The sequence below is a fragment of the Dendropsophus ebraccatus genome, chromosome 14, assembly GCF_027789765.1.
Source record: "Dendropsophus ebraccatus isolate aDenEbr1 chromosome 14, aDenEbr1.pat, whole genome shotgun sequence".
Classification (NCBI taxonomy): domain Eukaryota; kingdom Metazoa; phylum Chordata; class Amphibia; order Anura; family Hylidae; genus Dendropsophus; species Dendropsophus ebraccatus.
Genome location: NC_091467.1, coordinates 19,345,299 through 19,489,477, shown reverse-complemented (window position 1 = coordinate 19,489,477; position 144,179 = coordinate 19,345,299). Strand labels below are relative to the sequence as shown.

General features: G+C 43.1%; 2 protein-coding genes and 1 long non-coding RNA gene across 3 annotated transcripts; 2 read left to right on the top strand and 1 right to left on the bottom strand.

Annotated features, from left to right (window-relative positions):
• Positions 1–25,823: 25,823 nt before the first annotated feature.
• On the top strand, positions 25,824–29,450 carry GDF5 (growth differentiation factor 5). Its single transcript, XM_069953209.1, has 2 exons — positions 25,824–26,454; positions 28,591–29,450. The coding sequence occupies exons 1-2, from the start codon at positions 25,824–25,826 to the stop codon at positions 29,448–29,450; spliced, it is 1,491 nt and encodes a 496-aa protein (XP_069809310.1).
• A 16,244-nt stretch (positions 29,451–45,694) lies between these two features.
• On the bottom strand, positions 45,695–68,795 carry LOC138772615 (uncharacterized). Its single transcript, XR_011359785.1, has 3 exons — positions 68,605–68,795; positions 60,174–60,280; positions 45,695–45,809 (listed from the first exon to the last, which is right to left on the bottom strand). It is a non-coding gene; the product is annotated as an uncharacterized lncRNA (long non-coding RNA).
• A 5,406-nt stretch (positions 68,796–74,201) lies between these two features.
• UQCC1 (ubiquinol-cytochrome c reductase complex assembly factor 1) lies at positions 74,202–143,769 on the top strand. The gene is made up of 10 exons (XM_069953137.1): positions 74,202–74,318; positions 82,366–82,467; positions 87,356–87,457; positions 92,723–92,830; positions 97,520–97,592; positions 99,798–99,855; positions 110,488–110,596; positions 134,425–134,502; positions 135,109–135,222; positions 143,501–143,769. Exons 1-10 carry the CDS (start codon positions 74,295–74,297, stop codon positions 143,633–143,635), a joined length of 903 nt encoding a protein of 300 aa, XP_069809238.1. The 5' UTR covers positions 74,202–74,294; the 3' UTR covers positions 143,636–143,769.
• The last annotated feature ends 410 nt before the right edge of the window (positions 143,770–144,179 follow it).

Below are 144,179 nucleotides of genomic sequence, written 5' to 3'. Positions count from 1 at the left end.
GGACAAAAAACAAGGCATAAACAGTATATCCAATGCAACATAATATCGGATAAAGTCCTTATTGTGCGGCTCAACTTCATAGATGCTTGATCATAATATGTGCGTGGAGATGAAAAGAAATAAAAGTTAATTCAAAAAGTTCTTTACTTTATTCCAATACCAGTGTTACAGGTAGAGAATACAGCGTGCTGTGTGATATTACAGGTAGAGAATACAGTGTGCTGTGTGGTGTTACAGGTAGAGAATACAGCGTGCTGTGTGGTGTTACAGGTAGAGAATACAGTGTGCTGTATGGTGTTACAGGTAGAGAATACAGCGTGCTGTGTGGTGTTACAGGTAGAGAATACAGTGTGCTGTGTGGTGTTACAGGTAGAGAATACAGCGTGCTGTGTGGTGTTACAGGTAGAGAATACAGCGTGCTGTGTGATATTACAGGTAGAGAATACAGTGTGGTGTTACAGGTAGAGAATACAGCGTGCTGTGTGGTGTTACAGGTGGAGAATACAGCCAGCTGTGTGGTGTTACAGGTAGAGAATACAGCGTGCTGTGTGGTGTTACAGGTAGAGAATACAGCATGCTGTGTGGTGTTACAGATAGAGAATACAGAGTGCTGTGTGGTGTTACAGGTAGAGAATACAGTGTGCTGTGTGGTGTTACAGGTAGAGAATACAGCGTGCTGTGTGGTGTCACAGGTAGAGAATACAGCGTGCTGTTACAGGTAGAGAATACAGTGTGCTGTGTGGTGTTACAGATAGAGAATACAGCGCTGTTTGGTGTTACAGGTAGAGAATACAGAGTGCTGTGTGGTGTTACAGGTAGAGAATACAATGTACTGTGTGGTGTTACAGCTAGAGAATACAGTGTGCTGTGTGGTGTTACAGGTAGAGAATACAGCGCTGTTTGGTGTTACAGGTAGAGAATACAATGTGCTGTGTGGTGTTACAGCTAGAGAATACAGCGTGCTGTGTGGTGTTACAGGTAGAGAATACAGTGTGCTGTGTGGTGTTACAGGTAGAGAATACAGTGTGCTGTGTGGTGTTACAGGTAGAGAATACAGTGTGCTGTGTGGTGTTACAGGTAGAGAATACAGTGTGCTGTGTGGTGTTACAGGTAGAGAATACAGTGTGGTGTTACAGGTAGAGAATACAGTGTGCTGTGTGGTGATACAGGTAGAGAATACAGTGTGCTGTGTGGTGTTACATGTGGAGAATACAGAGTGCTGTGTGGTGATACAGGTAGAGAATACAGTGTGCTGTGTGGTGTTACATGTAGAGAATACAGTGTGCTGTGTGGTGTTACAGGTAGAGAATACAGTGTGCTGTGTGGTGTTACAGGTAGAGAATACAGCGTGCTGTGTGGTGTTACAGGTAGAGAATACAGCGTGCTGTGTGATATTACAGGTAGAGAATACAGTGTGGTGTTACAGGTAGAGAATACAGCGTGCTGTGTGGTGTTACAGGTGGAGAATACAGCCAGCTGTGTGGTGTTACAGGTAGAGAATACAGCGTGCTGTGTGGTGTTACAGGTAGAGAATACAGTGTGCTGTATGGTGTTACAGGTAGAGAATACAGCGTGCTGTGTGGTGTTACAGGTAGAGAATACAGTGTGCTGTGTGGTGTTACAGGTAGAGAATACAGCGTGCTGTGTGGTGTTACAGGTAGAGAATACAGCGTGCTGTGTGATATTACAGGTAGAGAATACAGTGTGGTGTTACAGGTAGAGAATACAGCGTGCTGTGTGGTGTTACAGGTGGAGAATACAGCCAGCTGTGTGGTGTTACAGGTAGAGAATACAGCGTGCTGTGTGGTGTTACAGGTAGAGAATACAGCATGCTGTGTGGTGTTACAGATAGAGAATACAGAGTGCTGTGTGGTGTTACAGGTAGAGAATACAGTGTGCTGTGTGGTGTTACAGGTAGAGAATACAGCGTGCTGTGTGGTGTCACAGGTAGAGAATACAGCGTGCTGTTACAGGTAGAGAATACAGTGTGCTGTGTGGTGTTACAGATAGAGAATACAGCGCTGTTTGGTGTTACAGGTAGAGAATACAGAGTGCTGTGTGGTGTTACAGGTAGAGAATACAATGTACTGTGTGGTGTTACAGCTAGAGAATACAGTGTGCTGTGTGGTGTTACAGGTAGAGAATACAGCGCTGTTTGGTGTTACAGGTAGAGAATACAATGTGCTGTGTGGTGTTACAGCTAGAGAATACAGCGTGCTGTGTGGTGTTACAGGTAGAGAATACAGTGTGCTGTGTGGTGTTACAGGTAGAGAATACAGTGTGCTGTGTGGTGTTACAGGTAGAGAATACAGTGTGCTGTGTGGTGTTACAGGTAGAGAATACAGTGTGCTGTGTGGTGTTACAGGTAGAGAATACAGTGTGGTGTTACAGGTAGAGAATACAGTGTGCTGTGTGGTGATACAGGTAGAGAATACAGTGTGCTGTGTGGTGTTACATGTGGAGAATACAGAGTGCTGTGTGGTGATACAGGTAGAGAATACAGTGTGCTGTGTGGTGTTACATGTAGAGAATACAGTGTGCTGTGTGGTGTTACAGGTAGAGAATACTGTGCTGTGTGGTGTTACAGGTAGGGAATACAGCGCTGTCTGGTGTTACATGTGGAGAATACAGCGCGCTGTATGGTGTTACAGGTAGAGAATACAGCGGGTTGTGTGGTGTTACAGGTAGAGAATACAGCGTGCTGTGTGGTGTTACAGGTAGAGAATACAGCGTGCTGTGTGGTGTTACAGGTAGAGAATACAGTGTGCTGTGTGGTGTTACATGTGGAGAATACAGAGTGCTGTGTGGTGTTACAGGTAGAGAATACAGCGTGCTGTGTGGTGTTACAGGTAGAGAATACAGCGTGCTGTGTGGTGTTACAGGTAGAGAATACAGCACTGTGTGGTGTTACAGGTAGAGAATACAGCGTGCTGTGTGGTGTTACAGGTTGAGAATACAGCGCGCTGTGTGGTGTTACAGGCAGAGAATACAGTGTGCTGTGTGGTGTTACAGGTAGAGAATACAGCATGCTGTGTGGTGTTACAGGTAGAGAATACAGCGTGCTGTGTGGTGTTACAGGTAGAGAATACAGCGTGCTGTGTGGTGTTACAGGTAGAGAATACAGCGTGCTGTGTGGTGTTACAGGTAGAGAATACAGCGTGCTGTGTGGTGTTACAGGTAGAGAATACAGCGTGCTGTGGGGGTGGGACTACAATGAAATGATAAAGTACTGCAAATAATTCAGTAACACAATGAAATTGCAATGTGTGAACACAGCCTAGATGTTATGCAACAGTTTGGGGCGGGGAATGGGCAGGGTGGGGGACTGTGATGAACAGCTGAGGGAAAGCAATGCATTCTGGAACCGGTAGTACTGTGTACAACTGCTTAACCAGGAAGTACAGCCACACAATACAGAACAAAAAAAAACCCAAAGCAAATGGATTTTTGGTAGTTTCAAAACTTAGTTAGATAGGTAAGCAATGCTATATGCTTCTGCAGCAGGTTTTTTTTTTTACTTCTACCCGGAGTTCCCCTTTAAGCAGCCATAACATGGAGCTAAGAGGAAGACACACTAAGGGAGGGATTTATCATGCAAAAAAGTTGTATTTTTTGGTGAAAAATGGCCTGATGCAAATATATTTATTCCCAAAATAAATAAGGAAACCTACGCCAGCTATAAGCAGAGGTGTGGTGACCCCCAGCAGTGTTAGGGCGGAGGAACGGCCGGTCACTTGCTAGATGGTAGAGTGTGACGCCACTTCGGTGGTGATTGGCCGAGATACAGCTGGGCCTTAAGATGTTATGTCGTGATGCCAGTGCCGGTTGGGCACACAGGTATGGTGGCACACCTGCTTTTAGTTTAGAAGGCCGTTTGTACCCTATTCCCCTGTGGACAGTGAACTGCCGGGATGCTATGGGGTCCCTTGGGTTGTTATCACGGTAGGCCAGAGTGGTGTAGTGACCCTTACCAGAATCTCTTTATCATAAATAATCTCTGGTTTACTGGGAACGTTCTGGTGTATAGCAGAGTATACAGCTGTGCTTTGAGAGGATACATTTCTCTTCAGAAAACACTTGATAATACACTTGATAACACATTCAGCAGCACACTTGATAATACAGGATCCAGTTCTGTGTTAGCAGTATAGTGAAGAGTATAGTCTTCATGCTGACTGAGTAGGGTGTTGAGAGGTGCAAAGAATCAGAGGAGCAGAGAGAAGGATGTCGTGAGAGTCCAACCCAAGTAGTACTGTGCTCTGCCGGGATGTTGGAGGATGAGGTAGAAGAATACTTTAGAAGAAGAAGAGAATACTTGCGCCTGTGTTTTTACCTTTGGGTCTTCGCACCACCATATGCCCACCAATGTCGGGTGACCCGTCTTATGAGGGAGACAAAAGCCCCAGACCCTGCTATCTGGGATGATCGGAACGCTAAAGGTTCCCTGCTGACAACCGCACCAAAGATAGAGTTTCTAGGCTCTTAGCAACTTTGCTCTATCCGGATCAGTTTCTACCTCTTTGGCTTTAGTGGATACTGTCCTGCACTGTGACTCGTGACCTAGTCCACAGCATGGGTTGAGATTGTCTCTGACCTGTCCTCTCTTGTACGGGCTTAACACTGCAGTGTTGTGTAGGGTAGGCTGAGGAGAAACTGTTAGCTGTGTCTTGTCTTGCTTCCTACCCATACGGGGACCTGACTGAGACTGACCCTTTAGGGTGAGGGGACCTGGCAGAGGGCCAGGGCCGAAAGGGATCACTGTAGGGAGCTTTCTAGCTTCCCCTACAATGTCCAACGCAAAAGACCTTCTTACTTCCTGCACTCATTTGACTTCCTATCTCCAGTGTGTCTAACGTGCACTGTGAGTGGGTGAAGAGTGCATAAGAAGAAGTAAAGTGAGAGATGATAGGACAGAAGAAGAAGATACTCCTATAGGTTCACGGATTCATGTGACACACAAATAAACAATAACCCTTTCCATACTTCAGCTGTGTAGCATCTAAATACACACATCTGTTATAGAGACATCTAGTGGCGAAACTTGATTACTACTTCATCACCACTTACTTACAATAAGTACAGGCTTTTACGAGGGGTGTAACCAATAGCAACACCCATGGTAGGGCACCACAGAGGCAGTGCACTTCTATATAAATTTGCGAACCATCGGCGCTGGGGGACATCTTTAAGCCCAGGACACAAAAACGCCGGACTTAAACATTCCCCTAAGTGTGGACTTCTTAAGGCCGGGTTCACACAACATATTTTTCAATTACTAACGGCCGTTGTTGCAGATTGCAACACTGCCTGCTATTTATTGAAAAAATACATTGCATTGCTTTCTATGGAATCCTGGCCGGAGTGTATACACTCCAGCCGGGATTCCATACGACCACACATAAAAGTGACATGTCAGTTTTGTGCGGCCGCTGTTCATTGAATAGCCGTTGCACAAGACTGACAGAGCAGACAAGGAAAAGTGAGACTCCGACTGGACTTTACATTATCTGCCATGGCTAATTGGAATGCGGGTGCACCCGTATGTGCCATAAAAATGTGGCTGCATTTTCTGGAACCAACCTGTTATGGGTTGACCACTTTGATTTCATGTAGTTTTCTTAATGACCACTAGATGTCAGCACAATACGTATATTCCTGTAAATTTCAGCTCACCATTAGCTGAATCTGTAAACTGGTACTTTATGTCTATAGTCAAAATTACAGTGAGAAGGTGGCAGATATACTGGAGAAACCTGGGTAAACAGGTTCATACTGACAATAGGAAATTCTCATAGATCAATTCTTCTATTTCAATTTGGTTTTATACATGGCTAAAAGAATGACACAAATGCCTACCCTTTTACCTTTTCTTTGCAAGTGAACCATACATACAGTAATGTACATACTGAAAGCTACCTGAGGACCGGTACAATAACACCTGCATATAGGAACAAAAGTTATACTTCACACCTCTTCTTCAATAACTATACACCTAAAATATGCTACCTAAGCTATCCGCCATCATGTTATAGAGCAGAAGGAGCTGAGCAGAGTGATATATATCTTTATGGTAAAAGATTAAGTATAACGTGTAATTTATTGATTGAAATTTCTGATGTTTCCAGGCTAAAGAGTCCAGTAAATTGAGTGACCCCGCCCACTGGACTCTCTAACACAGGATCAGTGATTTTATTCAATAAATTAAAAGTTATATTAAAGTGTCACTGTCGTGAATTTTTTTTTTTGCAGAAATCAATAGTCCAGGCGATTTTAAGAAACTTTGTAATTGGGTTTATTATCCGAAAAATGCATTTTTATCATGAAAAAGCAGTTTGAAGCTCTCCCCCCTGTCTTCATTGTTCTCCTATGGAGAGAGCTAAAGAAAAGACCAAAACAGGACAACAAAGAGTTAATCTACAAATCCCTCACGGATATCTCCTGTGACAGTCACCAGTGACCTGTCTGAGCTCAGATTACAGCTGTCACCCAGCTCCGTGCCTGTAATCCTCTGTTATCTGCTTTCTGCTGCCGGCTAACTCCCTCCTTCCTCCTCCCCCCTCCCCTCTCCCTAGAACAGACAGGGGACGTCTCCTGCAACAAGTCACAATTTTCAGATTTTTCAGAGTGGATGAAAAAGAGGAAGGAGGGGGGGACCTGGGAAAAGGCTTTTTACATGCAGATAATGGCAGATTTGGCTAATAAACCCAATTACAAAGTTTCTTAAAATCGCCTGGACTATTGATTTCTGCAAAAAAAAAAAATACGACAGTGACTCTTTAAATCTTTTCCCACAAAGTTATATACCAATCTGCTCAGCTCTTCCTGTCCTATAACATTATGGTGATAGATTAGACAGCATTGTCTTGGTGAAAAGTTCCCTTCTTAAAGCAAAAGTACAGTTTGGTTTCAGACACAGGTTTGCACCGTGCGTTTTCACAGGAGATTGATTCCCAGTGTTGGTTTTTTTTTAGTACTGGTGATAATGGTGAGGTAGGTTATTTTAGATATCAGCAATGGAGTTTTGGATAAAAGAAGATTTGATGTTGTGGCTAGGAGCTACCAAGGGCCCTGTCTAAGCCAGAGATGGGGAACCTTTGACCCTCCAGCTGTTGCACAACTACAATTCCCATCATGCGTGGACAGCAAAAGTTTTAACATTAGCTGTCCAGGCATGATGGGAATTGTAGTTTTGCAACAGCTGGAGGGCCGAAGGATCACCATCCCCAGTCTAGGCAGCAAAGTACTCTGTCAGGGTGACTTGATGACTGGACTTTAGATAGAAGATACCTGTACTCACGGTTAACAGAATACCTTGTCGGAAGAGATTACGGAGCACCAAATCCCGGAACACGGCCCCGGGCAAGGACATCCAGATGGAGCTAATCCCTCAAGATTACCCGAGGGGATCGAGCAGTGGTCAGCGAGGTATTTCAGCTTAGATGCAACTTCACCAACAAGCTAGAGATAGTCCCTTTAAGTTGAAGCAACTTCCTGACAAATATTTATAGAAGATAGCCACCCAGAGGTGGATAGGTGGAGTCCCTTTTGCTGGTAGTTGCCCTTCTTAAAGGGAACCTGTCACCAGGGCCACAGGCACAGAGCCCGCCCGACACCCCGGTGCAGCCCCCGGATACTTACCCTTTTGGACGAGTCCCGTTCCTGGAGTCGGAGCCGGTCCCGGGACGAAGATATCAGCGGCCAAGGCCATGCGCAGGCTGCAGAGATGAGTCCAATGCGCATAGAGACTCATCTCAGCGACGCGCGCGCACGGCTTCAGGCGCTTATATCTTCGTCCCGGGACCGGCTCCAGGAACGAGACTCGTCGGAAAGGGTAAGTATCCGGGGGCTGCACCGGGGGTCGGGTGGGCTCTGTGCCCACGTCTCCGGTGAAAGGTTCCCTTTAAGGTTTAGCAAGCCATAGTTATCTGCTAGAAGATACTTGTGAAGAATTCTTGTGAAGACGCTTTAGCAGGTCTGGGCATCTGGCTACAAGGTCGGAAACAGGAGGAAACTGGAACAGCAGTATTTGTGGCAGGGGGTGACTAACTGAGACCGACTAGACTATCCCAGAACTGAACAACAGTCCCTACTTAAAGGGAACCCGTCATTCCGGCTGACTGGAGCAGTCATTTTCTATGGACGTTGAACTCATCTCTAGTGATTTGCATAACATGCGAGCGCACGGGGCTACACCTGGGGATCGGGTGGGCCGAGTGTACAGCAAGAACGCTGTACTCGGCTCTTTCCTTCGGCTCCATAGGAATTAATAGGTCATGTGTTGTACCCGCGACTCTATTCATTACACAGAAAATACGGAGATTGGCGGGGGATACAGAGGTCCGACCCCCCAATGGTATCTTACATGTCCCCTATCCTGTGGATAGGGAAAAAGTTGTTTTTTCCTGGAATACCTCTTTAACAGTTTGGCACTAGTTAACTACATTTTTTTCCTCCGGAGTGCCCCTTTAAGCAACCTATTAGTAACCTGCAGTGCTGATAAAGTTTGTTTCGCTATATGGCACCAAGTGACACGTCTAATACACAATATCCAGGATGGTCAGAAATTTGCAGCCACACCAAAGTACAGTATATGGTGCCTACAGCACTGCATACATGCCCTTTGTATATTACTGTATAAGCTTTGTGGCTGCTTCACCTACTACCTGTCTTTTTGTATATTTTCCACTAGATGTCACTATTCTTCTACTTTCAAAACATCAGATTGCAAATTGCAGGCTGTCAGAGTTTTAAAGCAGGAGTTTTCACAGAATAATCCTAGAATATCAGATGTGATCTCGAGAACGATTTGGACCTGCCCCTGATATCCTGCATAGTCCTTAAAATAAAATAAAAAATAAAAGATTAAAGTGCAAAAAAAACTTGCTATTGGTCCGCAATAAGTAGGACTACTACTTTAGGAGCAAAGAAGAGTTTTCTGGTGATGATAATGGATCTGTCTACTGTGTGAATGAAACAGCAGCACACATGCTCAACAGTCTCTCTGGTCACTCGCTATGGGACTGCTAAAGATCGCTAAGGCAAGTGAAGGGATGGCCAGGCATGTGCACGGCTGCTCCATTCACTTGGGTTCAGTTATAATCTAAGAATAACCTTTTTTAAAAGAGAAATGGTAACACCCAAATTTTCATGTGGAATGGTAGACACAGGCCGGATTAAGGTTGGTGGAGGCCCTGGGCAACAATTTTGTTGGGGCCCCCCCATTTCCTTCCCCCACAAATAAACCATACAGCAATCTATATAGGTGGCTGATTACTGTAGGGGACTTACAGTAAGACAGGATGGTGGAGGGGTGAGCATCGCGGAGTGTTCCCACTTAATTCAATGCGAGAACACAGCCCTTCAGTACTTTCTGTGCACTCTTGCCCACTGTGTCAGCCACCACAGCAGCATATGCAGCTGTGAATCGCAGGCAGAACTTGGATTTGCAAGTCTAGGTCCAATCTTCAGTTCCCAACCATAAAAACTACCTGAAGCAGGAAAAAGCACCGAGAAAGTACTTAAAGGCTGTGTATAATCTATAGCGGCATATATAGCTGCACACAGGCTACATGTCATACGCTGCATACAGGCTATATATACCATATGCTGCACACAGGCTATATATACACCATATGCTGCACACAGGCTACATGTCATATGCTGCACACAGGCTATATATACCATATGCTGCACACAAGTTATATATACACCATATGCTGCACACAGGCTACATGTCATATGCTGCACACAGGCTATATATCATAGGCTGCACACGGACTATATATCATAGGCTACACGCAGGCTATATACCATACACTGCACACAGGCTATATACCATACACTGCACACAGGCAGTGGCTTTGGCTTATCAAATCTGTAAGATAACTCTGTGTAAAGGCGAGTTAAGCGCAGTGATGTAGCAGAGCCGAAAATCAACACACAAATACAGTAGCAGAGCTGAATTTCAGTACAGATGTAGCAGAAGTGAATTTCCTTGAGGTAATATGATGTTTTTCACTGTAATGTCCCTGCAATGTCCCCTAACATCAAGTCCCTTCTGTGAAGTAGCTTTTACTTGTGCAGTCCCATGCAAAATATAGGGGGGCTGGCCTGTCCACTCTTTTGGTTCATCCTGCCTGAAGGATTTGGACCGGAGCCAGAGCACACTGGAGAACTAAACATGTCTTGTCTCCTTGTCTGGCGTCCTGTGACTGGCGGCTGGAGTGTCCGTGTGGTGCAGCTGACCTGAGGAAACTGGTGGGAGAGGAATGGGATTGGTGAATATGGCGGTGAGAATGGAAACGGCGCAATTCATGGTTGGTAGGAGCAGAGGTTGGGAGCGGGGCCACAGTGTTACACTTGCGATGCCCTGACCCGTGAGGGCCACTCCGCAGTGCAGGTGTTACTAGCAGGCAGGAACCAGGGCAGCTTCAGGGTATAGAGTTGTCACGGTATAGGGCCTGAGGATGGCACAGCTGTAGCCCGGTCTGCAGTACTATGCGGGATACTGGGCATGCGATTCTTCGCTGTACCTAGTCAGGGCACCAGATAAGGGACACCAATGCCAGGGTTCAGTAACAGCGGTGGTTACAAGTTTATTGTAACTGAGGTAACTGGTAGCAACAGTCTCTTCTGGATGCAACCGGGTATATAGCAGGTTTAAACAGACAGAGCAAAGGTGGTGCTGCATAGGCTGAGGTGAAGCGTGCCGGATGATGGGAGTAGTAGTGATAGAGGAATAGAGAGGCTGGGTGGATTAGAGTACTTGCGGTGAATATCTTGAGTTGATGAGGAGATAGAGAGCAGGAACGACACCCAGATGAGAGAATACTCCAGGCACTTGAGCAGGCGGACAGCCAGGAACTGCAACAGCAGAGCACCGAGTCCACTCTTCTGAAGGTGAAGAGGGACACACACACGACCTCCTTGCTTGGGAGCAGGGGCCGGAACTGCGCAGCAAGGGGAAGTCACATGGTACCCCTGGCCAAAGCTAGGCTGCCATTGGAGGAACCATGGTTACAGGGCATGGTCACGTGATCACCAGCCTTTGCATACCACTGCACATAATTATGCACACAAGATATACACATGAACCTGAGAGTAATAGGGACTACACAGTAAACAGTTGCAGTGCATATAGTTTCCAGGACAGGCATGGCTATAGTAATAAAAGTAAACTTAAAGTGAGAAACAGACAGCCTGTTCTGGGACACTGCACACTGGGGTACCTTGGGCCCACCAGGGAAAGTGACTCTAGGGTTGCACCCTACATAAACAGATTTCACCAGCAGCAGCAAACCATTCACATTAGCACAGCGGCTTTGCATATAGCCATGTATGTAACCAGTGATGCTAGCACACGGCCAGTCACATTAGCAAAGCGACTTTGCATATAGCCATGTATGTAACCAGTGATGCTAGAACACGGCCAGTCACTGGTACAATTGTTTCTGTAGCACCATATGTACACAGCACAGAGTGCCTGCCACATACATTTTTGGTTTCTGGTCCAGTTACGAAAACATTAAAGGGGTATTCTCACCTGCTTAGTGAAGGGGGGACTCCTATCAACCTGACAGGAATTTCTTTTTCTTGTTGTAAACTACTGGGTGTAGAGAATTCTCCTAGTACTTATCCTGTATTCACAAATAGAATTATTTTCTCATGCAGTTTTCCCACAATTTCCGCTGATACAGTAAAACTCTGCTATGAAAAAGCAGCGTGTGTATTATAGCAAAGAGCAACGTTTCCCTTTTCACTTCAGGGCTCCTTACCAAATAGTTTTCTACAAAAAAAAAAAACTTAATTCAGTGACTAACAGGTGACATCTTCTTTGATCTGAGGCGTCATTTTCCTTTTCCTCTCCATCTGGCCCGGACCATAATGATGATTTCTTGCAGCTACAATTCTACTCTTCAGAACCTGCCAGACAAACATCTCAGGCTCCGCAGCAACTTCCTTCCCTTTCTCCTACCTATAGGGTCCCAAACTGTAGTAATTCTGCTGCTTGGTGTCATGTAGTAAAGTGAGTAGGAATGTGGGTTACCCCCTGTATGTAGGATCCTCTGCTATGTCCTCCATATAGTAATATAGTATATACCCCTGCTCTGATATATGCCCCTATACTATATACCCCTGCTCTGATATATGCCCATATAGTATATACCACTGCTCTGATATATGCCCCTATAGTACATACCCCTGCTCTTATGTGCCAATACAAAACAAAACCTCATACTCACCTGATCTGGGCAGATGACAGGTCTTCTCTCTTCTGGCTCTTCTCTGTTCCTTCTGCCTGTCAGCCACTGTGACAGATCCTCCAGCAGGCTCCATGATGTCACATCCCTGCTGGAGAGATCAGGTTTCCTTGCTGAGGTCCCACACTGTCCTGTTCTCAGTGAGGGGGAGGGGCGAGGGGGGAGTGAGGACCTAGGCAGGAGACAGGCACCCAGAAGCTTGACAGGAAGAATCCATTCAAAGATGCTTACACAGGATTAACCCTACACCTCCCTCCCTCCATGGACAGCATGCAGTGTGGCCAGTGCTGTGTCCAGGTAGGGTTTCCACATGCTTTTTGCGCGTGGGACTAGCTCCCAGACACCACTTCCGTGTTTGGGCTGGTGGGGGCCCCCTAGTGGTGGAGGCCCCTCTGCAAGTGCCCCTGGTGCCCTCCCTTTAATCCGGTCCTGATGCAGACATATCAATTGTGCAGCAGGTTCAGCTGCACAGGGGCCCAGGCCAATACAGGGGCCCGCCAGGGTCAGACTCTAAAGTGTCAGCTCAGCATGGCAAATATCTGTATTGGGCCTCCCAGGTGGCATCAGCAGCCAGGAAGTGCGGGCCCCCTGCTCCTGGGGGGCCCACTTAGTCACTGGATGCTGTTCCCGGCCGGGGCTGGTTCTCCTCCTTCCCTCCTGCACGCTGCTCCTGACAGCCCCTCCACCTCCTGTACTCCACTGTCCGGCATACCTTGGGTGAGGAGGAGAGGACACAGACTATGTGATGACAGTACATGTCTACCACCTTTGCAGCCACATACAGTACATGTATGACACCTGTGTATCCACATACAGTACATCTATCCCATCTGTGTATCCCACTAGGGGTGTAACTGTTGTACACACCCTTTGGAAAAGTCTGTACTTTTTGTGGTCTTATTATGGTGAAAGTAGTATTAAGAGTTGACCACTAGATGTTGCTGTGCTACGTATTAATGTATGGAAGCTGCACAGCTGAAGGATTGCAAAGGGTTATTGTGTTTATGTGTTACCAGAATCTGTACACCAGTAGGATTTCTGCTTTCTACTTTCCTATCACCTCTCTTTTCTTGTATTGCACTCTTTTCACCCAATCATAGCGCACCCTACACGCTGTAGAGGAAGTTAGTCCCTTGGGTGGGGGAGGAGCAAGAGTCTTCTGTTCGGGACTATGTGGAGAAAGGACGCAAACTAGATAGCTCTCCACAGCGGTCCTATCTGGGCCCTGGCCTTCTGTCAGGTTCCCAAGAGGTCAGTCTTAGCCAGAAGCCCGCACGGGTAGGACGCAAGACAAAACACTGTTACCAACCTTCTCACAAGTACCTACACCAAACACTATGCAGTGTTAAACCTCTCAGGAGAGGACTAGCTAAAAGATAACCTCAACCCACGCCGTCGACAAGGAGAAGTTACAGTGCAGGATACTGTCCATATTAGAGCCACAGAGCCAGGAACTGATCTGGACAGAGCAAGGTCGCAGTAGTATATGAACTCTGTCTTGCAGCGTGGGTGTCAGCAGGGAACCCTCATCATTCCGCTCAACCCAGGTAACAAGGTCTGGGGCCTGTGTCACCCGTTAGTAAGGTTCGGCCAACGCTAGTGGGCATAAGGTGGTGTGAAGACTGAAGTCAAAGTTCAATACACAGGCACAGGTGTTCTTCTCATTCTTATTCTTCTAAGTATTCTACCTCATCCTCCAACCTCCCAGCAGAGCACAGTACTACATGGGTTGAGACTCTCACGGCATCCTCCTCTCTGCTAGTCTACTTCTAGTCTTATTCAGTACAACGCAACCAACACGACTATATCCTACACTGCACTTATACTACAGATCCAGTGGCGTAGCTACAATGAAGGCAGGGAAGGCGACTGCTATGGGGCCCCTGCAGGAAGGGGGCCTGAGGAAGCCTGTCCTGCCTTCATGGTAGGTACCCCGCTCCCCCAGGGGTCCAGAGAGGAAGAGGGACCCCCACTGCACTGTTCAGCCCCCTCACTGTAGTGCCGGGTGAGGGGGCTGAACAGAGGAGCAGGACCTGCCAGACGGCACAGGAGAGGGATGAAGGACCTTTGGGTCACATGACCCAAAGGTCCTCAATACTTCTATGTGGAGATCATCAGCCCGGACTACAGGAGGAGGAGGGGGAAGCCTGGGAACTGTAAGTGCTGTTTATGTGTGTCAGTGAGTGTATATATGTATCTGTGTGTATATTTATATGTCAGTATGTGTATGTGTATGTATCTGTGGCTATATGTGTGTGTGTATGTCAGCAATGTCTGTAGCACTGGTGTATATGTGTGTGCTTGTGTATGTCAGTAGTGTCTCAAGTGATTGACAGGTTTGCTCCCAAAGATGTTCTGCAGCAGCTTCTATTAATGCTGGGCTCTAATAAAAGAACCCGCCACTAATATCTGCTGCATTTTCATTTATTTCTGGTTGAGTATTTCTTATTACACTGAGATGATTTCCCTGTGTACAGTCTACTCATGGTGTATACATCAGCACTAGTGTATTCACATTACAGTGTATATATGTGTGTATGTCAGTGGCGTATCTGTATATATGTTAATGGTGCCTGTGTGTGTGTATATGTGCGTCAATGTCTGTGTTTGCCGGGGGGCGTACAGGATTCATGGGGCCCCATACAGTTTTTTGCTATGGGGCCCCATGAATCCTAGCTACGCCCCTGTACAGATCTGGTCGTTCTCTTATCAAGTGTTTATTGGAACTTTGTCAAGTGTGTTTCAGAGACTTTACCCAAAGAAACCTTATACTGTCACATCTGTATTACCTGCTGTACCTTTACAAGTAGTAAACCAACTCAACAAGAGTTTGTGATTATTCACCATCACGTTGGGACGTTCTCCCCTTTCTGTGGGTGGCGGGTCCTACTATCCGGGAGAGTCATTATACTGTTCTGGCCACCTCTGACTACATCATCCAAGACACTATCCCAAGGGACCCGGTAGCAACCCGGAAGGACACCGACCACAGGGGAACAACTCCCAGCATTCTCTGAGAGCTTCATAAGTGTAAGGCATTCTGAGAGTTGTAGTTATTGTTATTCCAGGAGCTGTGGTCACTGATACATCAGTCCAAGATGGGACCAGGTCAGCATGTCGCTTCTGACGGGTTCTTTATTTGGGTGCCTCCCATGATCAGTTCTATTGGGGGGCCACAGGTACCCCAGTCCCACACTGGGGGCTGCACAGACTGCAGTACAGTCCATTAGTGGGCCCTGGCATCTGTGCTGTGCTGAAGGGCCCTCCTGACAAACCAGGACACATGTGCTGGATACCCGGGCGTCCATATGTGTGTGCCTTTAAGGCAGATAGGTGGAGATACGAATAGGTTATGGGGGCCCAAACACATTTTTTGCACAGGGACCCTCTGCAGTCTGTGTCCGCCCCTGGCATAAGCCCTGATCCCGACACACTTACATATCGCCAGTGCTACTGCATGCAGGTATGTATGCTTCCCCTGATGTATTATTTTTCCATGAAGAAGAATTCACCCTTATTGTTGAAAAAAAAAAAAAGAACATTTATTGAATACTGTATAGTAGTTGTCATCACAAACCAGCATAACCAGACACCAGGGGGGACATGTATAAAAAGGCAAAGATGCCTTTTTTAGGCGCAGATGGGTCAGAAAAATATTTGCAAATGGTATTTTTGCAAACATTTTTTTCGCATCAGCCCCATCTGCGCCACCTTCGCCAGTGGGGCGGAGAGGTGGCGTTACGGGGGTGCGGCTGCAAGCAGAGGGGGTGCGGCCTCTGCGTGCGCCGCATTTATCATGTTTCCGGTGGAAAAATGGTACTGAAACCTATGCCAGCTCGCGTAGGTTTCACAACCTGGCATAGGCTTTACAATTTTACAATCTTCGTGCACTCGGGATTTATGTAGAGGCAAATCCCCTGAGCTGTGGGGACATTTGTAAGCCGGACTTCATAAATGTCCCCCCAGGTGTGTATAGCCGTACACTTTGTGAATGGTACAGTGACAAGCCCATACTACTAGAATAACATTAATATTCCAGTCATTGTGCCTCTGCATGAACAGAACGGGCCTAGTATCATCTTGATGAAGGACAATGTTCCAAATTATCAAGGTCACTGCGTTATTAGGGAACGGCTGCTGGAGACTGGGGAACCTCACAGCAACCTGCACTTTCTCCAGACCTGAATCCCATAGAATACCATGAATCCCATTTTTTCAGAGAATATGAACAATAACACAAGAACTTTAGTTAGTTAGTGACTGGGTGAAGCCATTTATTGACAAACTACTGTGTTTGCTCTTTTTAAATCATAATGACAACAACAAAAATCCAAATGACCCTTTTTAAAAGTTTACATACCCCAGTTCTTAATACCATGTATTGCTTCCTCTGACATCAATGACAGCTAGAAGTCTTATGTGGTAGTTGTGGATGAGGCTCTTTATTTTCTCAGATGGTAAAGCTACCCATTCTTCTTGGCAAAAATCCTCCTGTTCCTGTAGATTCCTGGTCTGTCTTGCATGAATTGTACGCTTGTGATTTTCCCAGAGTAGCTCAATGATATTGAGGTCAGGAGAATCAGATGGCCACTCCAGAACCTTCACTTTGTTCTGCTGACAAGTCCATCATGACAACCCAAAACATCCAAATGACCCTGATCAAAAGTTCACATACCCTGGTGATTTTAACCTGAAAACATGCACAGAAGTTGACACAAATTGACAAAAATTTCTGCCACAACTGCCAGAAAAATTGTTTTGGATGCAAAGAAAAACCCACAAATAACATCAGCTGAAATACAGGACTCTCTAAAAACTAGTGGTGTGGCTGTTTCAAGATGCACAATAAGGAAGCACTTTAAGAAAAATGGGCTGCATAGTTAAGTCGCCAAAAGAAAGTCATTACTGAGCAAATGCCACAAAGTATCTCACCTACAATACACCAAACCACATAAACAAGCCTCAAAACCAGGGATGGTCCGAACCTGCCGAGGTTCGGGTTCGTATGAACCCGAACTCTCGGCATCAGATTCCCGCTGTCTGCCTGCTCCGTGGAGCGGGCGGATACAGCGGGAGGAACGCCTGGAAAACTGGGATACAGCCTATGGCTATGGCTGTATCCCGGTTTTCCAGGCGGTCCTCCCACTGGATCCGCCCGCTGCACGGAGCGGGCAGACAGCGGGAATCATTAACGAGGGTTTGGGTTCGTACGAACCCGAACCGAACTCAGTTCGGACCATCCCTACTCAAAAGCTCTGGAACAAGGTCATTTGGAGCGATGAGACAAAAATCTAAGTTTTTGGCCACAACCATAAACGTTACATTTAAAGAGGTATCAACAAGGCCTATGATAAAAGGAACGCCATTCCTACTGTAAAGCATGAAGGTGGATCACTGATGTTTTGGGGATGTGTCAGCTTCAAAGACACAAGAAACGATCAAAGTTAAAGAAAAGATGAATTCAGCACATTATCAGCAAATACTGGAGGCAAATTTGCGGGGGCGGAGCATGAGGCGGAACTAGGAGTCGCCTCCTCTAACGGACCTCCGTCTTGCTGGTGTAACTCGTGGTCTGAATGCCTGATCACCATGTCTGGCATCACCCACCCAGATCTATGAGGCTGTCCTGGGGTTGAACCGCAGTGTGAGCTTCGCTGTGTGGGTCGCTGTGCCTGTGAGAGAGGCTTGGCGTCTCCGTCGGACTTGCTCAGCTGACTCGTGTGTCACGTGGTTCCCCGGCATCTGTGCGTGATTGGCTGCCTGCTTGCTGAGGGTTGGCAGGCCGCGGTCGGCCAGAGTGGCTATGATGGTGATGTGAACCTTGCACTAACTTTGTGCATGAATTATTTGCATGGACAGAACTCTATACTAATCCTTTGCATTAATTGCTGGTATGGGTAGTACCTGAGTAGCTGGACAAAGCTTTGTACTAACCCTGTTGGTCTGACTGACTGCATGAGTTCCTTTGAGTAGCAGGATAAAGTCCTGCATTATGTTTTTGTGATAACTGCCTGTACAGTCTTCTCCGAGTTGCTGGATAAAGTTCAGTATTAATTAACTCACTGCATAAAATTGCCAGCATAAGTATTGTTGAGCAGTGAGGCATAGTCTGGCACCAACTGACGGCTGTCAGTAACAGGATAATCCCCGGTACGATCTCTCAATATTAACTGCCTGTATTGACCCTCTTGAGTGGTGGGATTAACTCCTGTATTAATTTCTTGGATTGACTGCTTACACGGATATTTTTGGGGTACGGGATAAAGCCCTGATCAACAGAAACCCAGATCTAGCTTTGCCCGGATTCCTCTGAATAGAAAGAAAATGTCCTATGCTATACTCTTTGTATTAACTGCTTGTATGGATGCTTTGGAGTGGCTGGATAAAGCACTGTATTAACTCTCTATTTTGTTATCTACACGGATATTTGAGTAGCGAGATAAAATTTTATTTTAACTTTCTGAGCAGGCACTTTTGAGTAGCAAGACAAAGTCCTGCATCAACCAACCTCTTGAATTAACTGTTGCACGGCCGCTTTGAGTGGCTGATCTAAGTCGTGTAGCCACCCCCTGCTATAATTGCTGGAACGGATGTTTCTGAGTAGTTGGACTAATTCCCGTATTAATTACTAAACTGTTCTTGACGGATCAACATTGGGGGAGTTGAAGCCCCTGGGCGATTTCTAAAGAAATATTGTTATTAACCCTCCCTGTGTTTTTCTGATATACAGTTATAAAATGTCTCGTAAGGCTCAAAAAGGAAGCCCAGGGAAGGACCATAAAGATACGAAAAGTCCTGCCAAAATAGATAAATTGTTTGGGTCGCCTACGATCAAAGGAAAGGGGGCAAATAAAACCAGTGATGAAGATAGAAGGGAGTCTATTGGAATGGCAGAAAAGGGTGGTGCAGAACAGCCAAGCTGGTTGGTAGAGATATTGGGGGCAATTAAAAAATGTGATGCTTCCATTTCAGGTCTCACCTCGCAAGTTGGTGCACTAGGGTCAGAAATTACGATAATGAGAGCAGATCTGAGTAAAGTTAGGGAAAGGTTTGACCAAGCTGAACAGCGAATAAGTGATCTAGAGGATGAATTTAAGCCGGTAAAAGAGAAGGTTGAGAAAGTGACGTTAGAGAATCAGAGCTTAAAGAAGAAACTGGTTGAGTTAGAGGACAGGTCAAGGTGAAATAATCTCAGAATGGTTGGTGTCCCAGAAGGGGTGGAAGGGCAAGATGTGGTACAGTATGTGCAGGAGTGGTTAATCAGCGAGTTTGGTAAAGAGCGTTTTTCAGAGCATTTCCCGGTGGAAAGGGCTCATAGAGTTCCGTTGAGACCGTTGGAAAACCACCAAGAACCCTATTGCTGAAATTTCTTAACTTTAGAGACCGGGATCTGACTCTGCGGAATGCTCGAGAGAAAGATGACCTTAGGATAAATAATAGTAAAATTATGTTCTTCCCAGACTATGCGACAGACACCCAGAAGCAAAGGGAAGCATTTATCAATATCAAGAAAAGGTTGCAACTTAAACAAATAAAGTACGCCCCTCTCTTTCCAGCTAAGTTGCGGGTTATCCACGAAGGATCCCAGAGATGCAGTGGACTGGCTAGACCGACTGGGATTATAAAAATGTAGATGACCATGAGTTTCTTTATGTAGTTTGTAGTGTTGGAAATAGGAGGTCCGTGGGGTTATATGCTCCAAGTGTGAGATTCAGGCGTTTTTTTTTTTGCCTGGGTCGTCGGGGGGGGGGGGGGGGAGGGCCTTTGGGGGGTTTGAGGGGGGATTGTGTGTGGGGGGGGGGGTCCTTGCTCAGGGTTTTTTTTTTTTTACTCCCCTTTCGCATTCCTTCTTTCTTCCCTCTCTTCTCTCTCCCTTCTTTGGGTTTGTTACTGATTTGTTTTACGGTCAGTTAAAGCCAAATGGTTAGAATCTTGTCGTGGAATGTCCGAGGACTGGGAGAGAGGGAGAAGAGAGTGGCTGTAATGAATGTTTTGAAGGAATATCAGCCTTGTATTGTCGGACTGGTGGAGACTCACCTGGTGAAAGAGTCAGTGACTAAGATCCATAAACCATGGTGGGGTGCGCAATTCCACTCAGTGCACTCCGGTTACTCCAGGGGAGTCTCGGTTCTGATCCACAGGGCAATAAAATGGTCTCTGTTGGATCAGAAGCTTGACACTGAGGGAAGATTTATCTTCCTTCATTGTCAGGTTGAAGGATTGGTATGTATCCTGGCCTTTTTATATATTCCCCGCCATATAAGTCGGAAATTCTAGAACAGTTGTTCTCATACAGTAATAAATATAATGGTTGTCCAGTGTTGGTAATTGGGGACTTTAATACTGTGATGAATGAACAACATGATCGTTAAGATTACATCCCTTGATCCAGGGTCCTGGTAGCTCGCCCCTACCCCGCTTGGCTATTGAACTGGGTCTGATAGACTTGTGGCGTGTGAGGAATCCTGACTTGCGTAGGTTCTCCTGTTGGAATAAAACTAGTAGTACACAGTCCAGGATCGATTTGGTCCTGGTTAACACAGATATGGTAAAATGGGTTGGGGATATTAAATATTTACCTCGCTGTTTATCCGATCATGGCCCATTGCTGGTTGATCTGGTTATTCAGGGATGTAGGGTTAGACGTACACATAAGTTAAATGCTCACTGGCTTAATTTTATAGAGGACTTTTCTACTCTTGATAATGAATTAGAGGAAATATGGAAAATAAACCGTTAAGGATAGTATGGGACACAGTTAAGGCAGTAATAAGAGGAAAGTACTTCAGTATTATACAGAGGAAAAAGGCACAGTTTAAGGGAAAGGAAAAGGAATTAAGGGAAAAAGTTGCCTCTTTAGAGGGACCCCACAGTAGATACACAGAATAAGTTGAGAGTAGGGCAGGAAGAGCTAGATAAATACTTATATGACAAGGCAAGAGCTCAACTTGGGTTTATTGCCAGGAGACGTTATGTCGAGTCAGGATCACCTAACAAAGCACTTATGAACTTAATTAAAAATCAGACCCAGAGTAAAGAGATACATGCCATTCGGTCAGGGGCTAACACACTAATTAATTCCCCGGAAGGGATATTAGAAGAATTTAGGGTGTACTTTCAGGGAATTTACACCTCTGAATGTAGAGGGGATAGAGAGCATTTGGTAGAGCTTCTCCGTTCGGCCTCATTGCCCAGTGTTTCACAGGAGCAAAGGGAGATGTTGGGAGCACCCATAACCCTAACTGAGTTAGAGGAGGTCCTTGCTGGTACTCCTGGTGGATCTACTCCGGGGCAGGACTGTATCCCCTTTGAGATATATAAAAAACATAAAAAAGTTTTGCTTTCTTCTCTTCTACGGGTTCTTGAGAACGCGTTGGAGAGGAGACTGGGGAGTTGCCTAATTCCATGAAAGAAGCGGAGATAGTCCTGATACCCAAGGAAGGGAAAGACTTATTGGAGAGGGGGTCTTACAGGCCCATATCCTTATTGAATTCTGACGTGAAGTTGTTTGCAGGGGTATTGGCTAAAAGGTTGAGTAGAGTTGCCCGGGACCTTATAAATGACGATCAGACCGGGTTTATACCTGGAAGAACAATTAAGTCTTATCTTAGAAGGCTCTTTGAGAATATTCAGTTGTCCGGGGCGGGGGGGTCCCACTCCATCCTGTCGCTTGATGCTGTTAAGGCGTTTGATAGGGTGGAGTGGGACTTCTTGTGGCTGGTAATGGAGCAGTTTGGACTGGGCAATGGATTTATAGGTATGGTTAAGCTCCTATATGCTGATGCTAAAGCGGTGGTTACGGTTAATGGTTCCCGGTCCTCCCCCTTTGGGTTGGGTCGTGGAACTAGGCAGGGGTGTCCTCTCTCCCCCTTACTCTTCGCCCTCAGTATAGAGCCATTGGCAAATCTTCTTAGGATGGACCCTGATATTGTTGGCTTTGGGGCGAGGGGTGAGGGGGACAGAGTATCCCTATATGCTGATGATATGCTCCTTTTCCTCCGTGATCCTGGTGTTGCGGTCCCTAGAGTTATAGAGATCATTCAGGACATTGGGCAGTTCTCTGGGTTAGAAATAAACTGGGGGAAATCTGTACTTGTAGTTGGAGATATTGGGGGCGGAAGGTGCCTTTAAATATTTAGGGATACGGGTATCCAGAAAGATCGAATCCTATAATGAGCTTAATTTAGTCCCAATAATTAAAGAACTAGAAAGAAAGGTGGAAGTATGGCTTAAACTCCTGTTATCTAGAGTTGACAGGATGGTTTTGTTAAAGACAGTATGTTTACTGAAATTTTTGTATATTTTTGGGTCTGCTCCAATATGGGTAGAGAAAAATCATTTTAAGAGAATTAAAACGGCGTTAAATTATCTGGTATGGGGCCGAAAACGTGTCCGTATGAAGTTGGCACTGTTAACTGTCCCCAGGGCTGAGGGTGGTTTGGGTATCCCGTCCATGGAGTTATATTTTCTGGCCTCCCAGGCTTATTGGCTCTTAGGGTAGAGAGACAACTTGTTTTTTTCCTTATTAGGAGAGAATATAGCCGATACGCAGTTAGATGTGTTTCAGAAGTTAGATGCTGGTCTTCTGGAGAGGGGGTCTGGAGCAATCTGGCCGATGGTAATGACCTTGGTAAGGACCTGGAAGGAGTTAGGGAAGCTTCTGAGGTTGGGGGGTCTCTTCTCCTTCTCTCCTTTGTGGAATCATATCCGGCTAGCGGAGGTTAGTAGATTAGGGATATTTAAAAACCTATTGACCAGGGGCCTGAGATTAGTATCGGATGTGGTGGTATTAGGGAAAGTCAAGCCTTGGGAGCAGGTCAAACGAGAATATAATCTTCAGGAAAGTCAGTGGTTTGAATATGTTAGACTCTCGAATGCGGTTAAAATGGATTTGAATAAGCCAGGAAATAAATTTATGGTAAATTTGACAATAGACAAGTTGAGGGGAACGGGTGAGAGTGGAAAAGAGGTGTCCATTTTATATAGGTGGTTTCTTACAGAAAGGGAGTTTAGTTTTGGGAGCCAGCGAGCCTGGGAGTCGGAAATCGGGGCCACGGTGAGGTGGGCTACGGTATACCGAAATATTAAAAAAGTTGCACCATCAGGTAATCACCAGTTAATACAGTTCAACATAGTTCATAGACTCTACTATACCCCTGTCTTCCTGTATAGAATTAAAAATCGGTCGGATGATTTATGCCCTAGATGTAGAAGAGAAGTTGGTAGTTTTAGTCATATGTTATGGACTTGTGATAAATTGCAGGTTTTTTGGTTGGGAGTAATACAGGGGGTCTCCTCAGTAATTGGTTGGTCGGTAGAGGAAGAGTTTGCCTTGGTGATATTGGGGGATACCTCTCGGAATCCTAATAATGTTTCAAAAAAACAAAGGAAGGTTTTGTTAAAAATGTTTTTTGTGCCAAATTGGTAATAATGAGAAGATGGATATCTCCCCTTGAGCCCTCCCTTGTGGAGTGGGAGAGATGTATTAAATGGTATGACTGTACTAAATAAGTCAAATATTATTATTATATTTTATTTTTATTTTTTTTTCCTGAGCAGGGTCTGGGGAGGGTGGGTGGGCTGGGACCGGGTTGTGGGGGTTTCTCTTTGTAGGAAGATAATCATGTTTCTGTTTTTAAATTATTGTGTCATGTATATGTGGAAAGTCGGTTATTGTTAATTTCTGGAAAATAAAAATAAATATTTAATAAAAAAAAAAAAAATACTGGAGGCAAATTTGCAATCATCAGCCCAAAAGCTGCGCATAGGATATACGTGCATTTTCTGGCATGACAATGATCCAAAACACAAGGCCAAGTCGACCTGTCATTGGCTACAGCAGAACAAAGTGAAGGTTCTGGAATGGCCAGCTCAGTCTCCTGACCACAATATTATTGAGCCACTTTAGGAAAATCTCAAGCAAGCAGTTCATGCAAGACAGGCCAGGAATTTACAGAAACACGGTATTAAGAACTGGGGGATGTAAACTTTTGATCAGGGTCATTTGGATGTTTTTGGTTTTCATTATGATTTAAAAAAACAAAAAACTGTAGTAGTGCGGGGGGGGGGGGGGTTGTGTTATCATTCATAATCTCTGAAAAAAGGACAAGAAAGCAAAAATTCTGCAGGGGTATTAAAACTTTTGAGCACAACTTTATATATCAGATAATGTCCTGCCAGGTCATAAGACAGTTTCTGGGGGTCAAAGCATTACAGGAAGAAGTTGTGTCATGCGGAGACAAGAAGCATCACAATAAGGGCTGTGGGGGGTCAGAGGAGGTGATTATCACTTTTTTTTTTCTCTCCACATTTAAAACCCCATTAAGATCAGCCCCAGCCCACTTAAAGTGATTATCCAGAACCAATACTACTGTAAGGTGTTAAAGCTCTAATATATAAAATTGCTAAACACGCACTTTCCTACTACAAGAGCAGATATATCCTGGGTGAATATTTATACGTGAACTGCAGGGGACACTGCTGCTCAATATCATGGGAAAGAAAACATCTGGAAAATCCTGAGCACATTTTATATGAAACAGGGAAATTTTTCCTCTTAAATTTTCATTTATTCATTGCTGCGTTCCTTAATTTTATAGATCATTTTATAAAGTATTTTGAAAGTGCTATGGCATTACCACATTAACATGTCATTTCGCTTTGCTTTTTAATAGCACGAAAGAGCGGAGCCAAAATATTCTGAGAAATAATAAAAAAAAAAAAAAAAAAAATTGTAAGTCATTAATACTAATAAGTGCTTGTTATCTGGGTATCTGAGAGAGTAAGTACCCGCTAAGTGTTCTCGTATTAGAAGTGTTCTAATTAACGCAAGCAAAGATTACTTTCTATTTATATTGTAATTCCCCCAAGGTTCACGTAAGGTTAATACAGACCCTTTGCCTCTTTAAATGACATAATTTGACGTTTTGGTCCTACATAATGGTTTCACATAGAGCATGAGTCACGTTAATGGAAAGGTTAAAGATTTATTTTTTCTTTTTTTTTTTTAAGAAATATATCGCACTTAAATTAGTTTAGACAGCATGACATCAGAGAGTAATTAAGTTGGTTTTGGTTGGAATTCCGGTTCCAATTCCTGAGTTCAGGTTTGTAAAAGATTTCTGAGCACCTGCAAGACGCTGTGTGTGAAATATTTTCACTGGAAAGGATTCAAATCTTTAAAAAAAAAGGGTTTTACAAAGAGGCAGAGCATTACGCCATTCTTCCTCCTTGGAAAAAAAAAACTCTCGGATTTAAACAAGACTCCTTCAAGTATTCAGACAGTTTTGAAGGAGAAAAGCGGGAGGTAAACTTTACTTTTCGGGAGCAAGTTCTTCACAGCTGCTCAGTGGAGGGGAAAAAGAAAAAGATTAGAGCAGAATTCATGTTCATTTCCACTATGGGACTGGAGAACAACATAAAGCAAACAGATTTAAAGAGGAAACTAAGAAGAAAGCTGTTCTTGCTAACACCAGTATTTCGTTTGTTTCATGTTTTCATGTGCCAGTCTGGTGGACCCTTTGCTGTTTTTTCCTTCTGTGATGTTCAAAGAAAAATCAGAACATGAAAATACTGAGATTTATCCCTTTACTGCTTTGGTATCTGACTTGGGACTATTTCGATTTAGTCCCTTTGGTACTAGGCCTTTCAGACCAAGGACAAACACATCCCGGAGTTAAAGTAGGGATACCTGTGGCGGCAGGGAAAGAAAAGATCCCTCAGTTGAAGCTCAACACAACTAGAGCTGGAAACACCGGTCATGGAGTTGGTCTTCCAAAAGCTAAAACGAAGAGTCCTGTCATTCAGTCGAGAGTATCTCAAGCTAAAAATGATGAACCAAAGAAGGAACCTTCCAAAAGACCTTCTCCGGAGAATAAAAATGGAAACACTGAAAATAAGCAACCCGCGGCCAAACTTGTGAACACGAGGCCGCTGCTCCTTGGTGGAAAGGCCTCTACCAAAATTGTCAATGTCCATGCAGATTCTGCTGGATTCAAGCCAAAAAAGCCTTCAAATCCCATTCCCGAAAAGGAACAAAAGGACAACTTTAAGCATCCTCTCATCACTCCCCATGAGTACATGCTTTCTCTCTACAGAACTCTATCGGATTCTGAAAGGAAAGGCATGAATGGGAGCCTGAAACTGGAAGCAGGGTTAGCGAATACGATCACCAGCTTTATAGACAAAGGTCAAGGTAAGAACATGCTGGTCCCGAAAAGACTTTTTAAGTATATTTAGCAGTATTAGACTATGTTCCCACTATGTGGGGGCCATCATTTTGAGGTCAAATAATGGTCAATATTGTATAATTATTTGGATTCGAAATGAAAGTCATCCTAAAAGATGACCATTCAAAAACCAACAAATGATGGCGTGCAAACATTGCCTAAAAGATAACAATTGGTAACAACCTCCACCATGACATATGACACCTGTTTTTGTCTCTTCCACTTTGGATGTCTCGGTTCTGGGCACAATACATCCATGTAGACACATCAATTGTTTCTTTTCTATTTGAGTATAACTTTTTAATCTTTGTTTTATATCTTTAGATTTGGATTTAGTAACATTACTAGTCATAGCTTTAACCAAAAAGACAAGGCTTGGGCTTTTCTGTGCACCTGTTAGAGAGGACTGAAAAAGTCTATGGCTCTTCTATACCCAGTATATCTAGTTGTGTGTTTATTTTGGATTCTTTATCTCTAGAATACTATACATTACTATTATACAATGTATTTTTTGAATCATGGATTATATTAAAGAAAGGAAAGTTACTTCTTAATTTTTTTATCTTTTATCTTTTTCCCCCAAAATCAGCTGTTTTTATTTACAAATATGTGAATAATCATGATCTTCTTGATCACTTTTAGCTTTAAGAATGGGTAACAAGGTGTAATCATGTATTCTAATATGACCAGGAGCTGCAGGGTTATTCCGCACAGGAACTGTGTGTGATTGTGTAGCTTGACAGAAACCCACTACGCTTCCAAGAGAAAATAAACAAATTGTCTGCCCCTCTAACGTAACAGACTTATAGCAAAGAAAATAACTTCTGAAACAGACAAAACATTGTTCTAAGGGCTTAAAGGGAAGACTCGCTAAGTCAGAACCACATTTTCCCCTGTTTCACAATTTTTGTGGGGGCTAGTGGTAAAAAGAGCTCAATAATGAAAGATTTTATTCTACAGTCTCCATGGGATAATATGATACATCATGTTTTTAATTAAAATCAATCTTGGGTACTTTGCTAGCGTGCAGGACACGTTAAAACTCAATGGAGGCATTTTCAGCAAAGTATTGTATATTGCATATTATAAACACCTGTAGCTAATAAAGCGTCCAGCACTTTGGATCCTGCCGTGCAGTAAATCATGTGAATTTCCCCATTATATAAGCCCTTAATCATAGCAGTGAAAACAAGCAAATAGATTCCACAAGATTCGTGCCCCGTGTATAGAGGAAATTGATGTTCCAGTAACAGCACATTATGACCATAAAGGCAAATGTCCCATTTACTAATGACTGTACTTAATATCGCAGTTTCGATCTGAAAAAATGCCAAAAGTCAGCAATTTTGAACTTTTAAAACATGTGACGGAACCAAGTGAAGCTATTGGTTAGTAAAAGATGGAAGCCATTGATGTTTCATGCCTTTTTGGGGCTGTTATGAAGAAATTAAAATAAAAACATAAAACAACATAAAACCACAAACGTTTTAGTATATGTATAAGTGGTCTATGGTTATTCTTGTTCTTTGATGGAACCAAGTGAAGCCATTGGTTAGTAAAAGATAGAAGCCATTGATGTTTCATGCCCTTCCTGGTCTATTCTGAAGAAATAAAAAAAACAACTTAAAAACATAAAATTCAAGTTTATGTATGAGTGGCTTTTCTTGTTCTTTAATGAAACCAAATGAAGCCATTGGTTAGTAAAAGATGAAAGCCATTGATGTTTCATGCCCTTCCTGGGCTATCGTGAAGAAATTAAAATAAAAACATAAAATTCAAAAATTTAAGTATATGTATAAGTGGTATGTGGTTATTCTTGTTCTTTTAATAGAGCTACATAATAGTGGTTGACATAGACCCAAGAACCAGCATTTTAAAAAAAGTTTTTCATGATTGTAATATATACAGAGTAAATATACCAAACAAATTTTGGTCTTTTTGGAGCCATAAGTGTCTGGAAAAACTTAACCAAAAGCAAAAATGGCAGAAAAAAATCAATGTAAAAAAATGGCTTAAAATATGAGTGGAAACCTAGTCTTATATTTGGCTCTCAAATCCTTTTGTTGAATAACCATTATAATTATTATTTTCTTCTTTTTTAGATGAACGAATGACAGCGACCAGAAGACAAAAATACACATTTGACATCACTGCTCTGGAAAAAGATGGTTTGTTGGGTGCAGAACTTCGTATTTTAAGAAAAAGACCTTTAGATCCTAAGTTTCAGCTGTCTGGAAAATTTTCACAGATAAAATTGTATATCTGTCCAGCAAATAAAAAGCCGGCTACTCTCCTTGATTCTCGGGCTCTCGGCAACATCGATTCACCAAAGTGGGAAGTTTTTGACATTTGGAAACTTTTCAAAAACTTTAAAAACTCTGCTCAATTGTGTTTTGAGCTAGAGGTGTTGGACAAAGGGAAACCTGTTGATTTAAAAACTGTTGGGTTTAACCGGACCGGTCGGCCGACTAATGAGAAAGCTATTTTTCTCGTCTTTGGAAGGACAAAGAAGAGAGATTTGTTTTTTAATGAAATCAAAGCCAGGTCTGGCCAAGACGATAAAACTGTCTATGAGTATTTATTCAACCAACGGAGGAAGAGAAGGGCCCCGTTTCCAGCGAGAAAGAGGCCGAATAAGAATTCAAAAGCCAGATGTAGCAAAAAGCCCCTCCATGTGAACTTCAAGGACATGGGGTGGGATGACTGGATTATCGCACCTTTGGAGTACGAGGCATATCATTGTGAAGGTCTTTGTGAATTTCCTTTGAGATCTCACTTAGAACCAACAAATCATGCAGTAATCCAAACTCTGATGAACTCAATGGACCCAGAAACTACACCCCCGACATGCTGTGTTCCAACAAGGCTGAGTCCAATTAGCATACTATACATAGACTCTGCCAACAATGTGGTCTACAAGCAATATGAGGACATGGTTGTTGAGTCTTGTGGCTGCAGGTAGCAAGATTTGTTACAGCATACGCATCTCCATGATGAACTATAGAACCGGGGTGCTGAAATACGACGCACTTTGAAAAAATTACCACTGTACAAAATCCATACAACCTATCGAACGATCATCCAAATTTCGGAACATATAGTAAATGGATAAAACGTTTGAAAAACTTTTGGACTAACTTTCGTTATGAATTGTGCACAAATACAAGAAATGAACCGACAACAAATCGGAACAATAAAGGAATATTTAGAGGTGACAATGATTATGTTGTAGCTCAGTCTGTGTAAGAAAAAAAAATGTACATAAAACATAAATAACCCAAAATGTTCTCCGATGTGAAAAAAAATTCTAAAACTATTGTTTTTCTTTAAATGTTTATAGCAAGAAATAAAATAAAATGTAAAAATGTAAATCGGTTTTCTACCTTTTTATGCTGCCTGCTTGTTATGGAAAAGGGAGAAAAATCTTCATTTCATCGGCAAAGTCAGCACCTTAATATCCACTACATATGAATTCAGTTATTAAAAGAGTAAATTGGATTCTAGAATAATTTCCATATTATGTCTGCAAATTTGAAGGGTAGAACTGGTTGCATCATAGTTATATCACGGTTATAAACAGAGCTGCTGTAAAAAAACCTAAAAAATTCCACTTTTGACTACTAGTCATGTCATGGAATCCCAACGTAAACCTCACGCACATGGGTAAAAAAAAATATATAATAGAACAAATAACTTTCAAGATGAACGTAATATCATTTCCCCTCAAAGATTTCAATAGGCTTGGTTCACACTATGTAAAAATGAGGTCCGCCTTTCATAATAACGATCATCATTGTGCAAATAACGTCCGTTATTTCAAATATAGCAGATGTTATTTGCACAATTACGGCCATTATTATCAGAAAGACGTCATTTTTACATAATGTGAGACTAACCATAACCAATATTTGTTTCCGGCATTGAAATTTTTTAAGTCCTGGACACAGGAAATCTGGATCCACAAAGTTTTTTGAACAGAAAAAATTCACATTTGGTTCTTTTTATATCAAACGTCGTACTGAAATTAAAGGAAGCATCCATTAGACTACACCTAATCTGAATGAGCTATTTAAATGTACTAACACCTCTTATTAAGTTTTTGCCTCACCCAACGTAATAGTGCCCGTAGACTTTATGTGACCCTTTAGCACTTTGGTGATGGATCATAGTAAAGAGTCTCAGATCAGTATGAGGGTCTATGTTTTATAAATCTTATAATCTATTTTATAATTTAAAAGCACCACTATACCCCAATACAAGGTGCAAAAAGTAAAGGATCTATCCATTAGGCCTATATTGTATTTTATGCGAACTGAAAAACTAAGCACAGAAAGCGTGTCATTTTGGAGTCTGGAGGTTTGGGCCATGTTCACACACATAATATAAAAGATAAAAAATGACTAATATTGAGTGAAAATAAAAAAATTATGTGTGAACAGGTGGTATTTTACAAAAGCAGGTGGTAAATAATAAGCATGTTCATTATATGGACTATTGTAATCAATTACAGACGTTATTGTATATAGTGTGTATATAGCCCTGCCGGCCAAGTTCACATTGATGTCAATGGAGGGTGTTATTAGTTAATATTCTGTCAATTCACCACTTCTTCTTTAAAGGGGTTATCCAGGGTGGGGGCACTTTTTGGGGGGGACCGGGGAGGAGGTGGCTAAAATAAAAGACATCCACTCACCTCCCCGGTTCCAGCGGCGGGTCCCGCATCACGGCACTCCGGTCCCCGGCCTCTTCCGGGTGTCTAACGCCGCCGGAGACGCTACGTCTCAGGGCCGCTCAGCCACTCAGTGAAGGAAGCAGGATCCGAGCGGACTTCAAATGGATCCCGCCTTCTTCACTGAGTAGCTGAGCAGCCCTGAGACATAGTGTCTTGGGCGGCGCAAGACACCAGGAAGCGGCCGGGAACCGGGACCCGCGGGACCCGCCGCTGGAACCGGGGAGGTGAGTGGATGTCTTTTATTTCAGCCACCTCCTCCTCGGTCCCCCCAAAAAAGTGCCCCCACGCTGGAGCACCCCTTTAAAGTCATTGCCCATGATGTGCCCTCCATGTGATACTTGGTCTCACAGTTTTCCTTTCCCTTGTGTGCTAAAGTGGGCCATACATGTATTATAGTTAGAGACAAGTGAACCTTCATCAGAACCTGGGCGTGCGGCATTTGATTACTGGTGGCTGAAGAAGTTGGATGCAGCCCTAAGGCTGCCTGGAAAACATGGATAAAGCCATAGGCCATAGGCTATATCCATATTTTCCAGGACCTCTAGGGCTGCATCCAAATTCTTCAACCAGCATGCTCGAGTTGCGCTCCAGTTGTCGACTCCAACATGAACATATATGCTCGGCCCAACAAGGATAGAGGAATAAACGGCCAACCCACACCACTGGCAGTGGCCTATCTTCTACATGTATATGTATCATGTCTGATCCCTTTTTTTTCCCTGTGATGTGAGGGAAGAGTTAGGGCCCCATTACATGGCAGAATTATTGGGGGAGATTTATCAAACTGGTGTAAAGTAGAATTGGCTTGGTTGCCCCTAGCAACCAATCAGATTCCACTTCTCTTTCCTCACAGATTCTTTAGAAAATGAAAGGTGGAATCTGATTGGCTGCTAGGGGCAACTGAGACACCACTTTACACCAGTTTGGTAAATCTCCCCTATTTTGTGTAAAATCAATATATATCATTGAAATTTAAAAGATAATTGTTTTGTGTACATGCAGGCAACGATCAAGCGACCAACGAGAAATCGCTCACGTGTCATTGATCGTTGATTTTGTGCTGACACCAAAATCATCGTTAGTCATTCGCTAATCGTTCAGTGTAATTCCATATCATCTGCTCTTTTGCTGGGATCAGATGTAGAAAACAATGATCGTGTAACTAACGACTATCAATCTGTATAATGTGGTAAAAAATTTCAAGTAGCTCTTGTGTGTGATCGTTAATCGTTAAAAATCGCTTTGTCTAATAGGACCCTTAGTTGGCCCCTACACAAACAGTAGGTCATCGGCTGATTCCACCAAATATGTGACCCTTGTTTTCCTAACGTTTACTACTCTACATAGCAAGTACTAACCCTTATTCTCCTCCATACTTTCCCCTTTCCTATTATGCAGGCACACACAAAGACAAAAAAAAACACCAAATAAAAAATAAAGGAGAAAAGAGATAGATGCCCTACAGCGGACGAGAGATACATATAAAATTTTTACCCTTCTGATTTTATGTAACCTGATGCCCTAGGTAAGGGCAGCATATTATAAATTATGGTTTCTAGGACAAATAGCACAAAATATACTAGATACTGTATACAGAGAATAAGCTAGACTATGGTAGATCTGTGCCAAAGACTTGGCAGAGAAAAGGTGGTGCTCATTCTGGCACAAATCCATGTAAATGTTGAGGCAGTGGAAATCGATAAACCAGCCAGTAAAAATAAAGGAATTACAACAGACAACATGTTTCAAGGGTATCTCCTCTCTTCATCAGGTCCAGGTCCAAAGAGATTTCACTACTTTGGAGGCCATATTCTCAGCTGTATTTGTACCTATCTTTTGGGCAATAAAAAAAAGCATTATCGCAAAAACATCTCTTTTCATTGTGATGTATTTTGGACCATTCGAAACCAAAACTAAAATGTGGCCAAAAAGAGGCCATATTCCGTCTGAAAATGACGCCTTAGGACAATTAAAGGGGTTTCCAAGAGAAGGTTTTCTTTTTACATGAATGTGGCTAGGCTGCGTGATGGTAGAAGAAAAGTCTGTACTTACCTCCCTCGCCCCTCTGCAGTCTCCGTTATCATGGCTCCTGGTTTCAGTTGCACTCCACTTCCTGGTGCTAGGGTCACCATGAGACACTAGTGCTCAGCCAATCAGTGTCCCTCCTCAGCCAGTAATTGGCTAATGTCTTGTGCCAACCCCAGCACCAGGAAGTGGTGGAAAGTGGAGATTGGGAGCAGGAATAACAAGTCTGCCCTAGACAGCAAATTACATAGATTGAAAAAAGGCACATGTCCATCAAGTTCAACCGAGGGAGGTTATAGATTAAGGGAAGGGGGATGGATGATGGATAAATTCTATATTTCCACATACGCCTTAAAGTTATTTTTCTCTAAGAACTTGTCCACACCTGTTGTGAAGCCAAGTTGTAAACGACTAAACAAATGTAATTCTTTTAATCTTTTTTCAGAACTCTAATTCTTCATGTTCCTTATTAGTTAAAGGGGTTGTCAGGGTTACTTTCACTGTGAGATCACGAGGGGTTTGACCTCTGGGCCCGGGGATCTCTAGATCCAACGCTCCATTCATTCTCCATAGAGCTGCCAGAAAGAGTCGCGTACAGCACTCCAATATCTCTGGCACCAACCCGCAGCTCTATTTAAAGCAAAAGAGTCAGGGTACCATTCTAGAGATCCCGGGGGCCCAGAGGTCGGACATCTCCCCAGCACATGATCTTGAATTTATAGACTGGATGTGGGTCCTACCTCTGGATGTGGGTGCTACCTCTGGGACCCGCATGTAAGCATAGATCGAGGGCTCCCGGCCCTCTCAGGTCTGTTTGTAGCTGCCGGAGATGGCCGTGAATCTGAAGACACGTAAAGAAAGTGAGTTATGCTATTTGTGTAACTTCTATTGACTTTAATAGTGTAGCCCTGCAAGCCACACCAGTTTTGTAACTCGCATAGTTACGCAAACAGCATAGTTCATGGGCTACACCATTTGTGCAAGTTCCATTTAAAGGAAAGGTGCAGACAATTTAAAAATCTGGCTGCCGACAGGGGGGAAATTTGATCAGGAATACAAACCTCTCCCCGTGCCCACAATGAGCTGCGCAACTGGCCTTGGGACTGAGGCTGATGTTCGGCACTGACACATCAAGACCCAGCTGATGGACCTGCCGCTCAGCCAGTCAGTGACTGGGGCAGGACGCCACTCAAGTTACTGATTGGCTGAGCAGCCAGTCCATCAGCAAGGACATCATGACATCATCACAACTTAAGGGAAAATGCCTTCCAGCGGAGGTCCCGAGGCTGATCTCGCCGCTCACAGCGGGCCTGGGCAGAGATAAATTCCTACTCCGGATCAAATTCCCCCCTGCCGACTGCAAGATTTTAAAATTGGCCAGACTTCTCCTTAAAGTCAATGGAAATTATGCAAATTGTATAACTCACTGTCTTTAGGTGACTTCAGATTCCCAGCCACCTCCAGCAACTGCAAACAGGCCTCAATCTAAAAATAGATAAGAGTGTCAGAAGTGGGACGGACATCTAAGGGGACATTTATGGCATATCCTGTGGATATGTATAAGTATTCCACATTGTTTTATCGCTTTAAGTGCTTAAAAACTTTTTTTTTTTTTGCCGTATCTCCACACCAAAGTACATAAAGAAACAAGAGGCATTTTACAATAAAATATTTTAGCTGCTACATCACCGGATCTTCTGGTTCAATTAAAGATGAGCACAACTCGGGCATGCTCGAATCTGATCATTCGGCATTTGATTACCAGTGGCTGAAGAAGTTGTATGCAGCCCTAAGGAGTCCAGAAAACCACGGATACAGCCTATGATCTATGTTTTTCTGGAGTTCCTAGGGCTGCATCCAAATTCTTCAGCCACCGGTATTCAAATGCTGAACGGTCGGATTTGAGCATGCGCTCCTCTCTATCCGTAATAAAACCAACCAAAAAGAACACTTCACATATAAAGCTGGAATCACACTGTGTTTTTGCAATCCATTTTTGCGAAAAATAGATGCATTTGTGTGCATATGTTTTGATCTGTTTTTCCATTGACTTCCATTATAACAAAAAGAATAAAATCGCATCAGTTTTTTTTTTAACAAAAATAAGGTCAAGTACGTTTTTGTGTACGTAAAAAAAACAAAAAAACAGATGCGTTTTGATCAGTTTTCTTTTTTATAATGGATCAAATGGATCAAAACAGATGCACACTATTGTACTCGTGTTTCCATCTGGGTTTTTTTGCAAAAACGGATGAAAAAAACTGACTGCAAAAACGTAGTGTGAACCCAGCCGATGCCAACGGAATACCTTGAAGCAGCTCCCATGAGTCCAATTACTTTCTTGGACAAACACCATGAAACAAGAGCCCACTGGAGATCCCATCAACAACAACTGTGGCTGTAGTGGTGGTTGATCCCATGTGACTGTCTGTTGATTCAGTCCCTCGCTTTAGGTGTACTGCAGGCCTCGGTGAAGCCCAATCCATTTCAAAATAGCTACTGTGCATCAAGTAACACATCAGTTTAATAGCTATGTGTAGCCTTCAAAGTACTTTTTGGCATTTTGTGATCTTTAGCGTTCATAGCTCGCCCTTAGAAAGTGAACCGTTCCAAAATAGCAGAACACAGCAAAAGGCAGGTACGTGTGTTGTATTTGGCTTAAGCCAAGCTCTGAATTTGGAAATGTAAAGCTAACAGTATGGCACTCAAAACAATACATTCCCATTACCAAGTAAATGTGATCCTAAACCTTATGTACACTTTAACGTGTCTATGTCATTTCCTGCGTAAAATGTACTTGTTTGTTCAAGAGATGTAGTAAACCTCTGTGAGGACCATATGAACTTAACCATGAGTAACATAAAAATCCCACGACACTAGCATAATAAAAGGTGTGAAAAGATATTGTTTTTCTAAGAACATGGGCAAAACTAATAAAAATGTTCAAACCGAAGAAATATATTCTGCCTCCTAAATTAAACTCCCCCCCCCCCCAAAAGAAAAAAAACTAATTCTTCATATAGTAAATGTGGACAACATAAAATATATAACAAACCTAATAAACACATTAAAATGTAATATAATCAACACAACGCCTGTAAAACTGTCCTATTAAAGGTACAGTATTGATGTCATGGAAGAGGAATTTCCACAAAGGGACCCGTTTCCTTTACTTTGGGACTTGCTCTGGTGGATTGGTGAGTCTATTGGAAGCAATGGACAAATTAACAGGGCATCAAGCAATGACTTATGTTAAAGGGTATCCTAGTATCAGAAAACTTTACTTAAAGCGGTACTCCACAAGAAAAAAAATTAAATAAACTAGCTATAAGCTATATAGATTTGTAAATCACTTCTATTTAAAAATCTCAAGTCTTCAAGTACTTATCAGCTGCTGTAAGTTGTGCAATAGGAGGTGTATTCTTTCCAGTCTGACACAATGTTCTCTGCTGTCACCTCTGTCCATGTCAGTAACTGTCCAGAGCAGTAGCAGTTCCTGACATGGACAGAGGTGACAGCAGAAAGCACTGTGTCAGACTGGTTGTCAGACTGCTGATAACCTCTGGAGAGAAAAGTCGAAGCAAGTTGCGGGCAATGATTAATAGCTGCCCGATGTTACTGATGTTGCAGTGACAGACAGATATTGGACATTGCATGCGGGCAAGGTTTTGTCCACATGTGATGCTTGCAACATGCTACTGCTCCCGTCTCATCTCTGGAGGCTATCAGCAGAGATGGTCAGAAGGAGGAAATAGAGCACCAGAGAGCAGAAAAGGTAGGACCTTTTCTGCTCTCCAAATAACTCTTTTAAGTTTGTTGCCAGATATTTCCATTAGCTTGTGTTGCCCTGTTGTATGTCATCCTGCAAAACTACTACTTACTACCAGACTTCTACCCATCGGCCACAGACATCTACTAGTAAGCTACTATTAAATTTTTGTGGCATTCGATACCAGCCTGCTCAACTGCTGATTGGTCCCAACCATCCTTGGAGTATTTGACTATTGGTCCCTACCATAAGTCCTAGGGGTATTTGACTATGGGTCCATACAATAAGTCCTAGCGGTTTTTGACTATCGGTCTATACCATAAGTCCTAGGGGTATTTGATTATTGGTCCCTACCATAAGTCTTAGGAGTATTTTATTATTGGTCCCTACCATAAGTCCTAGGAGTATTTGACTGTTGGTCCCTATCATAAGTCCTAGGGGCATGAGTCCTGGAATTTATTGTTAGGACCCAGGAAGGTTGACTACAAATGAAGCCTAGTTCTGCGCCCTAGTGTCTAGTCAGCGTTTGTACTATTGCCAGAGATTACAGCTGTTAGACTTATGACCAGAATGAATCCATACTTTTTCAGTTTCACTTCCCTACTCGCTTTTATCGTATCGGATACATGATATCAAGCATTTTTCATCATAAAAGAGCTGCGATTACAACATACACTCATCGTAGAAATCTTCGTGCACATACAGTATCTAATACGTACTGCATAATAAGTAGGTATATATTCCAGTATGGTGTCCTGTATACATTTATATATTACATATCTAGTATGGTGTTTTACCGCTAACACGATATGTTGTAAAGGTGAAAAACGTTCCCTCTGTTCATACATCAATGACAATTAGTCAAGCACATTCCAGGAAACACACGGTCTGATCCCGTGTGATCACAGCCCATGCACGTTAATGGATCTTTCCCCTTCTTCTTCCCACATGTGAAAGTCGGCATTCCAGTTAAAAGCTCCAGCAGCAATATCTCAATCAGCATGTCGGGCCGCTGGGGAACAAGGCATAAGGCATTTATTGACGCAGGAAGGAGGGTTTCCAAGGCTTGAGTGCAACCATGGCTGGAGAACACACGACTCAGCCACCAAGAAATCCAGGTGGATTATAACCCCATTGACCTACGGTCCCAGGGTAGTCTACATGATGCTGCAAATTGGTATCTATGCCAAATAAAGCAAATGATTAATCTGAAAAGCAAAAGACATCATAATATAGACCGGTAGAATGATAGATTGCTCCAATATCAAAAAGGGCCGCCTGACAAGCCCTGTGACTAACTCATTTGGAAAGTTTCTGCTATATAGAAAGCATGGACTCCTAAGGACAGCTAGGCGTGTATTCCATGCCACTTAAAGGGATTGTCTGGGCTCTAAAAAATAAAAACTAAACAAGAGCTGCAAGTGTTATAAAATAAAAAATAAAATTAAAAAAACACTACTCTTCTTCAATCCCTTGCCAATCCAGTGGTGATTCGCCAGTGGTGCCTGGCGGTTTTTGTTTATAAGCTGACAAAACATGACCTCTATGGCGGCCTCAGCAGTCATGTGCCGTACTACCAGCATGATACCAGCCAATATAGAACGCAATGCTATATGTAGCTTCATGTGACCTCCACTTCCTGGCAAAGGACTGCAATGCACAATGGGAGAATGGAGTCCCTTTATAGATCCCTCCATTCTTGGCTAACACTTGTTATATATTTATATGAACTTCAATGGCTGCTCTTCTTTACCTAACGTAAATTTGTGTGAGAAGTGGCAAATCATATATACAAGACACAATATAATATAATATAAACAGTATACAAATGCAATGATGTCAGATTACAGATACTAATACATCAATCCATATGCACACACCACCCAACATCTATGGATACAATGCACTGAAAGGAGAAGTCTGGCAACATTTTTTATTCAAGTATTGCTTTGCCCCCCAAAAGTTATACAAATCCCCAATATACACTTAATAAGCATTTCCCATAATAAGTGCTTTTTTCCCTGCACTTACTACTGCATCAAGGCTTCACTTCCTGGATAACATGGTGATGTCACTTCCTGGATAACATGGGGAAGTCACTTCCTGGATAACATGGTGATGTTCCAACCCGACTCCCGGAGCTGAGCGGGCTGTGGCTGCTGGAGAGGATGATGGCAGGGGGACACTGAGGGCCACAGGGCACTGGAGGGACACTGAGCATCCCTCTGCCATCATCCTCTCCCGCAGCCACAGCCCGCACAGCTCTGGGAGTCGGATCGTGACATCACCATGTTATCCAGGAAGTGACATCACCATTTTATCCAGGGAGTAACCTCACCATATTATCCAGGAAGTGACATCCCCATGTTATCCAGGAAGTGACATCACCAAGTTATCCAGGAAGTGACATCACCATGTTATCCAGGAAGAGAAGCCTTCATGCAGTAGTAAGTGCAGGGAAAAAAGCCCTTTATAAGTATTTCCCGTAATAAGGTGATTGGTGATTGGTGATAAGAATATTGGTGATTTGTATAACTTTTGGGGGGGCAATACAATACTTTAATAAAAATTTTCGCCGGACCTCTCCTTTAACCCCTAGATGACCTAGGGCGTACAGGTACGCCCTGGAAGTCTGTGCCCAGACGACAGTGGGCGTACTTGTATGCCCTGACCAATGAAGCGAGCTCCGGAGCTGCAGCGTTTAAGTGTAAGTGACTGCGGGGGTCCCGATTGTTCTAACGGACCGCCGGAGGTCTCTCACCTGCCTCCGATCCGGCCATCTGTTCATTGAGCCTGCACAGGCAGGCTCAATGAGCAGATCGCCTTTCACACTTATCGATGCTATGCCTATGGCATAGCAATGATCAATGTAGAAATCAAAGTAATGTATGTACAAGTCCCCCAAAGGGACTTCAAATGTGTTAAAAAAAAAGTAAAAATTCACTATTACACTACCCCAAAGCCCCTCTCCCAATAAAAGTTAAAATCACCCCCCTTTCCCATTATATAAATAAAACATATAAAAATAAATTAACATATTATATACCGTAGCATGCATAATTGTCCGGTCTATTAAAATATAACAAGCGTCATTGCGAACGGTGAACGGCGTACACGAAAAGAGGGAAAGAAGTGCGCGGATTACCGTTTTGATGTTACATTCCATATAAAAAAAAATTAATAAAAAGTTATCAAAATGTCCGGTCTTCACAAATATGGTATTAATAAAAACTAAAGAGCATGGCGGAAAAAATGACACCCCATACAGCCCCGTAAGTGAAAAAATAAAACTGTTATAATAGGCCCATTTTATTAATAATTAATTGCAGAAAAAAGGATTTCATTAAAAAATATATATATAACATTAGAGAATCTGTGTAACCTGCATGTGGTTGTGTTTGGGCTGACCTATAGAATAATGGTATCTTGTATCTTTTACCATATAGTGCATTACGTAGACACAGAAACCCCCCAAACGTTATCATATTGCATCCTTTTTTACGATTTCACAAATTTATTTTTTCATAAATAATATTTGTTGGAATTCCGTCATAATTGTTATGGTAAAATGAAAGATGACATTACAAAGTACAACTATTCATGTAAAAAACAAGTCTTCACATGGCCTGTAGATAGAAAACTCTTAGAAGGGGAGGAGGAAAAAACTAAAACACTAAGATCAAAATTTGCGCGGTCCACTGGGTCATTTTGGGCCTGGTCCTCAAAGGGTTAAAGCAAATGTACCACTAGGGATATTGCTTTGTGTTATTCACATGCACAGACTGGTGCTGGCGCGGGAATGCCAGTGCCGCGGTCATTTTTTGAACCGCCACCCAATTCCGACACACAGCGCCAATCTATTCCCGAACGCTGACATTTGGGTATCAATGGAAAAGGAACACACCAAGATGGTAATGCGCGAGACTCCCATTGGATTAGAATGGGGGTCAATTGCATTATTGTCTCAGTGTAGTCTCTCTTCATGGATACTCCATCGCTAGCCAGCTGCACATCCTTCTGAGTAACCGGGAATGTGTGACTAACTATGATGACGTTTATAGGCTGCATCAACATCTGCATCTGCATTATGACTGGATCAACGACCCTTCTCCAGAATCTATTGACTGTAACCTGTAATATTATAACACTACCATGAAGGCAGATCACGCAACTGCTATGGGGCCCGTGGGGCAGGAGGGCCCAGGCCTCCCAGCGAAACGTGGTCTGCCATTATGGTAGCTACAGCTCACAGCACCCACTGACCGGTCTCTCTTATGACCAGAGGCAGCATTACACCTCCAGCCACAAGAGCCCCCCCCCCATGCACAAACTCACATGACCTTGTGCAGTCCCTGGGCATTCCGTTCTCTCAGCTCCCCAACATGCCAGTGATGTCACTTGTGCGCCAGGGATCCGGGGAAACAGAACACCACAGGACTGTACCGGATCATGTGTGTATGGAGGGGGGGTGTATACAGGACACATGGGGTCTCCTAGAGTTTCCTGCTATGGGGCCCCATGAAGCTATGCCCCTGGTAAATGGCAATGGGCCAGAACATGTTTTCCACACTTGGGAACACTGAGCAGAGCGCTTGAAAATGGTGCAGAACTTCACGCACATGTTGGATATGTGTGCTTACTGTACACAATGGGCATCCTATAAAGGTCAAAAGTATTAATAACAGGGCATACTGTGAAGGTCAAAAGTATTAATAACAGGTTATAGCTTTATTTTGGTTGTACTGTGTGGAAATAAAACTTGTTGGAAGAATAACAGTAAATGAACTCTGTAAGCATATTAAATGTGCTGACACTTTTAGTGTGTTTGATGAAGAGCCGCAGGAATTCTTGGATGCCACCATGACCAATGGAGACAGTGGAAATTTAACCAGTTTATTTGCCGAAAGTGGAACCGGATAAATTTGCCTTTTCAGGTTTATGATCATTAGAAAACGTTCCTTATCACTCATCAATTACAGAGGAACAACAGATTAACAAGAGGACGAAATTCACTGAGATTTACATTTTTGTATAATCTTTTGATTGTCGGGATATAATCTCACCGTGACTTGAACTAACAAGTGGATGATAATTATATTTAGCGCAAAAGCTTCACAGAGATTCATGGGAGATGGAATGCAAAGTAGTAAGAAAGCTTTCTATAGACTTATATCTGTAGAAAACACATCCAGGGAGATTTTCTGGAAAGTTGCCCCAAATATTCTGGTAGTACTCTCGCTAGGACAAGGCACTTTAAATAAAACAATGGGTTCCTTGGTATATTAACTTTCAAAGAAGTTGAGATGCCCCTATGGATGGCCATTGCGATGTTCTTGGAGCAAACCTCTTGTAACGGTAAGTGTGGACCCACTGTGCTACTCAACTGGTTCAGCTTTGGGCCACACCAGGGAACAGAGGCTAATTGCTCTCTAGGTCTTCACCCTTTAACCCGCTCCAGGATTTGGAAGCTGGACTTCTGTGGCTAGAGAACCCAATGTCCCTTCACAAGTGTGGTCCAAGTATACATGGTCAGCAAGCCAGGAAGTCAGCAGGAGACTCTGTAAGACAGGTATCGTAGTCAGACAGGTGAAGGGATAGCCGGTTAGGGCAGAGGGCTTCAGAGACAATCCAAGTCAGCAACAGGAGAGGAGATGATGGTGTGTGTATACACAAGAACCACACCACCAGGATCACTGCGCCCGCGACGATCTGCTAATGTACAAAAAAGTAATGTACCTAATAGTACATTCGCTTTAAAATTTGACTATTATATAGCCAACAAGATATATATGACTTCTATATAGTCAGCATTAGACAAGACTACTTAATAACATTTAATACAAACACACTGTCATGAATGGAACTTTGGCGCAGTCCTCAGTGCGTAAGGTACGACCGAGACTGCGATTTTGGCCATAATATTCCATTTATTCTGTGTTTTGTTTGCCTTTGTTTTTACCCTGTCTGAACTGTGTCTTATTCCTTCTGGTCTGCTAATTGTTTTCCCTGCCCCAGCCGTGTCTGTGCTTCTAAGTTTGCTCTGGTCATGTAACAGTTAACCTGCCTTTGCCTCAGTGATTGACAGCTGGTCCCTCCTATCATCTTCTGGACTTGGTTCCTGGTCTCCTATTTAAGATTTCAGCTTCTGCCTGTGCCTTGCCGGTTATTGACTTAGTCTCTGCCTGCTTGTGGTTCTGTTTCTGTGCTTCTCCTGAATTCTGCTTAGTATCTTTTGACCTCGCTTGCTTGCCGCCTGCCCCCGACCACATTGCCTGTTATTTGACTACTCTTTTGGATCCTGATTTTGTACCTTTGCTGCCAGACTGTTGTGACCCGGATTGCTGACCATTCTTATTGTGTTTGTTCGTTTTGTCTTGTCCATTGTTTCACGTATCCAGGCCAGGGATCGCCGCCAAGTTGTCCGCTGCCATTTTAGGGCAGATTGCGGCAATTAGGTAGGGACAGTGGGAGGGGCTGAGCTCAGGGCTCACTGTCTCGTTGTGTTTGGTGTGACTGGTCCTGACACACACAATGTAGGAAAAAGTATTGAAGAGGTTGCTTCACCGTACAGTGGAAAACAGCTGTCATATGGGAACCATGGTGGTGATCAGCTGACGTTGGCTCCTGACAGCCCTGGGAAATGGCTGATTTTGCTAGAGAACATTAACGCCATTGAATTAGTGACAAATAACGGAGTTGTCCAGTTGGATACAATTATTTAAAAAAATATGTTTTCCTTCAATCAGGAGATGGATGTAAAAGTGGAGATAAAACACCACTGAAAGAAGAGTGGCAGAAGATTGGGGAGATGAGACCACCTTTAAAAAAAATAAAAAGAATATTTGGGGGAGATTTATCAAACATGGTGTAAAGTGAAACTGGCTCAGTTGCCCCTAGCAACCAATCAGATTCCACTTTTCATTCCTCACAGACTCTTTGAAAAATGAAAGGTGGAATCTGATTGGTTGCTAGGGGAAACTGAGCCAGTTTCGCTTTACACCATGTTTGATAAATCTCCCCTATTATGTGTAGTGTAGAGCCTCTTCTATATTCATTTGTCCTATCTATTTTCAATTGTTACTTCAGGACTATGGAGAGCACCTTCCCAGTATCTCCCAGTTTAATTCCACCTATAAGGAATGTGCCACTGTTTCCTACTTCTACATAACAATGAACTGTTAGGGCTGCGTTCACATTTATGAATGATATGGGGTCCCTATGCCAGCTGTATGTTATGGGCTGAAGTCTTCATCTTATACGGGTCTCTCTGCATCCTAACGTCATGGGCTCTGAAGCAGCTACAGCTGTACGCTACTGTGCGGCTGTGTCAGTTTATTAGCATAGTGTTTAAATGTTCTGCAGCTCAGTGTATTATAATAAATTATGATGCAGGGTGAAGAGTTCAGTCCTTGATATACAGCTGTCATATAGACCGTATATCATCCGTATGCGAACCTTATTTCTTTGTTCATTTTTATATGTTGTCCTTTACTTTAACATATGAGCTTAATGGGCACTTGGCTGGTACTAAAAACTTTAAAGTGACTCTGTACTCACAATCTGACCCCCCCCCAGACCGCTTATACGTTCAGATAGCTGCTTTTAATCCAAGATCTGTCCTGGGGTCCGTTCGGCAGGTGATGCAGTTATTGTCCTAAAAAACAACTTTTAAACTGGCAGCCCTGTTTTAAACGGCCGTGGCCTAGAGTGTCTGTGCATTAGGCTGTCACAACCTCTCTGTCCCTCCTTTCCACCCTCTTCATCATTAGGAATGCTCCAGGCAGATTTTCTACTTTCTACCGATATTCATCACCTGTGTCAGCACGGCACATGGGCTGGATTGTTAAGGCACCTGTGCAATGTTCAGACAGGAGAAAATGTTCTAGTGGCATTCCTAATGATGAAGAGGGTGGGGAGGAGGGATGGAGAGGTGGTGCAATATTCTAAACCATGGGCATTTGACTCAGGGCTGCCAGTTTAAAGGAGAATAACTGCATCACCTGCCGGACAGACCCCAGGACAGATCTTGTATTAAAAGCAGCTATCGGAAGGTACAAGTGGTTTAGGAGGGACAGATTGTGGGTACAGAGTCGCTTTAAAGATGGCCCAAAATTGTATTCTGCTAAAACCAAAAGAAAACAAGAAGAAAAAGTGCTTCATAGGGCACAATGGTGAGTATATACTAGTGCGTAGTATGGATGAGCAAACCTCAAGCACATTCAGGTTCCGAACAATACCGGTGGCTGAAGAAGTTGGATGCAGCCCTAAGGCTGCCTGGAAAACATGGATACAGCCATAGGCCATAGGCTGCATCCAACTTCTTCAGCCACCCGTATTCAAATGCCGAGAGTTCAGGTTCGGACAAACCCAAAGGTGATTGAGGTTCGCTCGTCTCTAGTGCACAGTAATAGGTAACGTGTTCACTTTAGGGTCCCTCCCTTAGCAGAGATGCTGCCCGACATCTCCAAACCAGGCACCTGTCTAATGGGTGGGATACAAATCACCAAATATATAGGAAAAAAGGAAGTTTATTGGAAAAAAAAAGTCCTAACTCATGTATCTATTGGTATTTTACTATCCTTCTAGGCGTACAATAGGCATAACATCATAAGGAACTTCAAGCGGGAGCGTGTGTGTGTGGGGGGGGGGGGCGCGAGCAACAGAATCCGCAGCAAGTTATCTGCGTGATTTCCGTAGTGTGCAAGGGCCCAAAGGGTGGAAAGCTGGTGGTCACTGGTGATTCTCCTCAATGTAACATATATCTTGTAAACCTTGCAGAATGGATATCTTGCCATCTAAGGAAAATATACAGGGACGCCACTTATTTCTACGGAAGAATTTTTCTTGTTGCACGTAAAGAGTGAGTAGAAACCCGAATTCACATACACGGGATGTGGCTTATAAAAGAGAGAGAGAAAAAAAAGATTTGTAAATTACTTCTATTTAAAAAATCTCAAGTCTTCCAGTGCTTATGAGCTTAGGAAGTGGTGTATTCTTTCCAGTCTGACACAGTGCTCTCTGCTGCCACCTCTGTCCATAACAGGAACTGTTCAAAGCTGGAGAGGTTTTCTATGGGGATTTTCTGCTGCTCTGGACAGTTCCTGACATGGACAGAGGTGGCAGCAGAGAGCACTGTGTCAGACTGGAAAGAATACACCACTTCCTGCAGGACGTACAGCAGCTGGTATTGAGACTTGAGATTTTTGAATGGACGTAATTTACAAATCTGTATAACTTTTTGACATCAGTTGATTTGAAAGCTATTTTTATCCGGAGTACTCCTTTAACAAAAAAGCTTACTAGGTCCTCACTATGATTACATGGCTCACTAAGAAAAGCCATGACAGCACTCAACTGAACACTGACCGCTCAGACACAGAACGCTGTAACTTTAGAACCCTGAGAGGGACACATTTGCATAGCCACTGTATTATTCATCCCATATGGACCTGCAGAACATGGTGGAATACAGCACTCAGCCCATAGGGAATAAATGGAGCAGTGGCCATACATGCACAACAAACCACTAATATAGTCTAATCTGTAGGCATCATGTTATAGAGGAGCAGATTTCATGGAAAAGATTATCTATGATTTGTAACTTATTCATTGATATTTCCATTCTCTCTGGATTAAAGTGTACCTGTTGTTTAATTTTTTTTATTTTTTTTTTTGCAGAAATCAATAGTACAGACGAATTTAAGAAAATTTTTTATCAGATTTATTAGCAGAAAAATGCATTTTTGTCATGAGAAAGCAGTTTGAAGCTCTCCCCCCTGTCTTCATGGTTCTCTTATGGAGAGGGGAGGGGTGGAGGGAGATGAGGCACCAAAACAGGACAACAAACAGTTAATTTACAGCTACATCACTGGGCTATTTCCTCTGAAGTCAGCACTGACCTCTTTGACCTCTGAATACCGGCTTTCATGCAGCTTCCACTCTGTAATCCTTTGTTCTCTGCTCTCTGCTGCCGACTAATCTCCCTCCTCCCCCTCCCCTCTCCATAGAACAGACAGGGGCACGTCTGATGCAACAAGACATGATTTCCTGATATTGATCAGTGAATGAGAGAGAGGAGGGGGGGGGGACCTGGGGAAAGGCTTTTTGAATGCAGATAATGGCATATTTGCCTAATAAACCCAATTACAAAGTTTCTTAAAATCGCCTGTACTACAAAATACGAAAGCCGTCATTCAGTGACTCACAGGTGACGTCTTCTTTGATCTGAGGCGTCACTTTCCCTTTTTCTCTCTATCCGGCCCAGGCCACTATGATGATTTCTTCCAGCTACATTTCATCTCTTCAGAACCTGCCAGACAAACATCTCAGGCTCCGCACAGTTCTAGTAACTTCCTTCCCTTTCTCCCTCCTGTAGGCTCCCATAGTAACTGCGCTGTTTGGTGTTATATGCAGTAAAGCGAGTAGGAATGTGGGCTGCCCCTGTATGTAGGATCCCCTGCTGTGCCTCCATATACTAATAATGTCCCCTGACGTGCCCCCTTATACTAATAATCCCCCTGGTATGCCCCCTTATACTAATAACCCCCCTTATACTAATAATCCCCCTGATATGCCCCCTTATACTAATAATGCCCCCTGCTGTGTACACCATCACATAATAATGCCCCCTGCTGTGTGCCCCATCACATAATAATGCCCCCTACTGTGTGCCCCATCACATAATAATGCCCCCTGCTGTGTGCCCCATCACATAATAATGCCCCCTGTTGTGTGCCCCATCACAACATAATGCCCCCTGCTGTGTGCCCCATCACATAATAATGCCCCCTGCTGTGTGCCCCATCACATAATAATGCCCCCTGCTGTGTATTCCATCACATAATAATGCCCCCTGCTGTGTACTCCATTACATAATAATGCCCCCTGCTGTGTGCCCCATCACATAATAATGCCCCCTGCTGTGTGCGCCATCACATAATAATGCCCCCTGCTGTGTACTCCATCAAATAATAATGCCGCCTGCTGTGTACTCCATCACATAATAATACCGCCTGCTGTGTGCCCCATCACATAATAATACCGCCTGCTGTGTGCCCCATCACATAATAATGCCCCCTGCTGTGTGCCCCATCACATAATAATGCCCCCTGCTGTGTGCGCCATCACATAATAATGCCCCCTGCTGTGTGCCCCATCACATAATAATACCGCCTGCTGTGTGCCCCATCACATTATAATGCCCCCTGCTGCGTACCCCCACCAAATAATAATGCCCTCTGCTCTGCCTCTAGTAATTATTTCCCCCATGATTTGCCCTGCTGTGCACCAATAGTTAAAAAAAGCAAACATCCTACTCACCTAATCTGGGCTGTGTGACTACAGGCAGCAGCTCCTCTGTCTCTTCGGGCTCCATCTTGCGAGCCACAGGGACACAACCTCCGTCAGGCGAGATGACGTCCCATCATCACGCCTGCCGGAGAAGTCACGTCCCAGCGTCCCATAGGCTGCAGGCATGAAGTGCTGCGGCCTATGGGAGTGAATGTAAGAGCAGAACACTGACAGGTCCTGCTCCTACATTCTGCTCACTTTAATGTTCCGCCCACTCACAGTGTGGGTGGAACATCAAAGTGATTGGTGCATATAAAGAGACAGTCACACAATTCCCACCGGGATCCCGCAGCACCGCTGGCTGGTTCTCCTGACACCCCAGTGTGCCGTGGCACCCCAGTTGAGGAACACTGCTTTAAGGACTCAATGATTGACAGCTATCTCTGTATAGGCATGCACACATGGACAGCTGTCAATCACTGAGCAGGACCACACCCACTGGACTTTTAGGCCCCACAATGACCGGAGCGCTAAATTACTAAAATACAAGTTATACAGAATCTTTTCCCATAAAACTATACATCAATCTGCTCAGCTCCTCCTGCTCTATATCACGACCCTGGCAGATCAGAATGCTTACTCAACACAACAGGTTCCCTTTAATTATTTTAGTATGTCCACATATATCACATAAAGAGATATGACAGATGCAATATAAGAGCATAAAGCCCCTATGTCTTCTTGAGCTGTGATGACTATGGAGCTATTGCATGTTTTCTTTAACCTGAAGAGAGCTTCTTGAGATTTGCTTTAAGTATCTGTTTCTATTTCCCCATAAGAGTACACTGTATTACTGTACTTCTTCCAGATTCTCCCATTCTCCTCTTTAGAACACGGTCTCAGGTTCTAGCACTTCTCTTCCCTTTAAATAAACCTCCCTATCCGCGGTGTCTCTTACAGGGAGGTTTATAATGGTAGCCTCATGTACAGACCGATGATTGATGAGTGAAATCTTTTCATCAGACAGTACCATGCGGCAGACTTAGAATTAGTCTGATTTGGCAGAAGCTTAACATTTATTGCTTTTATTTTAAGGCAAATTTTGCTTTTCATCCAGGTACTTTTTTTTAGAGAGGTTTTTATGGGATTAAACTCTGGGTAGAATGTAATATTTTACAAAATGGACCCAAAGTGGGTCAATAAACAGAAGTCTTTTATAATCTGGTTATGGTACCCCACATGCTCGTTTCTTCAGGGGTGATAGCGTAGTAGTTAACCATGCTGATTCCTTTTGACTAACTATAGAAACTAAAGGGGTATTCTGCCCAGCCAATTCCAAAATAATCACTTCCAAAGACAACCCCCCGCGTTTCCCCAAATTTATTGAGACCATTCCCGCCTCTGTTTCTCCATTGAAAGCCTTTTAAATCCAGGGACTATTAGGTGCCAGACAGGAAACTACAGCTCCTGGTATGCCGGACTCTTCCTGCATCTCGCTATGCCTCCACCCTTCCTCCATCTCTGCACCTCCACCCTTCCTCCATCTCTGCACCTCCACCCTATGCCTCCACCCTTCCTCCATCTCAGGACCTCCACCCTATGCCTCCACCCTTCCTCCATCTCTGGATCTCCACCCTATGCCTCCACCCTTTCTCCATCTCTGCACCTCCACCCTATGCCCCCCCTTCTCCATCTCTGTATCTCCACCCTATGCCTCCACCCTTCCTCCATCTCTGGATCCCCACCCTATGCCTCCACCCTTCTTCCATCTCTGCGCCTCCACCCTATGCCCCCCCCCCTTCTCCATCTCTGTATCTCCAACCTATGCCTCCACCCTTCCTTCATCTCTTGATCTCCACCCTATGCCTCCACCCTTCTTCCATCTATGTGCCTCCACCGTATGCCCCCACCCTTCCTCCATCTCTGTACCTCCACCCTATACCACCACCCTTCCTCCATCTTTGTACCTCCACCCTATGCCCCCACCCTTCCTCCATCTCTGCACCTCAACCCTATGCCTCCACCCTTCCTCCATCTCAGTACCTCCACCCTATGCCTCCACCCTTCCTCCATCTCTGGATCTCCACCCTATGTCTCCACCCTTCCTCCATCTCGGTACCTCCACCCTATGCCTCCACCCTTCCTCCATCTCTGCACCTCCACCCTATGCCTTCACCCTTCCTCCATCTCTGTACCCCCAAACCTATTACACTACTGCCCACCGCTTGTTCTGCAAGGCTCTGTGACTTTTGGAATGGGAGCTATTGGGGAAAGGCCAACCACAGACCATGACTGTGCATCAACTGGATCGCATGTCCTCTATCTTGGCAGTGGGCCAAGTTGAAAGGGCTACCCCGGCCCACTGAAGAGTGGAAGGAGTGGAAGTTCGGCAGCCATCTTTACGGAGGGTGAGTGTCATATACAAACGGAGAAGCCATTATTACAACCTATTGCAAAGATGTAAAGATTGGTGAATACAGTTCAATATTGGACTAATGATTTTCAGAGGAAAAAACCCTTCAATACTCTACAATGGCAAACACTTCTGGTGACCATGAGAGAATACACACCATCTATAAATCGGCAAATGCACCCATGGTAACAGATTTCATGTGCCAAAAACCACAAATGCTAACCCCCTAAAGAATAGTACAGAGCAATTTTTGTATAATCGATACTTCCATCTAAGGTTTAATGACAGAAAGATTTCTGGTAGTTTGGCTATACATAATATTTTATCTAGGTACTGCATTTAAAGGAGAAGTCCAGGCAGATCTCTTTTTTCACAAGTGCTGGGGAGGAGGAGGATAAAAGAAATAACATACTCTCCCCGGCTCCAGCGCTGGTGGCCGCATACCGCTCATCCGGTCCCTGGGTCCCTGGCCGACAATTGTGGAAAAAAGAGGTCTGCCCGGACTACTCCTTTAATATATGTTCAGGGTAGATACATTTCCAAGCAGAATTGCGAGTGGTGCACATGCTGTTGTCTGTGAGGTTCTCCCAGGCGTCACTTCTGTAGAGCAGTGCTTGTCCACAAGTGGCCACTGTAACTATTACATCTGTCATGCCAATCTATAAGGTCTGTGTGATGTCCAATGCTCACAGCAGGAAAATAGGAATCACTGAAGAAGAGAAACTGAATGAAAGCAGGAGGTCCTGTAATAAGTAGGATAGAACATACTGTCACATCTATTGGGGAACAGTGAGCCCCGTACTGAACCCAGCCCACTGTCCCTCCCTACTTGGACGATCTGTCCCAGGCTGCAGTCCCCAACTTGGCAACAGTCCCTACTCTCACTAGGTGCAGGGCCAATCAGGAATACCAGAAAGGCGACAGCCAAAAACCAGCAAGGTACGGACAAGGATCGGCCACATATCTCCCAGTGTAAACAGGCATGGCTGTGCCCCAGGTCAGCGATGCTTCTCCTTTATTCCTCCACATCCTCCTCATTGTTAGAAAGGAGAGGCGTCACAGACCTTGGGCACAGCCACACCAGTGTGACTCACTGCTACAGATTTAAAAGATCATTTTTTGCTCTTACCAAGGCATCGGGCACATTTTAAAAGACACGATCAGTAAGGATTTACTCTCATCAAACGGACAGCACCAGTGGTATGGGGTGGGTTGGTTTATACAGAGTCGCTTTAACAGGACTGAAAGGGGATACCAATATCGCTACCACATGCATAGCTTTAAATTGTTCCTTAAAGGGGAACTCCAGCAATGCCATAAAAAAATGACTTGCACAAAAAGCATATAGGTACAGTCACCAATCCCCCACCGACACCTTTCCCACTTGCTATGCTGCTCCTAGCCCCAGATTCATCCCCAGTTTTCCATTATGGCACCCAGCTGGGAAACAATATCTCCCAGCATGTATTGCACCTCAGAACCAGCTGCCGGGTACCAACCCCTTTCTTCTAGTATCTGCCCCCCAATGGCTTGATCTGCTTCTGCTTTTTACAGTAAACACAGGGGGAGATTTATCAAACATGGATTCCACTCTTCATTCCTCACAGATTCTTTAGAAAGTGAAAGGTGGGATCTGATTGGTTGCTAGGGGCAACTGAGCCAGTTTCACTTTACACCATGTTTGATAAATCTCCCCCACAGTATCTATCTACCTTTCTGTTTATTTATGTATCTATCCATCTACAAAGATAGATTAGAAAGTGAAAGATGAAACAACAGTGTCTCCTTTCCCCTATACTACTCGGGGAGGTTGTTGTTTACCTTCCCCTTGACCAGGTGATCACTATGTGATGTCATTGTTGGGCGGGGTTACAGATAACATGTTACCGCTTGTCTGGTAACAGAAGAGAAATAGATCATGTGTCTCAGAAGGGAGGGGGGACAGAGAGGACCAGGAAGTGAGGATTTTCTGCAGCTTTGGGGTATAATGCTACATTTACACAAAACGATAATTTGCCCGATCGTACGATTAACGATGTCGGAGTAACGATTTATTTTTTTTATAATGATCAGCGTTTAGACGGTACGCTATATCGTACGGAAAATTCGTTTTGCGATCGCTTAAGCCTATCTCACACATTGGTTAAATCGGCGAACGACTGTTCACACGGAACGATCTGCGAATTTTTTGTGAACAATCAACGACGATTTGAGAAGTTGTTGAAAGATCAAAATGAACGATTTCTCGCTCGTCATTTGATCGTTTGCTGCGTTTACACGTACGATTATCGTTCGAATTCGATTGTTATCGTGCAAATTTGCACGATAATTGTTCTGTGTAAACGCAGCATCAGTCAGGATGTGCTGCAGATAAACACCCACTTCATGTTATTGAAACCTATTGCAAACAAGCTTAGAGTAAGGGTGGGGATTGAACAGTTCCCCTTTAAATAATCAAAAATCTAATATGAGTGGATTCTTTTGCTAAAAAAGGGAGCTAATGATGTTGCAAGTGTTGTCCTGATTTCCTAGAACTGTATGTATAGAAAACTCGGATTCCACCTGTAAAAACGATTATACGGGATTTATGTGCATACATTTCTAGGGTTAAAATGACAGAGAAAGTGCCCGTAATGGGTTGGAAAGGAGGGATTATCCTAGAAATCACATAGCAGGAGTTAGTGAGACCATACTTATATTCCTAAGTTTAACATTGAACGTTTCTGTCAAACAACTTGTATACATGATGGAATAGGTTAAGAAAACATGGGACTATTTGTACGTGTTCATTAGGGTTCCACTGATGGATGTCTCCGCTGCCATATGACCTTGCATTTCAGACTACATATCAAATAGCTCAATTCAGATTGAATCAGGACCTTATCAGCCCATCTTCCTGGACATGTGTTTGACATTCCAAGGTTCTACCTGTTCCTTCCTCTTTCCTGATTAATGAAAAATACACAAGGGTCACGTAGGGGAACGCTCCACCAGTCACTCTGTCACTCTGCTTTATCGATCAGGTTAGCTTGACCCAAGTAATACCTTAACATTGATTCTGGCTGAGCCATAAAGTTTATGGTTGTTTTGTATGTGTCTTTATCTCTCTACAGCATGAAGTATGCTACTGTTTGTTAAAGGGGTATTCCAGGGAAAATCTTTTTCTTTCAAATCAACTAGTTTTAGAAACCTATACAAATTTGTAATTTACTTCTATTCAAAATCTCAAGTCTTCCCCTACTTATCAGCTCCTGTATGTCCTGCAGGAAGTGGTGTTTTCTTTTCAGTCTGATACAGTGCTCTCTGCTGCCACCTCTGTCCATGTCAGGAACTGTCCAAAACAGTAGCAAATCCCCATAGAAAACCTCTCCTGCTCTGGACAGTTCCTGACATGGACAGAGGTGGCAGCAGAGAGCACTGTATCAGACTGGAAAGAATATACTACTTCCTGCAGGACATGCAGCAGCTAATAAGTATGGGAAGATTTGAGATTTTTAAATAGAAGTAAATTACAAATCTATATAACTTTCTGACACCAGTTGATTTGAAAGAAAAAGATTATCACTGGATAACCGCTTTAAGCTGAAAAAGTCTTAAAAAAATAGTTTGGGTCATGCTTCACAGACAGGAACCCCAAAATAACACTGATATACATTAAATTGCAAAGGGTCACATACTTAATTTTCATGACCCTACAATTGTAGTGTTTACAAGGCAGCAACAATGATATGTGACCATGGATGTTGGCCATAACAATAACGTCAGTATGGACGGCTACAGAGACGGGCTACAACAGTCATGTGTCATTTTATCCAAAACTGACAACAAAAGTCCCAATACCGCTTAAAATTTCATACATTAATTTATCAAAATATTTAAATATTCCCCTACCCCTACCTACCCCTGGCTGGCCCACCTCCCTAGTCAGCCTGCTCTGCTGATATTCATTAGGAGGGGTGGCAGGGGTGGATCAGTGCACTAAGGGTGGTAGTCCCGCTCACAGTGCACTAAAACATCTCAGGGCATAAACTGCTAATATCCCCAAAACAGCATCAAGGATAAAGGAAAGAAACTTACCTTCATCCTCAACCCCCAGAGTGCTATAAGGACATATAAGCAGGCTACATTCTTCTAACCTACTGATAGAAGCCTGCAAGTCCATGATTGCAGGTAGCTAGTATTACCTTCTTACCGTATTTATTCCTGAATTATTTTCCTTCATTTGGGCCATGTAATAGAATGGTGACCCAATGAAAATTACCTGTGTTTCTGTGCTCTCAATGGGGTCACCATGTCAACACCTAAAAGATCCTGTATGTTGAAACTCACTAAGGGTACTATTACATAAAGCGATTTTTCGACAATCAACAATTAACGATAAACGAACTCAAACGACCGCTATCGCGAACGACCTGAAATTGTTCACCCAATTATACCGAACAATGATAGTTACTAATGATCATTATTGCGTTCGTCCTGTTGTCGCCACTGCGTTCGCTGCTACTGCAAACGACCGAACGACGTCTTATTCCATGTGAATGATTTGCAAACAATCAACGATAAAAATAGGTCCAAATTCTATTAAACGACCAACGATTTCATGTTGGTCGTTTAATCGTTGTCTGCTATTACACTAAACGATTATCGTTCAAATCCGAATGATTTAACCATTTTTCGAACGATAATCGCTCCGTGTAATACCACCCTAAGACTTCTCTTAAAGAGAAAAAAAGAGGATTGTTACAGTGTCTTCCCAGAATGTAGAGATGGTACTGGCCCTAGCTGCCCATGTGATGATGTATCTTGGGATCAATAGCTAAGCACAGAGTTAAAGGGAAATTATTAGCAGGTTAGAAGACTGTAACCTGCTGATATATCCCTACACCACATGTGGTGCTGAGGATGAAGGTACTTTTCTTACCTTCATCCTTAGCACTGTATCTGTGATATTAACAGTTTAATTGGTATACTAATAAATAGTTTTGGTGCACTGGGGGCGGGACTACCACCCCCAGTGCACCAATCACGCCCCACTGCCGCTGTGCTGATATTCATTAGAAGGGGTAGGCTGGCCGGGGCAGATCAGTGCCCTGTGGGCGGAACCCAGAAGTCAGATCTTCACCAATCCCAAGATTAAAGTGTCACTGTTGTTTAAATTTATTTTGCAGAAATCAATAGTCCAGGCGATTATAAGAAACTTTGTAATTGGGTTTATTGGCTAAAAATACATTTTTATCATGAAAAAGCAGTTTGAAGCTCTCCCCCCTGTCTTTGTGGTTTTCTATGGAGAGGGGAGGGGTGGAGGGAGATGAGGCACCAAAACAAAGAGTTAATTTACAGCTACATCACCGGTCTATCTCCTCTGAAGTCAGCACTGACCTCTCTGATCTCTGAATACCGTCTTTCACACAGCTCCCGCTGTGTTATCCTTTGTTCTCTGCTCTCTTCTGGTGACTAATCTCCCTCCTCCCGTCTCCATAGGTTACACAGGGCTGATGTAAAAGAGTCGAGATTTTCTGATAATGAGCAGTGAATGAGAGAGAGGAGGGGGGGACCTGGGGAAAGTCTTTCTGAATGCAGATAATGACATATTTTCCTAATAAACCCAATTACAAAGTTTCTTAAAATCGCCTGGACTATTGATTTCTGCAAAAACAAAACAAAAAAAAAACAAAGACAGTGACACTTTAAAGAATATCCATTCATTCTTTATGGGGTATGCAAACGTTTTTGAATGTTGATCATGCAAGCTGTTCATGTAGAGGACTTCCATCCTCCATGATCAGAATCAGTGAGGTCCCAGTGTTTAGACCCCCACCAGTCCACTAGGGAACAAGAATACCCCTTTAAATCCATCTTGGAGTGTTATCACTAAGAATGGCTGTACTGCTGCAAGTGAAAGGGAAGACAGACATGACTGCAATAAAGCCTAGATCTGGTTTACATAATATTATGATTTTAATCTTCCACCAGGATTCATGCCCGCTAAATTAGCTCAATATTTTTCTAACATTACAAATTAGGGACTTACGTATAAACATTCACGTAACAAACGCCAGAAATAAATAGCTGGCATTATTCCTTTGTGAATTGAAGTGTTGCAGTTTGCAGTTACTGAAACAAAATTCCTTTTATAGTACTTCAGTGGACCATAAATGACTACATCACTTGAACTCAACTATTTCCTGCCTTTGGGGGGAAAAGAATTGCATGTGAAAAGATAATTATGCTATTTAGGCATGCTAAGTAACAGGATAGCACTGGCATGTATGGGGCCCACAGGTTTTATTGGTGTCAAGAGCTTAATCTGTCCATGCTGCTTTATCTGTTTCTATATCTATTTCTGTAATGAGCTGATTTAGCCCAGACACACATGGTGAGACTCTGTGCCCACTATCTGCCCCCCCCCCCCCCCAAATCGCTTGTACCGTCAGATAGCTGCTTTTAATCCAAGATTGTCCTAAAAAACTACTTTGAAACTTGCAGCCCTGTGTCAAATTGACGTGGCCTAGAGTGTGTGTGCCCTTGGCCTGCACCGCCCCTCCGTCCCTCCTCCCCACCCTCCTCATCATTAGGAATGCCCCATTCAGGATTTCTCCTAATCACCACTTGTCTGAACACTGCACAGGTGCCTTAACGAATCAGCACAGTGTTCAGACAAGTGATGAATAGGAGAAATCCTACCCAGGGGCATTCCTAATGATAAAGAGGGCGGGGAGGAGGGACGGAGAGGCGGTGCAGGCCTAGGGCACAGACACTCTAGGCAACGCCAATTTGACACAGAGCTGCAAGTTTAAAAGTAGTTTTACCTGCCAAACGGACCCCAGGACAGATCTTGCATTAAAAGCAGCTATCTGATGGTACAAGTGGTTTGGAGGGGGGAGGGGGGGAAATTGTGGGTACAGATTTGCTTTAAAGCCGTATTACACCAACCGATTATCGGCTGTAAAACTAGAACGATAGCAACGGTCTGTTGACCTTCGATCCATGTAATCGGCATCAGACCACCACTATCTCCTATGGGCTACCCAGACAATGTAAAGATCGTCAGAGCATTCCCCCCAGCAGCTAACCCCCCCGGTCTTATGCTCTGTGTAATAGCGCCGGCAGCGAGCAGGGAACAAGGAGCAAGCGAGCGCTGATCTGACAGGTCACCATGTAATGGGCGGTCCACCTGTCTACTTGTCTAATATTTTTCACTATAAGGCTAAGTTCACACTATGTAAAAATGATTACACCATGTTTGATAAATCTCCCTCATAATGATCACTGTTGATCACATTTTAGATGGCCATTAGCTAAATGCTCATGCTCGACACCCACCCATACACATGCATGCAGAGTGCCACACACATCTGGTGGTGACTTATCACCATCAAGAACAAAGGAACGGCATGTGGAAAGCCCTTTTCCAGTTCCATCATCTGGCACTGGGAAAAGTCAGGAACCTTCATGCAGACTAGTTGGTCACCATATATTTAAAGAGAATATGTTGCCCAGATTTACTAAAACGTGTTCTTTTTCTACTTTTCTTATTTTTTTTATTTATTTTATTGCATTATGGGGTTGCCATCCTGCTGAAGATGTTTTTTACAGGATTTAGTGATATGCTTCACAGCAAGCCCCATCGCCATTGACACAATAAACATCTCCAGATCTCCACTATTCTTTGTATGAGACACATTTGTAAGCATGCTCTGTGACCTCTGTGACCTGCGCAAAGCTCAATTTACAGGGGAGTATGACCTTCTATTGCCTTTTCTATCAGTATTAACTTTCCCTGTAAGGCTATGTTCACACTACGTAAGTTTCGTAATAATCACAGCCGTTGTTGCAGATTTGCAACAACGGCCATGATTACTATGGAACTTACGTAGTGCTGCCGTCTATGGAATCCCGGACGGAGTGTATAGAAATAGTATACACTCTGGCCGGGATTGCTAGCGGCGCCACAAAAAACTGACATGCAACAGAAAACCTGTCAGTTCACACAATGGAGCGTGCGGCTCCGGCGGCAGGCTTCATTGTGTGCAGCAGCAAATTGGATTGCGAGCGCGCACGGGTGCGCCTGCATCCTAATTCATCAGGAGTGAAGATTATCTGGCTGGTACTGCACAGAAAGGCCAGTGGATTACGCCATGTGAACATGGCCTAATTCTGAAAAGATCACTTTTATAGCAGCCTCCTACTTATCATTATTTACAACAGGAAGTATTGGCTTAGTTTTAGGCTTAGTAGTTAGAATGAATACTGCAAGTTTCAGGATTATTTAAAAATATAAATAGTAATATAAATAGTAAAATGAAAAATTTAAAGTGACACACACCTCTATTTGCGGTTCTCTGCACCATCCACAAGCTTAGATGCTGCATATGCCATGCCATAGCTGCGAGATGGTGTTGTGGCTAGGAGGGTGTTGGGTCACTTGGGTACTTGTCGGTGCATGCACGAATCGCCACGGGAGCGTGCGTGCACTTCACAGAACAAGGAAGGTACTAATGACGTCGCCAGGAGGCCGGGCACGAAGCCATCACCACTCCCCCTTTTTGACAGTTATGAAGATGAATTACAGAAAGTACAGGACTGATCGGAAAAATAGAGGTATGAGACGCCACTACAACACACAGACCTTCCTCATACTGTCAGCACCTCAGACCAAGAAAAGGTGCTGACAGATTCCCTTTAAGGCGCTCTCTGATTGTTGGGGATGCTGGAAACAGGAGAGAGAAGAAGTGTAACATGTGGAAAAGAGAGGGAAACACATCTGCACCTGTGATTGGACAACAACATAACACATGACAACAAACTTTAACCCATTGCTCTCTTTTAGCTGTGCAGGACTTAAACAAAAGAGAGAGTGACACCTAGTGGGGAAACACATAACACCACCTTTATCCCCTACTAGTGCGATACCTGATAGAGGCACTTTACCCAGCTGAAATAAAGCTTGGTGGAACAGCCGTACCGAGACACTACACATATCTGTATAAAACTTGTCTGTCTTCTTTTTGTTCTAAAATCATTGTTGGACAGTGTCACCTAGACGGGGCTGCATGACAGTTGGGCCATTGTGCCAGCTGCTGTGAAGTACCGCCTAGGTGACACTAATAACTGATTAAATTAGAATGGGGGGGTGACGGTATCACTTTAATTTGTGTGACCTCTTTAAGATCAGGCCATCTTCAGGCTTACAAGCACAACATTATACCCTTCAATCAGTGGCGTAGCACACAAAGCGATGCATATATATATCTGCTTTACTGCTGGTGCACTGATAACCCCTGACCTCTGCATGGAGCTCTGCACAATTTCCTTTCCTACTTGATTGCAGTAGTGAAGCAGAGATCTCTGTCTTCTGCTTGTTAACCCTTTTTTGTGTTGCAACATGTAAGTAAACATTGGGTCACTTACACACTGTAGTACATATTGGGTTAAGCAGAAGGACACACGCTCTTACCTTCTCCCCCGGGCCCCGCTCCTGGATGGGCCCCATAGCAACTGCCTACCCTGCCTCTATGGTAGCTACGCCACTGCCTTCAATGTGACCGGTTCTTTTTCTGGTGTCTGCCAAATGAAGCACATATGAAGAAGTTTATGCTGAATTATTTTGTCTTTGTTTCATCTATCATCTCCAGTGACATCAGCACATGTAATTGCAATACTAAATGGAGGTAAAGCTTACAGAAAATGAACATCTTAGGTGTACCCTAAATAAAACATGGTTGTAAATATTTCCATGTATAGTCTTTTTCCATGTATACTATAGTGTCCTGTATCCGTCCTACCCAGCTCTACGTCTTGCTTCATGAAAACATAATGTTAGAGCTAAAGCATTGCCGTTCTGTACAATAACAAGAAATTAAGAAGATTTATTGGCAATAATCTTATCACCTTGCTGGGTACATCCACCTGGAAGAACAGCTTTGTATTCCTGTTTTCGACTATGTTCACACAGTATTTTATGGTTCCTTTGTTTTTAAAAGTCATAGGTCGGCTGGTGAACCGCAGCTCTATTCATTCTCTATAGAGCTGCCAGAGAGAGACGAGTACAGGACTCTTTCTGCCGGCTCGACAGAAAATCCCATGGCTCTCTTTTAAGAGGATGTACCATCAGGTACATCCTCTTTAATATGACCCATGGATAGAACGGCACTGGTGCCGCAGTCCATTTTTTGAATCGCGGCTGTGGCAGATTGGTGCACTGGGGGAGGTAGTCCCACCCCAGGTGCACCAAACAGCCTTACTAGCTGAGGGATTTGACTACAAACTGCAGGGAATTGAGTTGAGGATGCTGTATAGATGCTGTATAGAAAACTTTCTGTCACTGTCCTCCTGCACAGCTCTGTGATTCTCACTTCCTGATTGGTCCATGCTGAACACACCCCTCCCCCATTGCTGTCATGTGACCACACAGACCTCTGACAGCAGCCCTGCTTCTCTATTCTAGCCTGTTGTACTACGCTATTGCATTATGGGGATCTGCAGTTCTATCCTGTATCTACAAACTGCTGCTGTGTTATCAGGTTTATGTAGTTACTATACATTATATTCCACGTGCTGATTGCTATACTGTACAGTAACTGATAATATCACATATTCAGCTGTTTCTCATTGTTTGTTTAATCTGTTTTACATGTTATTCAGGATATAAAAAGTCATTATTTTGGAGTTTGGAACCAATTTTCTGAATTTTTAATTATTTCTTATGGGAAAATTTGCTTTGGTTTAAGAGTGGATTTGGATTACAAGAACAGACCCGGAACGAATTATGCTCTATTATAATCCAAGGCACCACTGTATATGGGTATAATATATAAATTATATAAATTCAGGGGGAAAAAATAATATCTATCTATATATATATACCCAAATTAAGCAAGACTGCAGTTTAAAAAATTTACTACAGCAAATTTAGTTTTAAAACCTGAAGTATAAAAATTCACTACAGTCAACTGATTAAAAAAAAAAAAAAAAAAAAAAAAAATTTGTATGAAAAATGTCCTATAGTAAAATTTTAGCAAACACTGAAAAAAATTTACTATGGTAAATGTGGTATAAAAGATTTACTGAAATTTAATAAACCATTTTAAAGATATATAAAACAAAAAATAAGAAGTAATTAAAAAAAAAAATTATACGAACGTGAATTACCTACTTGACGGTAACAATCTAGTACTGAATAAAACCGGGAATCCAACTCAATAATACAGGGTACATTTGGCAGAAAAGCTTCTGGCACGACATTCACCCAACAGAGGCTAAAAGAACGTCCTTTGTTTGGCCTATAATGTCAGTATAAACTGCTGCATACCATTCAATAAAAATTTACAGAATATACCTGTGAAATATGTGTCCCTTTATTATGCTAAAATTTAAACTTTTACGCCTTCATACACCATATAAGGTGTCTGTGGCTTTCCTGACACTCTATGATGTCGGTGGAGATGGGGTCGGGCATGATGGAAAATCACCGCCTGACCCCTTTGTTTTAGGGGAGATATGCTGCAGACAGAGCCCTCAGGCTGCGGCTTAATCTACCTCATAGAGAGGGGAGGCCATGTATGTGGAGAATGAAGGAAGGTTGGGAGAGATCATTTAGCTGTCAGATATTGAAAGTGTATGGCCACTTTTAGTGTCAGAGGGGCATGGCCTAAGGTCTAAAGTGTTCTAGGACCACAACACCTCTCTGTTTGTATTCTCCACTCTATGGCTTGTTGATCTGCACTGTGTTGATATCCAGTACTTATCAGCTCCTGTAAATCCTGCAGTAAGTGGTGTATTCTCTCAAGTCTGACACAGTGCTCTCTGCTGCCACCTCTGTCCATGTCAGGAACTGTCCAGAGCAGCAGCAAATTCCCATAGAAGATCTATTTTATTCTGGACAGTTCCTGAAACGGACAGAGGTGGCAGCAGAGAGCACTGTGTCAGACTGGAAAGAATACACCACTTCCTGCAGGACTTACAGCAGCTAATAAGTACTGGAAGACTAGAGATAGTTAAATGTAAATTACAAATCTGTATAACTTTCTGGGACCGGCTGATTTTAAAACAATTTTTTTTTATCTAGAGTATATTTTAGAGTATGCTATAGATACAGTGTACCAACATGTACCAATTCCAGGACTCTGAACTATATTACAGTCTATGTTACATAAAGAGCCAAGCAATGAGTCCTCCTCTGATAGTTGAGGACCTTAGAGGTTAGACAGGTACCTAGCGGGCATTTATGGCCTATACTGCGAATTTGTCATATGCACTTACAATGGGAAATAGGTCAATCTTGTATGTGTGTGTGTATCTGTGTGTGTGTGCATGTGTGTGCATTGTTATACTTAGGCTGGGTTCACACTACGTTTTTGCAATTCGTTTTTTTTTCATACTTTTTTTGCAAAAAACAAACGAAAAACTGATGGAAAAAAAAAACAATGCAACTGTGTGCATCCATTTAGATCCGTTTTTCCATTGACTTCCATTATAAAAAAAAAACGGGAGCAAAACGGACCCTATCTTTTTAGTGCACACAAAAACGTGGTCGACCTCATTTTTGTATCCGTTAAAATAAACGGATCCGTTTTGATCCGTTATTTTTTATAATGGAAGTCAATTGAAAAACGGATCTAAACGGATGCAGTTGCATCCGTTTTTTTCATTAGTTTTTCATCCATTTTGTGCAAAAAAAGGATTGCAGAAACGTAGTGTGAACCCAGCCTTATCCATGATCACAATGCATGTAAGCACAGTAGCTCCCGCAGCCGACTGTCTTCACTAACCAGAGTTTGGGTGCCAAATTGAAACAAGTTATACTGTTAGGGTGTGTTCTATACTCTATTAAAATAAATGCATTTACTTAAAATCCCTTTAAGGCATTTATGCAGGTGTGCACCGCTATAAAATCACTAAATGTACTGTACTACAAGGCACAAAGGGACAGAGTTAAAATGTTATAAGACGGTATAGTTTCCTTCTTGATGTATATTATTTCACACCTGCATGTCTGTGTCTGATATATTTATGAAGCTGCCTGCTTCCCAGCAAGTAAGCCCCGGACCTCGGTCACCTCAGATGCACATGGACATCCCAGGTAGAACATATCTCGTCTTCTTTCAGCATTAGTTCACACAAAGTATGTGTTGTAGAAATCATGGCCGTTGTTGCAATTTGCAGCAACGGCCATGATTTATACAACACACACGTTGTATGCGAATGAATGGAATCCCGGCTGGAGTGTATACACATAGGGGAAGATTTATCAAACATGGTGTAAAGTGAAACTGGCTCAGTTGCCCCTAGCAACCAATCAGATTCCACATTTCTTTCCTCACAGACTCTTTGGAAAATGAAAGGTGGAATCTGATTGGTTGCTAGGGGCAACTGAGCCAGTTTCACTTTACACCATGGGGGAGATTTATCAAACATGGTGTAAAGTAAAACTGGCTCAGTTGCCCCTATCAACCAATCAGATTCCACTTTTCATTCCTCACAGATTCTTTAAAAAATGAGTGAAATCGGATTGCTAGGGGTAACTAAGAAAGTTACCAATTGATAAATCTCCCCCCATGTTTGATAAATCTCCCCCATAGTATACGCTCCGGCCAGGGGGGGGGGGGGGCCGCGAGGCCACTGCACTGCCCGCCTCCCACTCCCTCTTGTGACCGCAAGCAAAACAAGAGGCAGGCTGGGATGGGCCCCCAGCTGTCTTGCGGCTCCCCAGGGAGCTCAGTGTGCGCCAGGGAGAAGTACTTCCGGCGCAGGGAGCATCGTGTTGAAAAAAAGCAGGTCCCACGAAGCTCCGCCCCCTCCGCGGGAAGCCCCGCCAGCGCGTGTGACTAGGGGACTTGTTTTAAAGGGGATGATGAGGGGTGGTGTAGTGGTATGATGATGGAACAAGAGGATGATGGGGGGTGTAGTGGTATGATGATGGAACAAGAGGATGATGGGAGTGTAGTGGTATGATGAGGGAACAAGAGGATGATGGGGGTGTAGTGGTATGATGAAGGAACAAGAGGATGATGAGGGGAGTAGTGGTATGATGAGGGAACAAGAGGATGATGGGGGGTGTAGTTGGATGATGAGGGAACAAGAGGATGATGAGGGGTGGTGTAGTGGTATGATGAAGGAACAAGAGGATGATGAGGGGTGTAGTGGTATAATGATGAAGGAACAAGAGGATGATGAGGGGAGTAGTGGTATGATGATGGAACAAGAGGATGATGGGGGTGTAGTGGTATGATGATGAAGGAACAAGAGGATTATGAAGGAACAAGAGGATGATGAGGGGTGTAGTGGTATGATGATGAAAGGGCAGGAGGATGAAGGGGTAGTAGTATTATAATGGAGGTGGTTGTAGTATGATGATGGAGGGGCAGGAGGATGAAAGGGGTAGTAGTATGATGATGGAGGGGCAGGAGGTGGGGACAACATGGGGGGCATCTGTAAGGGGGATAAAATGGGGGGCCATCTATATGGGGGATAACATGGGGGAATCTATAATAGGGACAACACAGGGGGCCATCTATAAGGGGGAAACATTGGGGGGTCATCTATAAGGTGGACTACACGTGGGGGTGTATAGAATAGGGGGATATGTACTTTAAGGGGGTCACATAGTATCAGGGCTACCTACTAAATGAGGGTGTAAAGGGGCCAATACAGATGTGTAGTGTGTATAGAGATGAGGATGGTGAGGAGCGAGGAGCCTAATATGTCTGTCTGGCAGATTCTGTGGATTCGTGGCTCGGAGAAGTTCTCATAATGGCCCAGGGCAGATGGAGAAGATGAAAAGGGAAGAACTCCGATCAGAGAAGATGTCCCCTGTGAGTCACTTGATATAACTGCACTGTAATGTATATGGTGTATAGAGCTTGTGTACAGTGCGTTCACCGCTATATGACTGTATGAAGTGATATTGGTCTATGTACAGAGGATTTTATTCAGTAGCAGCGGTGGTGTTAATCAGTAGCAGCGGTGGTGTTAGTCAGTATGTGGTGGTATTAGTCAATAGCAGCGGTGGTGTTAGTCAGTATGTGGTGTTATTAGTCAGTATGTGGTGGTATTAGTCAGTAGCAGCGGTGGTGTTAGTCAGTATGTGGTAAGGAGGGGCCCAAGTTGACCTCTTGCACCAGGGCCCAAGAGACATTAGCTACGCCCTTGATGGAGATGATTGACAGTCGAATGTACTCCCTGATAGTTCTCCAGTCCCAATTACATGTCAAAAGTCTATTTTAATGGTGGGTATGCCTTAAAGGGGTACTACGGCAAAAAATCTTTTAAATCGACTGGTATCAAGTTATACAGACTTGTAAATTACGTCTATTAAAAAAAAAGGGGCCATGACACCAGTTGATTTAAAAGATTTTTTTTGCCGGAGTAACCCTTTAAGGCATACCCACCATTAAAATAAACTTCTGACATGTAACTGGGACTGGAGAACGATCAGGGAGTACATTCCACTGTCAATCATCTCCATCCAGGTTGGCCCATGGACAGAGAACACTGTGAACTGGGGCGTGAAATACTTTTCCCAGATCATTCTCCTGACCGGTGGAGGTCTCAGCCGATCAAAAGTTTTTGCATGTCCCTGTGACATGTCCAAAAATTTTTTTTCTTATGACAATGTGTATTTAGAATGGATTCCTTCATGTCTCTTACAGAGATTTGTAACCTCAGTTGGGTCTCCATAGCTGTCCTCTAGTGACTCTTCCATGCCCTTAGCGAAAACTGAGGGGTCAATTGACATAACATGATTACAGCACATTGTGCCACTTTTTCGCTTACGAGCCACAATTTTTCATGTACGCCAGATAAATAACTTGAAAGGCAAAATCACAGTCAGCAATATAACAGCCAAACCCCCCCCCCCACCACGTTGTTAATAAATACACTCATTATTTATCACATACTGGATGCTCTCTATTCTCAACTCAAATAATAAAGATTGATGTGGCAGAATACAACACCTTAAAGTGTACCTATCAGAAGAGCAAGTGGGGAGAGACATGTTGCCAGGCTCCTCTCTCTGTGTCTATGTGAGTGAGGCAGCCCCCAAAGACTTAGGGTCCTATTATACGGGCTGACTACGGCCCAATCATTTTAGTAAATGATTGGCAATCTGCTAGATCAGCACTAGTTTACTGGATCTATTAGACGGCCCAATAATCAGGTGGCAAGGGCTGCATGGACATTGTTAGCGATGTCCATGCAGTCCTTGCCCAAACACCCGATACCTTACCTCCCCCTGCTCCTGGTCTTTTCTCCTGTGCCACGCAGATTCCTGGTCCCGGCGTCAGCTGACAGGCTGCTTAGCCAATCCCAGGACGGCACCGCCGTGCCATCAGCTGACAGGCCGCTCAGATGCTGCAGCCGCCGGGACTGGGAAGCTGAGGAAAACAGGTAAGAAGCCCGGGAGCGAGGAGAGGTAAGGTATCAGGTGTTTGGACAATCGTCAGCTGTTGTCCGCCTATCGCTATTACACGTGGTAATACGCAGTCTGTGCCCAACGATTTAAGGTCCAAACCTAAACCAACAATCAGCTGATGATCGTTTCATCGGCTGGTCGTTGTTTCTACTACACAGAGTGATAATCGTCCGAATCGGTCCGGATTATCACTCTGTGTAATAGAGCCTTTACATTGTGTGGCCATATCAGTCACATGATACAAAGCCAGTAGAGAACGTGCTGCACGCAAGCTTCTCCCGGCTCATTCTCCTGATCAGAGATGGAAACTTTTGCTATGTCTCTATGACATATAAAATTTTTTGTAGTGACAGCGGCCATTTCAGGTACACATACACATAAAAATAAAAAAGTTGGCAAAACCTATTATTGGCAGGACTGGATTGCTTAAAGGGGAACTCCGGTTAACATAGATTTAACCCTGTTCAATTCCCACCCATAATCTAAGCTTGTGTGTAATAGATTTATTGATTTCATGAATTGGGCACATCCTCACTCACACCCTGAAGGGGAAGTGGGTTCGAGCATGCTGCATTTGTTTCCCGGGAGCTGGAGATGGATGCAGCCCTAGGGCTTTCTGGAGAACATGGATACAGCCTTAGGCCTATGGCTGTATTCGTGTTGTACAGGAAACCCTAGGGCTGCATCCATCTCCAGCCATCAGGAATCAAATGCAGCACGCTCGGGGTTTCGCGAACCCAAACTTTTAAGGACCCAATCTTGCAGGTCAAGATAATCGTATTACATGTTGTCAGATTAAGTAATTTACTGACACTTTTGTGTTCTATAAATGGAGTTTAAAACTAAGTTATCAAAAAAAAAAAAAAAAAAAAAGATGGAATCGGCTGTGGGCCATCACTAGTCCATTAACCTGCCTTCGAAAGACAAACCTTTAGCAGGAACTTGTGAGTTTGACCTGGTGCGCTGCCAGTCCACCTATTCCTAATGAAAAGGCAGTGATAAAATGTTTTTAGTTACTAACTAGCTTCAAAGTTATGTTCCTGTTTTGAAATTCTCAATATCTGCTCCCACAGCAAAAAAAAAAAAAAAAAAAAAAAAAGATAATTTGCAGCAATATCAATAATACCGAGAAGAGAACAAATACGGTTTCTTCTTCAACAGAAACATTATTTCTCTGGGTTTGACCTCATCACTCAATCGTTCTGCTTTCACTCCGAGCTCAATTGACCACATTATAAAGTTCTTTATCTTCTGGCAGACATTTCGGCAGCACATTAACATTTTGCTGTCTAGGAAGAAGAAAGTTAACAATGTACCTTTTTACAGATCTCATTTGCTTGAATGAGGCACCTTGCCAATTTGTACACACGTAGAACCCACAGGCTGGAAAATCTTACTTTCTGAATCAGTTCAGTTTCTAAGTATATTTCATTTTTCCAATTCATTTCAACATTCATATTTATCTTAAACTTACTCAAAGTTAAAAGTCGTCCATTTATGTGGTGGTCTTGTCAGTGGTGACCTTTTATGAATATACTGATTTTACATGATGATTAAGTCTTTGGAAAAGAGGAGTCTGAATATGGTTTAGGCGATCCCTCTGGGGTGGCATCCACCTTGTGACCATTGTGTTTGCTGAAGCAGTAACTTGCAATAACATCTGACCTAAGGATAAACAAGAGGATACTTAAGGCATGGTTCTGAGATTTCTACTGAACATGGCGTAAAAGATATTTTGTAAAGTCTAGCCTTATCATGTTACATCTGACGGAACCATTGGAAATAATATTTGGCTCCATGAGTTTGAAGCCTTCGGTGATGGTGCTGGTGCTTTGCTCCTCTATGTCAAGGTAACCAAAACAGCGCAATGATCAGCCAGCTTGGTGACAGAAACCCAACTAAACCTCTGATTCTGGATGAATAGAAATAGAAAAAAATTACACCAAGGGGCGTACATACTATGCTTCTGAAGAGAAATGTTAGCAAAGAGTGTACTGAATGTAGTGATGCTCACCTAAGTTGTTCTGCGAGCATGGCATTGCCAAAAGCATAGAGAAGTAACAAGCCGTCTGGTTCCCTTCCACAACCCTTGGGGGTTGTACCCCATGTGAGGCAGTTCCCTAGTGAGTAGATACCCCCACCCATTAGGCTGATCCCCTATTAGTCAGGAATCACCCTTTAAGGTCCTATTACACGGGCCCGATGAATACTGTAAACGAGCGCTGATCTGCTGGATCGGCGCTCATTTACTGGGCCTATTACGAGGCCTGATAATCGTTTAGCAAGGGCTGCATGGACATTGTTACTGATGTCCTTGCAGCCCTTGCCCAAACAGCATACATTACCCATCCATGCTCCAGGGCTCCTCCTGTACTCTGCTTCCTCCCCGGCTGCGGCCAATGATTGGCTGAGTGGCCTGTCAGCTCAGACGGGCCGCTCTAAAGCTGCATCGCGTTGGACCGGGTAGGAAGCAGAGCGCAGGAGGAGCTCTAAAGCGTAGGTGGGTAATGTTGTATACTGTTTGTAGAATCGCCAGCTGCCGGTCACCCATCGCTATTACAAGTAGCGATGCACAGTATTACACGTAGCGATGCACGGTATTACACAAAGCGATGCACGATCGGCGCCCAATGATTTTAGGTTTGGGCCTAAAGAAACGGTCAACCGATGATCGTTTCATTGGCTCATCAATGTTTCCATTACACTGAGCAATAATCGGCCAAATCGGTTATCGCTCCATGTAATAGGGCCCTTACTTAAATGCCAACAGAAAATAGGTAATCCCCCCCTTCAGTTGGGTAAATGTCCCCAGTAGGTAGAAGACCCAAGTAAATCCGTAATCTCCTCATTATGTAAATGCCCCAATAGGTAGATACCGACCTCTACACATTAGGTAGAAACCCCAGTAGGTAGGTAATTACCCCCAATAGGTAGATGCCCCAAGTAGGTAGGTAAACCCCCTGCATCAGGTAGAGCCCCCAGCAGGTGGATAATTCTCCCCATAAGGGAGATGGCCCTAGAAGGTAGGTAAACCCCCTGCATTAGGTAGAGCCCCCAGCTGATGGATAATTCTCCCCATAAGGGAGATGGCCCTAGAAGGTAGGTAAACCTTCTGCATTAAACCCATTGACCTTCCCTCCATTCCAGTGCTGTAACTTTGCCCTCTGCTCTGTGTCTCATCACCTTGAGTGGCACAAGTCTTCTCCGACAGAATCCTCAAGATGAAATTATATCATCATGTTCAGCCCGCAGCAGAAGTCCAGACAGGTTTGGAGATCTGATGGGCCATGGGCTGAAGGTTCCCCAATGTTGCTTTAGGGTAAATTCACACGGGCGTCTCGCATTAAAAAAAACGCAGCTAATCCGCAGCTAATCCGCAATACATTTATTATTCTTATTATAATTAATACGTGTATTGCGGATTAGGTGCGGATTAGGTGCGGATTAGCTGCGTTTTTTTATGCGAGACGCCCGTGTGAATTTACCCTAAAGCAACAAAGCCCATTCATTAGATTAGACTGTAAGACACTGCCCTTTGTATGCATCTAAATTTATTCATTGGGAATGATACAGATGAATGCAGTAGGTTCCCCAGAGTCATATGGGGTCAAGTAAAGAAAAACTGTACATATGGTACCCATCCTGTTACATCCTGTTCTACCTCTTCTTAAGCTGTGAACGCTTAGATCCATGTCTCAAGAGGATGTGTGTAGTTCAGTGGATAGGTGTCAAAGCTATTTATATATTTCTTACATATACACATAAAACAAGATAGCTCACTACAGGGAAATCATTAAAGAAGAAGTCCCATGCAATAAAAGAAAAAAATGAAAGGCAGGGGGTACAGGAACATAATAAACAAAGTATACTTACCTATCCTCGTGCTTCATATCGCCACTACCGAGTCCAGCTGACAGCCGCAGGCCTCCTGCAGCTATTCCAGCTGCAGCTATTGATAAGCGATTGCCCCCGCTCAGCCAATCAGTGACTGGGACAGGCAAACGCTTAGGTGGGCCGCAAGATCTGGGAGTGGCACTATGGAGGCACAAGGACTGGTAAGTATACCTTGTTTATTATGTTCCCGCACCCCCCGCCTTGCTTTTTTAATTTTATTTTAAGAACCACTTCATAGACAAAATTGTTTATGGAATATTTCTTTTTCTCCTTTAAATGTGAAAAAAGCCTCTATTTGTCCAGGCTTCTGAATTTTTTCCCTTCCTTATCCTTTGACATAGCTTAAGTATCCAGGACTGTCTGTGATTCATATTGAAATATACTGCCTCTTGACACTAAGTGACAGAAGAGAAACATTGACCATGGCCTTGGTTGCTGGCTGAGGGATACCAGATTCCTATAAATCAATGACAATCTATCATTGGGCCCTACAAGTCCCACAGCCAAGCCGTTCAGCGAGGCCCATGGCTTCTGTACACAGGAAAATGGGCAGTCTCTAGTTTCAGCTTTAGCGATTACTGGGAAGTCAAATAGGAACCTTGGAAAGGAGCAGAGCTGGCAGAGCGGCCTCCAGCTATCCGTACAGGTAGAGGAATCTTCTCCATCAGCTTTATAAGGCTTATTCATTAGGGAAAGAGCTGACTCTGGCACTACCGAATGTGAAATCCCATTGAACCTGACACTAACACTTGTTAAGCTAACTGCTGGAGAGGGGCTTCCACTGTGTATCTTCCCAGGGTGCATAGCTGTAAATTGAAATGATGTATGGTTGATATTTAAACAGTAATAAAAACTTGGCATGGTTTGCAGTTACTTCTTATACTAAGCTTATTTGTAAATGGGGTCACCGGTTGTTAGGGCTACTTGAAAATAACATTAGTGGAATAAGGCGGCATGTGTATGTAATGCAGGATTCAATGTCACTGCTGCACTCCCCTTCATGCTAAGGGTACAAACACACACACCGTATAAGCAGCAGATACGCAGCAAATACGCAGCAGATATGCAGCAGATACACAGCAGATTTGATGGTGCAGATTTGATGCTGTGTTCAGCTATTTAGATCTAATCCGCTGCGTATCTGCTGCGTATTTGCTGCGTATCGCAGCAGTAAATACGCTGCGTATACGGTGTGTGTGTTTGTACCCTAAGGGTGTGTTCACACTGAGTAAAACAGGCGGAATTCCGCAGCGGAGTCCCACCTGCCTCAGTGTGTCAATAGGAAGCCTCGCTCTCTGCCGTAGAGGGTAGGACTACCACCCCCTGTGCACTGATCCACCCCGCTCTGTTGGTATTAATTAGAAGGGGTGTAGGGTGTAGAGATTAATAAGAAGGGGTGCTTCCTGGTGTAGAGATGGGACCTTGGACGTGAAGTTTCAGGCCTGCTCAACCAGTCACCATCAGAGGAACGTTATGTCCCAAATCCTGTCTCTACACCAGGAAGTGGCTAGGGACTGGAGCAGCGGATGGCTGGGACCAGAGCTGGAGCCGTGGAGGTAAGTGCACATTATTTTTTTCACTCACCGCCTCGCCAGCAAGTTTGAAAAAAAAAGCTCCATGTGGTTTGTTACCCAGTTTTTCCCGAACCCTAAAAGGTAAATCTGCCTACCATATCTAGGTAGATTTATAATTTTGCAGTTCTAGCCTAACATGGTAGATTTGTCAATAACAGCTTCCCAGGGATTCTTACCCAGCTTTTCCTGTCTCCTGGATAACAAATCTGAACAGTTATTTAATAATATGAGGATGGGGGATTTAGTCAGATATGGAGGCCTGGGAACGTGGAGAAACAACCTGTGTGGACCTGTAATGAAGGATAAATCATACCTCCCAACTGTCCCAGATCCAGTGGGACAGTCCCAATTTTGGCGTGATGTCCCACCGTCCCAAACACAGCCCCCATGTGTTCTGCTAAAACCCCCAAGCTTAGCCTCTGCACCCCGCTCTCTCCCCCATAGCTCGACGTCACTCATGCACACAGAGAAGGGAGAGGAGACACTGGAGGACAGAGGAGCCCAGCTGCAGAGGTGAGTATATGGATTACAATGGCTACCTGAAGGGCGGGGGGGGGGGGGGGGTGTTCTATCAGGGGGCACCGGCTACATGGGAGGGGTGGTTACTACCAGGAGGCAGTAGCTACATGGGAGGGCTATATGGGGAAGACAGAGGGGTCTAACTACTATATAAAGGCACAGAGGTGGCTTATTTACAATGTGAGGGCAAAGAGGGGCCTAAGTACTGTTTGAGGGTCCACAGTGGGCCTACTCACTACATGGCGGTATAGAGTAAGCACGGTTACAGTACGGAGCAATATAGATGAGGACTTTATACACTTTGTATAAATGGTGAGGATGGTGTAAAAACAAGAAGCCTAAAATGTTTGTCTGGCAGATTCTTCAGAGACGAGGCACTGCCAGGAGTGGTTTTCATGATGGATGGGCCAGATGGAGGAGAAAAGAAAAAGTGATCAATTCCGATCAGAGAAGACTCCCCCTGTGAGTCACTGAATGTAGCTGTACTGTAATCACATATATGGTGTAAAGAGCCTGTGCACCATTTGTATCTACCTCCATATGGGTCAGTGTATGGGGAGATACTGGTCTTTGTATAATGGATGTTATGTAGTAATGGTATAGGGGTATAAGTCACTATGTGGTGAAGGTGTGGGGATAATACTTGTTTCTTGTATAATAATAGGTGATGTGGATATGGGTGCGTGGCTATAGGGGCATGGCGCATTGCTGTGAATCCTGAACGCCTCAGTGATATCCTGTGTATCATCCGGCATCAGGTCTCCATTGTGGCACCGCAGTGTCGTCACTCAGCTTTCCCAGCAACCTGACCTGAATATCTGTTTTGCTGTATATAGGGAGATTTATCACTCTGTAATTATATGGTTGTCACTGTCATGGGGACATTACCTCTTCACCATAATATAGGGGCTGCTGTCACTATTCTTGAGTCAATATTAATGAGAGGTTGTGGCATATACATTACTTTATCATAAGTATTACACTACATCATATACTATCTGCTCCTGACCCCCACACACGCACACGCATTGCCAACCCCAAGATGGCGGCGCCGGTATCCCCAGCCCACACCATAGAGCAAGGGGGCGGATGCACGCCGCTCACCTCGGAAGTGCTCAGCTCCAGCATGGAAAGAACAAACCGGAGCCGCCGCCACAAGTAAACTCCCGGTGTCACTATGGCAGCGCTCGTCAGATTAGGAGTAAGTAGCTAAATACGAGAACACCCCTCCAGGGGCGAGTTAGTGGTATAATCCGCAGTACCCACAGTGCTGATAGTCCGGGTTCATTATGCGAGGCGGGGGGTGGTGTGGTGCACATTTAGGGGGAAAGATATAGAGGGTGACACAAGGTGACTTTCTATTGCTGTGTCTATATCTGTCATCTCTGCATTATATACCTGTTTAATTTGCTACTTTTAGTTATACAATGTTGTGTTGTGTAACGTGTTATGTAACCTACAATGTTATAAAACCTATATATATATATATATATATATATATATATATATATATATATAATATCATTATGCCTGTCACGTGTTCCTGACTATTGCACTGATATGTTTGTATTTATAATTTATTACATTGTGTATATGTTATGGTGCTTACCTATATCTGCATACAGCAGTGTTCACACCTGCGTTGTATATTGCGGGTTTTTTTTTTTTTTTTTGCGCCAATGTTGGCAATATAAGGGCATTGGCATACCGTAATAACGGATACGGATACCATTGGCTGCAATGGGTGTATACTGACTCATAACAGCAGTGATTTGCAATCAGTAGCTCTGCAACGGTTGCAAAACTACAACTCCCAGCATGCCCAGACAGCCGATGGCTGTCTGGGCATGCTGGGAGTTGTAGTTTTGCAACAGCTGGAAAGCCATAGACATCAGGATTACAGATGCTGCTGCAAGGCGTTGCCATTAGTATGGCGTCCATAGAAGTGCATAAGCCCTCTGTTGCTCTGTAATTTCCAGTTCTATATGTACAGATTAGGGGAAAAAACATGGCCTCTTCCGTCAGATGCCAAATGTATGGAAGCATTGTAAATCCCCTCCAAATAGTTAATTGCATTTCCTTGATCAACCACAATGTGGTGACTAATGGATCCTCTTTAGAAAGCAGAAAACTAGTCTCCCATTAGCCAGACCTGGTGAAAGGGGATATCCAGCGAAAATCTTTCTCTTTCATATCAACTAGTTTCAGAAAATGTGTTCATTTTTATTTCAAAATCTCAAGTCTCCTACTGTCACATAGCAGTTGTTCGTGCCACACTTGTCATGCATCCTCCTCCCTCTTCATGAATAATCAATGCTGCCTGGCCTCCTGCTCGCTCAGCTGTTAGATTGCAGATCAGTCCTCTGTAGGCTGTTTATGTCTGAAAGAATCTTTCCTCTGTAATGTGTTGGAGCTGTGGTCTAGGGGTAACTCGCCTGTCTAGAGACCTGACAGCAGGTCATTCTCTGGTTTAAATCCCCTGATGGAAATTAAATCAATGTCTTTTTTTTCCTTATTATTGTATCATTTTTAAGGCTATGTTCACACACACAGTATTTTTGCTCAGTATTTTGCAACCAAAACCAGAAGTGGATTGAAAACACTGAACGGCTATGTTCACACACTGTTGAAATTGAGTGGATGGCTGTCATTTAATGGCAAATAATTACTGTTTTTTTTTTTTTTTTTTTTAAAACAATGTCCGATATTTGCCATTAAATGACTGCTATCTGCTCAATTTCAACAGTGTGAGAACATAGCCTTTCTGTGTTCTCAATCCACTCCTCGTTTTGGTTGCAAAATACTGACCAAAAATACTGTGTGAACATAGCCTTAAAAATGATACAATAATGAGGGAAAAAAAAAAGACATCTATTTAATTTTCATCAGGGGATTTGAACCAGAGAATGAACTGCTGGCAGGTCTCTAGACGGGTGAGTTACCCCTAGACCACAGCTCGAAAATAAGGTGACTCGAAACTCGCCAACCAGAGTCGCAAGTTGCAGTAGCCGCATGTGGATGAAATAGTGCCCTCTTGTGGTGGCCGGTGGGCACACAATTTTACTAATAAGTTGTGCAACAATTGGCCGCCATGTGTGGGTGTGGTTTCATCTGCATGCTGCTGTCGCATCGTGGAGAACCCCTTTAACTACATTTAAAATTCAGATTATCATTCTGCATTGATACTACATTGTGTTTGATGGGGCCTAAATCTAAAAAAAAAAGAAATTAGCAAAAACCGCATGTCTTTTATTGTTGATTTCACTCTATTGCAACATTTCCGTAACAGTCTTCGAATGGTAGAGATGTGACAGTGCGCAGCATTGTACTGTACTATAATAACATGTATGTGATGTATGACCCCCTCCCTATAATTGATCACCGTTCCCTTAAATTAACTTCAAAGTTGGTTGTGATGACTTATGGACGCTTTTCTGCAAAATTTAGCTCCGAGCTGTAACGCCACAGGCGAATATCCTGCACTGACATGAACCCAGATGTGGGAACAACAAACATCTTATCCCTCTGTATGTTCATTCCATGTCATTGTGCTATGTTTAATGTATACATAGGCCATGCTGACTGTTACAGCGCGGTTATATACCCATTTTTATTTTTTTATTTTTTTTAGTTTTGTTTAGTAAACATTTTTTAGGTTACATAAATATATAATATATATAAATATCAGTACAGTACATACATATATAATATAAAATAAATATTGTATATGTGTGTGTGTGTGTATATATATATATATATATATATATATATATATATATATATATATATATATATATTTTATAGGAGGGATAGGGAACCTTCCGCCCTCCAGCTGTTGCAAAACTGCAATTCCCGTCATGCCTGGACAGCCAAAGCAGAAGCTTTGACTGTCCAGGCATGATGGGAATTGTAGTTTTGCAGCAGCTGGAGGGCCGAAGGTTCCCTATCCCTGCTATATACCATAATACTTTCTTATATGATGTATCGATTGTATGATGATTGTACTGGCACATATATCTAAATAGCTAACCGTGTCAACGTCGCGGTATAAACTGAAACAGGAATCGCTAAGGTATATATATATATATATATATATATATATATATATATATATATATATATATAATCCTAAATATAGTTATTTTTGGGATGTGCTATAAGAAATCTTCTCTTCCATCCATCTGAATGGTGGAACACCCATCAAGAACAAGGCCAGTTTGTGTTATCGCCATGCCTAAGTAGTGTACTCTGTTTCACAGCAAGTGAATAGTATGGCAGCCGAGCATGCAGTCAGGGCCGTATTTACCACTAGGCACCTGTGGTCCAGAACCCTAGGGCAGCACCTTGCAGGGGGGCAGCACTAGGGAGCAGGGGGAAGGAAACAACTTTTTTTTGTTTTTATTTTTCTTAGTCTCCCACCTCCTGTTCAGACTTACCAGTAAATCAGGTGTCTTTTTGAGGGGGGGGGGGGGGGGGGAAGAGTATGGTGGTATTGGTCAGGTCTAGTATGGCTGTGTTATCCAGTCACAGTATGGCGGTATTGATCAGGTCTAGTATAGCGGTGTTATCCAGTCACAGTATGGCGGTATTGGTCAGGTCTGGTGTGGCGGTGTTATCCAGTCACAGTATGGCGGTATTGGTCAGGTCTGGTATGGCGGTGTTATCCAGTCACAGTATGGCGGTATTGGTCAGGTCTGGTATGGCGGTGTTATCCAGTCACAGTATGGCGGTATTGGTCAGGTCTGGTGTGGCGGTGTTATCCAGTCACAGTATGGCGGTATTGGTCAGGTCTGGTATGGCGGTGTTATCCAGTCACAGTATGGCGATATTGGTCAGGTCTGGTATGGCGGTGTTATCCAGTCACAGTATGGCGGTATTGGTCAGGTCTGGTATGGCGGTGTTATCCAGTCACAGTATGGTGGTATTGGTCAGGTCTGGTATGGCGGTGTTATCCAGTCACAGTATGGCGGTATTGGTCAGGTCTAGTATAGTGGTGTTATCCAGTCACAGTATGGCGGTATTGGTCAGGTCTGGTGTGGCGGTGGTAAACGTGATGCCTGGAGCTATTACCCACCTATCTACCAATCCTGTGGTGAAAATTCCTTCAGACAATATGCAGACGGCTCTAATGATTGATTCATGTGGAAATTTGTTCATGTTTCAAGCTGTTAAAAACCATGAAAAACGCGATTGAGACAATGGCCCTACAAGTAGAGAAATGCATGTGACCGAAACAACGCTCCCCAATATGAGGCGTCTCCAGGTTTAGTGCCTAGGGCAGGAGCAGCTGTTAATACTGCCCTGCACTTTGCAGTATGTCAGGAGGCATATGCTGGGATACTGGAAAAACTCTGCTAGCAACCTGACTGCCGCTATTATCAGAATACCCACTCAAGGGAGCACATACCTATGGGGGAGATTTATTAAACATGGTGTAAAGTGAAATTGGCTCAATTGCCCCTAGCAACCAATCAGATTCCACCTTTCATTTTCCAGAGAGTCTGTGAGGAATGAAAGGTGGAATCTGATTGGTTGCTAGGGGCAGCTGAGCCAGTTTCACTTTACGCCATGTTTGATAAATCTCCCCCATATAATTATATATATTTACAATATTTATTTTATATATATTATATATTTACATACTGTGTATATAGTATAATATATTTCCCTATACTGCATTGAATTTTAGTGGAGATTACAAGTTTTCAGGTGAGCTGTCTGCAGGTACACCGTCCTTATGTAAATGCATAATGTATTTTACTCTCGAACGAAACGTTGTCCTGGGCCAAGAACTCTTACTTGGATGTTGTTGTTTTTTTCTATCACAGTCACCGACTAAATGCTAGTATTAAATATAGGCATACTGTTCAGTTATCCAGGTTAAAAACATACTAACGCATTTTAAGTCAAAGCCTATAAAAATTGCTTTGAAATAAACTGGTGTCAGAAAGTTATATAGATTTGTAAATTACTTCTATTTAAAAGTCTCCGGTCTCCCAGTACTTATCAGCTGCTGTATGTTTTGCAGGAAGTGGTGTGTTCTTTCCAGTCTAACACAGTGCTCTCTGCTGCCACCTCTGTCAATGTCAGGTACTGTCCAGAGCAGGAGATGTTTGCTATAGGGATTGCTCTGGATAGCAGAGAGCACTGTGTCAGGCTGGTAAGATAGCACCACTTCTTGCAGGACATACAGCAGCTGATAAGTACTGGAAGACTGGAGAAATTTTGTTAATAGAAGTATTTTACAGATCTGTATAACTTTCTAAAGCCAGTTGATTTAAAAACTACTTTCCGCAGAAGTTCCCCTTTAAGAGCTGTCTTGGGTTTGGAATGCATCAGTCTCCTTTGACCTTGTTTACCAGACAGTATTGGGAATATCTCATTACATATACTGTATATGTAATCTCATCTGACACTAAGAATAAAGGGACAGAAGCCCCTTTAAAGGGGTAGTTCACAAAATTATTATTATTTTTTTTTTTTTCATATTAACTGGTGCCAGAAAGTGCCAGAATTTTGTAATTTATATCTATTAAAAAAAATCTCAAGTCTTCCAGTACTTATCAGCTGCTGTATGTCCTGAATGAAGTGGTGTATTCTTTCCAGTCTGACACAATGCTCTCTGCTGCCACCTCTGTCTATGTCAGGAACTGTCCAGAGCAGGAGCAAATCCCCATAGAAAACCTCTCCTCTCCAGACTGGAAAGAATACAACTTCCTGCAGGGCATGCAGCAGCTGATAGGTCCTAGAAGACTTGAGATTTTTTATTAGAAGTAAATTATAAATCTCTGGCAGTTTCTGGAACCAGTTGATCTGAAAGAAAAAAAATTAGGTGAACAACCCTTTAATGTCTCCCTGGCCAAAGGAATGGCAGGGTGTTGTAAGGCTTTCATGCTGTGTCGCTGCCGCAATGTCTGAATCCATTATAAAAATGAAATAATAAAAAAATCCTGCAATGTATCCAGTTTTTATGCTTCGATGAGCTGTGAATGCACAGAACGGCTTTTACAAATGAATATAAGAAGAGCTTCGGGCCCTGACATGACACAGAGATTGTTGGCTTTAACAAGACGCCATTTATGCATGATTGCTCCATAAAATAAATAAAAGAACAGGGAGGCACGTATCCGAATAGACAAGCCCAAGACGCGAGAGCTGCGGCAGCCATACTGTATGTGTTCTAGAAAGCCCTGCAAAAACAACAAGCAACTAAAATAATACAGCTGACTCCCCTGTAGTAATAATACTAATAAACCTAAATCTTCCTTAGCTGCAAATCGTGGCAGCTAAAGGGTTAATTAGAGGGCAACTCCACTCAACTGGTCTCAGAAAGGGTCCTATTAGGCTACGTTTACACGTTTAACGATTTTGAAGCAATTTTGGTTTTTATAACGATCAGCGTTTAGACGAAGAGATAGAAAAATCCTTTTTAAGATCGCTTAAGCCCATCTAACACATCTTTGAATCTTTGAAAGACTGTTTACAGTAAGCGATCTGCGAATATTTAGCGAACGACCAACGACGATTTGAGAACATGTTGAAAGATCACAATGAATGATTTCTCGCTCGTCGCTTGATCGTTCAGTGTTTACACAAGCCGATTATCGCTCAAATGCGATTGTTATCGGGAAAATTTGAACGATAATCGTTACGTATAAACGCACCATTACACGGAGCGATTCCTAACGATAAACGATCGCAAACGAGATTGTTTATCGTTAACCTGAAATCGTTCACCATATTACACTGGACGATGGTCGTTAGTTATGATCGTTACTACGATCGTTATTGCAATCGCTACTATGATCATTTAGGGTCCGTTTACACAGATTATAAGATTTGAAGCCAAAGCCAGAAACAGACTATAATCAGAGATCAGGTCATAAAGGAAAGACTGAGGTTTTTCCTCTTTTCAAATCCTTTCCTGGCTTTGGCTTCAAATCTTTGTCAGATAATCTTTTTGTGTAAATGGACCCTTACTGATCCCAGCAATACAATGGACAATGTGCAATTACACTGAACGATTAGTGAAAAAATGCGGAACTTGAGCGAACGAATGTGGAATTACAGTGAACGATTAGCAATACTTTTAGGTTCAGATCTAAATCAACGACATACGAACGATTTTCTGATCGTTGCTTGAATTTAAACGATATAACGATTTTTCGCACAATAATTGTCCCGTGTAATAAGGCCCAAAGTACTAAAGATTTGTAATTTACTTCTAATAAAAATTAATCTTGAGTCTTCCAGTACTTATCAGCTGCTGTATGTCTTACATATCTATGTCTGTGACATACAGCAGCTGATAAGTACTGGAAGACTGGAGATTTTTTAATAGAAGTAAATTACATACCTCTGGCACTAGTTTATTTCAAAGAGTTGCCCTTTAAGGCTATGTTCACACTACGTAAAATAACGGCCGTTGTTTTCACCCGGCCGGACATGTGCGCCTGGAACTACGCCCGTAGGAATACGTTCATACGGGCTAGGCGTGAAACTACGGCCGTTGAATAATTGTGCTTCCAAGCTTGTTTCTGAGCGGGATGAAACAGGTCATTTATTTGGAATACTGCGCCCAGCCCAATAAACCACACAGAAATTTTTTTATTTCAAAATCAAGTTTAAGTTTGCAGAAATAAATACTCCGTGCGCGGCCGCATTGAAATCCACGGCCGTAGTTGGAACGTTACCGGCCGGAAATAAATGACATGTTAATTTTTCACGGAGCCGGGAAAACAACGGCCGTTGTCTGATACGTAGTGCATTGTACCGTAGTTCGTATATATTGCAGCCAAGGCATAAACCTCAAGACTACGGCCGTAGTTTTGCGGTTTGGAGGATGGCCGTAGTTTACGTAGTGTGAACATAGGCCATCAATTTTTACATACTTAGGCTATCTGCTTTCACAGCAGGGATGGGGAACCTTCGGTCCTCTAGCTAATGCAAAACTACAGTTCCCATCATGCCTGGACAGCTAGCGTGATGGGGATTGTAGTTTTGCAGCAGCTGGAGGGCCGTAGGTTCCCCATCGCTGTTTTACATGATTGATAACCACTTGAATGTGGGTGTCATAGATCTCTCACGAGGGTTTTCACCCAGTTTTTCTCATCTCCTGATCATCTGACAAGCAGGGTGACAAATATTATGGAGGTGTAGTGATATTCATACTCCTTTTCATCTGTCTTATGAAAATTGGCTTATAGTAAAGGAACAAACTACAGATTTTTTTTATTCTTCTTCTCTAGATCTTACAGGTACGAATAAGTTCCCAGCTTGCAGCTTGCAGCGCAATACAACACAGTACAGCACAGAATCTATGGCACAGGTCATGTCCTAACACAAGAAAGGTAAGTGCATGGAAGAGGGCAGGTTACAGGTGTGGCACTGTGACTCGAGTATGCTCCAAACCTCGAAGTCTCGCCATTCGATTACTGGTGCCTGAAGAAGTTGGATGCAGCCCTAGAGAATCCTGGGAAACATGAATATAGCCATAGGCTGCATCCATGTTTTTCTGGACACCTTAGGGCTGCATCCACCGGTAATCAAATGCAGAGCATTCAGGTTCAGACAGACTGGAGCCAGAGATTTGTAATTAACTTTTATTTAGAAAACTTCTAGTCTTCCAGTACTTATCAGCTGATGTGTGTCCGGTAGGAAGTGGTATATTATTTTCAGTCTGGAGAGCAGGAGGGTTTTTCTGTAAGGATTTGTTACTGCTCTTAGGACACGTAGGGAGAGTGGGGTGGCTGCCCGGGTGATCGCTAGATTGTCCAGGCAGCCCATAGCAGATAGCAGCGGTCTGCTCCCGCCGCTCCTATTCCACGAAGCGATGGCAGCAGATCGCTGCTATCACAGTCCTTTGCCTTTCAACATGTTGAAAAACAAACGACTGCAACAATCAGCCGACATCGTTCATGTCGGCTGATCGTTGCCTTCTATTACACAGAACGATTACTGTCCTATTATTGTCCAAATATAACATATAGATAGCAATGAGTGAACTTTTGGGACTATTGTGGTTCAGCAACATTCTCCAAACCCATTTCCCATTTGACTCCCGAATGTCTGGAGGCGCCGTGACAGTCGTTTTCGGCGCATGCGCAGTTCACAATAGAAGCCGCTCTGCAGCTTCACTGTTTACTGCGCGTGCGCCGATTGTCTCGAGCACGTATCCTGTTTACCGCGCAAGCGCAGAAGAGGTGACGAGACCATCGCAATGGCGCCTGCGCGGGAATTCGTCAGAAGACTGAAGACGTCAATCAAGTTCCAGGAGGCGTGGATGGGCGGCGACGAGAAGAGGACCTCATGAATAAGTTGGACTCGTCCGTTGTTTCCTATGGACTCATCTCAGCTCATTACCATAATGGGCGGGAGAAGAAGAATCGGCGATTTCTCTGTGTCAACAACGGGATCCGGGACGGGATCGGGAGCGATGTGGTAAGTATATTGACCTTTATGTCACTGTATGTCAGTTTCTGCCGGGGGCCACGGGGTGAATGGTTCCCTTTAAGCCTATCTCACACATTGGTTACATTGGCGAACAACTGTTCACACGGAACGTTCTGCGAATTTTTTGCGAACGATCAACGACGATTTGAGAACATGTTCAAAGATCAAAATGAACAATTTCTCGCTTGTCGTTTGATCGTTCGCAGCGTTTACACGTACAATTATCGTTCAAATTCGTTCGTTATCGCACAAATTTGCACGATAATCGTTACATGTAAATGCGCCATTAGACAATTCTACTTTATACCATGTGTGATAAATCTCCCCCATGTGTGATAAATCTCCCCCAAAGACTCTATCGCAGATGACCTGGTTGAATTTGAACCTTTCCTAAAGGAAAGGAACCAATTCTTAAAGGAAAAGTTTGGCCATTTTGAAAGTCTGGCAGCCAGCAGGGGGGAATTTGATACGTGCGCACTTAACTCTACGCATGCCTGCAGTGAGCGGCTGTACCAGCCCCGGGACCTCCACCGGGCTCCAGGATCTCCGGGGTGTACACCTCACGATGGGACACCCCTTCAGTCACTGGCTGAGCAGCCAGTCCATCAGCCGGGATGGGCATTTTCCCCCAAGTTGTGATGTCATGACAACTCTGGACGGGGGAAATGCCTTCCAGCAGTGGTCCCGAGGCTAGTCACCATGGGCACGGGGAAAGGTGAGTGCCTACTTGTTATCAATTTCCCCCCTGCTGGATTTTCAAAATGGTCGGACTTCTCTTTTAACACTGGGCAAGTGCTGGTACCCAATTCTGAAATGTACGGTGATCTCAAATCTCACCATGTTACTTCCTGCCTCTATCTCATCCGGCACGGGCAAATGTCTACAAGATGGCTGCAGCTTCCCAGCTGTGTTTATTGTATATCACTAGCCGAGATCCTGGTGGAAGTATGGCTGTGGCACAATGCCTCAATGATCCCCAGATGTTTTTCAAATGACACTTAATCAGCCGAAGGTCCATAAATAGAGGGGGGGGGGGGGGGGTTCATAAATCACCGTAAAAGTCAGCTGCAAAACGTCAGCAATAAAGTTATTTTAGAGGAAATTCCAGTCCCCGTTGTTTATAAGATTATCCTATGTTACTAATGTAAATTTTCTCCAAAAGTTCAGGAGCGTAATGCAAGTGAGCCATCGAAGCGTGAAAATTCCGAGAGCGCACAATACACGCAGCATGGTGCAGTCCGTGCCTGCCAACGTTATGGCACTCGGAGGCAGCGCAGACAGTAACCTAGTGGACGATGACCTATATATCATGGGTTGCTGTGCTGGTACCCACAGAGAGTGTTTTGATATTGAAAGGCTTGCTGGCAGCTGTTGGGGCACGGCATGCAACTGTGGAACAGTCTACCATTGTGGCCGCGAGTCATTTTTACAGACGCTCTCTTCCACCTTTCAACCACAGACCGTAAAGAGACCTGGCAGCGGGAGACGGGCTGAATCTCTGCTATTTAACTGTACAGTCTGGAGTTCACAGAGAAGATAGGGATTTATGACTTCTGATTTTTGATGTCTTGGAGACACTTGCATATTACTTAGCTATGGGCTTCTATCTGATTGTTCTGAGGGAGTTGAAAGGGAGCTGGAATTATATTGGTTACGTGCATGAGTGATAATCCTTGGTTTATCTGCTATGAATTCCATACTGCATTTAGGTTTTGTTTTTGTTTTTTTCTTCTTAAAGGGGTTAACCACCTAAGAGTGAAAAAATGAAATGCTAGCTGGTCTTATTCAACAAGCCCCCCTTAGTACTTTGAGCCATCTGGTATCTTTGTAGCTGCTGCCATTCCTTAGTTACAAGTTTTTCTAAAAGCCGATCTATAACCAAGATAGGAAACTACATTTCCCATCATGCTTTTCCCTGATTGGTCCGTTGCGTACTCACCCCCTTAGCTTTCTTTCCTGCCCACTGCTGTCATTACTATTGCACAGTAAACACTCATTTTTTCATCACATCACCCCAGTATGTATTCCATACTAGATGATGATGATGTAGCAGAGCTGAAGCGCATTGAGTGTAGCTATGTGCTGCATAACGGCCATCTGTTTACTCCTTTAAAGGGGTTAACCAGCGCTACAAAAACATGGCCACTTATGCCCCACACTTGTCTCCAGTTCAGGTGTGGTTTGCAGTTAAGCTCCATCTACTTCAATGGAACTGAGTTTCGAAACCCCACCCAATCTGGAGACAAAGATGACGTCGCCAAGAGGCCGGGGGACGGGCCCAATGAATATTCAAGAGAAGCTGGGAGGAGGTAGTGGTGTGGCGTGCCGAAGTGCAGCACAAACGCATCACCACTCCCCCTCTTTTACAGTTGTGAAGACAGTTACGGCACAAAGTACAGGACCCATCTGAATAAGAAAGGTAACACACCGCACTAGGAGACATAGACCTTCATCACACTGTCAGCACCTTAGAATCAGAACAGGTGTTGACAGATTCCCTTTAAAAAAAAAAAAACTTGCTCTTAAAGAAATAGTGCCTCCACTGTTTGAGTTTGGTATTGCAGCTCCATTGAAATCAATGGGACTGGGCCACAACACCATATACAACCTGCAGACAGGTGTGGCACTGTTTTTAAAAGAAAGCAGCCATGTATTTTCTAGTCCAGTACAACTCCCATAGGGGTTAAGAAAGGTTCAGAAACCTATAAATGGCTTAACTAATTGCAAAGGGAAATTTCACATTGCTATCTTGTATCAATGAGCCGATTGAAGTTTTGCTAAAACATACAACATAAAAAAAATAAATGTGCTAAATGAAACTCAATGGCTCGCCTTTAGCGGACGAAAAGGGATCCTGATAGACTGTATGCACGTCAAATAAAAGGAAAAGCTTTTTAAGAAAGTAAATTGTGTTAAAAAGCCCAAGCCAAGTCAGACTTGGCAGCCTTCTTTTCGGTAAAGGAAGTAAAACGATAAACAGAAATGCCGAAATTGATTTATCCTGTATCGCTGTGTCAATAAACACCTTTGACTTGATACTCGACCAGCTGCCCATAGACCAACACTATCGGCTTCTGTTCCAGTTTTTCTTCTTCGCTTGCTTCCTGCTGTGTGAAGGTTTTTTTGCATACAAAATAAACACAAAAACAGTCGCAGCATACCAAACACCGCATGCTTATAGATCACTCCCAATACCGGAAGACTCTGTCCAGAGCAGTAGCAAATCCCCATAGAAAACCTCTCCTGCTCTGGACAATTCCTGACATGGACAGAGGGTGCAGCAGAGAGCACTGTGTCAGACTGGAAAGAATACACCACTTCCTGCAGGACATACAGCAGCTGATAAGTACTGGAAGACTTGAGATTTTTGAATAAAAGTAATTTACAAATCTGTATAACTTTCTGACACCAGTTGATTCTTTCCTTTGGAGTATTCACTGGTATTAAATGTTCCTGACTAGAGAGTGAACCTCGCGCTTGCTGGGGTTCTTCCAAACTTAAACGCTTCGCATTTGATTACCGGTGGCTGAAGAAGTTGGATGCAGCCCTAGGAAGTCCTGGAAAACACTGATAGAGCCATAGGCCTTAGGCTACATCAATGTTTATCAGGACTCCCTAGGGCGGCATCCAACTTCTTCAGCCACTGGTAATCAAATGCAGAGTGTTCAGGTTTGGAATAACCGCAGCAAACTCGAGGTTCTCTCAACTCTATTCTTGACCAATCATCCTAGGAACATGTATATTTAAATTAATAATTTTTTTATATATATTTTTTTTTTCTTTTAGAGTCTTTGTACATTTACTACAGGGCTGAAGAATGAACACAAAGGCCTAGTACACACAGCCGCTGGGAAACAAATATGGAAGACCATGCACACCACACAAACAGTAAGACTCAAGTTGGTATTATTGTGCCCATCAACACAATCATGGTGGACTTGGAAACCGAGCGTTGCTTTTATTTGTTATTATGTTATAGTGTATAGTTATCATATTTTCATATTACCCTGCTTAGTCTAGTGTTTCTAGTATACTGAGTGTCAAAGGGGTGTTCTCATCTCAGCTAATGCTCCTGTCAGACTCACAGATTTTCGCAAACGAGCATCGATTAGCAAGATTGGCTCTCGTTTAAAGGCACCTTCACACCACATGAGAAATCAAGCGAATGGGTTGCACAAACGATCCATGTATTATTTGTGCAGCCATGGAAAGTGACAGCATGGATATACATACATCTGTACCTTTTAGTTTTCATATCACACAGCAGTGCATACTTACCGCTGCTGCTGTGATCCGGCATCCTGTTTCTCCGGCTCAAGCTGCTGTGCCTTCAGGCCCCGCCTCCTCCAGAATGATTGACAGGCGGAGGAGGCGGGGCCCGAAGACATATCGGCTGGAAGGGAGAACCAGAGAAACAGACGCCAAATCACAGCACAGTAAATATGTGCCGCTTTCTGATGTGGAAACTGACAGCACGGATATATGTACATACGTGCTGTCAGTGGCCCTGTTTACACAGGAAGATGGCCGATGACGATAAATTTTGAAGTTTGCTGTAAACAGACGATTAGCTGAGGATTGGACGTTTTGCTGTCCTCTGCAGATCAATGTCACTTTTACAGGGGCCGGTTATCAGCAGAAGGAGAAGGCCGATAATCATCCAGTGTTAAAGGCTCTTAGAGGGAAAGTCCGGGCAAAATAATTTTAAGATATCTCACTGCCCAACAAAAGTTATAAAAATTACTAATTGACACTTATTATGGGACACGCACCTGTTGTCTAGGTGACCGGCCACTCACCTTGTTGTCTAGGTGACTGGCCAACACTTTGCTCTAAAGCATTTGTCTGGCTGGTATGTTTAGATAACATATACTGTGTGTATATATATATATATATATATATATATATATATATATATATATATATATATATAATATTATTTTTATTTTATTTTTTTTTATTTTTTTTCTGGTGTTGAAAATGCCCATTTCAATGGAACCTGTCATCACTTTCATGCTGTCTGAACCAGTAGTCATCTGCACTGTCCCTGGGGGTTTTCCCCTCGCCCTACCAGCCTTGATTGATAGATCTCTCCTTATACCCAATCAAGGAGCAGTCTACCAATCAAGGCGGGGGGGGGGGGGGCGGGGGGGGGGGGGCAGATAAAAGCTGTCAGAGATTAGAGATTTTTTCTTTTTTATAAAATCAACGGGTTTTGCATAATACTCTCTATTATGTCATATGGCCACTCCATCTCCATGCTGATATTTGTTTTTTTCTCTGTTCAAAATAAGAGACCAAACACAGGTCCCAGTCCTTTGCACACTCACAGACATGGCTTGGTATTGATTGACAGCCATTCCTGAGTGTCTACAGCTGCGCATCTGTACAGCTGCTGCGCATCCGCATTCAGTAGCAGAGAATCCTGGGGGTGCTCGCATTGTATGGTCAGCTCTCCTGTCACACAGCACCAAATCCTCTGTAACCACACAGTGACATAATACAAACCGAACAAAGAGCATCGTCTTCTGGTAAGCTGCACAGCTGATAATAGAATTGGCAAAAGTTAATATAATTATTCTAAGTTAATAATATAATTAGCCTGCATTATGAACAGGTGTCTTTCCTTGTGTAAGCGCGCAAAGGACTGAGACTTCCTGTGTTTGGTCTCTTTTTCTTTTTTTTTTTTGAACCGAGAAAAGACCAAATATTGTCACGCAGGGACCATCGACCACAGTTGGGCCATATGTATAACATTGATTTAAACATAGAAAACTTAAAGAAAATAAAGTTAGTATATTGCAAAACTGCTGACGATCACAATCCCTGTAGAATACTTAAAAAAAATAAATAAAAATCAAGACAGTGCCTCTTTAGTGTCTTGCTCATTTGGAAACCTTAAAGGGGTTGTCCAGCGATTTTTGTTTTTCTTTTAAATCATCTGGTTTCAGAAGGTTATGTAGATTTGTAATTTACTTTTATTTAAAGATCTCAAGTCTTCCAGTACATATCCACTGCTGTATGTCCTGCAGGAAGTGGTGTATTCTTTTCAGTCTGACAAAGTGCTCTCTGTTGCCACCTCTGTCCAAGTTAGGAACTGTCCAGAGCAGGAGAGGTTTTCTATGGGGGAGTTGCTACTGTTATGGACAGTTGGCAGCAGAGAGCAATGTGTCATACAAAAAAAGAATACACCACTTCCTGCAGGGCATACAGCAGCTGATAGGTACTGAAAGACTAGAGATTTTAAATATAAATAAATTACAAATCTATGTAACTTTCTAAAATAAGTTAATTTGAAAGAAAATTTTAAGTTTTTGCCGTAGTACCACTCTAAACACTATTGTTTTCTTGTATTACTTACATTTTATTGATAAAGTCATTTTCAAACAGCCATCTTTAATATTACTCAATATAGCACTGACATTATAGGAAAACACCTAAAATCTTCTAATTTTTCGTATGGGGTAAAATGCTGTGCGCAGTTTATGTGGACTGAAGAAGTCCAGATGGCACCTATTGATATATACACATGGCCTAGAAAGGACCCTTGTTGTCAGTGTATACATCTTTATTTCACCCTGCCCTTGGATTCATGTAATAACACATTGTGGTTTACCTCTGATATTAGAATATTTTATCGGGGCAGGTGCCAATGTTGGCTGTTTATTTTCTGATCATCTTCTGTGACTATATATAAAGAAGTTTGTTGACCCATCTGCTTCACCCCCCGGTTGTTATAGCTGCTTCTGTAAAGAGCCTGCAACCTCCAAACCCCAAGACTGTAAGATAAACACGCTGCGGTGTAGTTGCGGTCATATTTATGCCAAACTGAAGTGTTTTGTCAGTTTATGTGACGCGAAAAACATTATAAAAAGAAAAAAAAAATAGGAGATTTAAAAAACATAAAGAAGTGTCTGAATTTTTGGGAGTTTGTTTGAAACTGGGTAAATGGTATAGAGGTCGCCGCTAATAAATGTTCTCGTTTCACCAAACTCCCTCCTAGTTATAGATCCTCATAATCACTGAAAACCACTGTAAAACAGCAAACAAATATATAACATTCTTATGATACAGGTGTATTCCCCGTCATTTGTAGCAGGAGTTTAGCTGTCTAATGATAGCCGGGATTCAAATAACCAGTACGAGGAATAAAAGTAGAGTCAAAATATTTAGGCGCACAATTCTGGTAGGGGTCCTGGTAGATGGTCTGATTCACACCTTTTACAAGCCACTGATCTAGCAGATTGGCATTCGTTTAATAAGCCTCAGTTATTGTGCTGATCATTAGATTACAACGGTGTCTCCTTTCCCCTATACTGCTCAGGAGAGGATGTTGTTTCCCAGATTAGGTATTACAGCTTGCCTGGCAACAGAAGAGAGAAAGATCGTGTGGCCTCTGTCTCAAAAGGGAGGGGAAGGACATCGGAGTAGAGACAGAGTGGACCAGGAAGTGAGGATTTTCAGCAGCTTCAGGGTTTGAGTCGGGATTCGTTGAAGACAAACGGCTCAATTTATTTAATAAAAGCTTATTACAAACAAGTTTGAACAAGGTTAACTTTTTCTTAACCAAAGTTCCCCTTTAACTCCTAGACGACCTAGGACGTACCTGTAAGCCCTGGCCACCTTTCACCAGACGACCCTGGGCTTCATAGCAGGTGGGGACCGGCTGCCGGGCCCTCACCGTTAATGACAGGCTGCAGCGATCGCGGCGTTTAAGTGTAAGTAACAGGAATAGCTCCTGTCACTTACCGATCGGACACTGCAGGGGTCCCGATCACTGTGTTGGACCGCCGGAGGTCTCTCACCTACCTCCGTGCGGTCTGATCGGCGCTCTGCTCATTGGGTCTGCCACAGGCAGGCTCAATCAGCAGATTGCCTATATCACAGATCAATGCTATGCCTATGGCATAGCAATGAACATTGTATGCAATCTATTGATTGCATGTAAAAGTCCCCCAAGGGGACTTAAAATGTGTATAAAAAAAAAAAAAAAAATTAAAAATGTTTTTTAAAAATACCCCAAAGCCCCTCCCCCAATAAAAGTTAAAATCACCCCTCTATCCCATAGTATAAATAAAACGCATAAAAATAAATAATAATGAGTCACAATAGGGCCATTTTATTAATTAATTGCAAAAAAAGGATTTAATTAAAAAAAAAAGTTACAACACATGTCACTTTTAACGTATAGTGCATTACGTAGACACAGGAACCCCCTAAAAGTAATAATATAGCATTCTTTTTTCCAATGTCACCAATTTATATTTTCATAAATAATATTTTGGGGTTCCATCATACATGTTATGGTAGAATGAAAGACGCCATTACAAAGTACAAAGAGCTCTAAAGTGCTAGAATGCTAAAGTGCTAGAGTGCTAAAATGAAAGCGCAGGAATGACAATTTGCGCGGTCCACTGGGTCATTTTGGGCTCGGTCCTCAAAAAGTTAAGGGTAAATAAGTTCCCCATATTTCTCTTGAACCCTTCAAGTTCTTGCACCTGTAATCTTGACAGATAATGTGGATTTCCAAAAATCAGCGTCATAAAACCTGCAGGACTATGCTGAAAAGTTTACGCAAATTGTGGCAAATCCTGAGGGATCGAGAGAGAAGGGCAAGAGCATAGGGGGAACGTATCATTTGCCTCTTTACTTACAGGCATAAGAACAACTGTTTAAAGTACTCGTGTGCAAACAATATTTAGTGAATTGGAGAACTTTTATCCATGTGTGCTGTCCTAACAATACTTGACATTATTCCTGAATATTAACTAGAGATGGGCGAGCCTCAAGCACGCTCTGTTTTGTCCGTACACGAACGAACAACATTTGATTACCGGTGACTGAAAAACTTGGATGCAACCCCAAGGAGTCCTGGAAAATATGGATACAGCTGTAGACCGTAGGCTGTATACATTTTTTCCAGGACTCCCTAGGACTACATGCAACTTTTTGAAATGCTGAATGATCAGGTTTGCTTATCCCTAATATAAGCCAAATCTAATCCCGGTGCATTGTACCTGCTGGAATTGGCGCCATGTGAAGCACTCTTTTGTGAATTGTAAATTGCTGTTTATTTCAATAGTTTTGTGGCATTGCTACCTACCATGTATATGTATTGTACGAATTCAGATGTTTTACTCTTTCCTGTTCTAGAACAATACCACTAAAGATGAACTACGACCCACAGAGGAAGAGGTTGGCACGTTTACCAAGATAATCGAGGCAATGGGCTTTACTGGACCACTGAAATATAACAAATGGGTGAGGGAAAGTTGTTTTTTGTGTCTTTGCAAGTGAATTACCGTATGGCTGGAGAATGGAGCGGTCAGGGATCAACACACAATAGTTGGGCTTTTTTGGAGGAGCCTTCAACAATAGGCTAAGGGTCCCCCTTCCTTTCTTCAGATACATCTATTATCTGCTGAGGAACCCAGTGGTAAGGCCCATTTTAAAGGGAATGTATGACTTTTTTTTTATCAAGTTAAAGGGGAACTCTAGCTAACTTTTTTTTTTTTAATCAACTGGTGCCAGAAAGTTATAGTTATAGTTAGAGAGATGCTTTACAGCAGCCAAAATGACCTTACAGGGGTTATCCAGTATTAGAAAAACATGGTCATTTTCTTCCAGAGACATTACATCTCTTGTCCCCAGTTTGGGTGGGGATTTGCAAATTAGTTCCATCAAAGTCACTGGAGCTTGAAGGAGAACTCCTGCGAAATTTAAAATTTTTTTATAAATCAGAAAGGTAGAGGGGTACAGGAACCTATACTTGCCTATCCTCGTGCCCCGCAGTGCCCACTCAGCCAATCAGTAACAGGACATTGCCCTAGTCAATGTCTGTCTGAGCAGGCAATTGATCACCCGGCCCATGATGTTGGAGCTGAAAGAGCTGGGTATGCGACTTACCCAGATTCCAGCCAAAAATGAAAGCCGTTGGCCATCAGTGGGACCTGGGAGCGGCACAATGGAGGCATGAGGACTGGTAAGTATACCTTGTTTATTAAGTTCCCACACCATCTGTCAGCCTACCTGTTTTGAATTTCGCAAGGCTTCTATTTTAATTGCAAACCACACCTGAAGTGGAAACAAAAGTCGTGGTTGTCACTGGAAGAAAGCGGCCATGTTTTTCTAACGCTGGATAACCCCTTTAAATAGTCACTGTCATGAAGAAACAAATTTTTAATAAGTCATAGAAACATATCAAAAGTTCTTATTTTTTGTTTAGACCGCAACCGATCAGTAGAATAAGTCAGGAGAAGTCTATGCTTAGCGTGTTCTCCTGTCTATGTCACATTACTGAGATTACCACATAATGTAAGTCTATAGGGCTGTCTCACTCACATAGTGACAGAGCGGGGAGAGAGAGTCTCATCCTCCTGATAAATTGTGGTCTGAACAGAAAAGATGATATCCACAGAGAAAGAAGTATAAGCTTATTGTTAGGCTTAGTGGCCAGATTGAAAACAGGAAGATTTCAGTTTTTGTTTTTTTTTAATTTATACTGGCATGAAAAATTTTAAAAAAATAAAAAAGTAAAATTATACTTTTTGTAAAAAAATTTTTGCAAGGTGACTGTGGCATCTTTTTAAAATTTAAAGATGGGAAATTGTATGTACGATAGGTAAAAGCTTAGACATAGGCAGAGTTAGTAGTAAAGCAGTGAAATAAAATATATATATATTTTTTTTTAGACGATTACTGTACACTTGACAACTTTTATTTCCGTAAAGGAAAATAAAGCGAGACAACTCGCCGCACATCATTTAATGGAAGTCTGCACAAACGTTTATTCGAAAAAAATATAAAGCAAATATCAGTATTAGGGTTATTTTTTTTTTTATTATTTTTTTTAGCGACGCTTAATGAAGTATGCAGTGTGTAAGCTGTGTAGGACATCTGTTCTTCGTGGTTTTGTGGCATCTGGCATCGGCTAAATGCTGACATTTTAACTCCTTTTAAATAAAGGTTAAGTGATTTAATAAAAACTTTGGACCCAAATTTTGCCATTTTGGGTGCATTGAATCAGACTGTGTGTTTTCACTCCCTTTAAACCATTGAGAGGAACTTTCCTTCCAGATTTACATATTCAGTCTAAATTCTGACGACTAAATGCAAGGTGTGCGGTGGCGGATGAGGATTTCTGCAGGGTTACCTCACTGGTTTCTGGAATTGGTGGCGTGACTTGTTATTACTGTGTAGCTGAATGGAATGGATTTAGTTAGGATAATTACTTAAAAGTGATGGGGGAGATTTATCAAACATGGTGTAAAGTGAAACTGGCTCAGTTGCCCCTAGCAGCCAATCAGATTCCACCTTTCATTCCTCACAGACTCTTTGAAAAATGAAAAGTGGAATCTGATTGGTTGCTAGGGGCAACTGAGCCAGTTTCACTTTACACCAGTTTGATAAATCTCCCCCGATGTTTCTACGATGACCCGGTGCTAAATATTCAGGGAAAGGTAAGGTTTTACAGGCTTTACTCGTAGTTCTCCACCTTCAGTGCATATCCATTGATTTTATAGTGTTTGACATCCTGGCCGAGCCATCGTAAGCTACTGTTGCTCTAATAAAGTTATATTAAAGGGAAAGTGTCATCAGAAAGTGACTTATTTGTTTAAATAATGTTTTTTTGTTAAATATATTTTTTTAAGAATTTTTGGTTTGCATTTTTTTTTTCAAATTTTTCATTTTTCTATCAATACTATGAAACAATTATGAAATCTTGCAGTTTCTGCCACTGCATTCCCACCACTGGGCTAAAATAAAGCCTAAAATGACACTGTTATTTTTTTTATTTATTTATTTTTTGCAGAAATCAATAGTCCAGGCGATTTTAAGAAGCTTTGTAATTGGGTTTATTAGGCAAATATGCCGTTATCTACATTCAAAAAGACTTTCCCCAGGTCCCCCCCCTCTCTCCTCTCTCTCATTCACGGCTCAGGAAATCTCAAATCTTTTACATCAGTCTAGCCCTGTGTAACCTATGGAGGGGGGAGGAGGGAGATTTGTCGCCAGCAGAGAGCAGAGAACAAAGGATTACACAGTGGGAGCTGTGTGAAAGCTGGTATTCAGAGGTCAGAGAGGTCATTGCTGACTTTCAGAGGAGATAGCCCGGTGATGTAGCTGTAAATTAACTTTGTTGTCCTGTTTTGGGGCCTCATCTCCCTCCACCCCTCCCTCTTCAAACTGCTTTTTCATGATAAAAATGCATTTTTTAGCTAATATGTACTATTGATTTCTGCAACAACAAAAAAAATGTAAACAACAGTGACACAAAGGCCCTATTACACCAAAAGATGTCTGACAGATTATTTTACAGATTTTTTCAGCCAAAGCCAGGAATGGATTTGAAAAGAGGAGAAATCTCAGTCTTATCTTTACGACCTGTTCTCTGTTTATAGTCCGTTCCTGACTTTGGCTAAAAAATACCTCTTGGTCCTTCCCGGAGGGATATCTGGCTAGTCCTGTGTTTCAAGACTCTTTGATGAGGATCCACATGCTCCTCTTTTGCATATTCTTGTTTCCCAGGGGGCAATGCACCTAGGACTTCACTGCATTGAGTGCTTTCACTAGCAGCCGGCAGTGTTGTCGTTTGGCTGGTCTTCCTGAGATCAGTGATCTGTTTCTCTTATAGATATCTCTTGGTGTAATAGGGCCCTTAGTCTTCCTGTTGTGTCTTTAGAGATAAGAGGAGGCTGCTGTAAAAGGACCTGTACAGCATTATGGCGACATGTGACACCAGTAGGTAGATAACATAAGTACAAGACAATAGCCTCTTCCTGTGGCATGACCTTTTCAAAGGTGACAGAGCACGCTCAATAATGTTTCACATTCATCTCAAGGGGACAGAGTCTGTTCATTGTCATCTATGCCCATGAGGCTTTCTGTAAAGCATGTCACAAAATGCTGTTAAGAACAGCCCAGGCAATATGGCAGCGCCTATAACAATGTACAAAAAGTGAAGTCAGAAAACAGATTAGAATAAAAAGAAAACAATTTTTAGTATCTAAGACTAATCAGTAAAAGGTGACACATTCCCTTTAAGGAGTGCACTTGGTTTCACTAAACTTAGCTGTCCTGCTTGGTGACCTCTAACTTAAATGCACTAGATCGGGGATGGGGAACTTTTGGCCCCACAGCTGTTGCAAATAGTTTTTGTTTTCAGAATTATTTTTGAGCCTGATGATCCAGAAGACAAACTGAGATCTATCAAGAACTCAGAGAGTCATTTTAAGTAAAAACCATGTTTAACCCATACTAGATAAATGTAGCTATCGAAGAAGCTATTTGATCACAGTCAACCAGTAGTTGACTGATTTGCAGCTGCAAAGATCCTATAGCTGAAGCACCGGCTGTAGGAGTAGACAGGAGCAGCCTAAATTAAACATTGCCCCTCCCCTCTTCCTGTAGTCTGTCTTGGTGACTGTTATTAGAGACAGACTCATCCTAACAACAGGCAGTAAACAGCAGATTCTTAGGAAGTGAGCCCCCTGGTGACTAAAACACATTTGTAGGACAATAATTTAGAAATTTGATTCTGATCTCTCCTGCTTTCGGATTAGTCAGGTTGTACGAAAGGTTAGTGATCATTGTCATTTCAGAATGTATCTTTCCAGAGGAAAATGCTTATTTCTTCACTTATCGGACACTTACCTGCTCCTCCCCACCCTCTAAACTCCACCTTCTATCAACTCACTGAGTGATCAGATTGCATGCTACCTATAGAGAGGGGTATAAGGCAACAGTCGTTGTTACTTAATTTCATTGCTGTATAAAAAGAACGGCCATTGTTTTTATGGCTCACTGTGTACGATCATACTCTTGGGGGCACTGATGTCCTCTATGTGAATAGACTGTGCTTTATGTAGAAACAGTCACAGCTTTAGTATATTGAAAAGTTATTATTTGTGTTTCCTGATTGACAACAATTGTATCTTTTACCTTTCACAGAAAATTAAAATCGCTGCCTTGCGCATGTATACCTGTTGCGTGGAGCGAATAGATTATGATGAGTTTTTTGAAAGTGAGTATTTCTTTTAGTACAATGTTAGTGATTTGCTGTATTTTGTACAAGTTAATCAAACTATCCAATATTTACACAATGGACAAGCTTATGGGTTTTACCATGTTTTACATGGTTGTTTTGTCCATGTTTTAAAGTGACTCTGTACCCACAATCTGCCCACCCTCTTGTACTGTCAGATAGCTGCTTTTAATCCAAGATCTGTCCTGGGGTCCGTTCGGCAGGGGATGCAGTTATTGTTCCAAACAGCAACTTTTAAACTTGCAGCCCTGTGCCAAACTGGCGTGGCCTAGAGTGACTGCATAAGGCTGGCACAACCTCTCTGTCCCTCCTCCCCGCCCTCTTCATCATTAGGAATGCTCCAGGCAGGTATTTTCCTATTTATCAGCTGTGTGAACACTGCACATGGGCTGGATCGTTAAGGCACCTGTGCAGTTTTCACTGCAGAGGAATTGGAAGAATCCTGCCAGTGGCATTCCTGATGGTGGGGAGGGGAGGTGCAAGGTTAGGGCAAAGATACTCTAGGCCACAGCAGTTTGCACAGGGCTGCTAACACAGGAGTCAAACGTGCCACCCTCCAGATGTTGCAAAACTACAATTGCTATCAGGGCAAACCTTACGCTTCATGGTGCCCTGTGCAAAATTGCCTTTTGGGAGATTTCCCTTACTGTTGAATTCTAGGTTTGCCTTGTAACACGATTATTAGAGATCTCAAATAGTTATAAATCCCCCCCCCCCCCCCATACTGGACGCCCCTCCGTGACGTCATAATTGCATAGGCCCCTCCCCCTCGACGCCCGCCTAAAGGTCTAGGCCCCATCCCCTCTAGGCTGGCCCACACAGCGGCGGGTGGGGCCTATGCGGCGATTATGTCACAGAGGTGCAGGGCCTGCAGTGGCGATGTGGGCAGGGCTAAGTGGCACTGCGGCCATGAAGTCCCACTCAGGTATCACAATCCGCAGATGATAAAAGATCACTTTTTACTGGAACAAGCACCATGACGTATGATATAAAATAAGGTATGAAAATTGCCAAATTTACCCGTTACACCTATGTAGGGAAGTCATAATGCAAAAACTGCTAGACGTAGCACCCAATAGCAGGGGTCCCTGGACTTTCCTGGGTTTGTCAGGTTGGCATTGGAAGCATGGATGGGTGAGTTTTAGAGTTGAGCAAATCTTGAGTACACTTGCATTCAGATAAACCTGTAGCTGTATCCATTTTTTCCAGATGGGGGCCCGATTATAACTGAACGTTTACTAGGCCTATTACACCGCCCGATTATCGTTTAACAAGGGCTGCAGGGACATCGTTACCGATGTCCTTGCAGCCCTTGTTTAACTTTATACATTACCTATCCAGGCTGCAGGGCTCCTCTTGCGGTCTTCTCCCCAGGTCCCACGCGCTCCAGCTTCAGACGGCGGTCCTGGCCAGTGATTGGCTGAGCGGCCTGTCTGAGCTCTGAAGCTGGAGCGCGCAGGACCCTGGGAGAAGACCACAAGAGGAGTCCTGCAGCCTGGATAGGTAATGTATATAGTCAGTCGCCCGCCACGCACTGCTATCACACGTAGCGATGCGCGGTCGGCACCCGACAATTTATAGGTTAAAACCTATATCAACGATCAGCTGTTGATCGTTGTCATCGGCTGATCGTTGTATTTATTACACAGAGCAATGATCAGCCGAATCGGGCAGATTCGGACGATTATCGTTCCATGTAATAGTACCCTTAGGGCTTCATCCAACTTCTGCAGCCACCGGTAATCAAATGCAGCACGCTCGGGTTTACACAACTCTAGTGAATTTCCATCACTCATCCATCACAGTGTCACCCCCCTAAACAGTCTGGCGGCTGGCGCCTTGTGCAACTGCATTCATCCCATAAGGCCAGCCTTAATTCCTATCATGCCTGGACTGCCAAAGCTAATGGGATTTGTAGTTTTGCAACAGCTGGAGTCTTGCAGGTTTGACATGTGATCTAAGCGATATCCTTGATGCTGTGTTTACTAACCGAGGTTCCCTGGGGTGCATGTGAACCAGGTCAGAGGTTCCTTAGAACACTGCAGCTTCTAAAGCTCTTACATGAGATACCAGACTGATTTCATTGCATCACTGTTTCTTAATGCCTATGTCTTTGACTTGATGCTACTGCTGTACATAGTGCCATAGGGACTATACATTACTCTTTTGTGCTTTTGAATTCAGAATGCAATCTGCCCGATACACTGAATTCCTGGTTCCTTGTGACGCAACTACATGTATGGTAAGTACACTACTACACGCAATGTCATATTGCTTTGGACAGCAGCAGTAACACAAGTTACTAGAGCAGGAACTGAGCATGCCTGACCAGCAAGCTGAACCCAAACTACAGGTCGTGACTGTAGGCACCAAGCTAGAAGCATCACATTATAGGCCTACAGTATGTGGAGAGGGATAATGTGGGAAACTACTGAAAACATTACCATGTATTGTTTATTTTTACTTTTTATCACAGAACACCCTTAACATTCCTTTAAAGGAGAAGTAATGCCATTTTCAAAAAAACGTGAATTTAGCAAGGAATCCTAATTTACCTCTCCTTGTGCCCGTAATGACCGGTGGGGCCCCTGCCGGAAGGCAGTTTTCCCTGACTTGTCATGATATCACGACTCGAGGGAAAAGGCATGTCCTAGCTGATAGACTTGCTGCTCAGCCATTCAGTGACTGGAGCGTTATCCCACCTTAGTCGGGATGTGTGCAGTGTCAGAGATCCCGAAGCCCAGCGGGGGTCCCGGGGGGCGATCCTGGGCTGAAGAGGCACGGGGACAGGTGAGCTAATACTCTGTTACTTTCCCCCGTGCCCCTGCCTTTTTAAAAAAAAAAAAAAAAAAACCTTAAGGCCGGACTTCTCCTTTGGGCTGGGTTCACACTACGTATATTTCAGTCCGTATTGTGGTCCTCATATTGCAACCAAAACCAGGAGTGGATTAAAAACACAGAAAGGATCTGTTCACACAATGTTGAAATTGAGTGGATGGCCGCCATATAACAGTAAATAGCGGCCATTATTTCAATATAACGGCCGTTGTTTTAAAATAACAGCAAATATTTGCCATTATATGGCGGCCATCCACTCAATTTCAACATTGTGTGAACAGATCCTTTCTGTGTTTTTAATCCACTCCTGGTTTTGCTTGCTATATGAGGACCACAATACTGACTGAAATATACGTAGTGTAAACCCAGCCTTAAGCACATATCTCCTCTTAGGCCATATTCACACTTAACGGATCCGCAGCGGATCCCTTGCCTGTTAGTTTCTATGAGAAGACATACTCGCATGCGAGTATGTGAGTGGCAGCCCTGATAACCCCCTACGGTACCTGCTCCACGCATATGGTACCTGCTTTACGCTCCGTCTCTCTTCGTGGGTTCCCGGGGTCTGGACGTACCGCTCGGCTAATCCGTAGCTGCGGCGGGCCAGCGCTCTGATTGGCTGAGCGGGACGTCCTGCCGGGAACCCCCGAAGCAAGCCGGAGTGTGGAGCAGGTACCGTATGCTCTAGCTGCCGGGGGGTGGGGGTGGGGCTTCAACTGGGCTGTCACTCACATACTCGTAGCGGAATGTTAATCCCACTGCCAGTATGTCTTCTCATAGAAACTAACAGGCAAGGGATCCACAGCTGATCTGTTACGTGTGAATCTAGCCTTACCCAGAGATGATTTGCAATGGAGAGTTTGAGGTATAGGACTCCTAAACCAGACGAACCTTTAATCTGTGTGAACTGTAATCCTCCACATGTGCCACTTTGAAAGCATAGTGTCAGTCTTGTTTTGGGTGGCAAAATCTTAAGGTGTGAGTGCAGGCACATTTTAGCAGCAGTGTGTATAGCTGAGTGTGAGTGCAGGCACATTATAGCAGCAGTGTGTATAGCTGAGTGTGAGTGCAGGCACATTATAGCAGCAGTGTGTATAGCTGAGTGTGAGTGCAGGCACATTATAGCAGCAGTGTGTATAGCTGAGTGTGAGTGCAGGCACATTATAGCAGCAGTGTGTATAGCTGAGTGTTAGTGCAGTCACATTATAGCAGCAGTGTGTATAGCTGAGTGTGAGTGCAGGCACATTATAGCAGCAGTGTGTATAGCTGAGTGTGAGTGCAGGCACATTATAGCAGGAATGGAGAGGATGGGAAACACAGGGACTGACAGAGACTGCAGCGAGCATGAAGGAATGAGCAGGACAGATGTGGGCACAGTATAGCAGCACTCTCTGTTTGTGGAGAGAGGGGTTACAGCTATGCAGAGATTACCTCCACAGTCCTGTCCCCTGATGCAAACCCCAGCCTGAATTGGATCTGCTATGATTTGGAAGGTGAGGGAGATTTCCTGGGTCAGAGTACAGTGCTGTAGACCCCGCTATGCAGACCATACCCCTCCCCCATTTGCCCTCCCAGCCAGTACAGGAAGCTCTTAAACCAAAGCAATGCTCTTAAACCAAGTCACAATTTTTTAAAACTTTGAGCTCTTCTTGCAAATACACTCTTAATGCAAGTTACTCTTAAACCAAGGTACCACTGTATTATATTTCTTTATAATAAAGTCTTCTAGACCCGTATTGAACATGTTAAATAAGTCCAGTATCAACCTCATGTGGCGGAGTATTCCATGGTGTCACTGCTCTTACAGTAAAGAATCTCCATCTGTGATGACAGTGAAACCTTCTTTCCTTTCGAGATCACTAGAAAAATCTTATTCTTACACATTGTAATTATAAATGTTTCATCCTTTCGCCCCGTTCACACTGCCGACACTCGCCGTTGACTTAGATGGTCAGGTGACTGGATAGACAGATGTCACATCTTAGCTGGACCTATTAAAATACCCGCTTACTAGGATTCTCGCTGCGAGTTGTCCCTTGACCAGACTAAGAGTTATTACACTGACATTTATGCTACACCTAAAAAACACACAATTTTCCTAAATTGCAGATTTGTTGCTTGTGAAAATATTTAACACCCAGGCAATATTTTTCCTTTTCATCTGCGGAGTAAATAGCCCCGAAAAAAAAAAATATTGTTTAATCTAGCATTATTGAAAAGGTCAGCGTATGTTGTGGCAAGGGGAAAGGTATATATCTTAATGTGTAACAGGAACCTTGCTGAAGTACATTCAAACATTTGCTAACATGCCGGCAAGAGCTAACACATCATAAATTGAGCTGATTACTGGGGTTGTCTTTAGCTGAAATGTATGGGGCCTTTTTTAAACCCGGCAGTATTTTTAATGTCCTAGGTCGCCAAACTGTTTCCTTCTGGGCTGGAATCCCCCTGTCCAGCCGCAGAGATGGAATGCAGCGGTTTGCTGTTCATTTATCCCACTGCCGGGGTTAGGATGGGATATTTGGATATGGAGTTGACCTTGAAGATTTTGATGGACTTAAGGGAGTTAATATTTATATGTATACGGAGAAAAAAAATTCTATCTTTATAATCGCCCAGTTGTACGGCCCGTAATTCATTTTCAGAAGCTGTCGCTATGTGCACATTCTGTCGCTTTCTACCCTTAAAATGTCAGTAGGTGCTTATTTATGGACTGGGGTATAGATTTGGTATCAGAATTTCCAGGGTTGTCTAATGCGATTGCTATATATATATATATATATATCTGTAGAGAAACTGCAGCACTCAAAGGGTAGTGATCAAACTGTTTACTGCTCCCACATAAGCATTAGCAATGTTTCAGTCCAACATTAGGACCCTTTTCAAGCTGCGCAAAGTACATGTGTTTCAACAAACTTTATATAGATGCACAGAAGTCTCAAGTCATCTGGATATTTACACCTGAGGTCCAAAAAGGTGTATACTGCTGGCACCAACTCCTAGTCTTCATCCTGAGTGCTGTGCTGCACCTGATTGCGTATACATATATATTTATTATTATTATTGTTATTATTTATATTATTATTATTATTATATGGTAATATAGTAACATTTTTATCACCTCATTTTCCTACTTAAAATAACAAAAATAAAACTTACCCCCCAAATAGAAACAAAAAAGCCAGCCTTTGACTCTTAAACTTAGAAGCAAATCATGATATTATAACTTTGCAAAAAGTCCTTAACTAAGAGGTATTATTGGTTTTATCTCCCTGTCTGCCGCTCGGAGTGTCACATAGACCAGACAGATTCCCTTTAAGGGTAGCTTCACACGTACCGGATCCGCAGCGGATTTCACGCTTCGAGTTTGCAGCGAAATCCGCTGCGGATCCTGTAGTGTGAAATGAATGTTGAATGGAATGGAATTTTTATTCCACTGCCAGTTTGTGACCCGACACCGCAGTGACCCATTCACTTCACACTACCAGGATCCGCAGCAGATTTTGCTGCAAATCTGCTGTGGATCCAGTACTCGTGGAGCTACCCTAAAGGGGAACTCTGGCCAAATCTATGAATCCAGTGCAGACAGGGGTGGGAGGAAAATCATAAAGAATCTATACTTGCCAGTCCCTGTGCCCGTGCAGCGTCTCCAGCTTTCTGACAGGCATAGGGCTCTAGTTTCTCCCGGCTTCCTGCCTCCGTCGGTCAGTGACTGGCTCAGTGGGATGTGATACAGCAAGGGTGGGAGCTGCAGGAGGCCGGTGGCTGTCGGAGAGCTGATGACATTGCAGGGGCACGGCAAACAGGTAAGTATATGTTTATTAGTTTATTATGTTCCCCCACCCCCTGCCTGCACCAGATTTATAGATTTGGCCAGAGTTCTCCTTTAAGTGGTCCTTAAAAAAAAAAAAAAAGTTCTTGCTTGTCTAAACCTAAACTTACTATAAACCAATGTCGCAGATCATCCCAGCCCACTTCCCCCATGTTTCTATATGAAATCTAACCATCCCTGTCAAGCCGTGCCCTCTTGATGTGATGGAATACTCGCATTATGTTGTTTTTTTTTTGCTAGCGTATAGACTGCTGAGGTAACTAGGTTAAATAGAAGTCTCAATTTGTCTATGGAAAAAATTGCTAACCTCTTGCTAGCATGGAACTGCGAATAACTTTCTTCAAGTTTAGTAAACAGGAATGCAATGTTACCTTTGTGGTTTGACAATGATGAGTCAGACTTTTAATGCGCCACAGCTCTTGCCTTACAAACATCCCTGATTATAGTCGGGAATTTTATAGACTGAGAAAAAAAAACAACATCTTTTAAAAACCCAGATTGCAGGTGCAGCTACTAAACGAAAAAAATACAATTTTCATCTAAAAGTCCATGACGTAATCTTTTCTTCATGCGATCACTGGATATGCGATGATACATCAAGCACTCGCTGTCCCTGCCATGGGGAGATTTCACAAAGTGATGTAATTTAATTAGGAAAAAAAGATGCTTGGGCGTAGATCAGACCTGATCGGCCTTCACAATATTCCATTGACTGGTTAGGATAAGTATACTTTGTATGTGGATGATTACACAAAAGTTTACTTGTCGCCGGTCTGTTTGGGATTTATTCTATTACCATTCCTGGATAGTAACGCTATGATGAAAGATGCTTCCATATGAAATTATAGATGACTAGTTTAAAGGGAATCCGTCAGCACCTGCGCCGGACCCTAAGTTCGGGCTTTGTAGTGTAGGTCTTAGTTGCCTGTATTAAATCCATCAGCGCTGTAAATTTAATACACTGTAACCAAGTGTCACAGAGGATTAGCGGCTTGGCGTACGTACGGCACTTCGGCACGCCTCGCCACTACTTCCTCCTTCCTAATTCAGCTGAATATTTACCAATGTCCGGGCTCCCGCTCCACATTTCTGTGCATGCGCTGTTGCTGGCGAGGTCCGTGCGCACTGACTTGCCAGTTCGAGTCTGTGCCGCTGCACCCCTAATAACCGCAATTGCGCATGCAGTGCTCCTCATCGGCGCGGCCACAAACTGGCAAGTCGGTGTGTTCGGCCCTTGCCAGCAATCGCGCATGCGCAGAAGAAGGTGATGCCAGGGTGGAGCGGGAGGACGGACACTGGTAAACATTCAGCAGAATTAGGGAGGAGGAAGTAGTGGCGAGGCGTGCCGAAGTGCGGCACAAACGCCAAGCCACTACTCCTTTGTGACACTTGGTATCAAATCTACAGCACTCATGGATTTAATACAGGCAATATGCACACAAGGGAACAGAGACCTACATACACTACACTGTCAGCACCTGGGGAGACAGAAATCTTGCTTCATCTGATGTGAGGGGGGAGGCTGGGAGATTGCTTTTTCACTACAGAAGGAAACTCTTTTAGTACATAAAACCTATTACAGAGTTTCTTAAAATCGCTTGTACTGTTGATATTTAATGTTTTCAGAAAAATGGCCCTGAAATGACAGTTACGCTTTAAGTATGCTCGAGTTCGCTCGTTTGGCATTTGAATACCGGTGGATGCAGCCCTAGGGAATTCAGGAAAACATGGTTACAGTTACTGTATCTGTTTTTCAGGCAGCCTTCGGGCTTCATACAACTTATTCAGCCACCGGTTTTGCTTATCTCTACTATAGATGTCTGTTTTACAGCTTAGAACCAAGACCCGGGAAACAAAGGAACATAATGTGTGCCCCATTCATTCCGCAGAACATTTAACCTCCATTCTCATGAGGGCTGTTGCTCCAATTGGCTGGGCCTTCAACAATCAGCTAGTCATCCCTTGTAGCGTGGATAGGGGATAACTTTTAATTGCGGGATAACCACCTTAAAGGGGTACTATTATGTAAAATCATTTGACATTTCCTAGGGGAATGTCAAAAGTTTCAATCGGTAGAGATCTGGGTGGTGTTTGATTGTTCAAGCAGGAAGAAGTGTTGGCATGCTCACTCCCAGCTCTGCCCATGCAGCAGACAGGCTTTAATAAAAAAAAATACCTTGGATATTAAATGCTATGTATCATTATTTCTTGCTTTTTCACGTGTGTGTGTCCTGATTACTCAGCCGTAATCTCTATAACCCTTACTTTTTCAAGTTCCCACAACATCTTTTTTTTTTTTTTTTTTTTTATATGACAGGAACACATTAAATCAAGAGGTGGTAGAAGACAACTATTTGCTGTAGATCGTGTTTAGGTGATTAAAGGGGTATTCCTTTGATCAAAACTTATGCCCTATCCACAAATCGGGATGCCAGATGGCTGGACACGAAGGAAGGGAGAATGCATCTTGCAGTGTTCCTCCCTCCGTCGTCTCTAACAATTGATGGGAAAAAAAAAAGAAGAAAAAAAAAGATAAAACATAAGCAAACAGTTGTAATCAATTTCTGGTTAAAGAAGGATGCTAGAGATGATCACAGCTGGAGCATGCTCCAGTCCGATTGTTTGGCATTAGATTACCAGTGGCTTGAAAAGTTGGATACAGCCTTATAGAGTCCTGGAACACATGGAAACAGCCATAGGCTAAATCCACTTTTTCCCGAACTCCTAGGGCTGCAGCCAACTTCTTAAGCCACCGATATTCAAATGCCAAACGATTGGACTAGTGCATGTTCCAGCTGTGATCATCTCTTTGGACCGACTGATGTGTTTGAACCCGGCATAAGCTGATTTGTTACCAAATCGGAGGTTACGTCTGGTTTTCTTTTTTTTTTTCTAACTCAGATGAAGACTGGGGCTACAACAATTCCTAGTCACCAACCAATCACCACGTAGGCCCAGACTTAAAAAAGAAGTCCGGCGAAAATTTGTATTAAAGTATTGTATTGCCCCCCAAAAGTTATGCAAATCACCAATATACACTTATTACGGGAAATGCACATAAGTGCTTTTTTCCCTGCACTTCCTACTGCATCAAGGCTTCACTTCCTGGATAACATGGTGATGTCACTTCCTGGATAACATGGTGATGTCACGACCCGACTCCTAGAGCTGTGCGGGCTGTGGCTGCTGGAGAAGATGATGGCAGGGGGACACTGAGGGACACAGGGCACTGGAGGGACACTGTGCATCCCTCAGCCATCATCCTCTCCAGCAGCCACAGCCCGCACAGCTCTGGGAGTCAGGTCGTGACATCACCATGTTATCCAGGAAGTGACATCACCATGTTATCCAGGAAGTGACATCACCATGTTATCCAGGAAGTGACATCACCATGTTATCCAGGAAGTGACATCACCATGTTATCCAGGAAGTGACATCACCATGTTATCCAGGAAGTGAAGCCCTGATGCAGTAGGAAGTGTAGGGAAAAAAGCACTTTATCTGCATTTCCCGTAATAAGTGTATATTGGTGATTTGTATAACTTTTGGGGGGGGCAATACAATACTTAAATAAAAAATTTTGGACTGGACTACTCCTTTAAAGATTGTTCTTTAGAGACAAGAAATGGGAAGGAAACCAAGCGATCAGAGGGTGTGTTCTCATCTGCGTTGCCACAGGGTGCATCAATAATACAGTAAAAAGAATAGTGCACATGCAGCTCTAGTTTATCCTTTAAAATATTCTCCACTATGACAAAGCTGGGGGGGGGGGGGGGGGGGGTTAGGGTCAGTCAAAGTTCATTACGTTAATAATGCCCATAGCCTTTTAGAGGGTGAATTCTTAACACCACTTAGAATCCTTTTCTCTATTGGAAATATTGTATGAATGTGGTGGAGTATGTTGTCTCACTATTATTAGTTGTCCTTGGTCCTCTAGTTATCCTCTAGCTATTCTGGTCAATCATTTTAAGAAGTCAACTGTAAAATATTCATTTTGACAGAAGCAAAATGTAAAAGGCAAATCAGAGTAAGGTATTCTGGGTGTGAAGATCTGTAGAGACTTACATTGGATCTTGTGCCTTTGCCATGCAGATCAGTTACAGGATCAATCAGATCAGGTTTACTTCTATTTAAAAATCTCAAGTCTTCCCATATTTATCAGCTGCTGTATGTCCTGCAGGAAGTGGCGTATTCTTTGCAGTCTCTCACAGTGCTCTCTGCTGCCACCTCTGTCCATGTCAAGAACTGTCCAGAGCAGGAGAAAATCCCCATAGAAAACCTCTCCTGCTCTGGACAGTTCCTGACATGGACAGAGGTGGCAGCCTGGTTGTCAGTCTGGAAAGAATACATCACTTCTTGCAGGACGTACAGCAGCTGATAAGTATAGGAAAACTTGAGTAAATTGCAAATCTATATAACTTTCTGAAACCAGTTGATTTGAAAGAAAAATATTTTTTCCAGAGTACCCCCTTTAAAGGCTATGGACACTTTAAAAAACAAAAAAACATTTCTTTTTTCTTTCTTTTTACTTACTATGGTGCATAAAAACGTTTCTCTATATGGCTTTGCACCTGTCATGACGCCCGCTGCCAGACCAGCGGCGAATTCCTCTGTTAATGCAGAAGTTTGGGTCTCCTTGGATTCCAAAAAAGTAGAAAAAAAGAAATTGGCACTATTGCTGTAGCTGTGACCTTTTACAATTAAGTGCTGATTAAGTGCAATTTGTCTTTTACGGGGTGCTCACTCCTAAGAACTATATGGATTCCAACTGTATAGAAGTGAACAAAAAGACATTTGGTAGGGCACTCACTGTAAAACTTGACTTTTATTTGAATCCATTAAAATCATAACAATGCAGCAGACAGCAGAGACGCCAGTACCATGCGGTAGCGTGACAGCTGTTACGCGCGTGTAAGCATGCATCTCCAGGTCTGGAGAAGCGTGCTTACGCACGTGACAGGTAAACTTTTAATAATACTTTTTCTTGTACAGGCTTTTCAGTACAATACAGTTTGCTCTATGAACTCTATTTTCTCTCTATACTTCTACACAGCATATGCCCTCCTTTCCATATACAGCCTGTGTGAGCCGACCTCCAAGGTTTCTTTCCCCCTGTCCACAATCTAAGCTGGTGTGTAACTCCCCCCCCCCCCCCTTTTCCCCTGCGGTTATCTCCAACACAGAGAGCAGAATGTCTATTACACAGAGCGTTTTTTACAATTAACGACTAAAGATAAACGAGAAACAAACAAGATAGTTTAATGTTAACCTGAAATCATTTACCATATTGCACAAAACGATGGTCATTCGTTATGATTGTTACTATGATCGTTTACTCCATCTGATCCCAGCAAAACAATGGACAATGTGAAATTACACTGAACGATTAGTGAACAAATGCGGAACTTGAGCGAATGTTGAAATACAGCGAATGATTAACGATAATTTTAGGTTCAGATCTTCAGATCGATTTTTCGATCGTTGCCTGCAATTACACAGAACGGTTAACGTTTAAATTTGAGTGATATAACGATTTTTTTTCACGATAATCATCCTGTGTAATAGGGCCCTTAGAGTAGCATTTTTTATGAAGACTATTTTTGAAAACTTTTTTCATTTTGCATACAGGACACACACAAAAAAAATTGGTTGCAGGTGCCAATTACCCAAGTGGTGGTTGTAATACCACATACAGCCTTGAGAGCAGGTGTGTCGCTGTTGTGATAACCCTTTAAATTTCCAGTTGCAAATCGTCAGCCTGTCGTGTAGGTATTCTAAACATTCACACTTGTCTACACGAATTATCCACTTAGTAGTGCAAACTGTTCCTACAATGACAGGACCCTTAAGTGATAGTAGTAACATAGGTTACTTAGTTCTAGGGCAAATTCTAATCACAGTGTCCTGACACTAGGGGCCAAAATTGCAGATTGTTCCATCTCACAATAACTTTACTTGAAACTCCTGTTTTTCACGTAGGCCACGACGAGCGGTATAACTTGTCTGCGAAATACCATTTTTATTTTCTTGGTTGTTTATATTACGAGTTGTTATAAGAATATTAGCTCCAAACCAACCAATCGGATTAATGCGTTTTATAGTGAAAACATTTCCCATGATGTCACCCTTCTAATGGCTAAAGACAAATGATATCAAGCACTGGACATTGAAGGGCATTGGATTGACGGTAATGTGTTTTTCTAGGATGTGCATGGTTCGAATGAAGCAGGAAGGACGGGCCGGAAAGTACATGTGCAGATTTATTGTCTACTCTATGTGGGAAGATGTCGAGCAGCGTGGGAAGGTCATGGGAGTAAGTCTACTATTATCTTATATATATTGGGGGAGATTTATCGAACATGGTGTAAAGTGACACTGGCTCAGTTGCCCCTAGCAACCAATCAGATTCCACCTTTCATTTTACAAAGAGTCTGTGAGGAATGAAAGATGGAATCTGATTGGTTGCTAGGGGCAACTGAGCCAATTCTACTTTACACCATGTTTGATAAATCTCCCCCATAGTTCTTAAAGATGTGTGCATAAAATTTATTTAGAACATGTATATTATTGTATCGTGTATATTGTATATTTACTCCTGACCATGTTCCCCCAAGTGGATAAGGGTCCTTTTTGAGGCGCCGTCCTTCAGCCATTCCCGGCCGCAAACGAATTATGACCAGCACTCGCTTGCAGTGCCTTTAAAAGCGAGCGTCCGGGCCGCACTAATGGTCACTGTCTCGTTCATCTGCCCAGTTAAATCTATTGCTATCCGGTGGGCATACCCTGTTTCCACAATGCGCGTCCAATAGCAATAGAGTTTAAAGCCTACGATCAGCCCAGGGTTAGGCGGTTTCCTGCTCCTCACTATTACCAGGGCCATTTAAGGCCAAAGGAGCTAGCCAATAATCGGCCCATGTAAAAGGCTAAGGGCCCTATTACACAGAGCGATAAATCAACAAATTATTGCTCCGTGTAATAGAGACAACAATCAGCTGATGAAACGACCGTGCGTTGCTACATGCAATAGCGATTCACGGCTGACAGCTGATGATTGAACAAACAGTTTACATCACCTCTCCACGTACCCGGTGTTCTCATGCGCTCTGCGTCCTCAGTTTCAGAGCACTCTCTTAGCTGACAGGCTGCTCAACCGGCAGTTTCAGCCAGTGATTGGCTAAGCAGCTGGTCAGCTCAGACAGGCCGCTCTAAAGCTTCAGCCGTGGGATCGGGGTGGACGCAGTGTGCAGGAGAACACCAGAAACGTGGAGAGGTGATGTAAACTGTTTGGTCAAGGGCTGCACGGACATCACTAAGGTGCATAGCTTAAAAGTAATAATCCAACTAAATAAATATGTAGGAAAGGACTTACACTGAATCAACCATGGATGTGACCTCCACACCAATACTAATCCATGTAGAACAGTACGGATAGAGCGCTCATAAGGGAACTATATAATGGTTCATATAAAATAATGCACATGAACCTAAAGCCAAGATTGCTTCACAACACATTCAATAGCCAGCCTAGTTAAATGGTGATGGACTCCATTGGGGTCATTAAAGCACAATAATAACTATGCAGGAACTTCTCTGCTCAGCCAGTCGGTGGCTGCAAGGGTTCATCATGTGGTCGTGCAAGGACACAAAGGAGCATCTATCAGTGAGATCGGCACTCATTTGCACTGCCTTTACATGGTACAATTAATCGAGGGGTCGGGCTGAACGAACAATCCTTGTATCATTTGCACCCCCATGAAAACTGACAGCACAGATATGTATATACCTCTACCCGGATCAGTTTCCAGATCTAAAGCAGTGCATAAATACCTAGTGCGCTGCTATGTGATCTGGCATCCCGCTTACCTCCTCCTTGGCTGATCGCTGCCACCATATTAACTGTCCCTATAAGTCAGTGTAATGACAAGGAAAAAAACCAAGGCCAGGTTACCATCCACAGACAGCCGTTTCGCGGTGTTGCCCCTCATTGTCCCACAATGCCTGGGAGAGCCATATGGGAAACAGATCACTGACCTCAGGGAGACCAGCCAAAGATAGCACTGTCGACTGCTGGTTAAAGCACTCAATACAGTGAAATCCTAGGTGGCTAGAATATGGTGGTTTTGGTGGCTTCCCTACAGGAGCCACCCCTTGGCTGGGCCCTTTTAAGACTCTTAAATGAGGCTCCACAGGCTCTTTTTTGCATATTTGTATTTCCCAGGAAGCAATGCACCTAGGATTTCACGGTATTAAGCGTTTTAGCCAACAGCGTTTTCTTTAGCTGGTCTCCTTGAGGTCATTGATCTGTTTCACCTATGAGTCAGAGATTGACAGTTTCTTCATGGTCGCAGGAACTGGGAGGAAGCCAAGAGGACCAGGGAACTGGGGGAGTTGGACAGGTAATTAAAGTTTATAATTTTTTACAAGTTTTGATTGGTCACTGTCTCCGTGCATAGATCTCACCATTCGGTAGATATAGACAAAGTGTGCTCTTGGTGGAGCAACTGTACTCAGCCAGGCACTTCTCCCGTCTTGTTCTAGACGGCGACCGATCAAAACATGTCAACATTTTGTTTTTCCAACGTAACAAGTAACTAAAGCGTGTTTAATACCCTGTTGTAAGAACAACTGAAGAACTAGGGGCATGTGTTTTGGGCAAGTAGGAGGAGGTGATGGAGGAACAGAGTGTGGAAAGTAGAGGAACTGCAATCAGCCAGCATCATTACCGAAAGAATATAATTATCACAAATGAATAGCGGAGTGTAAGTGCTTTACCAAATCCCCGGCCAAAATACACTGCCTCCCTTCTTCTTTACTTCGGACCAAAATGCAGTTCAGTGCAAATAAATGAATTGAGTTTTTCCTAAATCTGGCAGCAAGCGAGCTCCGAGTAGAACCGTGTTTTTTTGCAAAAGATTAAGGAAAATTGGCAGAATTATGGGTAATCCTACACTATGTTGTCATTTTTGGCTACATTTGCAGCAGAAAGCGAGTCATATTTGTATCTTTTACTTCTCTTGGCCTTCTCCTTCCATTTTTTTTTTCTTTGAAATTAGCTTTTATCTTCATTTTTAAATATATTTTCTTAGGACATTCATCCACAATAAACTGTGACAACTTGGGAAGTTTCCATGATTAAGGGCTTGTCTATTGCAATTTTCAAAAACGCTTGACACTGCTACTATGTTACTCCGCGGTGTATTTTTTCAAATTTTTTTTTTCCTATCCCGTCCACCCCTCCTAACGCAACGAGGGTAGAAACAGGGCAAAGTAATAATTTTTATTCACTTCTGAAAAGTTTCAGTAATAAAGAGAGCCTTGTGAACATCAGAGAGCCCAGCAGCCAGAGGTTTTCATAGGCCTATCATTGTTTGTTTTATCTGTCATTTGGAACCTCCTGAACTCTTAAAACATTGGCAAGAATATCCGTTAACTGTTGGAGCGCTTCACCCCCACGTACACAACCTGTTCTCGGAGCAAGTGTTCCTTTCACAGAGGGGAAACTGTGCTGCCTTGTTTAATGTGCAACATCCAGGCATAACGCTGTGTGTGGACGGACGCGTACAAGGAGCAGTCGGTGAGATGTAAATATTGTTTTAGGACATATGGACGTCATAGACGGGGTCCTTTCAGGACCCCACTTTATGAGCCATAGAGGAAGACCTGTATGCTCAAATATGAGAAGTCTGTTTGACGAGACACCTTTTAAAGGATATGCACATTTCTGTATTCCTCCATTGCATGGGCCTTAATACACGGAGCGATAGTCAACTGAATCGGGCCGATTTGGCCAGTTATCGCTCCGTTTAATAGAGACAACAATCAGCCGATGAAATGATCGTTTCTGTAAATCCAGATCTAAAATCATTGGTCAACAACCACGATGCGCGGTCGATGGATAACGATTGAACAAATAGTTAATACATTACCTGTCCACATTCCCACTGTTCTCCTGTGCGCTGTATGCATCTTGCATCCCGGCCAGTGGCTGAGCAGCCTGTCAGGTCAGACAGACTGCTCTGAAGCTGCAGCCGCGGGACCGGAAAGCATTGTCGTCTATGTCCATAAGTCATGCTGTAAAGCATGTCACTAAATGTTGTTTAAGAACAGCCCAGGCAAGATGGCTGCTGTTAATTAAATTTTTAGGTAGGCTTCTTGATCTTAAGCATTAATCGTGTTGTTATATACATTTCTTCTAAAATAACCTTTTGGAAAAACTACAAAATACACAATGGTGAATATAAGTTAGTAGCAAAAAGGTAAAATATCTGTTATCACAATTCTGCTTCCACAGCTGCCCCCATAACAATGTACAAAAAGTAAAATAAAAATTAAAGACAGAAAATAGAAACAGATTAGAATTAAAGAACACATTTTAATATCTGACTCTAATCAGTAAAAGAAAAATAGGTTACACATTCCCTTAAAATCGCAAAAGAATAAAGGGCTGCTCTAAACATGACTGTGCTCAATGTGTTTGCTGGACGCTGTTTGTACGATGGCTCCTTATCTTCATGTGGTCTTGTATAAGAACAATAAACGCATGACTGTTTTTCACCAATCTAATCTAGACTTCGGAACGATAATCGGCTGATTTGGTCTTATCTGTCCGATTATCGCTCTGTGTAATAAACACAACGATCAGCCAGTGACCTTGATCATCGCCTGATCGTTGATATAGGTTTGGAACTATAATTGTTGGGCGCCGACCGCGCACCGCTACGTGTAATAGTAGTGCGCGACTGATGATTTCCAACCGGTATATATTACCTATCCATGCTGCAGGGCTCCTCTTAAGCTCTGCTTCTCCCCGGGTCTCACGCGCTGCAGCTTCAGAGTGGCCTGTCTCAGCTGACAGGCCATTCAGCCAGTCACAGGCTGGGACCGCCGCGGCCAGTGGTTGGCTGAGCGGCCTGTTAGCTGAGGCAGGCTGCTCTGGAGCTGCAGCGCGCGGGACCTGGTGAGAAGCACAGCGCAAGAGGAGCCCTGCAGCATGAATAGGTAATGTATAGAGTTTAAGCAAGGGCAGCAAGGACATTGGTAATGATGTCCATGCAGCCCTTGTTAAACGATTATCGGGCCGGGTAATAGGCCCAGTAAACGAGTGCCGATCTAGAAGATCGGCGCTCGTTTAGAGTTATCGGGCCCCCATCGGCCCTTCTAATAGGACCCATAGTCCGCAAAAACAATTTATGATTTTTGCTGGCAGAAGACCAATCTCGACCTTGTTATCTAATCACTAAAATAGAAAAAAAGAAATAAAAAAGTATAGCACGAGAACATATAGTAGTTGGAAAAGGCTTGCTATTAATTGGGTGATGAAACAATGAAAGCAGTCTTACAGCTGTGCTGGGGAGTGGCATTCTACCCGTCTGCGGCACAGCCCTCTGAAAGAAAATGGATATGTCAATGCCGCAACGTTTGTACAGGTGCAGCGCGGGAAACAATGAGTCACTGTACATCTGGAGCTTTCCGCCGAACTCCAAACTTATGGAAACGTAATGGCAGAGCTTCATTTTTGAAGGATCTCGGCAAAGTTCCAGTACACGCTTTAAGTCTTCCATAAAAAACACTGGCAAACGCTGGGACTTTTTTTTTTTTTAGTGTATGTCTATACATATGTGCATATCCCTTCATGTACAATAGATTATTCTAAAAAGAAGAAAATATTTCTCCGCAGGTTACCAAGTATTAAAGGATGAGATCTCACGGATGTCAAATTCAGTATTGTTATGTAAAAGAAAAAAAAGATGTTTCCAATGGATGAATGGTTTTGTGTTTACAGCATTTGCTGTGATAAACCATGTCAAAAGTTTTTGTTGGTTGAAGTCAGACCGCAAGTGATCAGAAAAACGAGTCGGGAAAAGTCTACGCTGCCGTGCGTTCCTCTCCCCTCTCTGTGTCAATAATTAACAATAATTAAAGTGACCCTGTACCCACAATCTGTCCCCCCCAAATCACTTGTACCTTCGGATAGCTGCTTTTAATCCAAGATCTGTCCTGGGGTCCGTTTGGCAGGTGATGCAGTTATTGTCCTAAAAAACAACTTTTAAACTGGCAGCCCTGTGCCCAACTGCCGTGGCCTAGATTGTGTATGCATTAGGCTGGCACAACCTCTCTGTCCCTCCTCCCCGCCCTCTTCATTATTAGGAATGCCCCAGGGCAGGTAGTCTTCTATTCCTCACTTGTCTGAACACTGCACGGGTGCCTTAACGATCCAGCCCATGTGCCGTGCTCACACAGGTGATGAATAGTAGAAAATCTGCCTGGAGCATTCCAGGAGAAAGCATGTCTCCTTCTCCTGATCGGATGTGGTCTGAACACTCAGACTTCGACTGATCAAAACTTTTAATATGTCTCTGTGAGCTTAAAGGGTTTTTTACACTCAAATATAACTTTTCATATGTTGTTGCCCATAGTGAGTCTAACAATTCCTTCCATACTTGTCGTTATCTATTCAGTCTCCTTCCCCCAGTTCTGAGCTGCTGCTTCCTGCTGAAGACACAAAAATCTGTATGTGAGCTTTTCTCTCTGTCTCGGCCTCCTCCCCCCTCCCTTCCAAGGTGGCTGATGTACATAGATAAGGGCATGGGAGCTATATCACCCTATCTCTGGGGAAGGGAGCTGTACTCTATTACTCCCTGGAAGACTGTATTAGTCTGTTAACTGGAGATGAGTACAACTTGGGCATGCTCAAGTCCAGTTGTGGCAGCAGAGAGCACTGTGTCAGACTGGAAAGAATACACCACTTCCTGTAAAGGATTAAGATTTTTTTTTTTATAGAAATAATTTGAAAATATTTTTTTCATTGGAGTTCCCCTTTAAGATCAAAGGTGATCCAAGCACCATAGAATGGTAGCAACGGTGCATCAATTAGGAGAGAGCAATCCTTTTCTCTTTTCTTTTGATACCCACCAATTCTCTTAATGCTGTAAAATGCTTTATTAAAGTTAAAACCGAGTCATTTGTTTTATTTTATACATTTTTCTATTTTATTTACAATTTAGATTTCCTTTTTTTTAACATACTTATTCTTTTATAGACTGAAATTTTATATATATTTATATATTAAATATTCATTTATTTTTTCTATTTTATTTACACTTTAGATTTTTGGTTTTTTTTTACATAGAATTATTCTTATACAGACTGAAATTTTATATGTATTTATATAATAAATATTTATTTATTTATTTTACGCAGTATGTATGTGTTTCTGTAATACAATATTGCAAAAAGTTAATCCCCGTATAAAAAAAAAAAAAAAAAAAAAAAAGTTGGTTTTTGGTTCACATATATTGAGTGAAGTACTTCAATTAATGGAGCCAGAGTTTATTTTTCTTGCCTCTTTACATTTGCCTGATGTAAGTTTTGTAATAAGTGTTAAGCAATTCTCAGGGTAACAATTTTACTATGCCATAAAAAGAGCGTAGCAAATATATCGTAAGTCGCGGAGTTTGTTTATTTAAAAACGGAGAGGTAATTTATGGAGTGTGCTACATGTAACCGGGTCTGCCTTATTAAAGCCAAGTAATCCTAATTTACAATGTATTCCACTGAGAAAAAACATGTCCCATGACTCGCGTCGCGCGGCTCGCTCCCATTGGCCAGACGTGACTTCATTGTTTGTGAGCACTATAAAATATAATTGAACCATCAGTTGAATTGTAATCATACTATGAACCTTCTAATGTGTCTCTGTTAGTTTATCAAGCCTTATTAAATATTGTAATAACCAGATGTAAGTGGCACCATGATTCTTTAGGCAGGTGTTTACAGCCTACAAACACGAACGATCCACTTGTTGCTTTTATACGCTGGAAAATGGATGGCTTTATATACCCGGTTTAATTACTGGCTTGTTATAAGAGAGAGAGAAAAAAAATTCCTTTAACTGCTATAATTCACAGAATTGTCGCAGAATGCTTTGAGCCTCGTTTTTTACAATTAACCCCTTTGTGATACAGAATTATTTTTGTATACTCGAACGAGGGGGGGGGGGGGGGTAAAAATGAATTTTTTTCCCTACTGCAAATAGAGTGGTGCTCCCCACTTGTGGACCAGCCAGTCGTCTTACAGCCAGACACAGGACAGTAACGTGGAGGAAGGAAAGAGGACACTTCTGGTCTCCTGAGATATTTAGAGATCATTTATTTTTGTATTTCTCAGTATTAGGTGTAATATGAGACAGAGTAAGATTAAGGGAAATGAGGAAATTAAAGTGGTTATCTAGAGATTTTCAAAAAAATAAGGTATACTCACCTGCCCTGATCCCTCACAGCTGCTGACTTTTAGTCCCTGGTTTAGTGAGTAAGGGTCCTATTACACGGAGCGATTTTTGGCGATTAACAACTAACGATAAACAATCGCAAACGAGATTGTTTATCGTTAACCTAAAATCATTCACCATATTATACAGAATGATAGTCGTTAGTTACGATCGTTACTATGTCCCGTGTAATAGGGCCCTTACCCCCCGGTTGCTGATATTGTGCCATCCCCACAGTAACTGCCTCATTCAGCCATTACAGGCCACAGCAGTGTCCCATCTCAACCAGTGGTTGGCTAAACAAAGCAGTTCCTGCATGAATGGAGTGTCAACAGCAACCAGGAAATAGCCAAGAGGACCAGGACCATTAGCACAGCAACTGTAGGGGATCAGAGTATGAGAGTATAGGTTTTTCTTTGTTTTTTGTTGTTTTTTTTTTTTTTTTTGCCCCAGCCACACCTGACAGCTGCATTGAAGGGCTTTATTACTCACATCCCTGGTGTCTAGTGGGATGGATCTCACCCCCCCCCCCCCCAGATCCGTTTTTCTGGCCGTGCCGGGGCTCAGTGTCGCAATGACGTCGATCCCGGCTCGGCAATAGATTGCTGTGGCCTGCAGCAGGCCAAGGCAATCTATGACCGATCTAATCGATCTTTGCTGTGTATATACAAGTCCCCCAGGGGGACTTCTAGTTGATGTAAAGAAAAAAAGTAGTGTTTTTATTAATAAAAAATCACCCCCCTTTTCCCATTTTACAAATATAAATTAATAAATAAATAAACATATTTGGTATCGCCGCGCACATAATCGCCTGAACTATTACATTATCACATTCCTGATCTCGCACGGTAAACGGCGTCAGCGCAAAAAAATTCCAAAGTGCAAAATTGTGCATTTTTGGTTGCATCAAATCCAGAAAAAATTTAATAAAACGCGATCAAAATGTCGTATATGCGCAATCAAGGTACCGATAGAAAGAACACATCATGGCGCAAAAAATGACACCTCAAACAGCCCCATAGACCAAAGGATAAAAGCGCTATAAGCCTGGGAATGGAGCGATTTTAAGGAACATATATTTGTTAACAATGGTTTGAATTTTTTAAAAGCCATCAGATAATATAAAAGTTATACATGTTATATATCGTTGTAATCGTAACAACTTGAGGAACATATATAACAAGTCAGTTTTACCCCAGGGCGAACGGAGTAAATGCAAAACTCCCCGAAATCAAAACAAATTCTTTTTTTTTTTTTTTTTCAATTTGACAGCGCAAATGATTTTTTTTACGGTTTCGCAGCATATTTTATGGAAAAATAATGCCTGTCATTGCAAAGTACATTTGGTTTCACAAAAAATAAGCGCTCATATAAGTCTCTAGGTGAAAAAATGCAAGCGCTATGGACTTTTAAACATGAAATGGAAAAAGCAAATGAGCAAAAACGAAAATTGGCTTTGACCTTAAGGGGTTAAACTTGCAGCCCTGTGTCAAATTGGCGTGGCCTAGAGTATCTGTGCCCTAGGCCTGCACCGCCCCTCCATCCCTCCTCCCAACCCTCTTCATCATTAGGAATGCCTCTAGAACAATTTCTGCTATTCATCACCTGTTTGAACACTCAGAGCTGGAACTATCAAAACTTTTGACTTGTCTCTCTGACATACCATCAAACGAGTACTCCAACAGCACCAAGTGTAGGAGTTTGCCTTTACGTCAGTAGATGTGGGATGCCCGCCAGAGGGTCTCCAGTCTCAAGTGAAGACCATATCCAGAAGGAAAGTTGTCTGACAGCATCTAGTAGTGCTAGAGAGCAAGGATTTACTCAAGAAACATACACTGTGGGAAAGTTTCGACCTCATAAGCTTGAGAAAGACCCACAGAGGTCGAAATTTTGCGACTGTGTATGTTGCTCGAATAAATCCTTGCTCTTTTGCACTACTGGACATAGTCGGACAACTTTCTTTCTTAATGTCTCTCTGACATGTCAAAAGTTTTTTATGATGACATTAACACTTTGTCACACTGATCGCTTAGAACCCTTTTTGCAAGGTAGAAATACCCCTTTAATGGCATGCCACCTTATTTTATTTTATTTTTTTTGTATAACCCTTTGTTCTTGTCCATTGTCCGTCTTGGATCTATCAGTCAATGATCTTCTGATTTTGGAAAATGGTGCTTTTTTTTGGGTTGAACTTCTCCTTTCTCCTTAGGAATAACATATAGCCCGTATTCCCCAGCACTTCTATGGCCATCTTAACCCAGGCCATCACAAGCCAAGTTTTTACCTGTTTCCCCAGTTCCTATACTTTGTTCTTATTAGGTCAGACCCTAAAGGTGCTGAGCTCTTGGACATTGGTCACCAGGACTGTTTTTGTTGGATACAAGTCTACGTGACTGCTGAGCTTTGGATTAGCGAAGTCTTACCACATAGTGTTTTTATTGTTTTATGATATATGCCGGAATGGACATCTATGTTCTGCCAATGAAAGCAGTTTGTAATAAATATGGACTCAAGTGTGAGATGTGTGTATTGATTTATACATAATGCATTTATAAGTTATGTGCCTATTCAGAACACTCAAAATCCTCAAACATACTTGAAAAAAGTTGAGAGGTGGCCAAGGCTGCTTTCTAGCTACAAAGCATGGCTCTGTCTCACCTTCACCATATATCTTTGCTTGTAACAAATCTATACAACCCACAGGAAGTGAGCTATATAAAGTGCTTCTGTTTTACAGTCTTGGCCAGATATTATATATTACCAAAAGGAAGGAAATTCATACCGCCGTGACACAATCCATTGCCCATAGCAGCATGAGTATGATTAGAGAGCTCGGTTCTCCCGCAGTTGCTAAGTCACTGAAGGGTAAAACTGTGTTTTTCATCTTCCCTCTTCTGAAGTTTCATTGAGAATGCAATATATTATTACAGCACTGAGTTAATTCTGTGTTGCTCAGCTTTCGCGAAACCACTTACGTGAACAGAACGTAGATAGTTCTCATGACATTTCTACTTTCCAGTCTCTATGGTCCTACTGTGTTTCCAAATTTTCCTTTAACTACTACTTTACGAGACGCTTCCTACTTGTAAAATATATGAAGACGTATAAACTCTTCTTCTGTGAGATCTTATTCTTTCTTGTTTGATTACCTTGGCCGAAAATATGGATTTCCAGAAGTGCCAACTGCTAATGACTCCCGTAGTAGTACCCATAGGGGGTATCTGCGGCTTCCCATATACCAGGTACTGCATATAATTAGGCCTGGTACTGTTGTGCAGTTACGCTTCCACCCTCCCTTCTATTGTATACATGTCAAGAAAGGTCTAGCACAGGGGTAGGAAACCTTGGCTCTCCGGCTGCTGCAAAACTATAACTCCCATAATGTCTGGACAGCCAAAGCTTTAACTTTGGCTTACCAGGCATGATAGGAGTTGTAGTTTTGCAAAAGCTGGAGTGCCAAGGTTTCCTACCCCTGTGCTAGCATTTTGTTTGTGTAGGGGTAGGACTGTATGTAAAGGGTCACTTTAGTTTCAAACAACTTTCTTTGTAAATCACGTCATCTTCCAAAATGACTCCTCAGTATAGAAAAAGTCCTGGCCATTACGTGTCTCACCTGCCTGTAGTCCATCTGCAGTAACAGACAGACCAGGGCAAACCGCTGCAGGTGAGAGGGAAAGCAAGCCTGGGCTATGTACCTGCAACCTATGTGCCTGTCTTCATTCTCCAAAGGATTGCCGTATTTTTCGGACTAAAAGACGCACATAAAATCCTATAATTTTTTCAGAAATCGAAAGTGTGCCTTATAGTTCGGTGCGCCTTATATGTGAATTAATTCTTCACTTGAGTTAGGGTAAGACATAGAGGAGACAGGCTATGGCACACTGAGGCAGGTGAGATTCCGTGGCGGTGAGTTCCGACGTGGAATTCCGCCTGATTTACAGTACTCAGTGTGAACATACCCTTACGGCCACCGTAGTCATGATAGTCACTGAGTGCGGTGATACGTACAGCTCTGTGCGCCGGAGCCCCCGGAATATCTGTGTTTCAGCCATTTTTATACCTACTACCCCAAATATGCCTGCTGTTAAGATGCATACTTATGATGCAGATTTTAAGCTTAAAGCAAATGTACTATCAGGTACATTCGCTTTAATTTGACCCACCGATTGATCCGCGCCTCTATGATGCGGCTCCATTGATTCTAACGGAGCTGCGTCAAAGAAGGGCGGGGTATTCTGCCCACTGGAGGTGAGCCGACCCTCCTCCAGTGCTTCAGCCCTGGCACGGTACCCGTGGATAGAACGGCGCCGTACACAGGAACCGGGCTGCGGTTCAAAAAATGGACCATGGCATCGGCTTCCCCGCGCAGGCGCCGATCTATCCGTGGGTCAAATTAAATCGAATGTACCTGATGGTACATTCACTTTAAAGCTATAAGTCATGCAAAAGAGCATGAAAATAGAGTAGCTGCAAGAGAATTCAACATTAATGAATTTATGGTGAGTAAGTGGAGGAAACAAGAAGATGCCCTACGCCAGGTAAAGAAGACCAAAGTAAGTTTCAGAGGAAAGAAAGCAAGATGGCCACATTTGGAGGGCAAGAAAGAAGAGTGGGTAATTGAACAGAGAACCGCTGGTAGAAGCGTCTCCACGGTCTCTATTCGCCTCAAAGCCACAGCGTTAGCACGCGACATGGAGAGCAAGGGCTTTTGAGGAGGTCCTTCATGGTGCTTGCGTTTCATGAAAAGGCGCAATCTCTGCATCCGCACCAGAACTACTGTCTGCCAGCAACTGCCAAAGGATTATGAAGAGAAGCTGGCTATTTTCCGCACCTACTGCATAACAAAGATTAATTAAAAGAATATCCAGCCAGAACACATCACTAACATGGATGAGGTACCCCTCACTTTTGATATCCCCGTAAAACATGCTGTTGAGAAAACAGGGACCAGTACGGAATCTATATGTACCACAGGAAACGAGAAGTCCTCTTTAACTGTAGTTCTCCCCTGTCAGGCTAATGGCTAGAAACTACCACCAATGGTCATTTTAAAGAGGAAGACTTTGTCATCGTCAAGGCTAACCCAAAGGGATAAATGGACGAGGAGAAGATGAGTGAATGGCTGAAGGAGGTCTACGTCAAGAGACAGGATGGCTTTTTTCACAAATCCCCATCCCTATTGGTCTGTGACTACATGCGCGCCCATGTGACCGATACTATGAAAGCCCAAGTGAAGAAAACTAATTCTGTGCTTGCCATCATCCCGGATGGATTAAAGGGTTAGTGCGGTGGTAATGAATTATTCACAGAATAACACACATTACAAAGTTATACAACTTTGTAATGTATGTTATGTCTGTGAATGGCCCCCAAACTGTGCTCAGCCAATCGCGGCTGAGCAGCCGATGACGCTGCAGAGGGCGGCCGGCACAAAGGACGGTCGGAGGGATTCGGCCCGGCCGTCCCAAGATGGCATCATTGACTGAAAATCGGAGACGAGTCGGCACGTGACAGGTATGTATAGCGCACCACACTTCCGGGGACACGGGGAAGGGGGCCATTCACAGACATAGCATACATTACAAAGTTGTATAACTTTGTAATGTGTGTTATTCTGTGAATCAGTCTTTACTGCCGCACCACCCCTTTAACCAAAGAGCTCCAGACGCTAGATATCAGCGTCAACAGATCTTTTGAAGTTAAATTGCAAGCTGCGTGGGAGCAATGGATGACAGAAGGTGACCACACATTCACCAATACAAGCAGGCAACGCCGTGCAAGTTATGCCACTATGTGAAAGTGGATCGTGGATGCCTGGGAGAAGGTATCAGTCTCCAGTGTCATCCGAGCTTTCAGCCCTCACTTGATCATTTGTAGGGGTTATCCAGTGAAAATCCTTTTCTTTCAAATCAACTGGTTTCAGAAAGTTATACAAATTTGTAATTTATTTTTATTTAAAAATCTCAAGTCTTCCCATACTTATCAGCTGCTGCATGTCCTGGTGTATTCTTTCCAGTCTGACACAGTGCTCTCTGCTGCCACCTCTGTCCATGTCTGGAACTGTCCAGAGAAGTAGCAAATCCCCCGTAGAAAACCTCTCCTCTGGACAGTCCCTGACATGGACAGAGGTGGCAGCAGAGAGCACTGTGTCAGACTGGAGGACCACTTCCTGAAGAACATACAGCAGCTGATAAATACAGTAAGACTAAATTACAAATCTAAATAACTTTCTGAAACCAGTTGATTCAGACCCCTTTAATTAAAATGACATTTCATGACATGCCTGCACAAGGTTTCTCAGGTTGCTAGCTTTACAACTCTATTACAGACCTGCGACATATCATGGATTTCCAGTATTCGATTACTATCTGCTATATTTCCACATCTAATGATATGCGAAGTGTGAATGTGATACTCGCGGAGGGATTTATCCAACATGGTGTAAAGTGAAACTGGCTCACTTGCCCCTAGCAACCAATCAGATTCCACCTTTCATTCCTCACAGACTCTTTGGAAAATGAAAGGTGAAATCTGATTGGCTGCTAGGGGCAACTGAGCCAGTTTCACTTTACACCATGTTTGATAAATCTCCCCCACGGTACTCCAGTTAGCGGACGGGCATTACAAAGAGAGCAAATGAGCATGTTCCATTGCAGAACATAAATCACACAGTGAAAAGTGAAGCCTTGTGGCCTAAAGTCAACAGAACCTTCCTCTTTTGGTCAAGCCTACCAGTGGGACATCGTGTAGAATGAATTATAGCTTTATCAAAGTGTAATTTGTAGATCAGTGGGTACCAGATCCTGTATAAGGAAGGTGGAGCTGGGGACTGATTTAGTGATACAGTGATGTCACAGTCTGCCGGTTGATTTCTTGTCTATTTTTAGTTTGGGGGAAGGAAGCATAGCGGCACCCAGTATATCCTCTGGGTGATTGTAGGCATATCTGGCAATTTGTTCATTTTTATTTTTTCTAAATTTAAAATTTATATTGTTTCCTCATTTCCAGAAATCACAACACTCTCATTTAGAGATAAGCAAAACTACAGTAAGTTTGGGTTCCTGAAACACTGTACCCTGGTTATTTGACTCCCAGTGGCTGGAGAAGTTGGGTGAAGCCCTAGGTCTGCCTGATGTATACAGCATTAGGCCATGTTCACACAACGTAAGTTCCGTACTAATCACGCCCGTTGTTGCAACAGCCGTGATTGGTACGGAACTTACGTTGTGCTGCAGGCCGAAGGAATCCCGGCCGGAGTGTATACACAGGGTATACACTTCGGCCGGGATCCCTAGCGGCGCCATAGTAAACTGACATGTCACTTTTCTGCGGCCACTATTCATTGAATAGCGGCCGCAGAAAACCCTGTCAGTGCACACTATGGAGCGAGCGGCTCCAGAGAGCACTGTGTCACACTGGAAAGATTACACCACTTCTTGCAGGGCATACAGCAGCTGATAAGTACTGGAAGACTTGAGATTTACTTGAGAAGTAAATTACAAATCTATATAACTTTATGAAACTAGTTGATTTGAAATTAAAAGACTTACACCAGAGTACCCCTTTAACCTGTTGTAATAATGGATTTTGCTTGCTTATGTTTCTGTTCCATAGGCAGTCCGTTGCTAGAGTCACCAGATCATCTTTAGTCTATGCTATCTGGTACATGTTTCTCTCCACCACCATTTGCTCCTGTTTCTGCTCTTTTCTGGTTCTACCTGTAGGGTACACATGCGCCCCTCTTTCTCTTCTCTATAGTACCAGTGCGCTCACCTAATCCTGTCCCTGTCTTCTCACACCTGAACTTGGATCTGATGCCTTGAGGCCTTGCATTTCTGTCTTCTGGTCTGCTGGGTCATCTACTGCCCACAATAGGACTAATCTTGGCAAGAATCATTGTACCCTCTGGCAGCTAAAGGCAACCATACACCTTCAATAACTGGCAGCCAAACAATCATTCAGCCGCGGGATATCTCTCCCGCCCTCCTTATTCACGGGACTGTTTGGCGTGGCCGAGCATTCCTGTTTCTTCTACGGGGAGGACCAAGCTGTAGCGACAGATTTTCCATCACATGCGAGCCCCTATCACCACCAACATGATCTGTTGGTGGACGGTTGGGGGAACCCTGTATCTCTACACCTTCCTGCCTGTCATAATCACTGTCTCTATATAGTAGGCTGGTGGTTATCCAGCTTACTGTATAGAACCTGTGACTGGGATGATAGGCAGGAGGATACGGAGTGGCTGGGCTCAGGGAACTTATACACTAGGAGGCCAGCCTTGCCCGGCCCCCTAATGCCATAGCCCCTGTACAGTGTCGGACTGGACCACCAGAGGACCAGCGAATTCTCCGGTGGGCCCCCAGCTTTAGAACCTGCACAAACACTGACTGACATGTTGTTTATCACTGGTTCTTCATTGGTGGGCCCCTAGGGTCATTTCCTCTGGTGAGCCCCAGATAGCCCAGTCCAACACTGCCCCTGTAGCAGCTGCTATGGCTGCTACGGTGGTAGTTACGCCCATACTTTATTCCCATAAGCCAGCTGAAGACACTCCTAAGAAACTGCTATTATACTGACCAGTATCGAGGAGTAGGTTCAGATGATTTGCATCTGTTTTACATGTACTTAGTTGTGAACGCACCTGAAGGATGGTATTAGATGGGTGGACTAACCGTTTTCAGTGTTGGTCAACTAGATTCAGATTTGGTTAATAAGCCCATTGTATACGTGAGCCACAGTGCTGTCAGGGTCACATGAATGATAGCTGGATCATTTCTGTGGCCTTTTATTTCAACATTCACCAGCCGCACATCCTTTATTACACAGGGGCATGAGCCAATGAATGAGAATTTCGGAGCATGTAAGAAGTGTACAGTCAGGCCCTTATGACCTAAGAAACGAATAAGAAATATACTTGATAGGCTATGTTCCCTCTAGGGGATCATAGTGGGAAAAGGCGTCCATCTGTTAATATTGACTGCCACAAATGACAATCATGATCTTTATTTGCGGCCATCAATATTAGCAGACAGCCAACGTTTCCCACTCTGATCCCATAGTGGTAACATAGCCATAGCCTTATTCCATACGTACATATAGAATTCCATATGCACCTTTATGAAAAAATGGTGTATGTATCCATTTTTATTTTTTTTTTAAAGGGTCAAGAAAGGTCAGACAAGTCCAATGGGCACATACCCTTAATAACACCTCTCCACCTTGCTGACGCAGCAGTACAACAGGATAGAGCGAGAAAAAAAAGTGTTTAATAAAGACCGGATTCATATAAATATTTTCAGTGTAATAATAAAGGAAACCTGATTTACAAGACGTTGATCCTAAACAAGAAATACATGTAAATGGCATGCCCTTGTAACACGTGCACATATACATTGAAATTTGCTCTATTTATAAGGTGTGGAAATGGGGTCTGTGTACAGTCACATAGTGGATTAAAGTACATGAGTGTAGCAAAAGGTAAGAAATTATCCTCCTCCCTCCTTGTCGGAGCCAGATGTATTGAAAGGCATTTGGGTGACCTACAAAAAAATGACTTCATTATTTAGCTTTCTCTCCCAATACGCCTATAATGTTTAAATTTTATGTAATTTTTTTTTTTTTTCAGTCAAGAAAGTGTGTGTTAGAGGGGAGGATTTCTTCTCTCAGCGAGCGGGATAGAACAAGTCGTCTCTTTTGTGATTGACACTCTGCTAGTCATCGGTAGCAGAGAGGGCCCCTGCTGTTTTTGAAGGCCCTGTTTGGATGAGGGCCCAGTCGAGGTCTGCCTCTCAGACCTCCGCTCTGCCGACCTGCTCTTGAGTGTCTCTAGATAGAAGGGCTTCCAAAATATGTCTGCATTCTAAGACGAAATTGGCTCAGAATAGCTTTCAAAGAGTTCTCATGGGGGTACGAGAAGGCGCCACTACAGCTGAGACCTGTGTTTTGAACTTTTGTTTTTCAGACCATTACCACCTTTCAGAAATTGTTTCTTCGCTTTATAATATATATGTTTTCCAACTTTTACCGAGGGCTTTTAGGGAGAACACAAAAGACCTCTGTCCTTTAATACAGACCTTGTCTTTGTACCTGGTTAAAATTAATGCACAATTGATTCCCGTGCTCCGAGCCACTCGAAGACACTGCTGTGACATATCCTACCGCCATTCATTGCGGTGCATTCTCTCATCGCATTTATATTTATACTCCGAGTAGAAGCCAAATCGGAATATCACTGGTAGCCGAGGATGAAGACTGTATGTTTAACCCTGAATATATGTATGTTTAATGGGAACAGCTTGGCGTAAATGTGGCGTAACCGGCGGCAATCGGTGAGACGCACTAATCATGATGCACGCCACTTTTTTATTCTAATGTAATAGGGGGGATGTTTGACACTTACATAGTAAGTCTATGGGTGTCTTTATTCCTGCTTAATAAGCTTACAGAAATCCTTAAACTGATAAGCCAGCTTCTTAGGTTAACATTGGGACTTGGATGCACGTAAATGTTTTCAACCTGCTAATATAAAAAAATATATTAAAAAAATCATGAGCATGCAGGTGTTGACCCGAACGTACTCACTAGCTTACTAATCTCGGATCATAGCAGTAACTGGGGTCTGTGCCCAGATATGTCAGAACCCGATTTTGACAGGGTGCCTACATACTATAGCACTGTGTGCAGACTCCCCCTAATGACCAGAAATGGTAGTGCTCAGGTCTTTTCCCCTGAGTCGTGACGTCATCACAACTCTGGGGAAAATGCCTTCAGGCGGGGCTCCCGAAGCCGGTCCCACTGCTCACGATGGGATGGGATGATGTACGTTCATACTTGTAATCAATTCCCCCCCTGCCAGCTGCCAGATTTTATAAATCAACGGACTTCTCCTTTAATGTATTTTTTAGAGGGCATAAAAGAGACAAAGCAGAGGGCAGAGTTGAACAAAAAGATGCTCCAAGGATTGTCATTTCATTAAGGATGGGAGTATTCATTAAACAGGCGTGTAATTTTTTTGTTGGATATACTTCTGTAAGTTCTTTGGCCCCCAGTTCATACGAAGAGGCTGCGGGCACTGTTATAGAGTATCTGTCACAAAATATAACTTTTGACTGTTGAGACCCACTGAGATCAGGAGATATAGCCGGGGAGAGATCAGCAGTGTCATTCACTGCCTGGCCGTATCTCCATTAGGGCCCTATTACACGGGACAATTATCGTGCGAACAATCGTTATATCTTTCAAATTTAAACGATAACCGTTCTGTTTAATTGCAGGCAACGATCAGAAAATCGTTTGTATGCCGTTGATTTAGATCTGAACCTAAAATTATCGGTAATCATGCGCTGTAATTCCCAATTCGTTCGCTCAAGTTTCAAATTTTTTCACTAATCGTTCAGCGTGATTGCACATTGTTGATTGTTTTGCTGGGAGCACATGGAATAAACCATCGTAGTAACGATTGCAATAACTATTGTAGTAACGATCGTGACTAACGACCATCGTTCTGTGTAATATATTGAACGATTTCAGATTAACTATAAACAATCTCGTTTGCGATCATTTATTGTTAGTCGTTAATCGTTAAAAAACGCTCCGTATAATAGAGCTCTCCTGAGTCTGTCAGTGGAAGTCTATGAGACTACCTAGACGGACAAAGCAAGCATCCGGGCAGTGCATTGTGCTGCTGCTCTGCACTTTCCGTATCTCCTGATTCCAGCAGGTCTTAGCATAGACCCAGCAGGATCCATAACCTTAGACATGTCAAAAGTTGTATTTTGTGACCAGTACACTTTATGTATAACCCATTGGGCAAGATTTATCAAACATGGTGTAAAGTGAAACTGGCTCAGTTGCCCCTAGCAACCAATCAGATTCCACCTTTCATTTTCCAAAGAATCTGTAAAGGAATGAAAGGTGGAATCTGATTGGTTGCTAGGGGCAACTGAGCCAGTTTCACTTTACACCATGTTTGATAAATCTCCCCCATTGTATTTATATAGCAGCATATGGGTATTTTGCATTTTCTGGGTAGTGGTGCCTATGTTTCTTTTCGCTTTAAGGGTGCCTTCACACCTACCGACTCGCAGCGTTAATAACGATGCGATTCGGCTAGGTCCTGGCAGATCACTGTCAGTACATACACGCAGCGGTCTGAACGACCGCTGCGTGGATGTAATTCTGCCGGCCGCTTAACCCCTTCTGATGCCGGCCACCTCCCACTCCGCTCTGTATACATACCTCCTCGCTCCACGGGGTCCCGGCGTCCTGCTCTCGCGCCCGGCCAATCAGTGTGTTGCCCTGCCGCAGCCACTGATTGGCCGGGCGGGAGAGCAGGACGCCGGGACCCCGTGGAGCGAGGAGAGTTAATATATACAGCGGAGCTGGAGGCGGCCGGCATCAGAAGGGGTTAAGCGGCCGGCATAATTACATACACGCAGCGGTCGTTTAGACCGCTGCGTGTATGTACCGTCCTCCAATTCCCCGAACAATCTCCATATCTTCCTCCAGCTTCTGTGTTATCAATAGAGCTGTGGGTATGGCCCATACAGCATTCCTATGAAGGTGCCAGAGAGAGCAGAGTAAGCTCTCTTCCTGCTTGCTCTTTCCATTGGCTCTATTATTTCCTATGGAACTGCCGGAAAGAGCCGAGTAAGCCAGAAGAGCGCCGTTCTAGGCTCTTTCCAGCACCTACATAGGAATGAATGGAGCTGCGGGTCCCATGCCTTGTATGCCTTACCGTACTGTATGCCTGCCCCTTGTATAATCAGCCACATACACTCTGTATGCAGCAAAGGTGTAGCTGTTCCAGGGCCAAGGAAATAATAGGCTCCACCTCCTTGACACCATTCACAGCTTAAATAGTTTTTTAATTCTTTTTTAAAATGAAAATAAAGCTTGGTAAGGGGTCCAGGGGTCACAGATTTGCTTTCATTAATAAGGCTTTCAATAAATGTCTACATCACAGGTGTCAGTTTCAGGTAGAGTTTCTCTACAATCATACATTCGCAAGAATACGGCCTATGGGGGGGATTTATCAAACGTGGTGTAAAGTAAAACTGGCTCAGTTCCCCCTTGCAACCAATCAGATTCCACCTTTCATTTTTCAAAGAGTCTGTGAGGAATGAAAGGTGGAATCTGATTGGTTGCTAGGGGCAACTGAGCCAATTCTACTTTACACCATGTTTGATAAATCTCCCCCTATATTCACTGCACTTGTGGTGGAGGATCAAGCAAGACATACGATAGTAAGGGAAAAAGCAAGTAGTGCTCAAAGAATTTCGAGTCACTACAACATAAAAGAGAAAATAAACTTTGTTGTCAGCCCAAAACTCTAGCAAAGTGCTTTTGGAACGGAGCTTAAGTGTCTTGGCTTTCACAATGAAACGGCTGATTTTTTTTTTTTTTTTTTTATACCATCACACAGAAAGAAAAGTCCAGCTTAAAACGATATATATTTTTTTTTAAACAGTGTGGCTAAAAAAAAAAAAAAAAAAAAAAAAAAAAAAGTTGCTTATCCATGTAATGTAGTGAAGTCAGTAGCTGGAGCCAAAATAACCTCATATAAAAATGGCACCACTTTCTGTTGATGAAGAAGGGGTCATTAAAGGCGCTCTAATTTAATAAAGGCATGGGTATATGCTTGGCTATGCTGACCTCACTTGTGCAGGCTAGCGCATCCAACGGCTCAGTGCTCTGGCTGCTGTCACTGACACGGTCAGTCCAGAAGACGGCAGGTTGACTGGAATCCAAGAATGGCTGATGCTTTTTTAGTCGAGCATATTACAGAAAAGGCCAGGGACGTGGAAAAAAGTATTTATCTAAAACATGGCAAACACTGGACCGTCTCACTGTAACTGGGCTGTACACGGTAAGCGTCTAAAAACGTTTAATAAATCATGTACGCTCGCATAAATACAGTTTTTTAAGATTGAAATGTGACAATAGATAGAATTGCTTAAAAGGGGTACTCCAGGGGGGAAAAAATTGGGGTCAAAAAGTTATACAGCTTTGTAAGTTACTTTTATTAAAAAATCCCATGTTTTCCAGTACTTATCAGCTGCTGTATGTCCTGCAGTAAGTGGTGTATTTTTTCCAGTCTGACACAGTGCTCTCTGCTGCCACCTCTGTCCTAGACAGGAACTGTCCAGAGCAGTAGCAAATCCCTATAGAAAATCTCTCCTGCTCTGGACAGTTCCTGACATGGACAGAGGTGGCAGCAGAGAGCACTGTGTCAGACTGGACAGAATACACCACTTCCTGCAGCTGATAACTAGGGTAGGGCTTTTGATGATTTCTTGTTCCAACGCATTTCACTTTCAAAACTGCAGGGGATTAAGGTCTATATAGCGACCCCTGGTGAAGATGATACCACGGAAGTTCTGGCACCATAGATATGCGACATATTAAATTTTTAAAGAGTACTTGTTGGTTTAGGATCAGTTGTTTGTTTACATGAGGAGCATCAGTATTTCTGACCATGATGTAACTGTATAGAATTCTTCATGAGATTTCTGCTCTGCAGGTTTTGTCTCTAGATTTCATTTGTCCCTCAGCTATTAGGTGGAGCCTGAGGTTTATGATGTCTCCCATTTACTGTACACACACAAAAGACGGTATCCTACACTCCTATATCTATATAGCAAATCTGCAAAAGCAACATGGAAAACTTTACAGAGCAGTTCTGAGCAGTGTAAGCTGGGAATAGAGCACTGGGTTGATATTTAATACTAATAATAAGCTCACAAAGCTGTCTCTGCCTTTCTCCATCCATTCCTCTCCCTTTTTCTTTTTACCCTCGCCATAGACTTCGCCATAGACAGCATATAACCTCATCCCTCAGTCCACCTAGAGCTGACAGGTTGGAGACATTTTGTAAGGTGAATAAAGAGGCAAGCAGAAAAAGGAGCATTTTTCTTTTTCATATTTGCTTGTACTAATTCTCCAAAGTGTGTCAAAGCTACGATGACCATTTAAAGGGCTATTCCATTTAAACATAACTTTTGATATGTTGCTGCTCATAGTGAGAGAAACAATTTCTTCCACATTTGTTATTATGTATTCAGTCTCCTTCTCCCAGTTCTCCACTGCTTCTTTCTGCAGAAAACACAAAAATCTGTGTGTAAGCTTTTCTCTCCATCTCCCCCTCCTCCCCCCTCCCTTCTGAGAAACTGATGTAAACAAGTCCCTGACTGGCTTTATCTGCAACATTGTAGCTTCTTTATAATGCCAGAAGGGATAATCACAGTGAGTTCATTAGCAACTTGACCTCAGAATAACCCTCCCAGAAGCTACAATGTTGCAGATAAAGCCAGTCAGGGACTTGTTTACATCAGCCGTCTCAGAAAGGAGGGGGAGATGGAGAGAAAAGCTCACACACAGATTTTTGTGTCTTCAGCAGAAAGCTGCAGCTCAGAACTGGAGAAGGAGACTGAATAGATAATAACAAGTATGGAATGAATTGTTAGTCTCACCATGGGCAGCAACATATGAAAAGTTATGTTTGAGTGGAATACCCCTTTAATATAAGTTGTAAATCAGTATTATTTAGACGATAAATAGCACTGCTATCAGATTGCTTTATTGAAGGAGTTTAAAGTTATTATTTGAGGACTGTATGGTGGTATATTGGTGTATACTATATGCTACTAAGACAACTACATGAAAGTGTTACCTACCCATCACGTGACACTACATGGCGCTGTTAATTATGCACTATGTGGTATTTGTATACTGTCTGACTGTAAACTATATTGGGTGGTATTATATGAAATCATCCAATGTAAGGCAGACGTTTGCCATTATCTGATGGGCCTGCATTATAAGATGCATTAATGGTACCTGACTATAACATTTCATTCCCTTTTTTTTTACAGATTGATTCGGTGACAATGAAGAACACATTGAGAGCTTTAACGGAAATATTTTATGCATCTATATTTGGATATGATGAGGTATGATATAACACCCACCGCCATCACCTTATTTATGTGTTAAAGGGGTGTTCCGGGTAAAATGGACTGATGTGCTATTCTCATCAGTCACTGTTCTGGTGGTAGATCACGGGTCCATTTTGACCAGAAAACCTCTTTAAGGCACCATGTTATACATGTGCATCATGTGACAAAGAAGCTGTACCTGTGCAATCAACAGTGGGGACCGACGGTAGGGCTCCTACTGTAATGGCAGAGATCAGATGATCCCGATACTTCAACCCCTTAGGTCAGAGGTAGTAACCCTTTGCTCTCCAGCTGTTGCAAAACTACAACTCCCATCATGCCTGGACAGCCAAAGCTTTAGCTTTGGCTGTCCAGGCATGATGGGAGTTGTAGTTTTGCAACAGCTGGAGAGCCAAGGTTCCCTACCTCTGCCTTTAGGTTCTAAGGTGTTCAAGCAAGGGACTTTTTTTTTTTTTTTTTTTTTTTGAGAAGGTGGAATAAAGTATGAATTCTAGATTCTGTTTTGGGTGACGTATTGATGTGTTTGGTGCCAAGCACAGCACGGATGGTTGTTATGTTGGTGGGGAATCTAGGCCCTGATGCTTTTGTTGTCTTTCCTAGGGGATTATATCTGACGATCGCGTTCTGGCCTCTGCCCTTTGGCGCAATCTTTTTAACATGAAGTGCGATGATCCTCAGCATCTGGAACTGATGGTTGAATATGTGCGCAAACAGGTAAATCGCTTAAAACCTTTCATATCTTTCCAAAAGTTATTGTAACTGGAATACGAATTCAAGCTTTGTTAAAGAAGCAGTCCACTTTATTTTATTTTTATTTTTTTTAATTATTATTATTATTTCCCTCTTTGGCAGCATATATTTACCTGGACTGAGGGACGTAAATACCACTGTAGCAGCCATAGCAGCTGCTATGGGGCCCACTGCATCAGGGGGGCCCCATAGCCCACTCCGGCAATACACTGGGCCCACTGAGCTGTCATCATTTGCAGCACCTGGTGGCCGTGCAGGCCTCCCGGGTTCTGCAAATGTCCCTTTAATTGCAAACACTCCTGACTGCCGCTTGCAGTCAAACAGTTATGACTACACTTGACGGCTTAGTGGTCAGTCGGGGTGAGGGCCGGCCCAATAAAAACTTTGCTATGGGGCCCAGCCATTTCTAGTTATATACCAGCCTGGGCTGATCGGGTTCCCACGGCACAGCGTTTTTTCCAGGGTTGTCACATGACCTCTCTTCTGGCTGTTCAGAGTCTTCAATGCTTTTAAAGAGCCTGGAAGTCCATGTCTTCGATGCAACCTCATGAGAGCGCTTTCATAGAGATGCATAGAAGACAGTGATTTCCGGCTTCAATAGACTCGGGACAGCCAGAGGAGAATTTCAGTGGGCGCCAACGGGACGTGAACGGTGTTGGAATTCGGAAACCAGACAGAACCGTGGTCAATACACAGGTGAGTGTATGCCCAATGACTGCTCCTTTAAAGTGTCACACTTTTTTTGACATGTCCGAGAGACTTATGAAAAGTTTTGATTGGTCGGGTTCTGAGTGTTTAAACTGGGGAGACGACTGCTCTCAGCCCAGTCCTCTCCCACCTCTGTGTCACGTGATGAGTAGGACTGTAAGTCTATGGAACCTGACTCTTTCATTGGTCAGGGTCTGGACACTCAGACCCGGGCCGATCAAAACTTTTGAAATGTCTCTGTTTTTTATAACAACAGTGACACTTAAAGAAATTGTATGCAAAGGAGGACATAACTTTATTGTTCCATTAAATCTAAAATGTAAAATGAACCAGAGTGTTTTTTTTTCCTTTCTATAGTTTACTGTCTAAAGTACCTATGCAGAATTATAAGTCCGTAATAACAGGATGCACGGATGCGCCCGCATCAGAACACTGCGGCCGAAAAGATCATCCAGCCGATACTGCAGTACCGGCCGGGATGATCTTTTCAGAGACCAGCCGTTCCATTACCCGGCCGGGTCTATGGAGGACACTGGGGGCGGGGCATGGTCACATGCTCCTCTGTGTCGGCCATCTTATGAACAGAATCACCACAGAGCAGGACAGCACAAACTGGAGAAGGGGAGTCTGATTTTAGCTGTATGAGGTACACAAGGAGCTGCTGTCAGTATATACAGTGTTCGGCCGCATCAGAACACTGTGGCCGAAAAGATCATCCGGCCGGTACTGCAGTACCGGCCAGGATGATCTTTTCGGAGACCGGCCGTTCCGTGACCCGGCGGGTCACGCAACGGCCAGTCTCCTGCAGCATGTGAACATAGCCTTAGTAAGTGAACTCACTGTATATACTGACAGCAGCTCCCTGTGTACCTCATACAGCTAAAATTAAAACTCCCCTCCTCCAGGCTGTGCTGCCCTGCTCTGTGGTTAGTCTGTCCATAAGATTGCTGACATGAAGGAACATGTGACCATGCCCTGCCCCCAGTGTCTTTCATAGACATATACAGGCTCATGGTGGACACAGGGGGTGGAGCTTGGTCACATGCTCCTCCATGTCGGCCATCTTATGGACACAAATGCCTTAGAGCAAGACAGCACAGCCTGGAAGAGGGGAGTCTGATGTTAGCTTTATGAGGTACACAGGGAGCTGCTGTCAGTATATACAGTGAGTACACTTACTAATACTGTACACTGAACAATTTTACTATAAAGTGGCCAACCCCTTTAATAACACAGTAGGGTTTCCCTAGGTTGAATCTGATGGACTCTTGTCTTCTTTCAACCTTATTAACGTATAATACTATGTTGAACTGGTAAAAAAAAAATTAACTAGCTTACCCAGATTTGATCAGCATTTTTCACGAACGTCACCTATCCCATACTTTTATTGGCTAATCCATACCGCAGTCACGATCCACATGGAAGGGATTGGAGATCCGTGAAAAAGCAGAGTGTGTGAACAGCAGAATAGAAATGGGGGGATCCGCAATCATGGACAACTTTGTGGGACATGTGAATAAGGCTTCCAAGCGAATGTACCATTAAGTACATTGCTATTGGCTATTTACATGAACAGACTGGCGCGGGGATGCCGGCGGCACAGTCCTTATTTTGACCCGCCACCCGCTTTCTGCACACGGCGCCGGTCTATTCCCAAGCAGCATCCAGGCATCAAGCACTGGGAGCAGTGATGTGGGATTTCTTCACACTGGGGGCCGGCTGGTATTGTATTGATGTGAACACGGCAGGAGAGGTTTTCTCTGGGGATTTTCTACTGCTTTGGACAGTTCCTGACATGGACAGAGGTGGCAGCAGAGAGCACTGTGTCAGGAAAGAATACACAGGACATACAGCAGCTGCTAAGTACCTGGAAACTTGAGATTGTTAAAAAAAAGCAGTAAATTACAAATCTATAGAAATTTCTGACACCAGTTGATTTCAAAGGAAAAAAAAAGTTCGGATTACCCCTTCAACATACACTTTTTTTTTTTTTCTTAGCTTTTTCAATCTATATTTTTATACAGTTCTGCAAAATACAATTCCAGTGCCAAACCGCAATGTAATATGTACTTAAGTAGATGCTCCCTTTCAACATGAGATAATGTTCCCTGTAAAGCGCACGTATCAGCTGCTTATTCTGGTAGCGAACAACGAGCGCCGTTTGTAACGTCCGTTTATCATGTTTTCATAGGAAGCAGCTGGTCCCTCTCACAGCGGTATATTAGATAGATCTTAGGTCTTTCTCCGTGTTTTATTGTGCAGACACATTACACATCTAGTTGGCATGCAGTAAACAACCCACTAGGGGCATTTCTTAATAACGTCTCGCATGTTATTGCTAGCATATGGATGTGCCGAGGACGCAGGAGACGCTGCCCTCGCCGAAGCAAATCTTGGGTTTCCAACCTCGGTGTCTTCTGCGTTGCGGTCTTTGTAGCTAGACTGAAACTTGTTAAACGAAATAAACACCACTGTGACATGCCTAATAATCCTTCAATTCCAAAGAATGTTTTAGTGTTCAGTCTCATGTGGATTTTGTAGGTCCTTCTAAGGTTTGGTTTTAATGATGTCTTTTTCTGCATGGACTGAACTGTACGGGTCTGGAGAAACACCTGCGACTTACGTAATCCTTTCCCAAATGACTCCATCCTCCTTTCATAGATTCTGCAAGATATTTACCAAATATATAAGGAGTTTGAAGGTGTAGCGCTAGTTTAACCCTCCTCGGTCCCGTCAGGTCTTCGAGAAGAGCCGTCGCCTCGAAGAAGAACACGAGCCTAGGTTCTTCCAAAAAGATTTTTTTTTTTTTTTCGTTTTAGTAAATCCATTAAGAAATAAAATGCTAAGTTTTATTTTCCAATTTTTTTTTTTTCCCCCCCTTAACACAAGGTATTCATTATGGATTATGTGAGAACAGCCGTGTTAACAAGTACGGGACAGGCAGGATCTTGAGAGTAGGAGAGTAGATTGATTTTTTTTTTTTTTTTTTTTTAAACTTTCCCTCTAACATGTCATTGTTTATTCAGCTGGTCCGTGTTCCTGCCACTCTGCGAGCTGGTGCTTTTGCTGGCTGAATACAGGCCAAGCATGGTGAAAACAGTTCCCAGACCTTCGGGACACTCCATGTATGCTAAGCAGTGTTATTCTACCAGACGTCTTCCAGAGACATAGTGTAGTTCTCGCGCACCTTGCGGACATGAGTTATTGGGGTGGTTGGGTGAAAGTTGATTTCAGTAGATTTGCCACCAGTCCATACTTTGCTTGGATATACACATAGTGGTGTATATATACTGTATTTATAAGCACATTGTTTTGATGGCTAGTAATACGGTAGCTACAGCATTGAAGCCAACGGTTCGAGTATACTATGGAGAAAGACTAAGTTGTGTTTCAGGTTGAGATTAACGTCTCTTCAAAGGGTTGTGTTGTATTGAACTGCATAAAAATCACAGAAAATTCGATAAAATGGGAACTTTTTGCAATAATTGCCAATTTCTTATCATTGCTTTTCACCACAAGAAATAATACAGTCTAGCGCAGATGTCCCCCCCAATCTTATTTATAGACAAGCGTCTTTTCAATGTGATGAATGGTGTTAAGTTACATTGAATATTATAAGGGGGAAAAATATTTAATTTATGACCAAGTTATAAAAGCTCTTACACTGATGTATATCGCCAGTGATCTGTTGATGTAAAGTACTGTGTTTTTCCCAAAATAAGGCCTAGCGTCATTTTGCAGGCTTTTTGGAGGAGGCATGAAATACAGTAATACCTCGGTTTTCGAATGCTTTGGAACTCAAACTGCTTGGTATTCCAACGAAAATTTACCCAGAAGTAGTGTTTGGAATTCGAACTTTGCTCGGTTTTCGAACATTTTTCGAATGTTTTTGCGAGCGTGGATGGAGGGTTGTACCTGGCGAGTTAAGCAGTGGTGAGGCTTCACATACAGTACAGTGCTGTATAAGACTGCTGGAGTGCATATACAGTACAGTAGTAGTACAGGCAGTGCACCACCATCTCCCATACATTACAGTGCTGGGATGGGGGGGACGCTATACAGTAAAGGATGGGTGAGGAGTTGGTGACTACTGTACTATAATTGCTGGTTCTGATAAACATTTCTTATGTTTAATGTCCTGTACAGTATAGTGCTGCTCTGTACTGTACTGTAGTGATTATACTGAGCACTTATCAGTGTAATAAATGACTATTGTAGGTAATTATTGGTGGCTGCTGGAACCAATTAATCACATTTACATTATTTCCTATGTAAAGACACTGCTCGGTTTTCAAACTGCCTTCCGGAACCAATTAAGTTCGAGAACCGAGGTACCACTGTATATGCCTTACTCCAATAATAAGCCCTAGTTATAGTCAGCTGACCAGATCCCTGACACTGGGTGCTGAGCATCAGCCAATCAGGGCCAGACTTTTTATGCTCCGCCCCCACCTGCTCAGCACAAGCTGCAGGGGAGGCAGGAGGGGTAAGAAGATGCAGAGTAGGAGACATTGAATATAGAGGGGCGGAGGATACGTGGGCAACTACAGAGAGGTGATAGAGGGACTACCTGCAGAGGAGGATGTATACTGTATGAGGGAACAACTACAGAGGAGGAGGGAGGTATACAGTATGGGGGAACAACTACACAGGGGGATGGAGATATACAGTATGGGGGAACAACTACAGAGGGGGATGGAGGTATACAGTATAGGGACGACCTGCAGAGGGGGGAGGGAGGTGTACAGTATAGGGCCCACCTGCAGAGGGGAGATGCAGCCACTTGCTAATTACGACAATGTAGCCTCCTAGACTTACATTGTCAGAATTAGACGATAAGGAGATAAAGACAGGGAGTGGATGGCACGGCCACCGCGCTCTCTCCACAGCTATACCTTCTGATCACAGCAGGTCTCAGCAGTGAGGCCTTCCACGATAAATAACTTTGACATATCAAGACATGTTATGACTCTTTAAGTACTCTTTAAGTGTAAACTTACTTTAGAATCAAGGTGAACACCTGACGAGGAACCTCACACTTTTATGTTTCATAATCATATTTGCATATCCATGTGCTGAAATGGCTAAATAAATCAGGATAGTACCGCATACATGGAAATATATTGACCTGGCAGCTCAACTTGGGCATAAAGCGGTTCTTAACCGTTAATACTAACAATTTGAGCCTGACTACAAATTAGAAAGAGTTACTGAAAATGTGAGTTTATATGTCACACCTCTCCTGTGGAAACGCTTAGATCTCCTGAAAGATAAATATGATGTGGAGGAGCCCTGAGTAGGTAAATGCTCAGCCATCTGATGTTTGCCAAGTGGACGTTGTTGGATGGAAAACAAGTTGCTCGGAGTCACGGAGATGTGACATTAGCAGCAAGCTCCTTTTCAGAGAGACAACTTACTTTTAATAAATGTAGCAAAAAATATCTCAAAATAGTTTTCACTGTTTTATAAAGGGTGGATGGAATTTTCCATCTTTGAAGATATGCACCATCTTATAATCTTTTTTCGATTGCCGATCCCAAGAAAGCTGGAAAATGGTAGCCTTCGAATGTAGAGAGTGCTCCGTTCATTTGAGGGTAGAAGTTTCTTGCATCTGATACATCGTTCTTATGTCATCTTAAAGGAGAAGTCCGACCATTTTTAAAATCTGGCAGGGAGGAATTTGATTAGAAGTGAAAACTTACCTCTTCCTGTGTCCGTATTGAGTGTTGGAACCGGCCTCAGGTTCCCCGCCTGGTCTCTAGGATCTCCGATGCTGACACATCATGACCCGGCTGATGGACTGGCCACTCAGTCAGTCAGTGACTGGGGCAGGAGAATGATGGTTGACCTCAGGGAGATCAACCAAAACACTGCGGAGACACCATCACATGTTTCTTAGTGTCAGTGAATCTAGGAACATTGCCCCCTGGGAAATCAAATATGCAAAAGTACTGCGGAGACACCATCACGTGTTTCTCAACGTCAGTGAACAAGCCAGACCTTCCTCCGGGAAGGAACAACCAAGCCAAAGGCGTTCTTCAGTCAAGGAAACCACCTCAGCAAGGTATCCATCCACAGACAGCTGTTTCGGGGTATTTGCCCCTCATCAGTGTGGAGTAGGAATCTGGCTAGTGGGAGCAAAGCCTAGTGAGTGACTGGGGCAGAACGCCGCTCCAGCCACTAATTGGCTGAGTGGCCAGTCCATCAGCATTAACAGGCATCTTCCCCCAAGTCAAGACGTCATCATAATTGTCTTTAAGTGGGCACGAGGTTAGTACACCTTATGAAATTCCCCCCTGCCTCTACTGGCTGACAAATTTTAAAAATAACCAGACTTTAAAGTTTGTGCATTCAGATTACTACATAGTAACCATCAGCATTGTGTCTGAGGAATCAACTGTAATAGTTTAGCTGCCTTTTGAGAGTATTTCATCGATATCAAAGTCCTCAGATCCAATTTTCTCTAGTCTAGCCCAATGGTCCAACAACATCCCTGATCTGGATACTAAAACTATCCTTAATACCTTGGAATATACTTGTAAGGTGTTGGCCTCTGCCAGATACCAAAAGATGACCCGGAAAATACTACATAGGGCATATATTTACCCACACAAGGGATACTTACTGTAATGGGCATTTATTCTACAGTCGCATGCCTTAAATGCGGTGAGCCTCAGGCAGACATATATCATTGTTTGCGGTCTTGCTCACACATCCAAAGGTTCTATCAGATGGTTGTGCTGAAGGACCCTCCTTGGGCAATCTTTGGTTGGCTAGATCTCACAAAATACATGTGCACGAAGGGCAAGAGAAAACTGCTATGATGTATTGCAGCGGCAGCTAGAAAAGCTATCCAGCAGGTATGGGTACCCCGAATAAACCGCCAAGGAAACTTTTTTTTTTGAAAAATTAACTTATCTGTTTCATATGAATTGGGTGGAGGAAAAAAACGAAAAATTCTTTAATATTTGGAAAAGTTTTATCTCCATTCTGCCCAGACAAACCCAAACCAAAATTAAGTCTCACTTATTTCCAAGTTCCCCCTCCCCCCTCATTCCCTTCCACCTCACCCCTTCTAATGAATGTTGGGGCGGCGCTCTGCAGTAATGAGCGCCAGAGCAGTCAGTGCAGAGCGGCGGATGAATATTCATTAGGAGTGGTTTGGTGCATTGAGGGAAGTAGTTCCACCCTCAGTGCACCTAACCGCCTCATTAGTACAAAGCTTACCTTCATCCTCAGCATCCTGTGCGCTATAGGGATATATCAACAGGTTAGATGCGCCTAACCAACTGTTAGTTGGCTATAGAACGGTCATACAGTTCCTGGCAGTTATCTTTTTTTATTTTATTTTCTCTTTTGATTAGAATTTTCAGTCGTTGTTGAATCTATTTAATGTTTTGTTCTGTACTTTTGTTTCCCTGCCTTTCTTAGTTTGCATCTCTTAACTTCTCTTCTATTCCTACCAAACATAATTATCATTTGTTGCAGATGAAAAAAAAAAAACACTATCTCACTTTTTTTTTTTTTTTTTTAGATGCAGTATCTGGATTCCCTAAACGGAGAAGATCTTCTCTTAACTGGCGAAGTAGCTTGGCGGCCCCTGGTGGAGAGTGATCCTCAAAGCATCCTAAAGCCGACTCCCCCGACGTACAACGATGAAGGACTTTAGAATGCTTAGTGTGGATCTCTTTACTATGGCACGTGGTGTGTCTAGCCCTGAAGACCATCGAAGGAGAACGCTGCGTCAAAAAATGTTATATATATATATATATATATATACACATATATATATACATATATACACATATATATATATATATATATATATATATATATATATATACATATATACATACAGTGGATTGGTTTACATATATTTCAGGGAATAGGTAAATATATTATGGACTCGTCCACAGAGTCTTTTTTTTTTTCTCTTTGTCCACTGAGTCTTCTCTCCAGTGCGTGGTATACTATGCAAACTCCATCATAACCCAATGGTATAACATAGACAAATTACTGGACACCATAGCACTGTGACTGATACAGTTACTGCCCTTCATTAAGATACGTAGCTTGAGATCCTATAACATTCAGATGTGCTGAACATTGTATTATGTGAAAAATAGAATATTGATTTATACTGTTGGAATAAATTTTAATGTTTGGATGTTCACTCATTTTTGGTAGCTGTTTCTTCTGCTACGAGGATGAGG

Coding starts and splice junctions, on each gene's coding strand:
- GDF5 (XM_069953209.1), top strand. CDS start 25,824: ATGAAAATACTGAGATTTATCCCTTTACTGCTTTGGTATCTGACTTGG. Junction 26,455..28,590: donor CTTTATAGACAAAGGTCAAG/GTAAGAACATGC, acceptor CTTCTTTTTTAG/ATGAACGAATGACAGCGACC.
- UQCC1 (XM_069953137.1), top strand. CDS start 74,295: ATGGCAGCGCTCGTCAGATTAGGA. Junction 82,468..87,355: donor CATGTCCTAACACAAGAAAG/GTAAGTGCATGG, acceptor TTTTTCTTTTAG/AGTCTTTGTACATTTACTAC. Junction 92,831..97,519: donor CACTGAAATATAACAAATGG/GTGAGGGAAAGT, acceptor TACCTTTCACAG/AAAATTAAAATCGCTGCCTT.